The 144,179-nt window shown below is 40.1% G+C and overlaps 6 protein-coding genes and 2 long non-coding RNA genes across 9 annotated transcripts in view; 7 read left to right on the top strand and 1 right to left on the bottom strand.

Moving 5' to 3' along the window:
- Positions 1-494, bottom strand: part of LOC117481835 — a 1,038-nt gene extending 544 nt beyond the window's left edge. Inside the window, exon 1 of the long non-coding RNA XR_004555811.1 lies at positions 252-494. This is a non-coding gene — a long non-coding RNA (uncharacterized LOC117481835). The remainder of the gene's footprint in view (positions 1-251) is intronic.
- An 8,887-nt stretch (positions 495-9,381) lies between these two features.
- Positions 9,382-15,430, top strand: LOC117481833. The gene is made up of 4 exons (XM_034129732.1): positions 9,382-9,470; positions 9,982-10,012; positions 10,511-10,623; positions 14,305-15,430. Exons 2-4 carry the CDS (start codon positions 10,007-10,009, stop codon positions 14,870-14,872), a joined length of 687 nt encoding a protein of 228 aa, XP_033985623.1. The 5' UTR covers positions 9,382-9,470; positions 9,982-10,006; the 3' UTR covers positions 14,873-15,430.
- Positions 15,431-20,360: 4,930 nt separating this feature from the next.
- On the top strand, positions 20,361-21,575 carry LOC117481834. Its single transcript, XR_004555810.1, has 3 exons — positions 20,361-20,444; positions 20,954-20,984; positions 21,469-21,575. It is a non-coding gene; the product is annotated as an uncharacterized LOC117481834 (long non-coding RNA).
- A 24,459-nt stretch (positions 21,576-46,034) lies between these two features.
- Positions 46,035-50,201, top strand: LOC117481832. Of its 2 annotated transcripts, XR_004555809.1 has the most exons (4): positions 46,035-46,176; positions 46,687-46,717; positions 47,202-47,314; positions 48,895-50,201. XR_004555809.1 is itself a non-coding variant. In XM_034129730.1 (2 exons), exons 1-2 carry the CDS (start codon positions 47,190-47,192, stop codon positions 49,490-49,492), a joined length of 723 nt encoding a protein of 240 aa, XP_033985621.1. In that variant the 5' UTR covers positions 47,131-47,189; the 3' UTR covers positions 49,493-50,201. The 2 variants fall into 2 exon arrangements, 1 of the variants encoding a protein (XP_033985621.1); XM_034129730.1 differs by lacking the exons at positions 46,035-46,176; positions 46,687-46,717 and having other exon boundaries at positions 47,131-47,314.
- Positions 50,202-61,845: 11,644 nt separating this feature from the next.
- LOC117481831 (keratin, type II cytoskeletal 2 epidermal-like) lies at positions 61,846-65,238 on the top strand. The gene is made up of 4 exons (XM_034129729.1): positions 61,846-61,920; positions 62,337-62,371; positions 62,588-62,703; positions 62,999-65,238. The coding sequence occupies exons 3-4, from the start codon at positions 62,588-62,590 to the stop codon at positions 64,296-64,298; spliced, it is 1,416 nt and encodes a 471-aa protein (XP_033985620.1). The 5' UTR covers positions 61,846-61,920; positions 62,337-62,371; the 3' UTR covers positions 64,299-65,238.
- A 3,131-nt stretch (positions 65,239-68,369) lies between these two features.
- commd1 (copper metabolism (Murr1) domain containing 1) lies at positions 68,370-79,878 on the top strand. Its single transcript, XM_034129728.1, has 3 exons — positions 68,370-68,565; positions 70,793-71,083; positions 77,899-79,878. Exons 1-3 carry the CDS (start codon positions 68,392-68,394, stop codon positions 78,004-78,006), a joined length of 573 nt encoding a protein of 190 aa, XP_033985619.1. The 5' UTR covers positions 68,370-68,391; the 3' UTR covers positions 78,007-79,878.
- A 905-nt stretch (positions 79,879-80,783) lies between these two features.
- On the top strand, positions 80,784-87,299 carry LOC117481829 (N-acetyllactosaminide beta-1,3-N-acetylglucosaminyltransferase 2-like). Its single transcript, XM_034129726.1, has 3 exons — positions 80,784-81,053; positions 82,073-82,200; positions 83,674-87,299. The coding sequence occupies exon 3, from the start codon at positions 83,692-83,694 to the stop codon at positions 84,886-84,888; it is 1,197 nt and encodes a 398-aa protein (XP_033985617.1). The 5' UTR covers positions 80,784-81,053; positions 82,073-82,200; positions 83,674-83,691; the 3' UTR covers positions 84,889-87,299.
- Positions 87,300-89,105: 1,806 nt separating this feature from the next.
- On the top strand, positions 89,106-100,358 carry zgc:66455 (uncharacterized protein LOC393502 homolog). Its single transcript, XM_034129725.1, has 11 exons — positions 89,106-89,329; positions 89,414-89,462; positions 90,676-91,052; positions 91,548-91,736; positions 91,925-92,444; positions 92,921-92,962; positions 93,078-93,178; positions 96,607-96,668; positions 97,848-98,014; positions 98,661-98,816; positions 99,979-100,358. Exons 1-11 carry the CDS (start codon positions 89,240-89,242, stop codon positions 100,275-100,277), a joined length of 2,052 nt encoding a protein of 683 aa, XP_033985616.1. The 5' UTR covers positions 89,106-89,239; the 3' UTR covers positions 100,278-100,358.
- Positions 100,359-144,179: the final 43,821 nt, after the last annotated feature.

The raw sequence follows: 144,179 nt of genomic DNA, 5'->3' as shown, positions 1-144,179 counted from the left end.
CCCAATCCACTAGGTACTGGTAGCCACGGCCCCGCCTTCGAACTTTCAGCAACCGCCGTACAGTGAAGGCCGGGTGGTTGTCGATGAGCCGGGGGGGTGGAGGGGGTTCGGTCGGAGGGCAAAGAGGACTGCAGGAAACTCTTTTGAGGAGTGACACATGAAAAGTTGGGTGCACCTTCAAGGCAAGAGGCAACTTGAGCCTAACCACACTAGGATTGATGACACGTTCAATCTCATAAGGTCCAATGTACCTGGGAGTGAGTTTCCGAGACTCAGTTTGTAGAGGGAGGTCACGGGAGGAAAGCCAAACCTTCTGGCCCGGTTGGTAATCAGGAGCTGGTCGGCGGTGACGTTCCGCCAGCCTCTGGTTCCGGGCGGAGGTGCGGGTGAGAGCTGCCCGGGCTTCACGCCAGACTCTGCGGGCTCGCCGGAGATGCCCCTGCACCGAGGGAACCGCCACCTCTCTCTCTTGAACCGGAAAAAGGGGGGGTTGGAAGCCGTTGGAAGCCATAAAAGGTGACATACCTGTGGCAGAGCATACCAAGGAGTTGTGGGCGTACTCAACCCATGGTAGATGAAAAGACCATGAGGCCGGGTTTTGAGAGGCAACACAACGAAGAGCCGCTCCCAGGTCCTGATTTGCCCGCTCCGTCTGGCCATTGGTCTGGGGATGGTACCCAGAGGACAAGCTGGCCGACGCCCCCAATGCCTGGCAAAAAGCCCTCCATACTTGGGAGGAAAACTGCGGACCCCTGTCTGATACAATATCCTGAGGGATACCATGCAGCCTAAAATAATGCTGGGTGAGAAGAGTGGCAGTCTCAAGGGCAGAAGGTAGTTTAGGCAGGGGGACAAAGTGCACAGCCTTAGAAAAACGGTCAACGATGGTCAGAATAGTGTCGTTACCGTCTGATGGTGGGAGACCAGTCACAAAATCCACCGCAATGTGGGACCAGGGCCGGTGGGGAATGGGAAGGGGGCGAAGAAGACCAGCGGGGGCCTGATGTGAAGCTTTGCTGCGGGCACAGACGGAACAGGCTGAGACATACTCCTTTGTGTCTGCGGACATAGTGGGCCACCAGAAGCGTTGTTTAAGTAGGGCCAGGGTCCGAAGAAAACCTGGATGGCAGGCTACTTTGGACGCGTGTCCCCACAGGAGCACTGGAGATCTAGCATCGGGGGGAACAAACAGCCGGTCTGGTGGACAATCCTGAGCCGCTGGATGGTCCTCCTGGGCCTCCTGGACCACCCTTTCAATCTCCCATCTAGCAGCTCCCACGACACAGGAAGATGGCAAAATTGTTTCATCTGATGAATCCTCCACTGGGGGGGCGAACTGCCGGGACAAGGCGTCGGCCTTCACATTCCTGGAGCCAGGCCGGTAGGTCAAGGTAAAGTTGAACCGTCCCAGGAAGAGAGCCCACCGAGCCTGGCGCGAGTTGAGCCTGCGTGCAGAGCGAAGGTAAGACAAATTCTTATGGTCAGTCCATACTACAAAAGGATGGGTGGCTCCCTCCAGCCAGTGCCTCCATTCTTGAAGGGCCAGAACCACTGCCAGCAACTCCCGATTACCAACGTCGTAGTTCCTCTCAGCAGGGGTCAGCCGGCGAGAGAAGAACGCACAAGGGTGGAGCTTCTGGTCTGAGGGGGAACGCTGGGATAATACTGCCCCCACTCCAGAATCAGAGGCATCCACCTCCACCACAAACTGGATCCCTGGATCAGAATGAGAGAGAACAGGAGCAGTGGAAAACATACATTTCAGTTTTACAAAAGCTGCCTCAGCTGCAGGAGACCACACAAAAGGCAACTTGACAGAGGTTAGTTTAGTCAGAGGTACTGCTACCCTACTATAGTCCCGAATAAACCTCCTATAAAAGTTGGCAAAGCCCAGAAACCTTTGCAACTGCTTCCTGTTAGAGGGAGTGGGCCACTCGGTCACTGCTTGGACCTTGGCGGGGTCAGTCCTTAATTGTCCTTTGTCGACGATAAAACCCAGGAAACTCACAGAAGAGGCATGAAACTCGCACTTCTCAACCTTAACATACAGTCTGTTCTCAAGAAGTCTCTGTAGTACCAGCCTTACATGCTGGACATGCTCCTGAGGAGTGCGAGAGAAGATCAGGATGTCATCAAGGTACACAAAAACAAACCTGTTTAACATGTCACGCAAGACATCATTAATCATAGCTTGGAAAACACCTGGTGCATTCGTTAACCCAAAAGGCATTACCAAATACTCAAAATGTCCCAGAGGAGTATTGAATGCAGTCTTCCACTCATCCCCCTCCTTTATTCTCACCAAGTGGTATGCATTGCGAAGATCCAACTTAGTGAAGATTGTGGCTTCATGGAGGGGGACAAAAGCAGAGTCAATGAGTGGAAGGGGGTACTTGTTCTTGACTGTGATCCCATTTAGACCTCTGTAGTCTATGCAAGGGCGTAGGGTCTTATCCTTCTTGTCCACAAAAAAGAAACCTGCACCCATAGGAGATGAAGAGGGGCGAATGAGCCCAGCAGCGAGTGAGTCAGAGATGTAACTCTCCATGGCCTCCCTTTCTGGCCTGGAGAGATTGTACAGTTTACTAGATGGAAAGGGGGTGCCAGGGAGCAAATCTATGGCACAGTCGTAGGGCCGGTGAGGTGGCAAGGATAGTGCGTGGTCCTTGCTGAAAACCTCCTTGACGTTGTGATATTCAGGGGGTACAGAGGTGAGATCAATGGGTTTGGGGGAATCTGGTGCCCTAGTAACTGTGGGGGGTACAGCAGAGTGTAAGCAATGTGAGTGACAGAATATACTCCAGTTAACAATAGACGAGTTGGCCCAATCTATATGAGGGTTATGGAGCTTTAACCACGGAAAACCTAAAACGAGTGGCGACATGGGTGAGGGGATAAGGTACAGGGAGATAATCTCGTGATGGTTACCAGAGAGCTTGAGGGAAACTGGAGCAGTACGGTGGGTGACTTGGGCTAGGAGTCTCCCGTCTAAGGCAAACACATCTTTAGGTTCAGGAAGAGGCTCAAAGGGGAGCTTAGACTGCATCACAAAGTCAGAGTCAATGAAATTGTCATCCGCACCAGAATCTATCAAGACCTGAAGCGGAAAAGAGGCCTGAGACCAAGAAATAGTACCTTTGACTGGGATGCGGTTGGAGGAGGCTGAGTTGATAGAGGTATGGCTCATCAGTACTCCCCCTGTTGCTGATGAGCCAGGTCTTTTGGCTGAGTAGGACAACCGGCGCGGAAGTGCCCAGCCTGGCCACAGTAGAAGCAGAGTCTCTGATGAAGACGGCGTTGACGTTCTGATTGGGTAAGCGTCATCCTTCCCAACTGCATGGGCTCCTCCATGCGGAAGGGAGAGGCCTTGGTAGCAGGCGAAGCACTGGAAGGCCAGGAGTCTGGAGGATGAAGAGAAGGTCCAGGGAACGCAGGCTGTCTAGAAAACTTGGACTGAGGGGGAAGGGAGGTGGAGCTATGCTTTCCTGATCTCTCCCTACGCCTCTCGCGGAGGCGGTTATCTAATCGTGTCGCTAAAGAAATCAACTCCTCTAAGGAGGAAGTTTCATCCCTGGCAGCTAGTTCATCCTTTAAATCATCATTTAGCCCCTTACAAAAAATTCCCAGCAAGGCCATGTCATCCCAACCGCTCTCAGCTGCAAGAATGCGGAAATCAATAGCAAAATTAGCAACAGAGCCTGAACCCTGGTGGAGTGAAAGGAGTCTTTTACCAGCCTCCTTCCCCCTCACTGGATGATCAAAAACCTTACGCATCTCTGCAGTAAAAGACGGCAGAGACTGACTGATAGGCGAGTTGCTGTTAGATATGGCAAGGGCCCATGCTGCTGCTTTATCACTCAGTAGGCTCATAATAAAAGCAACCCTAGATCTATCAGTGGAATAAGTGAATGGTTGTTGCTCAAACACAAGACTACATTGGTGCAAGAACTGACTACAAGACCCTAAATCTCCTGAATACCTGACGGGAGTGGGGATAAAGGGCTCACGAGGATTGCAGGGCTGTCGTTCCGGATCAGCTTGAGGTGGAGGAGCAGGATCTGGAGCTTGAGCATTGGCAGTCAGCGGGCGCGTGGAGAGATGTGCTGCGACCTGATCCATACGGCCTCCGAGGTTGGTCACACCGGAGGTTAATTCCTGAATCGCTTCCATTACCTTCTGCAGGGCTCTGTCATGATGCCCTATAATTACACCTTGGGCAGCAAGCGCTTCCCTGAGTCTCTCATTCTCTGCGGGGTCCATTTGGCCAGAGAATTCTGTGACGTATGGATTCTTGGACCCCAAAGCAGAGACAGACACAAGTTAAGCTCAAGGTGTTTAATAAATAATAGGCCAAGGCAGGTACTGAAAACAGGGAGCTGGCTGGCTGCAGAAAGGTCCAAAAACAAAGCAGAGGGAAACATCCCAGGCTATACTCGAAAAGTAGCTCAAAAACTGCAAAGAAACAAAACAAAACTCAAGGCTGCAGAAAGGCACTCTGGATCGTTGAACAGCATTTAATTCTCTGGCAGAGAAGTGAGGTGAGGGCCAGGCTCTTAAAGAGCAGGTGATTATCTGAATGGGAACAGGTGTGCCTCATCTGCAGCCAGGAGAATACCAGCCACGCCCCCTGTCACACACCAGCCCTGCAGAGAAGGAGAGACAGAGTAGTGAGGGGTAAAAGGAGCAAAACAGGAAATCACACAACAAAAACCATGCATAAACATAACAGGCTCAAGCTTGCATTTACATCCTCCTGGATCCTTCATTTTGTTGTATTATAATGCATTTTATTTTATTATATATATGTCCACGTTACAATTGTTGTCATTTGGATTGTCCATGTCTACTTTTATAAATGTCCTGTATGTTTGATGATGTGTACACGCTGTACCCTGAGACAAACGTTTAACTTTTTATTTTGAGATGTATTTGTTCTGATTTGAATGCAGCTGTACATTTGTCACAAAAGGTATCACAAAAATCAATCAAATCTTCAAAATGAACACTGAAATCTGCTTTAATAGTAATTAATAGTTTTGCGGGATACTGAATATAGTTACATGTTTGCTTATTGTTTGTTTATGGATACTTACATTATACTCTGACTAAGGGTAATTCTGTGTGTCTGTTTTCTTTGACAGCTAGCTAATCACAAACAGCAGTTCAGTGTGGCTGTAAACATCCCGGAGGACCAGGAGCAACTGGCTCAGGCTTTTGCTGATATCGATACGGACACAATGAGACAAGTGGTTTCACGTGGTGGTGTGGATGCTAATAATGCTAACGTCAATCGTCAAAGTAAATGTTTTAATGTTAAAAGTCCATGTAGTAGCTGTAAATCAAACTACTACTTAGCTAAAACAGGGCATTGTGTTTATGGGATGGTAGTACTGCCTCACAGTAAGTGAGGGTCGCAGTTTTTATCCCACCATCTGCCACATTCATGCGTGGGGTTTTCTCTGGGTGCTCCAGTTTCTTCCCATTCATTTTTTTATAAAGATATTATCATGATTATTTTCTGTTATGCTTTTCTTATGATTAACTGTCACGAATGCTGCTAGAACATTAGTTTCCTCACACGGCTGTCTTTGTTTCTGCTGGAGATCAGGTGAGGTACCAACATTGAGTTGTAGGTCTTTTATTCAAACATCAATTAGATCATTGTATTGTGTTTGCGAAGGAAGATATTCCCATTAATATAACTTTGCAAATTGTCTCTGCAAACTGTAAAATATTAGAATTGTAAGTTCAAATATGAACTGAACTAACTCTTTTAACTGTTAGAGCTCCACTGCTCTTCTCTTGTTTCACCTCACAGCTCAGGTGTAGAAGAGAGTAGCCTCACATGCACGCACTTCTGTATTTCTGCATCTCCATTCTCAATCTGCAAGTCAGAGTGAACACGTTCATTTGGCTTCTCCATTTCTTCAGACATCTCCATTTCTTCAGAAATCACCCTCCTCAATCTGCAAGTCACAATGAACACTTTGTTTACATAGAAAACAGACAGCTTTTTTTAAGGTTAAGAAAATTGTAAACAAATAAACAAAAATGGCCCACAGAGGGGACATGTACATTCTGCATCTGACCCCTTGAATCGGTTCCCAAGCCAAGTCCCTACGGACTTCGCCACTAACCCCCTGAGAGAATAGATAAGGAAATGTATAGTCTAAGAAAATACTCAAAAGTTACACACTTGTTTAAAAAAAAGACAAATAGGATAAACCGTTCAGAATGCATATGTGCTTTTAATCAAAGTTAATTAACTTTGCCGTTAATAATAATGTTTTTAACTTTTAAAGGTCCCATGTCATGGCCATTTCTACTGATCATAATTCCATTGTTGAGGTCTACTAAAATAGATTTATATTGTGCAATGTTCCAAACTCACATTGGTTTCTCATACAGCATCTCTGTATAGTATGTGTATTCACTCTCTGTCCTAAACGGCTTGTTGGAGCTCCTGCCCCCCCGCCTCTCTGTGAGCCCAGTGGCCGTCTGCGAGACAGCGAGACACAGCGAAACTAGCCCGAACACACACACACACCCGCAGGCTGGCTGGGAGTTTGTGTGTGTGCTCACACACCGACTCACAGCCTCGCCACGTCCCGCCGTCTCAGGGAGGAGAAATCGGCGGAGCTGCAGCTGAGAAAAGATTGAGTGTGTGTGTGTGTGAGGAAGTCTGCGGATTGGCCCATTTGGAACAATCCACGGACTTAACCTAACGGCTCCGCGAACGTAACGTAACGGCTCCACGGATTAGTCCATTTGGACCAATGGGCCCATTTGGGTATGGTCACGTCACTGTACCCAGGAAGAAAAAGAGAAATCTCCAACGAGGCGTTCTGGGGCAGCATAGACAGGTCTTTTCTGTGTTAGAGTTTTACTCGCTACAGGGTGTACTTTGAGGGTTTGTGACTCTGCAGACCGTTTACATGCAGAAAGACCTTCATAACACACAAGGGGACGGGTAATAACTGGAAAAGCATGACATGGGACCTTTAAATGGGTATCACATATAAATATTTTGGGTAATTAATTGATTGCTAATTTCTACAATACACCCATAATCGTCTGTTATTACACCGATATTACACATTAATAAACCGTTATTGCACCCATCTTACACCATTATTACTCCCTAATTAATAATACGGTTGTAATAATGGTTTATCCTGGATGTAATTACGGAGTAATATTGGTGTAAGATGGGTGTTATAACGGTGAAATATGTAACACTGTTATTACACCCATATAACACCAATATGACATCCAGTTGACACATGGAGACACCCTGTCAAATGACTGTGTCCCCCAGGAAACAAACCATTCAAGGGTTAAGAGAATTAATCCTCATGATTTTCATAATCTCTTCTCTAGCATCATCACGGTCCCTACAAATGACATATCAGTGTCTGCTGGAAAAGGGATGGAATACAAGTTGTAAACACATCCATCAGGTGTAGACAACCAGGGGGCAAAGTGCTCTAACACAAAACCAGGGGGAAGGCACACATAGGTGACCAGTTCAGTTTTATAAATTGGGGGCTGAAGGTATAAACACATTCTTGGCACTGCTAGAAGAAACAAGCCACATACATACTCATTATATTACTCATACATTACCAATGTATTATCATGTGGGGTTTGGACACAGGCCAAAATGTAATCAATTCCTTTTGACTGGGACATTGGGATAATCTCTTATCAGATAACTATATTTATTTACATGTCACTTGTTAGAGGCTTTTATCCAAAGCGACTTACATACATTAAGTAGAATAATGTGAGCAATCCCCACAGGAAGAATTTGGGGTGAACGAGTGGGGATTGAACCATGCTCCCCTGAACGAACTGAGCCACAGCCTCCCTTAGATAACACACCTGTCTTATTAAATAATGAATTAATGAATTCATTGAAGTTGTTCTTTAACACTAAACTCAAAACGTTTCTGTTAATGTTTGTTAATATGTGATATGTCATGTGTTTTCACCTTTATTTGTCTTTCTTTAGAAATGTCTGCTGTTACTTGCTGTTTCATTGTTTACAGAGAGAAACTTCTGTAAAATCTTAATCTTTGAAATACAGAAGAACTATGAGGTAAGTCACTTTAAGGTTTACGTTGACGCCATCTCACGCCTCTCTTTAAACATGTTCCTACACCCTGACTCTATTCACTGCAGCAAGTTAGCTACACCATAAATGAACAATTACAAATGTGTTAAATGTATGAAATGTGTTGATTATCAATGTTTTCCTCCAATAGGCTCTGATGAAGCCACTGTGCGCTACCAGCTCAACACCCAACAGCTGATGGACACAGAGAGTAGAGAAGTAACTCCATTTATGATTTATGAATCTTTCACTGAAAGTTGTGATATGGGGTCTGTTGCTACGACGAATAGAGAGAGCAACACAAATATATATTAATAAAGTAATAAGGTAATATCATCATATCATGTTTTTTAATAAAAAAAAGAGAAAGCAATGGCTTTTAGAAAAGTGAACTTACTCTCATCGGAAACACACTGCAAGAGCATAAGAGGAAAGAGAAGAGAAGAATTAAAAAGCTGCAGTTCTGGTAGATGGTACTGATTATAGTAGGGCTGTGCGATTATGGCAAAAATCATAATCACGATTATTTGGGTCAATAATTGATATCACGATTATTAAATACGATTATTCATTGACTTTGAAAACATCCAATACAAAAATAAAATAAATGATACATTTAATAAATAATATCAAAATAATAAATACCAATAAACAAGATCAACAAATATTTTGGAGCGCACTTCCACAAGTTACTAAACATATATAAATATGATAAATACAAATAAATGAGACCAAAATTAATTAGATCAAATATGTTGCACTGTCACAACCAAGCAAAGCAAAATAATTGTTTTTTTCGATTATGTTGTTTTCGTAATTGTGGCAGGCCAAAATCGTAATTGCGATTAAAATACGATTAATTGCACAGCCCTAGATTATATTATTATAAATAAATATGCTTTGCACATTGCAGAGGACATTTAACAGATCAAAAGGGAACTGAGAACTTTTGAATGAGAGCCGCTTGTCTGAGCAACACGTCTGAAAGAGATCTGGTGCTGCTACTGCAGGGTCTCTCTCGCTGTGGTCAGCACGTTGTTGATGATAGTTAGGAACAACGTGATTTTGTGAAGTTAGTGTGAATCGCATCATTTTGTGTGGGATCCTGGTCTTTCACTTGAAGTCTCCCTGAAAGGAACTCACTTTCTCTTGTTCCTACAGTTAAGATCAATTGAACACAAAGAGGTGGAGCTGAAGTTTCAAGGTGTGGCCATGGTCGCCCTCTCCTCCTATAAAGGATGTTAGTTCAGACCGTCTTCCCCACAGCAGCTTACTCCTCACACTCAGAGCCAAGAAGAAGAAGAAGAAGAAGAAGCTTTGGAGCATCCATCAGACATCTCTCTCCGACAGACAGGTAAAAGAAACAAGGGAGAAGCACTAGAAAAACTTGTACTTTACTCGAGTATTCTTAGTCTATGCTACTTTATACTTCTAGTCCACTACATTTTAGAAGCCAATATTGTACTTTTTACTACATTTATTTGACAGCTCTTGTTTTTGGTTACTTACAAACATATGTTTTGAAAGAGAGGACATTGTAGGAAAACAAATTAAATTCAATGTCACATTTATTTATAGAGCTGATGAACAATGTGAGTCAGGCAGCAATATGATGTTCTCTCTAAATTAATGTTATTAAAAACACCATAAATCACAATTTAGGGCGACAGGGTTACATGCCTTGCATGACCCTAAATATCGTCAGATATATTACACAGTGATCGTGCCAATTCAAAATGATTCTGCATGATATTCCTCCTCAGTTAAAAAAAAGTTTAATGTCAATAGGGTTAAAACATAAAAGACTATTATTACTGTAATTTCCACATAAAGCCATTATTCTGTTTTTGTCTTTTCTGTTGCAGGTATTGTTCAGACTGACAGACAAAAATGAAGGTGAGGAATGTGTGGCTCTGATAGTTATTAGTTATTATTGTTTCATCTCTAGATAAATAATGTTTAATGTTGTTAGCTGTTTCTGTGGATTTATGATTGTTAATAATTAAGGTTCAGATAGAAGTGAAGTGCATTGTTACAGCAAGCAGCAGACAGGCTCGGTGTTATCACTAACCCAACTGACTGAGTCCAAGATCTTTATCTGTTGCAGGTAAACAATTACAAAACAAAAAGAGGGCATAATCAATAATTACATTTAGTGAAAGTCCTACTTGCATAAAACCACTGTTTAAAAAGCACTTCAGTTTATTTATCTTAACATCCCCGATCGAAGCATTGTTATTCCATAACAGGAGCTATAGAGTGTCATTTTTATTCAATGGAAGATTTTGTATATTTAAAAAGTATTAAGGATAATAATTAAGAGACAGATGTGTTTCTTTTTCACTTGTCCTCTCTCATGTTTGAAACTCTGTCAATGACTTGATTTGTGTGCAGATGGCTGGCCTGTGTTGGATATCTGTGCTGCTGGCAGTCAGTCTGTCTATTGGAGACTGTGAGCCGTTGGATATCGGTTACGTAAAGAGAATTGCTGAACTCATCCAGAACAAGTGAGTCAATTTGATTCTAATAGTACAATAGTATTGATGTACTTCATTGATGGAGGTATTGGATATAGTTCACAAAAGTCTTTAAAATGAACACTGAACGTTGTTTAAAAATAGCATTACATGTATTAATGGGATATTGAATATCTGGCCATGTTTTTGCTGCACGTTAAAGAAGCAGTAAAAGTATGACCCTGATGTAAGAGTAGTTTCTAAATGTAGATGGAGAAAAGTGTTTCCTCAACAAATAGGATTCAGTCTGATTATATTCACACAGTCACTGCATCCAGAGGAATAATCAAAATCATGATGATTTTGACCTTTAGTCTAGCATCACCTTTATGATGATTTGTGATTTTAGAAGTGAAATGTCTCGACAACTTCCTGTTACACTAAGGACTTTTTCAACAGCCTCAGTTTTAGTTCATGTTAGGTGCTCATTAGTAAATATTATAATGCTATCACCATAAAACATTACCATTAACAGCAATATTAAGCCCATTAATGGTAGCATTTCTCTGAAATGATTGCAGTGTGTAAGAACAATCTCAAAGAGCCCGGAGCATGGCTGTAGACTCTCTGTGTTGTTTTGGTCCTCTGACATTTAAATAAAGTCTCCACTATCTTTAGTTTTACATCTGTTTGGCTGGTTAAGATCTTAAGTGAAAATCACTAAATCAAATGTGCATCAGTAACGTTGTTTGATCTGAAAGTAATGTCACCTGATTCACACCATTACTTATTGATTACCTAAATATCAAATGGACTATCAGGAAGATGTTCTTTTACTAAGGTGTTTTGTGTAAGACAGCAGAACAATGTGACCTTAGGAAAGAAGGAACCAAGATATTAGGGATCAAAAATGTCTCCTCTACTTTTTCATGTCTCTTCTACATCAACATGTGTCCCCTCTTCTTCATGTCTCTTCTACATCAACATGTGTCCTCTCTTCTTCATGTCTCTTCTACATCAACATGTGTCCTCTCTTCTTCATGTCTCTTCTACATCAACATGTGTCCCCTCTTCTTCACGTCTCTTTTACATCAACATGTGTCCCCTCTTCTTCATGTCTCTTCTACATCAACATGTGTCCCCTCTTCTTCATGTCTCTTCTACATCAACATGTGTCCCCTCTTCTTCATGTCTCTTCTACATCAACATGTGTCCCCTCTTCTTCATGTCTCTTCTACATCAACATGTGTCCCCTCTTCTTCATGTCTCTTCTACATCAACATGTGTTCCCTCTTCTTCATGTCTCTTCTACATCAACATGTGTCCCCTCTTCTTCATGTCTCTTCTACATCAACATGTGTCCCCTCTTCTTCATGTCTCTTCTACATCAACATGTGTTCCCTCTTCTTCATGTCTCTTCTACATCAACATGTGTCCCCTCTTCTTCATGTCTCTTCTTCATCAACATGTGTCCCCTCTTCTTCATGTCTCTTCTTCATCAACATGTGTCCCCTCTTCTTCATGTCTCTTCTACATCAACATGTGTCCCCTCTTCTTCATGTCTCTTCTTCATCAACATGTGTCCCCTCTTCTTCATGTCTCTTCTACATCAACATGTGTCCCCTCTTCTTCATGTCTCTTCTACATCAACATGTGTCCCCTCTTCTTCATGTCTCTTCTACATCAACATGTGTCCCCTCTTCTTCATGTCTCTTCTACATCAACATGTGTCCCCTCTTCTTCATGTCTCTTCTACATCAACATGTGTCCCCTCTTCTTCATGTCTCTTCTACATCAACATGTGTCCCCTCTTCTTCATGTCTCTTCTTACATCAACATGTGTCCCCTCTTCATGTCTCTTCTTCATCAACATGTGTCCCCTCTTCTTCATGTCTCTTCTTCATCAACATGTGTCCCCTCTTCTTCATGTCTCTTCTACATCAACATGTGTCCCCTCTTCTTCATGTCTCTTCTTCATCAACATGTGTCCCCTCTTCTTCATGTCTCTTCTACATCAACATGTGTCCCCCTCTTCTTCATGTCTCTTCTACATCAACATGTGTCCCCTCTTCTTCATGTCTCTTCTACATCAACATGTGTCCCCCTCTTCTTTCATGTCTCTTCTACATCAACATGTGTCCCCTCTTCTTCATGTCTCTTCTACATCAACATGTGTCCCCTCTTCTTCATGTCTCTTCTACATCAACATGTGTCCCCTCTTCTTCATGTCATCTTCTACATCAACATGTGTTCCCCTCTTCTTCATGTCTCTTCTACATCAACATGTGTCCCCTCTTCTTCATGTCTCTTCTACATCAACATGTGTCCCCCTCTTCTCATGTCTCTTCTACATCAACATGTGTCCCTCTTCTCCATGTCTCTTCTACATCAACATGTGTCCCCTCTTCTTCATGTCTCTTCTACATTCAACATGTGTCCCCTCTTCTTCATGTCTCTTCTACATCAACATGTGTCCCCTCTTCTTCATGTCTCTTCTACATCAAACATGTGTCCCCTCTTTCTTCATGTCTCTTCTACATCAACATGTGTCCCCTCTTCTTCATGTCTCTTCTACATCAACATGTGTCCCCTTCTTCTTCATGTCTCTTCTACATCAACATGTGTCCCCTCTTCTTCATGTCTCTTCTACTCAACATGTGTCCCTCTTCTTCATGTCTCTTCTTCATCAACATGTGTCCCCCTCTTCTTCATGTCTCTTCTTACATCAACATGTGTCCCCTCTTCTTCATGTCTCTTCTTCATCAACATGTGTCCCCTCTTCTTCATGTCTCTTCTACATCAACATGTGTCCCCTCTTCTTCATGTCTCTTCTACATCAACATGTGTCCCCTCTTCTTCATGTCTCTTCTACATCAACATGTGTCCCCTCTTCTTCATGTCTCTTCTACATCAACATGTGTCCCCTCTTCTTCATGTCTCTTCTACATCAACATGTGTCCCCTCTTCTTTCATGTCTCTTCTACATCAACATGTGTCCCCTCTTCTTCATGTCTCTTCTACATCAACATGTGTCCCCTCTTCTTCATGTCTCTTCTACATCAACATGTGTCCCCGGCTTCTTCATGTCTCTTCTACATCAACATGTGTCCCCTCTTCTTCATGTCTCTTCTACATCAACATGTGTCCCCTCTTCTCCATGTCTCTTCTACATCAACATGTGTCCCCTCTTCTTCATGTCTCTTCTACATCAACATGTGTCCCCTCTTCTTCATGTCTCTTCTACATCAACATGTGTCCCCTCTTCTTCATGTCTCTTCTACATCAACATGTGTCCCCCTCTTCTTCATGTCTCTTCTACATCAACATGTGTCCCCTCTTCTTCATGTCTCTTCTACATCAACATGTGTCCCCTCTTCTTCATGTCTCTTCTACATCAACATGTGTCCCCTCTTCTTCATGTCTCTTCTACATCAACATGTGTCCCCTCTGTGTAAAGAGACTCTGAAAGTTTCAATGATCTGTTTGGTATTTGGAGCCAAACACTTCAGAGACATGTTTTGTGTATATCTGAGACCTGTAATATATTGATGAAAAACAGTATAATATGGGACCTTTAAGCATACAGTATTCAAGCAGTAGCCTATACACCAACAAAGAAACACATGAGCACATACATTTAAAAATGTATGTTGCAGCATGTATACTTACCATTGTGTATGAATACTTGTACTCTGACAAAAGGTAATACTGTGTGTCTGTTTTCTTTGACAGCTTCCTAATCAATGACCGGCATTTCAGTGTGGCTGTAAACATCCCGGAGGACCAGAACCTATTGGCTAAGGCTTTTGATAAGATCAATTTGGACGATGTGAAAAAAGATCTTGATGAAGGCAAGGTGTACATAGGCAGCAATGCTGTTGTGGCAGTTCCTCAGAAGAAAGACACCTACACTGACCATGCAGAGGCACAGGTACTGGACAATTTAGGAAACTTAGCTAACACACATGAGGGTAACATTCTGGTCCTCTACTCCTGGCTTTCTCCATGTGGTGACAAGTGTACAAACATTAACAACAGGAACAATATCTTAAAAAAGATCGAAGAAAAGGTAAAGCCAAAATGGGAAAGCTATGCCTTTGTGTTTCATACAGTATTTGACCTAAAAGGTGAAGTTTCCATAAGCAACATTCAAGGGACCCTTCTTAATCTTAGAGGAGTGATGGTTGACGACAACATTTTCCGTTGTTACAAGCCAAATAATAGAGTATTCCAATGTTTCAAGTGCTTCAAAGATGCTCCACCAGGTGGTGGTCCTGTGGATGAGTGTGTTAGAAATTAGGAATGAATGTGTGTAGGCCAAAAGAAGAGCTGACCTAGGCATTGACACAACTGGATCCTACTAAAATGTTACTTTGAGAAGTTCATTAATGCTCAACAATGCACTTGCTGCTTTAAATGGCTAGATGTTACACCGGCACGCTAAGGACCCAAACACACTCATCTTTGGTCACAAACTAATCAGCAGAGCTTTCATCCATTTCTTGCAACATAACTCTGAGGTTTATTTAATGTTTAGCATAAGATTGACTTATTTTGGTGTTGTTCTATGTTCATGTTGTGATGTATCTTCTGTACTTACTGCAGTTTGACTCAGTGTTGGTTTGAGAGGCATTTTTTGTTCTATCCAAATAACAAAACAAAAAAAGCCAACATGCATGTTGAAAAAGCGTTCAAAAATATATACTACCCAATTTCAAAAAGCCAAAGAAATGTTTTTAAATGATATTGTTTATTGTATATCAACCTCAGTTATAGAAGTGATTGTACTCAATACTTATGTTAAACTTTACCAAATGATTTCTGCTTTTTCTGATTAAAGCTTTGCTAAGCATTCTCACTCTGTGTGTCAATCATCTGGAAACTCATAACAAAAGGATGAGGAACTACTAGCCAATAGATACGTCTTTATGGTTCAAGACAGAAATTAGCAACCAGTGTTTCAACAGCACTTAAATAAATATATTGTCATGTGATTATTTCAAAGCTTACATCCCAGAATTAAACATTTTCATAACATGTGCAAAATTGTAAAGGTTTTTTATAAAATGAAAGGTTGTGTATATATTTCTTTAAAGTGTAAAGAATACAAATTACGAGAAATATATATTAGTTTCTAATTTGAAATAATTTGTTTTGTGTGCAGATGGCTGGCCATTATGGTCAATGTATGTAAATAATATGTAAAAAGAGTACTTTTACTTTTGGTACTTTAAGTATACGTTGATGCCAATAATATTATATTTTTAGTTGAGTAACATTTTGAATACAGGGATTTTAATTGTAACAGAGTATTCCTGAACTGTGGTATTTCTACTTTAACTTAAGTACAAGATCTGAGTGCTTCTTCCAGCTCTGCAGTTCAAGCCTTAAAACTCAATTGTCACGGGAGTAGCGACACTGGGCCAAAGGACCACCAAGCGGAGACTTCATCTCAAAAGGGGGACCACAGAAGTTGTTAAAAACATTTGTTTACATTACTGAGAGTGAAATGTAGTGTAACTCTAAATGAAATGAAACAGAGACTGACTGATGGCCACCAGCTTACAGTATACGTATGCATGTAAAAGTCAGCTGATCTGAGGCCTGTTCAGAGAAGGCTGTCACAGATGTCTCAGATGATTCAGCAGAATGTAAGACTTCATTGTCATGTCAAGTCTGACATTTTTCTTTTTCTTGCAACTTGTTCAAGAGCCTCTAACAAATTTGATCTGGGTTTAACTCTGTATTTAATTTTAGTATTGACTGGTGCCAAAGGAGTGCTTCAGTCTAACTTTATTAAATATGAACTTACTCTAAACACACTGCAAGAGAATACTAAACAAAGCTGTTCTGGTAGTTGGTACTGTATTACATTTTAAACAATACACCCTTTCGTCTCAGTATGCCTATAGCAACTTAAAACCTGCAGAAATATAGCAACTGCTTTCAGTATTTTTTTAGCTCAGTTTTACTCAAACATGTTTAGATGTTGCCAAACTCCGACCAGAATACCCCAAAGACAAAGTTAAGAAATCCATGCATTCATTCATTCATGGATTTGTTTAAGGGTAACAGACAGCACCTGCCCTGACTGATAGCATATTGGAAAACCAAGGTTCTTATCCCCTTTTGCTCTGCAGATCATTACAGCGCTCTTATATATAAACACATACACTGCTATAACTCTCAAAGTGCATTTACATTTAAGTAGTTCTCAATGCTTTCTATTTGAACAATTCAACTTGGATAAAAGACTCAAATTCACTTAAACAGAATGATGCTTTTTACTTTCTTATTACTTAACGCTGAGTTAGAAAAGAACCTTTGCTAGTAGTTGTCTCACTGTATATGTGATTATCTTTAAAATGTGTATATAAATGAGTCTGATGCAGATATTGATGTCCTACCTTTGATTAAATGCAGGGGGGAGGTATGTGATGATTTCTGAAGTGAATGCATTATAAGTACTTCTGAATAACTTCTAAAGCAAATGGATCAGGACTAAAAAGAGTCTTCCTGTTCTCTAACATGAATTGTGTTTTGTGTATTGATTAAGAATGAGGATCCCACCAACCTCCAGGATACATCTTCTCTCTATACTCGACAGGTTTGAATACCCAGTGATACACAGTTATGTATTTCTCTGTGTAAAGGGATCGTTTCCTTTTGTTTCAAGTTCAGTGACTAAAATAAAGAAGTTTGTGCTAAATGAACCTCAAGACACTCGGTCACTCTGGTCCGTCACATAACAACTATCTCCACACAGTTTAGAGCCTGCAGGTCAGACTGTATAATGCATTTAAAAGATAACATTGAGCTTACACTCTTTTTCATTTTTGCATGAATGCATTTGAATGCCTTTTGACTTTGTAGATACAGACATGGTGCCATACTGAAGGTTGGCTTATCTCCCAAAGTCTAACTGCACAGCTTCAGACATATCTTAAGGTACCTCATCTCAACTCTTGGCTCTGCCTCACACATCAGAAACTACTTTGGTTATCACAAAGTGGATATGAGGTTTGTAATGCAGATGCTGCCATTACACAGGAGAAGGTCAGGGTGACAAGGTCAGAGGCATCCTAAACTCTATATCTACATAAACTGCCATGACTATTACATTGAGACCTTTTATCCCAAAATAACACAAGTTACTTTGGATACAAATATTCTTAATTCTTACTTAATTGTTTTATTTTGAACTGCCATACTTTTGATGAAAAACACATTTGTTTCTTATTTACTACTACACAACAATGTGTTAGAGGAAGATGTGTCTAAGGACTAGGGACGGGTACCGAGCTCCGGCATTAAAGGGGCCCCTGAATTATTAAATACAGCGTTTAAGCTCCAACGTTATCTTCTTCTTTTTATCGGTACTGGAGACATTTAAAAAAATGTATGTCATATGTATTATTGCTACATAAAGATTATATTGTAGTTTTAGTGTCGGCAACTCCGTTTGTAAAAAAAAAAGACAAAAAAATGCGTCTCTGATGTATTTTCAATCTTCCCAATCCAGACCAGAGATATCTCCCCCATCTCTCACACACACACACACACACACACACACACACACACACACACACACACACACACACACACACACACACACACACACACACACACACACACACACACACACACACACACACACACACACACACACACACACACACACACACACACACACACACACACACACACACACACACACACACACACACACACGACTGTCTCTCTAGTAGCTCTGTAGCCCCATCCACGTAGTAACGTTTCCACGTCAGGTGTTATGTATGCTAGCAGCAACACACGGAGCTAACTCAATGATACAAACATGGGTTAATGATTAGAGGGAACTGAGTTATTTATTTTGTTAAGGTTTCAGCTATTCTGTTCACAGTTCTGTCATCAGATTATTTAATACGGTTTGTTTAAAACATTGTTGTTTCTTTTGATGTGAAATATTATTTATTATTTAAATAAAAAGCTATGTATATTTTGTTTACATTTTGTTTAGTTAGTTTACCTTTTTTTTTCTTTTTCAGAAGAACCGATAAGAGTATTGTTAAAGCCCCGGATCGATAAGCATATTGATAAAAGTAGAACAGTTCAAACCTTAACGATACCCATCCCTACTAAGGACCTACTTTTTAAAAAGCTTACAGTGTGCCAGTAGATGAGTCAGGGCGGACCTAACAATGTAATCAAGCATACAGTGCTAACTTTCCACACTTTACAGTTTTTGACACGCTCTGATGAACATGTCTATATCTACACATTCAAAAGGCATTCAAATGCATTCATGCAAAAATGAAAAAGAGTGTAAGCTCAATGTTATCTTTTAAATGCATAATACAGTCTGACCTGCAGGCTCTAAACTGTGTGGAGATAGTTGTTATGTGACGGACCAGAGTGACCGAGTGTCTTGAGGTTCATTTAGCACAAACTTCTTTATTTTAGTCACTGAACTTGAAACAAAAGGAAACGATCCCTTTACACAGAGAAATACATACCTGTGTATCACTGGGTATTCAAACCTGTCGAGTATAGAGAGAGGATTTATTTTTGAGTTCGAGAACAAAGATTATTTGTAGTCCTGCTCACTTTGCTTTTGTATTTATTCAGAATTAGTTTATCTACAAAGCATTCACTTCAACTCTCAGGTCGAATCTTTCACGGTGCAACATGTTCCGTTGCACCGTGAAAGATGCAGTTCTGTGCACAAGCTGCTCTGGTGATAATCAAGTCACTCACAACACTCCATGCACTTCATTCAGGCCTTCTCTCAAAGTGGTCAGGGTGATAGAGACTTTAATACAAGTGCAGGGGAATCAACTATTCTAACAAAGTAATTCAGGAATTCAAGGAAACAAGCAGGGGTAAACATGTGCTAGGGAAGAAAGAAGAAAAACACCGCAGACAGACACAATAGAGGAGTGCAGTGATCACGTGTTTTTGTAGCATTCACATAAATCTGGTATTTCCCCATTGGATTTTGGCTATTGCAGAAAATAAGCTTTTTGGCCAAAACACGTTTCAGATACTTAACAAGTTTCGTTCAGCAGGATAATCTCCACATATTTACACCACTGTGTGATTTTTGAAGAGTGAATCCTATTGGCAGAAACAAAAAGCTAACGTTAGGCTATAAACTAATTACATCAGGGCAGCAGCTGCTCATCACCACCGGTAAACTCAAAGGGGGAAGGTACTCTTCTTTAGTCACTTGTTAGCAACCAACGTTTTTATGACAAATTGAAGCTTCAGACATTCACTGGTGGAATATTTAATGCCGTATTTTATGTTGGAAAAAGGTGCAAATCACTTTGGCTCATGTGAACAACAAACCTTATTTCACCACAAACACGTTCAAAAAAACGTTGACTTGGAGACGAAGGAACTGGAAGTGGTGAAATGCTAAGTGTTTCCTGGGTTTTAGGCAATTACACATTGCAGAGGACATTTAACAGATCAAAAGGTAACTTTTGAATGAGAGCAAAACGTCTGAAAGAGATCTGGTGCTGCTACTGCAGGGTCTCGCTCGCTGTGGTCAGCACGTTGTTGATGATAGTTAGGAAAAACGTGACTTTGTGAAGTTAGTGTTAATCGCATCATTTTGTGGGATCCTGGTCTTTTTGAGTCTCCCTGAAAGGTCCTCACTTTCTCTTGTTCCTACAGTTAAGATCATTTGAATACAAAGATAAGGTGGTACTGATGGTTCAAGGTGCATGTGGCCATTGTCGCCCTCTCCTATAAAGGATGTTAGTTCAGACCGTCTTCACTGCAGCAGCTTACTCCTCACACTCAGAGCCAAGAAGAAGAAGAAGAAGCTTTGGAGCATCCATCAGACATCTCTCTCCGACAGACAGGTAAAAGAAACAAGGGAGAAGCACTAGAAAAAGTTCTTATCCTTTAAGCGAGTGCTGGGTTGTTAGTGTGCTTTAGATACTTACAAGCTGATTCTGAAAGAGAGGATATTCTAGGAAACTGATTAACAATGTGAGTCAGGCAGCAATATGATGTTCTCTCTAAAGTAAGTTATTTAACAACACAATAAATCCCATCTTTAAAAGGTACAGGCTTGCAGCATTCAACACTTCACAACACAGTTACAATTCATTACTGCAAAACCAAAAAGGCTTTTTTCAATATAATTATACATCACATTACGGTCAATGTATGCAATTCATTTCATGTTGTGCCTTACCTGACCCTTAATTCTTCCTTTGAGCCATCAGATATATTACACAGTGATCGTGCTAATTCTAAATAATTCTGCTTGATATTTCTCGTCAGTTAAAAAAAAAGTTTTATGTCAATAGTATGAAAGTAATTTCCGAATAAAGCCATTATTCTGTTTTTGTCTTTTCTGTTGCAGGTATTGTTCAGACTGACAGACAAAAAGGAAGGTGAGAAATGTGTGGCTCTGATCATTATAATTCATTATTGATTCATCTCTAAATAAATAATGTTTAATGTTGTTAGCTGTTTCTGTGGATTTATGATTGTTAATAATTAAGGCTCAGATAGAAGTGAAGTGCATTGTTACAGCAAGCAGCAGACAGGCTCGGTGTTATCACTAACCCAACTGACTGAGCCCAAGATCTTTATCTGTTGCAGGTAAACAATTACAAAACAAAAAGAGGGCTGAACAACATTTAAAAGTTAAAGTCCTAGTTGCATAAAACCACTGTTTTAACAACACTTCAGTTTATTTATCTTAACATCCACGACAGAAGCATTGAGCAGGAGCTATAGAGTTAAGTGTGATTTTTATTCAATGTTGTATATATTTTTTAGTATTAAGGATAATAATTAAGAGACAGATGTGTTTCTTTTTCACTTGTCCTCTCTCATGTTTGAAACTCTGTCAATGACTTGATGTGTGTGCAGATGGCTGGCCTGTGTTGGATATCTGTGCTGCTGGCAGTCAGTCTGTCTATTCGAGACTGTGAGCCGTTGGATATCGGTTACGTTACAGATATTGCTGCACGCATCGAGAATAAGTGAGTGAATTTGATTCTAATAGTACATAAAAGTTCAGCGTTCTTTAATCCTTTCAGAGTATTGATGTACTTTATTGATGTAGGTATTGGATATAGTTGATTAGTCTCCAGAAATATCACAAAAGTCTTTAAGATGAACACTGAACGTTGAGAAAAGTGTCTCCACAACAAACAGGATTCAGTCTGATTATATTCACAGTCACTTCATCCAGAGGACTAATCCAAATCATGATGATTTTGACCTTTAGTCTAGACCAGGGGGGTCTGCAACCTTTTTGACCAAAAGAGCCATTTTTCCTCCTTTTCCACCATTTTTTTTTGTTTGGAGCCGCAAAACATTGATAGCTTATGAAGTTGTACATATTGTTACATCATAGACAAAAACTACAGTTTTTTTGTATTTATTATTTATTACATTATAGAAAACTGTTTACCTCTAATAATAAACAAAGAACTCTTATAAGGAGAATACAAAAAAATACTCAGGCCTACTTTAAAATAAATCAACACAGCACTTGGGAGTCCTCTGCACATTTGAAGAAAATGAATATAATTAAAATGGGCCCACTTTGAAATAAATAAAACATATAGCTGCACCCTAAAAAGAGTTAACTGATTGAATTATGACTGAAGGTCGTCAGCTGTCTTCCTCTTCCGTGTTTTTCCTCCAACACGTAAAGGCTGCAGCACCTTTGATAACTTATCTCCACATATCAAACATACCGGTAAGCCAGCATCGTTTGCTGTGAAAGCATATAACTCTAACCACGCTGAATTAAACCGACTGTGTTCCTCCGATACTTTTATTTTCTTTGATGTATCCATAGTTCGCTCATCGAGCCGGGGGTCAGGTTATTCACCTGCAGGAAAAGGCGCTGGTGCGGGACCGTAGCAGGATGTGACGCATATTTTAGTTGACCTAATTAAAACAGTTTTTTTATTGTCACAGTATCACCTCAAAATACAAGATACGAAATATTTTCAACCGTGCAACAAAATATAAATAGTCCTACAAATATTTTTATTTTATTTCCTACTTATTTTTGTCAAAGCTCAAGGGAGCCAGAGCAGAGGGCTTAAAGAGCCGACCTCCTCACCTTTATGATGACATTTGTGATTTTATAAGTGAAATGTCTCGACAACTTCCTGTTACACTAAGGACTTTTTCAACAGCCTCAGTTTTAGTTCATGTTAGGTGCTCATTAGTCAATCTTATAATGCTATCAGTTTGCAGTGTGTAAGAACAATCTCAAAGAGCCGTGAGCATGGCTGTAGACTCTCTGTGTTGTTTTGGTTCTCTGACATTTCAATAAAGTCTCCACTATCTTTAGTTTTACATCTGTTTGGCTGGTTAAGATCTTAAGTGAAAATCACTAAATCAAATGTGCATCAGTAACGTTGTCTGATCTGAAAGTAATGTCACCTGATTCACACCAGTACTTATTGATTACCTAAATATCAAATGGACTATCAGGAAGATGTTCTTTTACTAAGGTGTTTTGTGTAAGACAGCAGAACAATGTGACCTTAGAAAAGAAGGAACCAAGATATTAGGGATCAAAAATGTGTCCTCTACTTTTTCATGTCTCTTCTACATCAACATGTGTCCCCTCTTCTTCATGTCTCTTCTACATCAACATGTGTCCCCTCTTCTTCATGTCTCTTCTACATCAACATGTGTCCCCTCTTCTTCATGTCTCTTCTACATCAACATGTGTCCCCTCTTCTTCATGTCTCTTCTACATCAACATGTGTCCCCTCTTCTTCATGTCTCTTCTACATCAACATGTGTCCCCTCTTCTTCATGTCTCTTCTACATCAACATGTGTCCCCCTCTTCTTCATGTCTTTTCTACATCAACATGTGTCCCCTCTTCTTCATGTCTCTTCTACATCAACATGTGTCCCCTCTTCTTCATGTCTCTTCTACATCAACATGTGTCCCCTCTTCTTCATGTCTTTTCTACATCAACATGTGTCCCCTCTTCTTCATGTCTCTTCTACATCAACATGTGTCCCCTCTTCTTCATGTCTTTTCTACATCAACATGTGTCCCCTCTTCTTCATGTCTCTTCTACATCAACATGTGTCCCCTCTTCTTCATGTCTCTTCTACATCAACATGTGTCCCCTCTTCTTCATGTCTCTTCTACATCACATCAACATGTGTCCCCTCTTCTTCATGTCTCTTCTACATCACCATGTGTCCCCTCTTCTTCATGTCTCTTCTACATCAACATGTGTCCCCTCTTCTTCATGTCTCTTCTACATCAACATGTGTCCCCTCTTCTTCATGTCTCTTCTACATCAACATGTGTCCCCTCTTCTTCATGTCTCTTCTACATCAACATGTGTCCCCTCTTCTTCATGTCTCTTCTACATCAACATGTGTCCCCTCTTCTTCATGTCTCTTCTACATCAACATGTGTCCCCTCTTCTTCATGTCTCTTCTACATCACATGTGTCCCCTCTTCTTCATGTCTCTTCTACATCAACATGTGTCCCCTCTTCTTCATGTCTCTTCTACATCAACATGTGTCCCCTCTTCTTCATGTCTCTTCTACATCAACATGTGTCCCCTCTTCTTCATGTCTCTTCTACATCAACATGTGTCCCCTCTTCTTCATGTCTCTTCTACATCAACATGTGTCCCCTCTTCTTCATGTCTCTTCTACATCACCATGTGTCCCCTCTTCTTCATGTCTCTTCTACATCAACATGTGTCCCCTCTTCTTCATGTCTCTTCTACATCAACATGTGTCCCCTCTTCTTCATGTCTCTTCTACATCAACATGTGTCCCCTCTTCTTCATGTCTCTTCTACATCAACATGTGTCCCCTCTTCTTCATGTCTCTTCTACATCAACATGTGTCCCCTCTGTGGAAAGAGACTCTGAAAGTTTCAATGATCTGTTTGGTATTTGGAGCCAAACACTTCAGAGACATGTTTTGTGTATATCTGAGACCTGTAATATATTGATGAAAAACAGTATAATATGGGACCTTTAAGCATACAGTATTCGAGCAGTAGCCTATACACCAACAAAGAAACTCATGAGCACATACATTTAAAAATGTATGTTGCAGCATGTATACTTACCATTGTGTATGAATACTTGTACTCTGACAAAAGGTAATAATGTGTGTCTGTTTTCTTTGACAGCTACCTAATCAAAGACTGGCAGTTCAGCGTGGCAGTAAACATCCCGGAGGACCCGGACCATTTGGCTAGGGCTTTTTATAATATCAATTTGGACGATGTGAAAAAAACTTGTATTGAAGAACACAAGGTGTACATAGGCAGAAATGCTGTTGTGGCAGTTCCTCAGAATAAGCAATCCAAAAACGGAAAAACCTACACTGACCATGCAGAGGCACAGGTACTGGACAATTTAGGAATCTTAGCTAACACACGTCAGGGTAACATTCTGGTCCTCTACTCCTGGTTTTCTCCATGTGGTGACAAGTGTACAAACAGAAAAAACAGGAACAATATCTTACAAAAGATTGAAGATAAAGTACGCAACAAGTGGACAAGCTATGCCTTTGTGTTTCATACAGTATTTACTGGGCCCCGGGGCGGCAACCAAGCTACTGAAGATGACATTAAATTGACCCTTCGTAATCTTAGAGAAGTAATAAAGGACGACAACATTTTCCGTTGTTACAACCCAAATAATACAGTCCTTTTCCAATGTTTCAAGTGCTTCGTAGATGCTTCACCAGAAGCTGATCCTGTGAATGAGTGTGTTAAAAATTAGGAATAAATGTGTGTAGGCCAAAAGAAGAGCTGACCTAGGCATTGACACAACTGCATCCTACTAAAATGTTACTTTGAGAAGTTCATTAATGCTCAACAATGCACTTGCTGCTTTAAATGGCTAGATGTTACACCGGCACGCTAAAGACCCAAACACACTTATCTTTGGTCACAAACTAACCAGCAGAGCTTTCATCCATTTCTTGCAACATAACTCTGAGGTTTATTTAATGTTTAGCATAAGATTGACTTATTTTGCTGTTGTTCTATGTTCATGTTGTGATTTATCTTCTGTACTTACTGCAGTTTGACTCAGTGTTGGTTTGAGAGGCTTTTGTTGTTCTATCCAAATAACAAAACAAAAAAAAGCCAACATAATTACAGTGCACTGAGATTTAGAGTTTTAACAGACACACAATAAATGAATGACTGTATCAAATGTAAATGTTGTGCTTATGTAGCGGCCTAACAATTTAACAAATGATGGAGGGATGTTTGATATTTGGTGCATGTTGAAAAAGTGTTCAAAACATATTCTACCCTATTTCAAAAAGCCAAAGAAATGTTTTTAAAGTATATTGTTTATTGTATATCAACCTCAGTTATAGGGTTGAAGTGATTGTACTCAATACTTATGTTAAACTTTACCAAATGATTTCTGCTTTTTCTGATTAAAGCTTTGCTAAGCATTCTCACTCTGTGTGTCAATCATCTGGAAACTCATAACAAAAGGATGAGGAACTACTAGCCAATAGATACGTCTTTATGGTTCAAGACAGAAATTAGCAACCAGTGTTTCAACAGCACTTAAATAAATATATTTTCATGTGATTATTTCAAAGCTTACATCCCAGAATTAAACATTTTCATAACATGTGCAAAATTGTAAAGGTTTGTTATAAAATGAAAGGTTGTGCATATATTTCTTTAAAGTGTAAAGAATACAAATTACGAAAAATATATATTCGTTTCTAATTTGAAATAATTTGTTTTGTGTGCAGATGGCTGGCCATTATGGTCAATGTATGTAAATAATATGTAAAGTACTTTTACTTTTGGTACTTTAAGTATACGTTGATGTTAATAATATTATAATTTTAGTTGAGTAACATTTTGAATAGAGGGATTTGAATTGTAACAGAGTATTCCTGAACTGTGGTATTTCTACTTTTACTTAAAGTGGACCTATCATGCTATATTTGAATAATATAGTGTAGGACCATACCTATATAAGGCATATTTATCCTTTTTTCTTTTCAAAATACCAAACAGATCATGCATTTTAGCCATGCCTCATTTTGCTCAATTTGACAATTTCTAGCTCTGTTTTAGCAAGGGCAGATTCAGTGAGAACAGCACCACCTACAGGCCTGGCATATGTACTACAGCGTCTCCAGCGCTTTCGAACGGCAATGGCCGTGGTTGTCTCCTCCTGATTGGTGGAGTTGGCCCAATAGCCGTAGCGCCACCGTCCTGACGTCAGGACAGTGTTCAAATCTGGATCAGTTTTTATCAGATCCGTTGCAGCCCCTTTTTTAGAGATTTGGGTATGGCGGGAAAATAGAGAGGGTTGTGTTTTCGGACACTTGGTGAGTTCCCTGGAACACCGGGGACACATATTCATGTATAAAAGACGTACACAAGTGCATTTTGCATGATAGGTCCCCTTTAAGTACAAGATCTTAGTGCTTCTTCCAGCTCTGCAGTTCAAGCCTTAAAACTCAATTGTCACGGGAGTAGTGACACTGGGCCAAAGGACCACCAAGCGGAGACTTCATCTCAAAAGGGGGACCACAGAAGTTGTTAAAAACATTTGTTTACATTACTGAGAGTGAAATGTAGTGTAACTCTAGATTAAATGAAACAAAATCAAATGGGGTGGAAACCAGGAGACAGAGACTGACTGATGGCCACCAGCTTACAGTATACGTATGTTTGTAAAAGTCAGCTGATCTGAGGCCTGTTCAGAGAAGGCTGTCACAGATGTCTCAGATGATTCAGCAGAATGTAAGACTTCATTGTCATGTCAAGTCTGACATTTTTCTTTTTCTTGCAACTTGTTCAAGAGCCTCTAACATATTTGACCTGGGTTTAACTCTGTATTTAATTTTAGTATTGACTGGTGCCAAAGGAGTGCTTCAGTCTAACTTTATTAAATATTAACTTACTCTAAACACACTGCAAGAGAATACTAAAAGAAGCTGTTCTGGTAGTTGGTACTGTATTACATTTTAAACAATACACCCTTTCGTCTCAGTATGCCTATAGCAACTTAAAACCTGCAGAAATATAGCAACTGCTTTCAGTATTTTTTTAGCTCAGTTTTACTCCAAGAAACGTAGATGTTGCCAAACTCCGACCAGAATACCCCAAAGACAAAGTTAAGAAATCCATGCATTCATTCATTCATGTATTTATTTAAGGGTAACAGAAGTGGAAATGAACTTAAAATACACTTTAGAGCCTTTTGCAGGACAGAGCTTAAGACAGTCTGCATCTCCACAGAGTGACTGGGGCCACCTAGTGGATCATCTAGGTTACTGCTTTAAACATGCATGTATCAAACAGCAGTATATTTTGTGTTGTACTGAAAGATCTATGATACATGATGGGATGTTTTTCCTTTGACAGGTACAGAACCAAGGAAATGTATAGTCTGGCTGTAAGCATCTCATTAGTGGAAATAAACAAGAACAAAAACAATAAAAACTTCCTAAAGCAAGTCATGGAAAAAAGTGATCCTGTTTTGAACGTGAAGAATAAGCTCAACATTGACGAGGTGTACGTCGGCAGGAGGGTGGTTTCAGCCAAAGTCCAACTGCTTAAAGGACCGGTTCAACACGCAGAGTCCCGTGTTGTGGACCAGTTGGACCCCTTTGTCCAAAAACCACAAGAATGATAAAGATATGTTACTTTTCTATGTTTATGCCTCCCCATGTGACCAACATTGTTTACAAACAAAAAGTTCCGGAAAGTTCCTCGAGAGGATCAATAAAATACGTCAATGGCATAGTTACGCTGTTGTGTTTTCTAAAGTATACAAACCAAAGCAAAAAAATAAAGTTACTCAAGAAACTACTTCTGACTATGAAGTATCTCCTAAAACACGGAGAAAGGCCCTTCAGCACCTCGGGGGTAAAATCGGTCTCGACAACGTATTCCGTTGTGACATACCTGATCCTAAAACAAACTATTTGATGAAGTGCAACAGTTGTGAAATTGGTAAAAATGTAGTTGCAGAAAATTGTATTTCAAATGAAGCAGAGCCCCCCAGCCAAAGCCAGCCCCCCCCCTCAAGGCAAACAAGGGGGTTCCTCCTCACAAATGGGAGACAGTGACGGCTGGAAGACCGGCGGAGGAAAGCACGCCAACAAATAAAATGAAGGGCGTTAACCTTGAGTAAAATAGACCCTTTTTGCTTCAACAAGACGAAGGGCTCTTTCCATTTCTCAGTCTTCAAATAGTAGATTCCTTTCTTTGCATTCTCTTGCATTGATGTAGCGCCCACAGGAGATGTGAGTGGAGGAGGCAAGGAAGAGACCTGAGGAGAGAGGAGTGGAGGCAACAGGCAGAAATGAAAGCTTCTTCATCTATGTATTGTTTTGCTATACCGCTGTATTTCTGATCTCTCTAATAAATCATCTTTTCTCTCTTTGAAATGATTGTCTCATGTTCCTTGCTAAAAACAAAGACCAATTCAAACCGAATGTTTGGTTTAGGAACAATTAGGTTCAGCTCAATTCAAACTAATGCAATGTCTCCTTTGGGTCGGCTTATTTGAAGCTTCAGTGCATGCACGTCTCTTGTTATTCTGATTGCTTATCTTCACGGTTTATTGCAAGGTGCTTGGGATAAAAGCGTCAGCTAAGTTAAAGGGGACCTATCATGCAAAATGCACTTTTGTACGTCTTTTCTACATGAATATGTGTCCCCGGTGTTCCAGGGAACTCACCAAGTGTCAGAAAACACAACCCTCTATTTTCCTCCATACCCAAATCTCTAAAAAAGGGGCTGCAACGGATCTGATAAAAACTGATCCAGATTTGAACACTGTCCTGACGTCAGGACGGTGGCGCTACGGCTATTGGGCCAACTCCACCAATCAGGAGGAGACAGCCACGGCCATTGCCGTTCGAAAGCGCTGGAGACGCTGTAGTACATATGCCAGGCCAGTAGATGGTGCTGTTCTCACTGAATCAGCCCTTGCTAAAACAGAGCTAGAAATTGTCAAATTGAGCAAAATGAGGCATGGCTAAAATGCATGATCTGTTTGGTATTTTGAAGGAAAAAAAAGTATAAATATGCCTTATATAGGTATGGTCCTACACTATATTATTATAATATAGCATGATAGGTCCACTTTAAATGTAAAGTACTAAATATCCAGGTGCTAAGAAAGAAGAGAAAAGAGACAATTGTCATGGCCTGGCTCTTGGCCATAACAAAAAGCGTGGGAAGGACAAGAATATATCGGAAAATATATTTATTAACAAAACTCAATGTAGACCAAAAACTAACACAAAGGCAAAAGTATAAACGAAAGTGTCTGCTCTCCCAGAACAGGTCCTCTGCCGAGAGAACGCTCGAGGGACTGACTCAGGCCTTTTAACCCTCTGGTACCGGCAGCCAGGTGTCCTCAATTAATGCTGATAGACAAAAGGGAGAACATTAAAGGGCCACACACACACAACAGGAGATAGCAAGGCAGAGGTCGTCACACCCCCCCCCCCCCCCCCCTTAAAGTCGGTGTCCCCAGGACCACCGGCACACCAACCCCAACCCTGACAAAAACAAAAAACCACCAGTAATGAAAAACAAAAACAAAAGACATGAAGTACCCCATTTTAAAGAAAACCAACAACTGTAACATACAACCCCTATACTGCCAACCGCGCCTCCAACCCCCAGCCACATCTCTAGCAACACAGGTATCTGAGAAGCACACTTTCAAAAAATGGGCAGAGCGAGAAAGATTTACAAAACAGTACAACAGACAATACATTACAGTCACGGCCAAACTTTAACAAAGCCTTATACAAAACACCGCTATCGAACTAAAACATTTGTGACAATCATACAACCAACCATCCATCTGGAAAAGAAAATAAGTCATGCACATTTTCCTTCGGGGCAAACTGTTAACAGGTGGTCCGTCTTTCCTCAGTTGTAGCAGTTAGTCTCACTGGCTTCACTGCAATGCACCGCAACGTGGCCAATGTCGCCACACCTGTAACATTTCACCGTATTACAACGTCTCTGGATGTGACCAAGCCCACCGCAGGAGTAGCACTTCCGGTCGTTGGCATGCCCACAGTCATGAGCCCTTGGTCTCCACACCGATAACAGAACATTTCCTTGCCTCGTCCTCGACCCCTGCTGCCGCTGCCGCCACGACCACCATCAACGCCGCAGCCGCCACGACCACCATCAACGCCGCCACCACCATCAATGCCACCACGACCATCAACGCCACCATGACCATCATCAACGCCACCACTGCTACGACCACCATCAACGCCGCCACCACCATCAACGCCGCCACCACCATCAACGCCGCCACCACCATCAACGCCACCACTGCTACGACCACCATCAACGCCACCACCACCATCAACGCCACCACGACCATCATCAATGCCGCCGCCGCCATGACCACCATCAACGCCGCCGCCACCACCACGACCACCTTGACCAGTGGGGCAATGCTTGGCCTTCTGGTTTCTAAACAACATAGTTTTGGCCATAGCACGCGTGATCACGTAGGAGGACGTGACCTCTCGCACCACTGTAGAGCTCTCCTCAAACCCAGACTCAATCAGACCACCAGTCACAAAACATGCAGGGAGAACATCAGTCCAGACTCTGCTACCTGCCAAACCGTTGCCCAGAATGAAATGTATCCCCTCGATTGGCAAAGCTGGACGTACACCAACAGCTACTTCACCTTTAACAAGGTCACAGTCAATATACATCTTATGAACAGGAATAGGAAGAACTTTTAATCCCATCCCCCAACTCAGAACTGTGTCACCTGTGTCACTTTCAGGAGTCAAAAGCCCCTGTGTCCCGCAAGATTTTGATTGGAACTCTGACATTACTACCTACCAATGACACCAAGCCGTCTCGTATAAATGGAGCATAAGATGCCAAAACCTCAGATCCAACACAATCGGCAACACAGCAGCCTCACAAACGTATTAAGATCCAAAGCTTTAGTGCGTTTTGATTCAATGCTGAGTACAGCCAAACTTGACAGTCTCTTCTCTGTCATTGTAGACCGCAAATACCTAGATCCTTCCGAGTTTTTGATTAGCCAGTACAGTGCGGATATCAGGTCAGATAGGGCATGCGTGTGGTTACACGCATAAGGGCAGAATAAGCAATCATTATAAAACAGAGAATGAACAGGACAGGGATACAATTAGATGGAACCGTTCTGGAGAAGTGCTGATTAATGAATAATGTTCAAACGTGAGCCGAGTGAGTGACTCATTGCTGTGAGAGACATACGCTGCAAGACTACATTGAGCATGAGTTGTTTATATTGCATCCATTCCTTATGCTTGATGGAAAAGTGTGCACTGAGACATTAGCTGAGGTCTGCTATTGAAGTACCAGATAGAGGGGATCGTATGATCATAAAAGCAAGCACGGTTTGCACCACCACCAGTTATATACATGAAAGTATGAAGGAGAACCTGTGCATTCTTTCTTTCTTTTATATTTATTCATTTTTTAAATGTATAATTATTTTATCCGGACTGCCCCAACCCAAGGGGGTGCCGAGATACGAATCTGTTGAGACACGGAGGCGATCATGCCTAAACGTGCTGTGAACACGGATAAACGTCACTTATCTGCTGGTTGAATTTCCTGGGAGGGATTGAATGCGGCGTAGAGGGCCTGCACGCGGTCGGCTTGTGCGTAATGCGACTTCCGTGTTCACGGATCAGCTGATCGAGGGGCCTCGACTCCGTTCTGATGCCGGGTCGGCTTGTTCGCTTATGTCGAGACGGCCGGACGTACCCGTGTTTCTGCCGATGGAGGTCTTCTCCTCTCGCTCTTGCTTGATATCTACTACGAGGATCTGAAACGGGTATGTCGGCAGCATGAACACCTGAAATCACAGCTGACTGCAGGAGAGAGGAGAACCATTTTAACGTTTGGCTGCAGCACGGTGATTGGCTGCTGAGATTGAGGTGAATGTAATACAGTAGGTTAACAGAAAGCCCGTGATGAGCTGATTATAAGCAGCTGCGGAGTGAATGTATACCAGTCTTCCTGAAAGAACTTGCGCTGAGCTTCATTTCAATCAGGCATATTATATGAAGTGTTTGTGTGGCTCGGGGGCCAATAGAAACATACTGTAATGGGGCTGTGCAGGAACTACTAGCCAATAGATACGTCTTTATGGTTTGAGACAGAAATGAGCAACCAGTGTTTCAAAAGCACTTAAATATATTTTCATGTGATTATTTCAAAGCTTACATCCCTGAATTCAATTATTTCATAACATGTGCAAAAAAGAAAAAGTTTTTTTTTTATAAAATTGAAGGTTGTGTATATATTTCTTTAAAGTGTAAAGGATAACAATTACGAGAAATATATATTCGTTTCTAATTTGAAATAATTAGTTTTGTGTGCAGATGGCTGGCCTGTGTTGGATATCTGTGCTGCTGGCAGTCAGTCTATTGGAGACTGTGCGACGATGGATATAAGTTATGTTGAAAACATTTTCAAATCAATCTGGACCAAGTGAGTCAATTTGATTCTAGTAGTACCAAAAGTTCAGCCTTTCTTGATTCCTTGAAACATAATTATTAATGTGTGGATGCTTGTGTTTGGGATGCACACACCCTGTCAAATTAAGAGAAAGCTTAAGACTTTCCCTTTTATTAAAGCTTATATTTAGGGCTGGCTCAAGCTTGCATTTACATCCTCCTGGGTCCTTCATTTTGTTGTATTATAATGCATTTTATTTTATTATATATATGTCCATGTTACAATTGTTGTGATTTGGATTGTCCATGTCTACTTTTATAAATGTCATGTATGTTTGATGATGTGTACACGCTGTACCCTGAGACAAACGTTTAACTTTTTATTTTGAGATGTATTTGTTCTGATTTGAATGCAGCTGTACATTTGTCACAAAAGGTATCACAAAAATCAATCAAATCTTCAAAATGAACACTGAAATCTGCTTTAATAGTAATTAATAGTTTTGCGGGATACTGAATATGGTTACATGTTTGCTTATTGTTTGTTTATGGATACTTACAGTATACTCTGACTAAAGGGTGTGTCTGTTTTCTTTGACAGCTAGCTAATCACAAACAGCAGTTCAACCCTATTGACATATGTAAACATCCCGGAGGACCAGGAGCAACTGGCTCAGGCTTTTGCTGATATCGATACGAACACAATGAGACAAGTGGTTTCACGTGGTGGTGTGGATGCTAATAATGCTAACGTCAATCGTCAAAGTAAATGTTTTAATGTTAAAAGTCCATGTAGTAGCTGTAAATCAAACCAGGGGCGGACTGAGGGGAAAAAGTGGCCCGGGGATTAATTGACAGACGGGCCCACTTAATGCGCGGCATGTATCGGCCGGCCGGCGACGAAAGTATGTTACTTAACAAAAAACCCTATGCATTTTGGACCATTACTCATATAGTAATCACATTACTTGAGCCCTTGAGTTGCCTAGAGCAAAATAGTTACAGCATATATTTAGTGATCTTTAACAGATCATTGATGCAATAACATTTGGACCAATTTGCCTCACGTGACACATGGAATAAAACATGGGCGTAGGAAGCATCCTCAATGTGGGTGAGACAATTTAACAGGGGGTGTGGGCAGGTGGTGGACCTCACCTCCTCTAGGGGGGTCCGGGGGCATGGTCCCCCGGAAAGATTTGTTTTTTAAATGTTGAAGTTAAATGCATCAATCTGGTGCACTTTGAGAGCAACATTAGGGACTAAATCTATGGATACATCTCTCAACACCCATATGAAACAGAACTGTAAACAGATTTACTTTTTCTTTCAACATTTATTTGAACAGCAAGTGGAGGCAAGAGTTACTGCACCCAAAACAATAAACCTGCTAGCTAACTAGCCTAAACTCAGTAACAGAATGTGGGCAACACGTTCTTCTCCACACCTCTGAGTCAGACGTCACTTCCCCCTTTTCTATCCTACGGGTACAGCCACTCCCCTGAACCCCGTTTCCCTGCTATGGAAAACTCCCGGTATTCCCAATGGCCAGTCCGCCCCTGAATCAAACTACTACTTAGCTAAAACAGGGCATTGTGTTTATGGGATGGTAGTACTGCCTCACAGTAAGTGAGGGTCGCAGTTTTTATCCCACCATCTGCCACATTCATGCGTGGGGTTTTCTCTGGGTGCTCCAGTTTCTTCCCATTCATTTTTAAATAAAAATATTATCATGATTATTTTCTGTTATGCTTTTCTTATGATTAACTGTCACGAATGCTGCTAGAACATTAGTTTCCTCACACGGCTGTCTTTCTTTCTGCTGGAGATCAGGTGAGGTACCAACATTGAGTTGTAGGTCTTTTATTCAAACATCAATTAGATCATTGTATTGTGTTTGCAAAGGAAGATATTCCCATTAATATAACTTTGCAAATTGTCTCTGCAAACTGTAAAATATTAGAATTGTAAGTTCAAATATGAACTGAACTAACTCTTTTAACTGTTAGAGCTCCACTGCTCTTCTCTTGTTTCACCTCACAGCTCAGGTGTAGAAGAGAGTAGCCTCACATGCACGCACTTCTGTATTTCTGCATCTCCATTCTCAATCTGCAAGTCAGAGTGAACACGTTCATTTGGCTTCTCCATTTCTTCAGACATCTCCATTTCTTCAGAAATCACCCTCCTCAATCTGCAAGTCACAATGAACACTTTGTTTACATAGAAAACAGACAGCTTTTTTTAAGGTTTAGAACATTTTAAAAAATAAATAAAAATGGCCCACAGAGGGGACATGTACATTCTGCATCTGACCCCTTGAATCGGTTCCCAAGCCAAGTCCCTACGGACTTCGCCACTAACCCCCTGAGAGAAGGGGGTTAGTGGCGAAGTCCTCAAGATAAGGAAATGTATAGTCTAAGAAAATACTCAAAAGTTACACACTTGTTTAAAAAAAAGACAAATAGGATAAACCGTTCAGAATGCATATGTGCTTTTAATCAAAGTTAATTAACTTTGCCGTTAATAATAATGTTTTTAACTTTTAAAGGTCCCATGTCATGGCCATTTCTACTGATCATAATTCCATTGTTGAGGTCTACTAGAATAGATTTATATTGTGCAATTTTCCAAACTCACATTGGTTTCTCATACAGCATCTCTGTATAGTATGTGTATTCACTCTCTGTCCTAAACGCCTTGTTGGAGCTCCTGCCCCCCCCCTCCCTGTGAGCCCAGTGGCCGTCTGCGAGACAGCGAGACACAGCTAAACTAGCCCGAACACACACACACACACACCCGCAGGCTGGCTGGGAGTTTGTGTGTGTGCTCACACACCGACTCACAGCCTCGCCGCGTCCCGCCGTCTCAGGGAGGAGAAATCGGCGGAGCTGCAGCTGAGAAAAGATTGAGTGTGTGTGTGTGTGAGGAAGTCTGCGGATTGGTCCATTTGGAACAATCCACGGACTTAACCTAACGGCTCCGCGAACGTAACGTAACGGCTCCATAGATTAGTCCATTTGGACCAATGGGTCCATTTGGGTATGGGCACGTCACTGTACCCAGGAAGAAAAAGAGAAATCCCCAACGAGGCGTTCTGGGGCAGCATAGACAGGTCTTTTCTGTGTTAGAGTTTTACTCGCTACAGGGTGTACTTTGAGGGTTTGTGACTCTGCAGACCGTTTACATGCAGAAAAAGCTTCATAACACACAAGGGGACGGGTAATAACCGGAAAAGCATGACATGGGACCTTTAAATGGGTATCACATATAAATATTTTGGGTAATTAATTGATTGCTAATTTCTACAATACACCCATAATCGTCTGTTATTACACCGATATTACACATTAATAAACCGTTATTGCACCGGTCTTACACCAATATTACTCCCTAATTAATAATACGGTTGTAATAATGGTTTATCCTGGATGTAATTACGGAGTAATATTGGTGTAAGATGGGTGTTATAACGGTGAAATATGTAACACTGTTATTACACCCATATAACACCAATATTACATCCAGTTGACACATGGAGACACCCTGTCAAATGACTGTGTCCCCCAGGAAACAAACCATTCAAGGGTTAAGAGAATTAATCCTCATGATTTTCATAATCTCTTCTCTAGCATCATCACGGTCCCTACAAATGACATATCAGTGTCTGCTGGAAAAGGGATGGAATACAAGTTGTAAACACATCCATCAGGTGTAGACAACCAGGGGGCAAAGTGCTCTAACACAAAACCAGGGGGAAAGCACACATAGGTGACCAGTTCAGTTTTATAAATTGGGGGCTGAAGGTATAAACACATTCTTGGCACTGCTAGAAGAAACAAGCCACATACATACCCATTATATTACTCATACATTACCTATTTATTATCATGTGGGGTTTGGACACAGGCCAAAATGTAATCAATTCCTTTTGACTGGGACATTGGGATAATCTCTTATCAGATAACTACATTCATTTACATGTCACTTGTTAGAGGCTTTTATCCAAAGCGACTTACATACATTAAGTAGAATAATGTGAGCAATCCCCACAGGAAGAATTTGGGGTGAAGTGTCTTGGGACACAACGACGAGTGGGGATTGAACCATTTCTCCCCTGATCGATCGATCTGAGCCACAGCCTCCCTTAGATAACACATGAAATAATGAATTAATTTAAGTTGTTCTTCAACACTAAACTCAAAACGTTTCTGTTAATGTTTGTTAATATGTGATCACATTATGGAGCCTTCTGAACTTTAAGCTAAATGTTTTTTCATTTTTTTTGTCTTTCTTTAGAAATGTGTGCTGCACTGTCTGCTGTTACTTGCTATCTCATTGTTTACAGAGAGAAACTTCTGTAAAATCTTAATCTTTGAAATACAGAAGAAGAACTATGAGGTAAGTCACCTTGAGGTTCATGTTGATGCCATCTCACGCCTCTCTTTAAACATGTTCCTACACCCTGACTGTATTCACTGCAGCAAGTTAGCTACACCATAAATGAACAATTACAAATGTGTTAAATGTATGAAATGTGTTGATTATCAATGTTTTCCTCCAATAGGCTCTGATGAAGCCACTGTGCGCTACCAGCTCAACACCCAACAGCTGATGGACACAGAGAGTAGAGAAGTAACTCAGATGTAGCAGCTAAAGGCACAGATAACAGAGCTAAAAGAGGGGACAGACAGATAGACAGATTCTCTTGTTCCTAGATTGAATCTCTCAATAAAGTTAAGATAATTTGAATACAAAGAAGAGGTGGAGCTGATGTTTCAAGGTGTGGCCATGGTCGCCCTCTCCTATAAAGGATGTTAGTTCAGACCGTCTTCACACTCAGAGCAAAGAAGAAGAAGAAGAAGAAGAAGAAGAAGAAGCTTTGGAGCATCCATCAGACATCTCTCTCCGACAGACAGGTAAAAGAAACAAGGGAGAAGCACTAGAAAAAGTTCTTATCCTTTAACCGAGTGCTGGGTTGTTAGTCTGCTTTAGATACTTACAAGCTGATTCTGAAAGAGAGGATATTCTAGGAAACTGATTAACAATGTGAGTCAGGCAGCAATATGATGTTCTCTCTAAAGTAAGTTATTTAACAACACAATAAATCCCATCTTTAAAAAGGTACAGGCTTGCAGCATTCAACACTTCACAACACAGTTACAATTCATTACTACAAAACCAAAAAGGCTTTTTTCAATATATTTATACATCACATTACGGTCAATGTATGTAAATAATGAGCACTTTTACTTTTGGTACTTTAAGTATATTTTGATGCCAATAATATTCTATCTTTAGTTGAGTAACATTTTGAATACAGGGATTTGAATTGTAACAGAGTATTCCTGAACTGTGGTATTTCTACTTTTACATAAGTACAGGATCTGAGTGCTTCTTCCAGCTCTGCAGTTCAAGCCTTAAAACTCAATTGTCACGGGAGTAGCGACACTGGGCCAAAGGACCACCAAGCGGAGACTTCATCTCAAAAGGGGGAACACAGAAGTTGTTAAAAACATTTGTTTACATTACTGAGAGTGAAATGTAGTGTAACTCTAGATTAAATGAAACAAAATCAAACGGGGTGGAAACCAGGAGACAGAGACTGACTGATGGCCACCAGCTTACAGTATATGTATGTTTGTAAAAGTCAGCTGATCTGAGGCCTGTTCAGAGAAGGCTGTCACAAATGTCTCAGATGATTCAGCAGAATGTCTCTCTTAAATCTTTGTCAAATAAGGGCATGTGTCACTCAAAGGTTTGGCAATGGTTCCCCGTTTCTCTATAAAAACTAATGTTTCTTCTTACTGTATTCACTGCAGTGGCACCTTCACTCCCAGCAGAGAAGACAACAGAAGAACTAGAGAGAATCTCACACACATCTCATTCTCTAACAAAGAAGGTAAAAGGTTTTCACTTGGCTGTATTTAGCTTTATTCTTTGCATTTAGTGATTTAGTCAGAGACAATGTTTTCACCAAAGTGTCTATACTTTAGTTAATATAAAATGTTGGCTTATGTTTTAAAGTGAAGTTCATTTAGAGACTGAGATTGTCCATGCATTTTAAAAACTATTTTCTGCATATGCTAATTAATGCTAATTGATAAAAACTTGTGCCAATCGTGCACATTTCCCAACATCTGCAAGTTAGCATGCAGCAGTGTTTATGTGCTGGGGATCCGTACTTTTATTTCTGGGTTCACAATAGGAGTCTATGAGCTGGCAAACAGACTATAAATAATGATAGTGTTTGTTAAACACACTAATAGAGCTGATCTGTGTGCAGATGGCTGGCCTGTGCTGGATGGCAGTGATGCTGACCGTCCTCCTGTCTGCTGGAGACAGGGCGGACGCTGTGGACCCGAAAACACTTGCCTCATACGTCTCTCAAATCAAGTCAATGTGAGTCGCTTTCTGAATCTTTCGCTGAAAGTCACTGTTATTACTTCTTCGAGACAAAGCAATGGGCTGTGCTACAGTATGCAGGATGTTGTTACGATGAATAGAAAGCAGTTATAAAGGAAGGCGGTAATATCATCATACTGTATCATGGTTCCCTGACATAAAGAGAGGTGCAAAGAATGTGTCTGGATCTGTAACTTGTAACAGACAATTTCCTTTTATTTATAAAAAAGGTGCCAGGAGTAAGGTACGGCTTTTATCCACGTTAATACGATACGATAAGACTTCATTGTCATGTCAAGTCTGACATTTTTCTTTTTCTTGCAACTTGTTCAAGAGCCTCTAACATATTTGACCTGGATTTAACTCTGTATTTAATTAGTATTGACTGGTGCCAAAGGAGTGCTTCAGTCTAACTTTATTAAATATTAACTTACTCTAAACACACTGCAAGAGAATACTAAACAAAGCTGTTCTGGTAGTTGGTACTGTATTACATTTTAAACAATACACCCTTTCGTCTCAGTATGCCTATAGCAACTTAAAACCTGCAGAAATACAGCAACTGCTTTCAGTATTTCTTTAGCTCAGTTTTACAAAAATAAAAATGTAGATATTGCCAAACTCCGACCAGAATACCCCAAAGACAAAGTTAAGAAATTGGAAATGAACTTAAAATCCACTTAGAGCCTTTTGCAGGACAGAGCTTAAGAAAGTCTGCATCTCCACAGAGTGACTGGGGCCACCTAGTGGATCATCTAGGTTACTGCTTTAAACATGCATGTATCAAACAGCAGTATGTTTTGTGTTGTACTGAAAGATCTATGATACATGATGGGATGTTTTTCCTTTGACAGGTACAAAACAGAAGGCATGACGAGTCTGGCTGTAAGCATCCCAGTAAAGGATATAACATTTAAAAAACCACTAAAGAAATTCTTGCAACAAAGTGATCCTGTTAAGAACGTGAAGAATAAGCTCAACACCGACAACAAGTTGTACGTCGGAACGAGGGTGGTTGCAGCCAAAGTCCTGAGACTTAATGGAGGAGCTGAACACGTAGAGTCCCGTGTTGTGGGCCAGTTGGACGCCTTCTCAAAAAAACAAGACAAGAACGATATGTTGCTTTTCTATGTTGATGCCTCCCCATGTGTTAAATATTGTTTAAATGACAAATATAGAAAAAACATCCTTGAAAGGATCCAAAAAATACGTAAGTGGCATAGTTACGCTTTTGTGTTTTCTGTAATATACCATCAACCGGGTGAAGACAATGCAAACGCTCGGATAGCTGCCCTCAAGCACCTCGGGCAAAAAATCCCTCTAGCCAACGTATTCCGATGTGCTTACAATAAAAACTCAGGAACGACTCAGTGCATCAGTTGTGCCGTTACAAATAGTAGTAATGTTGCAAAAGAGTGTTATAAAGATCAATTTCCCAGCCAAAGCCAGCGCCCCCATCCACAAAGCCAAGGGGGTTCCTCCTCCTCCTCCTCCTCCTCCTCCTCCTCCTCCTCCTCCTCCTCCTCAAAAAAAAAGGTACCCTGGGAGACCGCGTCAAAATATAAAGGGCGTTAACCTTGAGTAAAATAGACCCTTTTTGCTTCAACAAGACGAAGGGCTCTTTCCATTTCTCAGTCTTCAAATAGTAGATTCCTTTCTTTGCATTCTCTTGCATTGATGTAGCGCCCACAGGAGATGTGAGTGGAGGAGGCAAGGAAGAGACCTGAGGAGAGAGGAGTGGAGGCAACAGGCAGAAATGAAAGCTTCTTCATCTATGTATTGTTTTGCTATACCGCTGTATTTCTGATCTCTCTAATAAATCATCTTTTCTCTCTTTGAAATGATTGTCTCATGTTCCTTGCTAAAAACAAAGACCAATTCAAACCGAATGTTTGGTTTAGGAACAATTAGGTTCAGCTCAATTCAAACTAATGCAATGTCTCCTTTGGGTCGGCTTATTGGAAGCTTCAGTGCATGCACGTCTCTTGTTATTCTGATTGCTTATCTTCACAGTTTATTGCAAGGTGCTTGGGATAAAAGCGTCAGCTAAGTTAAATGTAAAGTACTAAATATCCAGGTGCTAAGAAAGAAGAGAAAAGAGACAATGGAGCCAGGATGTAGAGGGGAGGGAGGAGAAATGAAATGAGATATGAAAATGAATCAGCTGCAGAAGAGGAGGAGGAGGTGAGGAGAACAGAGCATGAGCTACAATATAAAACTCTATATCATCATCATCATCATCATCAGCTTTATTTAAAGAGACTCTAGGTCCATTTTTAAAAGACATACAACACTCATATCAATGAAAAAAGGCAGTTATACCAATGTTTCCACAGAGGTGACTGGTATCGTACAGCACTGAGACACGGATTGGAAAGCAGCATAATGACAGAGTTATGAGAAACATTCAATCGACAGATGAATTTGTACATCAGATTTCTCAAGAGAGCATGGAACGTGTTGACTCGTGCTTTACAAAACATTTCACTGGCACTGCACCACCTTGGTTTTCTAAGCAGTATACGCAAACAATCATTACAAGCAACCTGGAGCTCCTGGAGGCTCGCCTTCTTGAGCCACAAGGGGGCAGTATACAGAGGAGTACAATAAGCTCTAAAGAGGTTCACCTTATCTGAACACCAAGAGAATGTTCTAGCCAACATGTTAGCTTGTGTATATAAGACACGCCGCTGTCTATACATGTCATCATCATCAGCCATTTCATCTGTGATGATGTGTCCCAGATACTTAGTGTCACAGCAAACAGACAGCACCTGCCCTGACTGATAGCATATTGGAAAACCAAGGTTCTTATCCCCTTTTGCTCTGCAGATCATTACAGCGCTCTTATATATAAACACATACACTGCTATAACTCTCAAAGTGCATTTACATTTAAGTAGTTCTCAATGCTTTCTATTTGAACAATTCAACTTGGATAAAAGACTCAAATTCACTTAAACAGAATGATGCTTTTTACTTTCTTATTACTTAACGCTGAGTTAGAAAAGAACCTTTGCTAGTAGTTGTCTCACTGTATATGTGATTATCTTTAAAATGTGTATATAAATGAGTCTGATGCAGATATTGATGTCCTACCTTTGATTAAATGCAGGGGGGAGGTATGTGATGATTTCTGAAGTGAATGCATTATAAGTACTTCTGAATAACTTCTAAAGCAAATGGATCAGGACTAAAAAGAGTCTTCCTGTTCTCTAACATGAATTGTGTTTTGTGTATTGATTAAGAATGAGGATCCCACCAACCTCCAAGATACATCTTCTCTCTATACTCGACAGGTTTGAATACCCAGTGATACACAGTTATGTATTTCTCTGTGTAAAGGGATCGTTTCCTTTTGTTTCAAGTTCAGTGACTAAAATAAAGAAGTTTGTGCTAAATGAACCTCAAGACACTCGGTCACTCTGGTCCGTCACATAACAACTATCTCCACACAGTTTAGAGCCTGCAGGTCAGACTGTATTATGCATTTAAAAGATAACATTGAGCTTACACTCTTTTTCATTTTTGCATGAATTCATTTGAATGCCTTTTGACTTTGTAGATACAGACATGGTGCCATACTGAAGGTTGGCTTATCTCCCAAAGTCTAACTGCACAGCTTCAGACATATCTTAAGGTACCTCATCTCAACTCTTGGCTCTGCCTCACACATCAGAAACTACTTTGGTTATCACAAAGTAGATATGAGGTTTGTAATGCAGATGCTGACATTACACAGGAGAAGGTCAGGGTGACAAGGTCAGAGGCATCCTAAACTCTATATCTACATAAACTGCCATGACTATTACATTGAGACCTTTTATCCCAAAATAACACAAGTTACTTTGGATACAAAGATTCTTAATTCTTACTTAATTGTTTTATTTTGAACTGCCATACTTTTGATGAAAAACACATTTGTTTCTTATTTACTACTACACAACAATGTGTGTTAGAGGAAGATGTGTCTAAGGACTAGGGACGGGTACCGAGCCCCGGCATTAAAGGGGCCCCGGGGCTGAATTATTAAATACAGCGTTTAAGCTCCAACGTTATCTTCTTCTTTTTATCGGTACTGGAGACATTTAAAAAAATGTATGTCATATGTATTATTGCTACATAAACATTATATTGTAGTTTTAGTGTCGGCAACTCCGTTTGTAAAAAAAAAAGACAAAAAAAATGCGTCTCTGATGTATTTTCAATCTTCCCAATCCAGACCAGAGATATCTCCCCCATCTCACACACACACACACACACACACACACACACACACACACACACACACACACACACACACACACACACACACACACACACACACACACACACCACACACACACACACACACACACACACACACACACACACACACACACAACACACACACACACACACACACACACACACACCACACACACACACCACACACACACCACACACACACACACACACACACACACACACACACCACACACACACACACACACACACACACACACACACACACACACACACACACACACACACACACACACACACACACACACACACACACACACACCTGTCTCTCTAGTAGCTCTGTAGATCCATCCACGTAGTAACGTTTCCACGTCAGGTGTTATGTATGCTAGCAGCAACACACGGAGCTAACTCAATGATACAAACATGGGTTAATGATTAGAGGTAACTGAGTTATTTATTTTGTTAAGGTTTCAGCTATTCTGTTTACAGTTCTGTCATCAGATTATTTAATACGATTTGTTTAAAACATTGTTGTTTCTTTTGATGTGAAATATTATTTATTATTTAAATAAAAAGCTATGTATATGTATATTTTGTTTACATTTTGTTTAGTTAGTTTACCTTTTTTTTTCTTTTTCAGAAGAACCGATAAGAGTATTGTTAAAGCCCCGGATCGATAAGCGTATTGATAAAAGTAGTAGAACAGTTCAAACCTTAACAATACCCATCCCTGCTAAGGACCTACTTTTTAAAAAGCTTACAGTGTGCCAGTACATGAGTCATGGTGGACCTAACAATGTAATCAAGCAGACAGTGCTAACTTTCCACACTTTACAGTTTTTGACACCCTCTGATGAACATGTCTGTATCTACAAATTCAAAAGGCATTCAAATGAATTCATGCAAAAATGAAAAAGAGTGTAAGCTCAATGTTATTTTTTAAATGCATTATACAGTCTGACCTGCAGGCTCTAAACTGTGTGGAGATAGTTGTTATGTGACGGACCAGAGTGACCGAGTGTCTTGAGGTTCATTTAGCACAAACTTCTTTATTTTAGTCACTGAACTTGAAACAAAAGGAAACGATCCCTTTACACAGAGAAATACATACCTGTGTATCACTGGGTATTCAAACCTGTCGAGTATAGAGAGAGGATTTATTTTTGAGTTCGAGAACAAAGATTATTTGTAGTCCTGCTCACTTTGCTTTTGTATTTATTCAGAATTAGTTTATCTACAAAGCATTCACTTCAACTCTCAGGTCGAATCTTTCACGGTGCAACATGTTCCGTTGCACCGTGAAAGATGCAGTTCTGTGCACAAGCTGCTCTGGTGATAATCAAGTCACTCACAACACTCCATGCACTTCATTCAGGCCTTCTCTCAAAGTGGTCAGGGTGATAGAGACTTTAATACAAGTGCAGGGGAATCAACTATTCTAACAAAGTCATTCAGGAATTCAAGGAAACAAGCAGGGGTAAACATGTGCTAGGGAAGAAAGAAGAAAAACACCGCAGACAGACACAATAGAGGAGTGCAGTGATCACGTGTTTTTGTAGCATTCACATAAATCTGGTATTTCCCCATTGGATTTTGGCTATTGCAGAAAATAAGCTTTTTGGCCAAAACACGTTTCAGATACTTAACAAGTTTCGTTCAGCAGGATAATCTCCACATATTTACACCACTGTGTGATTTTTGAAGAGTGAATCCTATTGGCAGAAACAAAAAGCTAACGTTAGGCTATAATCTAATTACATCAGGGCAGCAGCTGCTCATCACCACCGGTAAACTCAAAGGGGGAAGGTACTCTTCTTTAGTCACTTGTTAGCAACCAACGTTTTTATGACAAATTGAAGCTTCAGACATTCACTGGTGGAATATTTAATGCCGTATTTTATGTTGGAAAAAGGTGCAAATCACTTTGGCTCATGTGAACAACAAACCTTATTTCACCACAAACACGTTCAAAAAAACGTTGACTTGGAGACGAAGGAACTGGAAGTGGTGAAATGCTAAGTGTTTCCTGGGTTTTAGGCAATTACACATTGCAGAGGACATTTAACAGATCAAAAGGTAACTTTTGAATGAGAGCAAAACGTCTGAAAGAGATCTGGTGCTGCTACTGCAGGGTCTCGCTCGCTGTGGTCAGCACGTTGTTGATGATAGTTAGGAAAAACGTGACTTTGTGAAGTTAGTGTTAATCGCATCATTTTGTGGGATCCTGGTCTTTTTGAGTCTCCATGAAAGGAACTCACTTTCTCTTGTTCCCGCAGTTAAGATCATTTGAATACAAAGATAAGGTGGTACTGATGGTTCAAGGTGCATGTGGCCATTGTCGCCCTCTCCTATAAAGGATGTTAGTTCAGACCGTCTTCACTGCAGCAGCTTACTCCTCACACTCAGAGCAAAGAGGAAGAAGAAGAAGCTTTGGAGCATCCATCAGACATCTCTCTCCGACAGACAGGTAAAAGAAACAAGGGAGAAGCACTAGAAAAAGTTCTTATCCTTTAAGCGAGTGCTGGGTTGTTAGTGTGCTTTAGATACTTACAAGCTGATTCTGAAAGAGAGGATATTCTAGGAAACTGATTAACAATGTGAGTCAGGCAGCAATATGATGTTCACTCTAAAGTAAGTTATTTAACAACACAATAAATCCCATCTTTAAAAAGGTACAGGCTTGCAGCATTCAACACTTCACAACACAGTTACAATTCATTATTGCAAAACCAAAAAGGCTTTTTTCAATATAATTATACATCACATTACGGTCAATGTATGTAACTCATTTCATGTTGTGCCTTACCTGACCCTTAATTCTTCCTTTGAGCCATCAGATATATTACACAGTGATCGTGCTAATTCTAAATAATTCTGCTTGATATTTCTCGTCAGTTAAAAAAAAAGTTTTATGTCAATAGTATGAAAGTAATTTCCGAATAAAGCCATTATTCTGTTTTTGTCTTTTCTGTTGCAGGTATTGTTCAGACTGACAGACAAAAAGGAAGGTGAGAAATGTGTGGCTCTGATCATTATAATTCATTATTGATTCATCTCTAAATAAATAATGTTTAATGTTGTTAGCTGTTTCTGTGGATTTATGATTGTTAATAATTAAGGCTCAGATAGAAGTGAAGTGCATTGTTACAGCAAGCAGCAGACAGGCTCGGTGTTATCACTAACCCAACTGACTGAGCCCAAGATCTTTATCTGTTGCAGGTAAACAACGCCAAGACAAAAAGAGGGCTGAACAACATTTAAAAGTTAAAGTCCTAGTTGCATAAAACCACTGTTTTAACAACACTTCAGTTTATTTATCTTAACATCCACGACAGAAGCATTGAGCAGGAGCTATAGAGTTAAGTGTGATTTTTATTCAATGTTGTATATATTTTTTAGTATTAAGGATAATAATTAAGAGACAGATGTGTTTCTTTTTCACTTGTCCTCTCTCATGTTTGAAACTCTGTCAATGACTTGATGTGTGTGCAGATGGCTGGCCTGTGTTGGATATCTGTGCTGCTGGCAGTCAGTCTGTCTATTGGAGACTGTGAGCCGTTGGATATCGGTTACGTAAAGAGAATTGATGCACGCATCCATGAGATGTGAGTCAATTTTATTCTAATAGTACCATAGTATTGATGTACTTCATTGATGGAGGTATTGGATATAGTTCACAAAAGTCTTTCAAATGAACACTGAACATTGTTTAAAAATAGCATTACATGTATTGATGGGATATTGAATATCTGGCCACGTTTTTGCTGCACGTTAAAGAAGCAGTAAAAGAATGACCCTGATCTAAGAGTAGTTTCTAAATGTAGATGGAGAAAAGTGTTTCCTCAACAAACAGGATTCAGTCTGATTATATTCACACAGTCACTGCATCCAGAGGAATAATCAAAATCATTGTTATGATTTTGACCTTTAGTCTAGCATCACCTTTATGATGATTTGTGATTTTATAAGTGAAATGTCTCGACTTCCTGTTACACTAAGGACTTTTTCAACAGCCTCAGTTTTAGTTCATGTTAGTGCTCATTAGTCAATCTTATATTGCTATCACAATAAAACATTACCATTAACAGCAATGTTTAGCTCGAAACAAGGCTGCCAGACTAGCTCTCCACTGTTCGAAGCGCACTCATATTGGAGTTATGCATAGAAATCTATCATGGCTTCCGGTTGAGAAACGTCTGCAATCTCGTGTTATCACTTTTCTCAGAAATGTCCGATTTGGTAAAAAGACACTATTTTTATGATCGAATAGTTTACACAAGAAACGAGCATAAGACTAGACAAGCTACATCAGGCCATCTGCTGGCACCTAACCCCAGGACCAATCTTCTGACATCTTCTGTGACTTACAGAGCTATAATGGAACTCATTGCCAAACTACCTTGCTGACATAGAGAGTCTCTTTCAAGAAGAGATTGAAGAGCCATCTACTAATGAGCATGTACCCCTTGTGAACTGTGAACCCTCATTTCATGCTTTGTACTGGTGGGTGTCTTGTGCACTCATCCTTGGCTGAGTTTGAAAGTGGATGAGATTGTTGATGATGTTGGAGATGGTTGATGATGTCAGGACTTGAATGTTGTTGTGTTGAGTATTGTTGTATTGTTTTAAGTGTCGGACCCCAGGAAGAGTAGCTTTTCTCAAGAGCAAAAGCTAATGGGGATCCTAAATAAACATTAAGCCCATTAATGGTAGCATTTCTCTGAAATGATTGCAGTGTGTAAGAACAATCTCAAAGAGCCGGGAGCATGGCTGTAGACTCTTTGTGTTGTTTTGGTTCTCTGACATTTCAATAAAGTCTCCACTATCTTTAGTTTTACATCTGTTTGGCTGGTTAAGATCTTAAGTGAAAATCACTAAATCAAATGTGCATCAGTAACGTTGTCTGATCTGAAAGTAATGTCACCTGGTTTCACACCAGTACTCATTGATTACCTAAATATCAAATGGACTATCAGGAAGATGTTCTTTTACTAAGGTGTTTTGTGTAAGACAGCAGAACAATGTGACCTTAGAAAAGAAGGAGGGATCAAAAATGTTCGAGAAACACATGAGCACATACATTTAAAAAAACTCATTCAAATGTTGCAGCATGTATACTTACCATTGTGTATGAATACTTGTACTCTGACAAAAGGTAATACTGTGTGTCTGTTTTCTTTGACAGCTACAAATACGGAGGGAAGCAGTATAGTGTGGCAGTAAACATCCCAGAGGACCCACAGACAACTAAGGAGTTGAAAGGGCTTATTTTACCTGTCGATTGGGTCGATGCGAACACATTTCTTGAAGCAGGCCAGGTGTACAAAGGCAACAATGCTGTTGTGGCAATTCCTCAGGGCGAAGAACCCTACACTGAGCATGCAGAGAAACAGGTACTAGACAATTTAGGAGAGTTAGCTAACATACGTGAGGGTTACATTCTGGTCCTCTACTCCTGGCTTTCTCCATGTGGCCAGTGTACAGAGGAAGGAGGTAACTTCAATATCTTAAATAAGATCGAAGAGCTAAAAAACAGAGGGAAAAGCTTTGCCCTTGTGTTTAATACAGTATATGCTTGGAAAGAGGACAACAACGGCAAAAAGAAGGACATTCCTGAAGCTGACATTAAAAATACATTTCATAGTCTTAGACAAGTAATAGTTGACGACAACATTTTCCGTTGTTACAAGCCAAATAATAGAGTATTCCAATGTTTCAAGTGCTTCGTAGATGCTTCACCAGAAGCTGATCCTGTGGATGAGTGTGTTAAAATTCAGGAATAAATGTGTGTAGGCCAAAAGAAGAGCTGACCTAGGCATTGACACAACTGGATCCTACTAACATGTTACTTTGAAAAGTTCATTAATGCTCAACAATGCACTTGCTGCTTTAAATGGCTAGATGTTACACTGGCACGCTAAAGACCCAAACACACTTATCTTTGGTCACAAACTAATCAGCAGAGCTTTCATCCATTTTTTGCAACATAACTCTGAGGTTTATTTAATGTTTAGCATAAGATTGACTTATTTTGGTGTTGTTCTATGTTCATGTTGTGATTTATCTCCTGTGCTTACTGCAGTTTGACTCAGTGTTGGTTTGAGAGGCTTTTTTTGTTCTATCCAAATAACAGAACAAAAAAAAGCCAACATAATTACAGTGCACTGAGATTTAGAGTTTTAACAGACACACAATAAATGAATGGCTGTATCAAATGTAAATGTTGTGCTTATGTAACGGCCTTCATTCTTTAAACATAATTTGTAAACAATTTAACAAATGATGGAGGGACGTTTGATATTTGGTGCATGTTGAAAAAGTGTTCAAAACATATTCTACCCTATTTCAAAAAGCCAAAGAAATGTTTTTAAATGATATTGTTTATTGTATATCAACCTCAGTTATAGGGTTTAAGTGATTGTACTCAATACTCGTGTTAAACTTTACCAAATGATTTCTGCTTTTTCTGATTAAAGCTTTGCTAAGCATTCTCACTCTGTGTGTCAATCATCTGGAAACTCATAACAAAACTGTTATTTGATCAACTGAGCTATGTAAGTTTAACATGAACTAATAATACTACTGTATAGCTTATGCTCACGTCTGATGGGAGGTATGCTATAATACTCACGTCTGATGGGAGGTATGCTATAATACTCACGTCTGATGGGAGGTATGCTATAAGAGCGCTACAAAAGAAGAAATGGATGTAGGGATGAACTCCAAGAGAAGGAGCCTCTCAAGTATTACAGTACCTCCAGCATGTTGCCGTGCCTTCAGCCTCGATGTTCAAAGTGTTTCAGAAACCACATGGCTTGTGCCATAACCCTGTACATACAGTGTTAAGACTGACTGTATACTTTCCTGTTGTCTTGTAATGGTGATCTCAGCACTGACTTTATTTAAGAGAAAAGCTTCTTGAACAGAGAAACAGTAGTTTGAAAAAAAACAGATCTTAACTCAAAAAGATCATGAGATGCAGTTGGGTATAAACAAAATAGTTACAAAAACCCATACCATGTGACGCTTATTGTAAAGTAAGTAACACTAAACACTTTTCTGATATTCACTGGATAAATATATTAATCGATAAAAGCTGTTCTTTAACAATAAAATCAAGAAAGGTTTCTGGTAATGTTGGTTAATATTTATAATGCCATGTTTCTGCTGTCATGTTTTGGAACCTACTGAACTTTGAGCTAAATGTTTTGTCATTTATTTGTCTTTCTTCAGAAGTGTCACATGCACTGTTACTTGGTAGATCACAATAACTGAAAACCACTTCTATTTGTATCTTTCTCATTTGTGAGAAAATGCAGAAGTAGACAAATGAAGCTCAGCGCAAGTTCAACCAGGAAGACCGTCTTTACTCATTCATTCACTATTTCTATGTTACTACTCTCTCTCCTCTCAATACGTGATCGGGGGCGTCATTCCCCAGCTTAACCAATCACTTCGCTCTATTCTCACAAGCCTATCATAGCGCTCCGCTAAACCTTTTAAATCTGCTCTCCCCCCTCTGACAGCTGTCATTTCAGGTGACTCGACGCAACTCTCCTCCACCCCTTTTCACCTCCTGTCCCTCTGAATCCAGGGTCAAGCTAAGCCACTCCCCTTCAGACCGACCCCAACTATCCATTCACCACCACCAGGGTCAAGCTAAGCCACTCCCCTTCAGACCGACCCCAACTATCCATTCACCACCACCAGGGTCAAGCTAAGCCACTCCCCTTCAGACCGACCCCAACTATCCATTCACCACCACCAGGGTCAAGCTAAGCCACTCCCCTTCAGACCGACCCCAACTATCCATTCACCACCACCAGGGTCAAGCTAAGCCACTCCCCTTCAGACCGAACCAACTATCCATTCACGACCACCAGTGTCTAGCCCCCGGGGGGTTTCATCTTATCGGTTCTCCCCTCCCGAATGATACTCCTGCACAACGGGGCCTAATCGCCAAAACTCCATTACATTCATTTGTGTATTCCTGGCAATAAATATGTATTCTTCTTACATCAAAACCGTCTCTCCTGATTGAAATAAGGTTAAGATGCCGCTATGTTGACGGCATCACCCTTCTCTATAGAAATGTTCCTTCCCTCTGACTGTATTCATTGCAGCAACACCCTGTCACCTTGAACAGCAGAAGCTCCATCAAACATTTCTCCAACAAAGGTAAAACATATATGATAAATAAAACATCGAAGTTTGTGTGAAATGGAATTTGTCTACGAGATGTAGTTTGAAATATATTTTTAAATGTGTATATGGTGGCATAAAGAATATTTATTCTTAAATTGTTGAAAATGCTAACTATCTGGTGACATATCTGCATATTATATGAAGTGTGTGTGTGGCTCGGGGGCCAGTAGAAACATACTGTAATGTGGGCTGTGGAGGAACTACTAGCCAATAGATACGTCTTCATGGTTTAAGACAGAAATTAGCAACCAGTGTTTCAACAGCACTTAAATAAATATATTTTCATGTGATTATTTCAAAGCTTACATCCCAGAATTAAACATTTTCATAACATGTGCAAAATTGTAAAGGTTTTTTATAAAATGAAAGGTTGTGTATATATTTTTTTAAAGTGTAAAGAATACAAATTACAGGAAATATATATTTGTTTCTAATTTGTTTTGTGTGCAGATGGCTGGCCATTATGGTCAATGTATGTAAATAATATGTGAAAAGAGTACTTTTGGTACTTTAAGTATATTTTGATGCCAATAATATTCTATCTTTAGTCGAGTAACATTTTGAATACAGGGATTTTAATTGTAACAGAGTATTCCTGAACTGTGGTATTTCTACTTTTACTTAAGTACAAGATCTGAGTGCTTCTTCCAGCTCTGCAGTTCAAGCCTTAAAACTCAATTGTCACGGGAGTAGCGACACTGGGCCAAAGGACCACCAAGCGGAGACTTCATCTCAAAAGGGGGAACACAGAAGTTGTTAAAAACATTTGTTTACATTACTGAGAGTGAAATGTAGTGTAACTCTAGATTAAATGAAACAAAATCAAACGGGGTGGAAACCAGGAGACAGAGACTGACTGATGGCCACCAGCTTACAGTATACTGTACGTATGTATGTAAAGGTCAGCTGATCTGAGGCCTGTTCAGAGAAGGCTGTCACAAATGTCTCAGATGATTCAGCAGAATGTCTCTCTTAAAACGTTGTCAAATAAGAGCATGTGTCACTCAAAGGGTTTGGCAATGGTTCCCCGTTTCTCTATAAAAACTAATGTTACGATGAATAGAAAGCACTTATAAAGGAAGGTGGTAATATCATCATATCATGGCTCCCTGACATAAAGAGAAGTGCAAAGAATATGTCTGGATCTGTTATTTGTGTATAAACACAGAAACTGCAAATGAAAACATGCAGGTACCTCGGCTATGAAAATGGGTTTCTAATTAAAAAAATAAAACATGAAGCCGGAGCGCTGATCCAGATAATTTCCTTTTATTTAGGAGTAAGGTACGGCTTTTATCAACGTTAATACGATACGATAAGACTTCATTGTCATGTCAAGTCTGACATTTTTCTTTTTCTTGCAACTTGTTCAAGAGCCTCTAACATATTTGACCTGGGATTTAACTCAAGGAGTGCTTCAGTCTAACTTTATTAAATATTAACTTACTCTAAACACACTGCAAGAGAATACTAAACAAAGCTGTTCTGGTAGTTGCTACTGTATTACATTTTAAACAATACACCCTTTCGTCTCAGTATGCCTATAGCAAACTTAAAACCTGCAGAAATATAGCAACTGCTTTCAGTATTCGATAAGCAGAGATTCAGCTCAGTTTTACAAAAAAAAATTGAGATATTGCCAAACTCCGACCAGATTACCCCAAAGACAAAGTTAAGAAATCCATGCATTCATTTATTTGTTTGTTTAAGGGTAACATAATTGGAAATGAACTTAAAATACACTTGAGAGCAGGGGTGCCCACACTTTTTCAGCTACTTTTAAAATGACCACGCCCAAATGATCTACCTACAGGACTGCCCCTGCCCAATGTGTGTCGCGAGCGCGCAGGGGGGGGTGGGGTGCTAATGGACTAAACGGCGAATAAACTGTGGCGCGCTTACAATAATTGCGCCGCATAAGCGCATAATAGTGCGCCGCATTTGCGCTTCAGGGGCCTAATTTATAAAGGGATATACACTCAAAAAATGGCGTGCGCCAGTTTCTACGCAATGTTTGCGATTTATAAAATACTAACTTGACGGGAAAATGTGCTGTCCTCCACGCAAACTCTAACCCATGCGTACGCACTAAGCACACACACGGGAGAGACGAGAAACTGCGACACCGTTGGCAGAAGGAAGAATGGAGAGAAATATGTGGAAATAATACCATAAATAAAATGTTACCTCTCATTTATCAAATATGAAGAATTCATTTTCAAACATTGATTAAAGCCAATCTTAAAATGATTAAACAAACGCCTGTTTGAGACTCCTCAGTGCACACAAAAACATAACTTGGAGAAATAAATAAATACAGATATGCTATTTAAAACCACCTCGAATATGTTGTGTTAATGTTATGAAATGTTTTCTCATAAATGATGCGGTAAGCAGGAGGACAGAATTACGTCTAAACTGACGCCGTTTTGCATTTCTATAGGTTGTAGATACGAGCATGGTTTTATATACTATCACGTTTAATCGTGTTTTATGCCGTTTGCCAAGACTTGATAAGTCGCTCGTAAAACACAGGAGGTATGGAAACTAAGAACACCATATGTGGTAAATTGTACAGCTGATATAACACAACACATTAGTTGTATTTCCTTTAACTGGTGGATTATGGATATATAGTTGCTGATCGACAGCTGGAACACAAACCACCAAATACAACAAAATAATTCAGATCCAGTCGTCATGACTCCACTCCGGAGGGATTCCCCGATCATTTCTTACAGTTTCTCATCAAGGGGGTGTCTCCTGTCCCCGGGACAAACACACTGCCTGAGGAAGGTTATGTGTATTTTTTTTGTCATTAACTTTTTTCGGACCACTTATTATTTATTTTGGTGACGATCCGACCTCCATGCTGCTACTCTGGTTCAAACTGCATCCACCAAACAATATGATTTATCTCGACCTCCCCACAATAACCAAAATCTGACACGGTGTGAGATGTCTTTTTTAGCTGTTCTGTCGTAATTTCCTGCGATCTTCTTCATGCAGTCAGTCAAAAATGAATGAATGAATGGACGTTTCTTTGACTATTTATAGGCAAATATGGGCGTTACGTGAAGCCTGCAAAAGCTGCGCCGCATTTCGAGTTGATTGTGATTTATAAAGGGAAACAGGCGTAGGAAGTGCAGTACGCACTTCCCTCGCCGGTACGCAATGTTTTGTGAATCGGAAAATGTCGGAACATTTCTGTACCTATTTTTGTGCTTTGTACTACGTAAGCAACCTTCTCACGTCAATCCTACGCAAGGCGTTATAAATGAGGCCCCAGATGAGGAGGTGAGGCCCCCTCATAACTGCATGAACCCGTATGGTACAATACAACTCAGACTGGCTTACCTGTACGTCAATCAAGTGGCAAATGCCATAGAAAGGATGGATGATAGGCTAACTTTATATAAAAAAAAAAAATTAAAAAAAAATTATTTTTTCTTTTTCAATGCCATGCGATCTACCCACACTACCTTTGCGATCGACGTATTGGGCACCCCTGCTTTAGAACCTTTTGCGGGACAAAGCTTAACCTGTTAAGCCCTGAGCCTGTTTTTCAGGTCTCAGGCTCGAAAATGACATTCCCAGAACAAATGACCATATCTTCCCTTCTAAAAGGGTTAAATTAATAATCGTTTTACTCAAAGTAATGATAAACCTGTGAGTTGGATGTAGAAAAGTCAGAATCAATATAGATGTTTTTTTATTTTAAAGAAAATTCAGATTTTACATAGTAAAAAACTGTAAATTATAGTGTCCGTCCAAAAATTATTTTTTACTTATAGTGAAAACCACCCTTGGGTGATGGGTTAGTAGACTAAAAGCTTTAGGAATCCAAAGTACAACATATAATAAGTACCCTGTATCAAGATTGATGCAAAACAAGTGACATTTGACCTTTTTAGAGAGATTTAGCAAAAAGAAACCACTTCTGGGGTCATTTGGGTGGATTTTCCATATCTCTGGCCCCCCTTGCTCGATTTTGATGGTTGACACCTCTTTCTGACCGTTAGAGCCAATAGAATCGAAGGGGGAGTCCCCCACACACACACACGTTGTGAAGAGAAAAGGTGGGGGCTTCGCGCATGTAATTTTGCATCAGAGTGGACCTATCTCTAGCTTTGACATCTGGAAACGGAAAAGCAGTTTTAATGCTTATGGATTCTCAGAAATCATTTCAAAGGGACACCGACACATTAGATTAACCTATGGATTAACTTCAGCAGCATTTTTATCGTTTTAATGCCATTGAAGACCACTTTGGAGAGACTACAGAGCCAAGGTAAAAATGTTAGCATTTTTAGCTACCTAGCGTCACCTGTTTTGATGTCCGTTTTTGCTTATAACGTCGCACATACGTATAATTCAGTGGTAATGTCGGTGTCAAACGATTCTGTGTCACCTCACGATGTGAAACGATGTGTTGGATGTGGTGAAAAGATAAATAATAAGGTTTTGTGAGTGATTTTCAGTGCAGTAAGGTGTTAGCATTTTTCGCTCGTTTTCGCTTTTTTTGCACTTTAGGTAGCTCTTATCTCCTCCTGCACTTTATATGTCGTAGCTGCTACATTGTACTGCCTTGTGGTAAATGCTTGTATGCTGCTTATGCTCTTTCTGCATATCATGTATTTCTGTTTGCCATGTACATAAATGTTATGTTCATAAATGTTGTATGTGACGGGACTACGGATGGAAACTAGCTCAAAGCTAAAATCCGGCTCATTTACATTTGAAAGCATTATTTTGTTTAAAATGTTCATTAATGTGCACTGTCCCTGTTCAAATAAACGATTAAATGAAATAAATAAAAAGGTAGTTAAAGTCATTATTGGGGTTAAAGTCCCCTCGTAGGTGGTGTAAGTCCCCTACATGTGCAGTTTTGGCCTCAAGACCCTGGTTCACGGAGGATACCAAAAAGGTCCTAGAAAGACAAGGTAAACTTAACTAACGTGCATTTAAAAATAAAAAAGAGGAATAGTTTCGCTGAATACTAAAAGGTACCATGGGGTCAAATTAGAATTTTCTAAAGGGGGGTTCGTTTGAAACACTTGAAATAACTAAAGGACAAGTTAAACAAGAAAGTAGAAAGAAAGGGAGGTGATAGAAAACTATTCCTGCTAAAAGTTAGCAATGATTGAGAGTCAGACCTAAACACTTCAGATATGTGTATCTCACACTACACTGTCACTTTAATTCATGTACCTTTACTTTTAAATGAGTGTTTTTAAATGTCATTTTAATGTCTTTCATTGTTGTAAAGCACTTTGAATTGCCTTGTGTTGAAATGTGCTATATAAATAAACTTGCCTTGCCTTGAAGTGTAATTTACTTTATAATGAAAACACATTTTCATTGCACTAATATTTGAATGTTCTATTTATATGACTGTGTATTTAACCTACAGTATGTTCCTTGTTGTTCTATAAAGGCTTCCTCTTTCACACACGCAGTAAACCTCATCTTCTTCATTTCGTTAGTAATCATTATTCTCAATCTGCAAGTCACCATGAAGCAGCAGACACGGTTAAGCATCACACGTTCTCAGAAGGCCTTTTTTTTAGGGTGAACAAAAAGAAGGAACTATACAGTGTGAGAAAATACTAGAACTAAAACGTACAGAGTATTATTTCAAAGCTCTTAGAATAAATACATGCTTTAAAACAGGTTACATTACATGTTGCCTTGGAAAATAACATTCTGAAGAAAATGAATGCTAAAGAAAACCAATCCCTCCTCGAGCACTATCATGGGCTAAAATCCCTCTATACATACACAAGAAAAGAGAAATGACACTCCGACACATCTCAGGGTGTGCTGCAGGAAAGCAGATCAATGAAAGGCAGTCACACCAAGTTTAACAACCAAGGGGCATAGAGGTGTTGATCCGACTTCCCGTCCATTTACCTTATTCTTTGTCTGATCTAGGGCGATTCCACAATGCTATATTTTCTGTCAGCATTTCCATTTAGAGCGTAAGTGTTAATATTTTAATGAGGGTCGCCAGCTTTATGAACCTTTATTTCCAAAGAAAGTGTTTATAAGTTCTCAAATGAACTGCTATGAAGTGATGTCACTTTCTCAGGAAAGATAGTATCCATTTATTTTACCAATATGTCATTAGTTCACCAAAATAACGCATATTTGGGAATGTACGCCGATGTTTGGAGCTGTGAGGAGCAGCCGGTCGACAAACAAAAAGTTATTGTTTTATAATTACTCTCACTCTTTCTTATTGGATCAAAGAGATTAAAAAATATCTTAGAGAAATCTTGTCTTCTTTTGCTTAAGGGTCTGCTCTGAGATTCTATGCAGTTTGGCAGCCTTCCCTGATATCTGTAAAAGAGAAGAAGCTGCAAACGTAACACCATAATATTTAAACCTTAAGCTTGATTTTTTTTGTGCATTTGTTTTTCTGTAAGTCTGTTATGGTGCATAACAGTTGTTAGGTCATTGGGATTAGATTACATCAAATAATAAGACCTTGATAACAAATATTCTTAGAAGGGACTCTGAGTCAGGCCTGAGACATTTCTTTCTTGGTTTATTTGTTTATTCCACACATGGCAGTTATTTTAAAACAAAACATGTACACTTACAGTATGCTGGTTGATTTTTTTATAGCGCATGGTGGAAAGGAGCATGGAGAAGACAATCTTATTTGACCTGCCCCTTCTGTATGTATCTATATAATATTGATATCCTGATATGGCACAAGTTATTGTTTTATGTTGTGGATATCATAATATGGTAAACGTTGTCTTTTACCGCTTTAGTAATGTACTTTTCTCAACTGAGAACCCTATGGTTAAACCTACAGCACATACCCGTGCCTACCCTTCTGATAGTAAGGGGGTCGAGGGTCTTTCTGCCTGAACAGTACAAGTCTAGAGTGTTCATTACTGAGAATTACACATATGGTGCAACATGATCAGATATGTATTTGTGGACATGAACAGATGGAGAGAGCCACAATAAAAACAGGAAGGGTTTTGGGGTGAATCTACTAGTCACACACCAAGCAGAAGTCTTCTTCTTATTTACATCTCTCAATGACTAAGCCATAAGCAAAACACGCACGATGTCTTTGACATAAAGGCCGATCTGGTCTGAGTGACACTACCAACCTGTTGCAAGTCAAAGAGCAAAGCCTTTTCTCGTATATGATCACCTCTGGACACTAAACTAAAGCCTTAATTGTGTTGTCACAAAAATAAATTGCAATCTTTAATCTTTCTACATCCCCTGCAATCCCCTCAATATATCATATTCCAATCACTTGTATATACTCTTATTTCACTATTTAACCATTTTTCTTTTTGCATTTACTTGCACAATTTTTTCTGTTTATCTGTTTTATTGTGTTGCACTGTTGGAGGAGCCTGTGACCTAAAATTTTCATCGTCATAAGTACACTGTAGCTATGTACGTATGACTAATAAAAGCCTTGAACCTTGAAGTACCCCTAGGGGTCCCCGTACCCCCAGATGGGAACCAGTACCTTCCATGACCCATCTGCATTACTGGATTGTGTTAGGAATATATCTACTTAATAGTGCTGTGAAAACATCCTGCAAACAACTGTTAAAGATAACATTTTAAAAAATCTTGAACCTTCAACCATAATAATGCAGGGTTTCCCACACATAGACTATACTTGGGCGGGCCGCCCAGGTATATTAACAGCCGCCCAAGTATATTTCACAACCCATTTAGTTTTTTTTTTCTTCTTTTTTAAAAATAATTTTTTAGACCACGACGCCATCTTCGGTCGATTAACTTGTGGACAATGATCCCTCGCTCTACGCCTCCTGTACCCAGTCCTGGACTGGCCATCGGGAGGAACGGGGGGTTTCCCGATGGCCTGGCCTGTTAAGTGGCCTGCTGGCCTGAGGATCTTTTGGGTGACTGGCTGTCTACATGATGTGGCCTGCCGACATGGTCACTGTCATACAGATCATAAATCAAAGCCGTTGATTGGTCTCTGTGTGCCATTCAAGCTCGGGATAACCTGAGCTCAGGTGAGGTAAAGGACTCTCTGAGTGTAGATAGTTAACTTATGGCGCATTTCCACTACACGGCCTCGCTCGGTATGGCTAGGCCTCGTTAGGACTGGCTCACTTTATGGCGCATTTCCATTACAGTTTAGGAACTGGGGTAGTATCTATAGTAACGCAGTGTAGGCGGAGCCGTGACGTCATCTTCAATGAGAACCCCAGAAAAACAACACAGCCGTTAGCTGTTAGCACTCAGAGCTCACAGCTCCTCATATATGTTCAGAAACTAGACAAAAGTTAAACAAGTACAAACCACAGACTGCCTGTGTCATGGTGAATACAGTCGCTGCTTTATTTATGTCTGTATAGGCCGTTGTTGTGAGTGTGGACGGTCGGAGCATATACTGCGTTAGCTTAGCCAATCTCCATTTAGAAAACACGCATTTTAAAAGGTTTTTCGCCTGCCGTCTGTCTGCAGACTTGTCAAAGCATTAATTCATGGTTTTTACTAACCGGTATCAGTATGTTGTTACTTCGGCATCATTTTGAAACGTGTATTACAATTAAATCACGGTCAAATATGTCCATCTTGTTGTAGTTGTAGCCCCCTTGCCAGCGATGCTCTCTCTAGTTTAGCATACTCAGCCCGACTCAGCCTCGTTGTCTCTGGCCCTAGACCCACGATTTTATGAGGCCAGAAAAACTGTGAATTAGGACCCGCCGGCCGGTACTAGGCCAAGTGGAAACGCAACCAAAAACGGGCCGCTGACGTCACAGCCCTCTTAAACCGTGCTCCGCGCTGTAGTGGAAACGCGCCATAAGTCTAAGTTCTCAGTGGGTCTCAAACAGTTTGGTCACCATTTATGTAAACACAGATTTCCATTTGAGGGTGTCAGTGTTTTTTAATATTGGAAATGGTATGTTATTGGTTATGGCCATGATTTTATGATTATTGAAATGTATACAGTTCTGTTTCATATAGGTGTTCCCATAGATCTAGTCTCTTTATTTTCCCCTCAAAATGCACCAGATTGATGCATTTAACTCCAAAATGTAAAAAATAATCTTACCGGGGGAGCATGCCCCCGGACCCCCCTAGAGGATTTGAGGTTCCTCAAGTGAGGATGAGGTTCCTAAATACAATTTTTTTTAAATAGTAACCCATGTCCATATGTTTATTTGTAGTTAGTAGATTTAAACTATAGGGCTATCACTATGGGCCCTGCCTGTACCTGTTCGCTCTGCCATCGCATGAAGGGTCTGCTAACAAGCAACCAACAGAAAGGTTAATGTTAATGTTGTTGCACGTCACAAAGGCACGTCACCTATATTGCTGTGAAAATAACCCCATCAAACAACTGTATGTTTTTTCACCAGATGTCCATAACGTCTAACATTTAACCATATTAATTTTTACTTAAAAAAACACAATTGTATACCTCAATGCAACCTCCATAACCTCTAATGAATTGCTCAAATCACGCTGAGATTACACCTTATCCCAGTGTTTCCCCTACCATTGTCTTGGAGGGGCGCTGCGCCCCGCCAACGGAGCCCCACGCCCCCGCTGAAATTCAAGATGTTTAAAAAAAAAACTGTCACTTTTCACATTGAAAATGTGCTCTTTTATTAAATAAACTAAACGCTTTCAATTTAAGTTGTGAGTTTAGTGTTTTTGACCCTATGAAACACTGATGCACTAATCAATAACAATAATCCACAGCTCCTCTCTCTGCTTCCCCCCCCCCCCCTGCTCAGGCAGCACCCCCCCAAAGCAGTAAACCTAGGGGAAACACTGCATCCCTTTTTCTAATCTTCCTCTTCTACATTTTGAAAGATATGTTCAAATAAGGGTATGATGAGGGGTTTGGCCATGTTTTAACCGTCATCTATATAATATGTTCACTCCCTCTGACTGATCACTGCAGAAGCATCCTCCCTTCAAACACTGAGAAGAACACTTCTACAGAGCATCTGTCAAACAACTTTATCCAGCAAAGCAGGTACACCATGAATGATATAATCTCAGGGCACAATGGATGGTAGCTGATGTTTATATTCATCTTGTTTAATTATTAATGATCCAATTAATTTTTTAGGATTAATTATTTGTTCTGTGAAGTCAGAAAAAAGTGGAAAATCTACATTTATCAAAATGTTACTTAAGTACATTTCAAATGTATTTCTACAGCTGAAAAATATGTATAATCTAAGAAAATAATAAGCGTTGTAAATGATGAGTCAGTTGGCCAAATCATTGCTGTCTTTCCTCATCATTTTATCTTTATAACGGAAATGAGTACTTGTGATTTAGTTTTTTGTAATTGCTGTAAAAAAAAAATCGTGTTTTTACTTAAGCAAGGTTTAGAAAAAAGAAATCAGGAAATAGTATTAATGTCTTTTTGTGTCTTTTCTATAGGGGGAGAGAACAGGCCCATCCTGCTGGCAGCAAAGGTAAGTTATGTTCTTAAGTAGGTGTTTAATTCTCCTTTGTAAAGATATTTAACATTGTTTGAAATGTGCTTAAGACTGATCTGCCTGTCCGCCGACTATAAGCTATTTCTGTAGAATCTACATTTTATGTTTCTTGGTTGAGTTCTTTGATATTATCATTGTTTATTATCTGTTTGGTGACAGTGCAGGATGTAATTAGAGCTGAACTGTGTGCAGATGGCTGGCCTGTGCTGGATGGCAGTGGTGCTGACCTTCTTCATGTCTGCTGGAGATACTTTGGCTGATGTGGACGAGAGCTGGCTCACGAGTGTCATAGAAGGCATCAAGAAAGAGTCAGTACACAAAGACTGTTGCTCTTGTCTTTTCTGAAGACTCCACTACTACTACTACTGCTACCAATATTGGTTCTGCTACGAATACTACTACTACTAAATTTGTCATCTAATACTAAATTGTTATACAGAATAATAATATCTATATGTATGGTTTTGTATGTTGTTGACAACTTAATTAAGTCTGATAATTCAGTAGCTTTTGTTTCCTATTTATTTAACTTCATGTCTCAAACTAAGTGTCAACTCTAACGTTCTCTGACCACAATGCTCATGACATGTTCTCCTTTGGCAGGTATCCACTCGGTGACACCTTCAGTGTGGCTGTGAACATCCCTGAGAACCAAGACATAGATACTCTACAGCAAGTCTTTCAGGATGACCCACCAGACAAGGTGAAGCAAACAGTTTCAGGGGGGCAAGTGTACCATGGCACACGGGTGGTGGCGGCAGCACGATCAGAGGCAGTGTCACAAGTTCTAAAAAACATACAACCCTTCATTAAAAGCAGCGAGGGTAATTTCCTTATCATCTACTCTGAAGTATCCCCATGTGGGCCGACTTGTACTACAAATGCAAATCAGGACAGTTCTCGTGATGAGATTAACAACGTCATTAAGAACTGGAGAGGTTATGCGTTTGCGTTTTCTAAACTAGGCGATGTTCCTGCTGGAGACACGCCTCAGATTGCTAAATCCTTCAAAAATCTGGGGATTTCTAAACTTGGGCTTGACAAAATATTCCGTTGTTATAACCCTGGAGATGAAGCGTTTCAGTGCACCAGCTGCTTCTCGGATGGAGATGTTACACCTTCATGTGTTGCAAACAATTCCCCGTCAAATGAAGAAGAGGGCGCAGGCGAGGCAACGGGTACAGACACAGACACAGGTGCAGGTACAGAAATAGCACCAGGTGAAGGAATCGGTGCAGGCATAGGCCCAGCAATAGCAACAGGCATAGGTGGACGAACAGGAGGTGGCAGAAGAAAGGGGGAAAGCGGACGAGTGAGCAGGTGCAAAGGAAAAGGCGGGAATAAAAAAGGGTGCAAGGGTAGAAAAGGCGTCCCGCGTGAAACAAATGGCAAGGGTAGGAGACAATGCAAGCGTAAGGGACCCTGCAAGCCTAAAGGAGTTGACCGACGCAGGAAAGGGAGCAAGGTTAGAAAGGGGCCCATGCAAAAAGGAACAGGCAAAGTTGGAGGAAGGCGTAAGTCCAAAGGAGTGCGCAGAGGCAAAGGAAGAGGAGGGGGCAAGGTTAGAGGACAGAGTAAGACTCGAGGAGGGCGCAGAGGCAAAGGTAGAGGAGGGGGCAAGGTTAGGAGACAGAGTAAGACTCGAGGAGGGCGCAGAGGCAAAGGTAGAGGAGGGGGCAAGGTTAGGAGACAGAGTAAGACTCGAGGAGGGCGCAGAGGCAAAGGTAGAGGAGGGGGCAAGGTTAGGAGACAGAGTAAGACTCGAGGAGGGCGCAGAGGCAAAGGAAGAGGAGGGGGAAAGGTTAGAGGACGCGGCAGCCGTAGAGCAGGTGGTAGAAGAAGCAGCAAGCGTAGAAGCAGCAGCAAGCGTAGAGGCAAGCGTAGGCGGGGACTGCTATGGTAAAAAAATTACTGTTAGCGACAGAGAATGTGGAGTCTATTTTTATATAACATTACAAGACTGATTCTTATTATTACATTATAAGCTTATTGTGCTCATTTTATGTTGCTATGACTTTGGAATAAAGAGGACGGGGGCTCTTTACGGAAATGGTGGTTACAGATTACAGCTTTGCTGCCTGTGATTTCTATGACGTGACGAGTCCTTGGCCAAGTGAATATCTTTTGCTCTCTTGTAATAAATAGTTAAACTTAGAAGTCGTTTGTCTTTCCTGGAATTTTGAACACGACAAGAATCTAAGCAGCAATTTTATAAATCTTATTGACCAGAGCAGTGCCTTATGCATAAAAACATGTGCTTTTTTTTTCTTTACTTACCAACAGATTTAATTAAACCGTTCTCGACTATTTGACGGTTTTAATGCCAGCGTCAATAAAACACCTGAGTTTTGGCACTGATACCGAAAGGATACTTTTTTTGGGCTTTGATTGTTGTTGTGATCACATCCCATAACATTGCAAGTTTATTTCAAATCAAGTTTGTTTTGTCAAGTCCAAATAAAAAATGGCAGAATTTGTTTTTATTTTGCTAGTTCTTAATTCATTTCTGGTGATGACCAAGCATCAAGCACCTCAAAACTAGGAATGGCTTTGGGTTCCACCCCTCCCAAGCAAAAACAATTGCTAAATTGCAAATAAATACTTGTATGTTTGCAAAGGCTACAACAAAGGTAAACAGTGGATTTTTATTTTGTTTCTGTTTTACCGGGGTGTTCTGGACGTACCTTATTAAACTAAGGCACCAAAGAAGGGTTCATGTAAATTATACTTGGTATGTATAGTAGTTTTCTAATTGTTCTCTGTATTTCTGTAAAGCATCACTGTACCAAATCTTCTGATGTTTTTGTTCTTTCTTATTAAAGCTTAGCTAAGCATCAACTCTGGTCTGTCTGTGTGTCAATCATTTGGGAACTCATGCATTCACTAACCCTAAAATATATTTAAGTGAATAGAAACCTTTAGTAAATTGACTGGTAATGTATGTATAATGCAACATGTAACTGACTCCCTCACTTCAAAGTAAAGGATAGTTTTATGATTGTCTATAATTAAGTTTTTGACAACAAGGGATTGTCCTGTAAACAGTGTCAAGCATATGCTTCTTTAGATAAAGTACTGAATGAGAGGGGTATCAGTGTTTTGGACCCACAGTGAATGATAACACAGAGAGAATACAAAAACAGCGAAAACAGTCCATTTAAGTTAAAATGTACTCACAAAGTGGCTCCCCGTTGTGTTGTCAGTCATTGTTTGAAGTGGCCAGGAGATCATTCAGGTGAACCGGATGAGTGACAGTGAACACCAATCCCTCCCATCACAGGCTGAAGACACTGCAAACGGTCCAGTTGAGGATCTTCATCTATACATACAAATAATAATGAGTGAAATGTATCTTGCATATCAAGAAACACAATAGCATTTTTAAAAAGGTTAAATGTGTCACAAAACAAGAAAATAACATTAAAAAACTTTCTTGGGCAGAGTAGTAGTAATCAACAACATAAGACAAATAATTTAAACGGCAGTGAATAACAATAACCAAGAAATTAACTTTAAAATATACTTTCAAACTAAAACAAACAAGTACGTTGCATAACTACAGTAGTACTACTCTACACTATTACAGTAATTTCATTACATCTTTAAAAAAGTTAACTTTCAAAAACAGCCCTGAGGCATACATTTGGAATACTCAAGTACAGGACAATGCAAATGTACTATCGTTGATGTACTCAGATATTGTTCTTGAGTAAAAGTACAGTAGAAGTACCACAGTGTACTGTTACAAGTAAAAGTACTGCAATCAAAATGTTACCCAAGTAAAAGTATAAAAGTATTAGCATCAAAATATAATTAAAGTACAAAAGGTAAACAACCCATTGTGCAGATTGGTCCATTTCAGAATAATATATATGATATGTTTTATAATTATTGATCATTAAAGTGTTCTCAAAGCTGGTAAAGGTGCAGCTAGTAATGACTTTGTATACTGCAGGGTAGCTTGTGAATTTACTCCAGGTGGAACTAAAGTCTGAATTAAGAGCTGATTATATTTGCAAAGTAACTAAAGATATTACATAAATACAGTGGAGTAAAAGTACACTATTTACCTCTGAATTTTAGAGGAGTAGAAGTACAAAGTAACACAAATTGAATTGAAAATCGACTTAGTTACTTTACACAAATGCCGTTTACTAGTAAGTAAAATACACTTATCCCCCTAAATTATAAACGGCCTTGACTCCAACAGGTATTTCTTCTTTATCTAATGTTATCTCGTGTTAATTGCCGTTAGTTTGCCGTTAAAGTGAGATAACTGGTCTAGTTCCAAGCATAGTGAACCCAGAAATGTTGAGCACACCAAAGTGTCATGTTTAGCGGTTGGCACACTATAACGGTTGGCTTAATTTAACGGTTAGGTTCTATTCTACCGGTACTTGAGCAGTGTGAACCCAGAAATGTTGAGTACACCGACGTTTTATGATAGAAATACAGCATCTTTACACATCCCTAAAACCACATTACAGATAATGCCACTTTCTGGTTGAAACTGACATTTTTGATCCTGTAAATATCAGAAATGGATTCAGCCTCCTCAATAACCCCCAAAACAACTCCGAAAATTGTCCAAATCAGCCATGTCATTTTTTGTACTATTGTTTACATACATAGGCTTTAATGCCATCCATCATGCCATCAATTAACGCAACTTAAGCTAATTGTGAAAATTGCCCAACATATGTAAATTAGCGTACTGGGGACCCGTACTATACATTTATATCATAATACGTTGGTTTATACTGCTGGAAAGAAGAGCTAACCGTTAAATTAAGCCAACCGTTAAAGTATGCTAACCGCTAAAGTAAGCTAACCGTTTAATTAAGCCAACCGTTAAAGTATGCTAACCGCTAAAGTAAGATAACCGTTTAAAACTTTTACGACCGTTTTCCTCAAAGATGAACACAAAACTAACAAAACATTGCACGCAGTTTACTCTTACTTACCGATATATAGACACTATTTCCATATTCACACCAAAACTTTCAATAAGCTGGAAAAGATAAAAGGAGGAGTTTCAAACGTCTCTCAATTTGCCTCGTTCCAAACTAAGATGGCAGCCGGAAGTGTACACTTGTCTTATTCTTCTTCCTCGTTGGTTTCTGTGCATGCAAATCCCTTTGAAATATTAATGATTTGGATGAATATTGTTAATATGCAGAGGTGGGAAGTAACCAAGTACATTTACTCAAGTACTGTACTTAAGTACAATTTTGAGGTACTTGTAATTTACTTGAGTATTTCCATGTTATGCAAATTAATACTTCTAATCCACTACATTTGAAAGATAAATAATGTAATTGTACACTACACTACATGTATTTAACAGCTTTAAATATGTTTAACAAAATGCATGTCTAAAAATAAACTAATGAACTAACTTCAAAGGTCACAAAGGTCACAAAAGAGTCAAATTATTTTAATATTTTACAAATAGTCAATCTGAACTTTGTTTGTCTACAACAGTAATGCTTCTTGATGCAACAATATAATCTAGAAATGTCACATATATATAAATATATATATATATATAATCATAAACACATATTTAGGCCATTTGTCACTCAGCACAATGATTACTTTGACTTGTTATACTTAAAGTACATTTTGCTGATAATACTTTTGTACATTTATGTAAGACAATAATGTTTTAGTAAACATAAGTAAAGCATATGAATACGTATTCTGTTCTTCTTAATTAACTAATTTAATTTAGGTGGAAATGTAAAAAGAAAAAAAGCATTTTAAAAGTGTAGCTGGTTGGAATGGCCAATCGAATCTAAAAATGCCTTCACGTGTACTGTTAATATAATATATATACCGTTATCTGAATAAGACCTGAAGCCCTTGTGGAAAAAAAGAAAAAAAAATCAATTAAACGTTTCAAGCACTGTAAAACTACAACTCCCACAATGCCATCTTGTGCCAGACTTCACGTGATTATGACCCACCCGCTTCATGTGACCGCACAAGCAAACATGGCGGATGTAGAGGCATCGAAATCTTTGAGCGGACTGTTGAATGGAATAGCTCAAAAAGTGTATTATAACAACAGCGAAATCACAGAGGAGCTGTTGAAAGATGAGTTATATCCCGAGCTGTCGCAGGAGGAGTTCAAGGCTTTGCATGAAAAGATGAAAGCCCTCATTAAGGTAATGCAGACAAAACTCCATCCTGAATTTAGCCTACTGCAGAAATATCAGCCACAATATAATGTTTTATTTTTCTGTGTGGACATAAATGAGCGTTATTTATATAATAACTACAAATATGTACTTAACAGTTTATACATTTAGTGTAAGCAGTAAGCAGAAAAAGGGGTCATTGGTGGAATGTAAATACATGCATTTAGCCTACTTCAAATTTGAGGTTTATATTTACAACTCATTAGAAAGAATATGTGCAATGTCCGTTTATTACTATGCAAGCTATTGTGCAAAATATACTTAAGGAAGTAGGCTACTGAGAATGAGGGCAGTGCAAGGTAATGTTAATTTGCTAAAGAAAGAACAGAGTATCAGAATAGTTTTAATGTGAAGATGATCTGAAGTAAAGCTGATCCAACAGGTAGATTTTAGATAATAACTAGTGTATTTGAATCCTGATTATAATGTCTTAACTGTAAATGGTGATGGGTAAAACGTATTAAAACGGAGGTGTTTACATGCATTAGTCCTTGTCTGTGTGTCTCACCTGTAGACAGCAGGGGGCAGCACTAACATACATTACATTACAACCACAGAATGAGACAAGGAGAGCCAAGAAAACAACTTTACAATATTTTACAACAATCAATACATAACACAAGTTAAGTGCAAATAAAAAGATACTTTCAAATTCTGTATGACATTTAGGAATAAGACAAATATACAGTATGCAGTTGATATTTTGTCCAACTACCGCTTTATGGATTTAACGTTTTTTCTTGTTTTTTCATTGTCATCGGCTTTTGTTAAATAAAGCTCGCTTTTTGTTACACTTTGTACCCCTTCTCCTCATTCTGCGTCTGGGTCCTGATAACCCCCCACCCTGACACACTGTTTGAACTCCAGCTTTGTAAAGCACCTTCACCTGATCCTCCTCTTCCTCTTCTTTTCATCCATCTCTCAGTCACCCTCACCCACAGTGAGACTATAACACCCCACACACACTCAGACACTCAAATTCAGCACCAGACACTTTTTACGCTGCTGGACAATCTTGCACTAATGTACATTTCTCAAAGATATTGAAGTGACTGTTATTTTGTATATATTGATTGTTGTGCTTTTATTTACGTCTTGATATGTGCATATAAATGTGTCTGTTGATTGTGTATAGATAGATAGATGGATAGATGGATGGATAGATAGATGGATAGATAGATAGATAGATGGATAGATGGATAGATAGATAGATAGATAGATGGATGGATAGATAGATAGATAGATAGATAGATAGATGGATAGATAGATAGATAGATGGATAGATAGATAGATAGATGGATAGATAGATGGATAGATGGATAGATGGATAGATAGATAGATGGATAGATAGATAGATAGATAGATAGATAGATAGATGGATAGATAGATAGATAGATAGATAGATGGATAGATAGATAGATAGATAGATAGATAGGTACTTTATTGACCCCAATTTGGGACATTTTTGCATTGCAGCAGTATAAAAAAGGCAATGTACTTAAAAGAAATTAAGACACAAGAAATAAACAGTCCAAAATATTTCAGAAATAGCATTACAAATTAAAAAAGTTAAAGAATATAAAATAAAAAATATATATACATACATACATATACAAGTGGACAAAAAAACAAATATAATGCAGGATATTATTGTGCAATAAATGATTATTCAAAATAAAATAGAATATGAATGTAAAATGTACAAATATACATATTTTTATACATATTTTTATACATATTTTTATATATATTTGTATTTTTTGTATTCGGGATTGTGGGAAACGGTATTTCGATCTCTGTCTGTACACACAAACTGAAAGATTGACAATAAAGTTGACTTTGACTTTGGTTATGGACAAGGGGGTTTAATGATGGGGATGTTTAGATGATGCCTAAGGGAATTTAAGGGTGGGACCAGTTGGATATTCTCTCTACTCTATAGTGTGACTGTTAGCTGTGTTCTGGGTGCAGAACTTCTCTATCCTCTGAGGATGAAGTTGCTCTGCTCCTGCATTTGAGATTGATTTCACTTGTATATTGACTTTCTTTATTACTTTATTAAATATAACAAAATACAAACTTTGTCCATGAATCGTTTATCAGTTTCTCTTAAGAATGTTCCTCCACCAATTCCAGCTTTGTGAAACACCTTCACCTGATCCTCCTCTTCCTCTTCTTTTCATCCATCTCTCAGTCTATTGCCACAGCAGACATGGACCCCTCCCAGCTGGAGGCCTTCCTCACAGCGCAGACGAAGAGGCAGGGCAGCGGGGGGCTGGGTGCCGAGCAGGCCGCCACCCTCTCTCGCTTCTGGAAGAGCCAGCGGGTCCGTGTGAGGGAGAGTCTGCTGTCTCAGAGCCGCTGGGAGCCCGGTCTCAGGGGCCTCTCCTGGAGGGTGGACCTCCACACTGCAGCCAGCCGGGGGGACGCAGCCCACAGCGGCCCCGTGGCCCTCATGGAGCTGGAGCTGGGCCGAGCCGGACAGGTGAGCCTGAAGAGAAGCCATTCAATGTCTCTTATGCTGTGTCTCAATTTGTCACTTTATAAAGAGAACTGGAAACACTGTAAGAGTTTTTTGTAGGCTGACCCGGAAGTTGCAAGTGCTGCCTCAAAAATAAATGGACTTTTCCATTGGATTTCAGAATATTGCAGACAATAATCTCTGTAGCAAACTTACATTTATGATACTCACACCAGTGGGATAATCTTTACATATTAACAACACTTAATGCAATCTCCAGAGGTAATGTTACAAAGGAAATGCATCATGGTCACTTGATTTCACAACAACACCGCTAAGCTAAAGGTGGCTAATGTTAGGCGTGATGACGTTTACTATTCTCATTTCGACACTTGTATGCAACTGACGTTTGCAGCTTTAGACATTAAACAATGGTGTATTTACTGATGCATTTTAAGTCGTTGAATCACAAACATCTCTTCAGCTTGTGAACCCTACAACACATCAAACAATCTGTTGACTTTGATCCAAGAGACCTGGGAGTGCTAAAGCAGAGAATGTGCTTCAACGCCCCACTGACTCATAATTTATAGTATTTTTGAAGTAACACAGTGAAATGAAGCTGACACATTGGCAAACAAAGTGGAAAAGCTTGCTAGCCACAAACAAGCCCTACCTTTCTGTCCAGTTTGATAATAATGGAAGTGCCTCTTCTGACTTATAGAAACGATTCCAGCAAAGAAATATATTCCTATGACTGAACTGAATTCTTACTTACGCTTCGAGGTAACACCATTCCCCTGTGTAACAGTTGCAGTATCCCAATTGAAAGAAAACAATCCTATAACACAACAAAACTAAACTACATGGTTAGGGTTGGTGAAAAATCATGGTTTGGTTTAAAATAAGTATTTTGTATTCGTATCTAATTACATTGGATTTGATTTAGGCGCCGTTTACACGAGGAGAAAACGGCTTGTATCTGCATAGTTTCGCGTGCGTATAGCCCTATTATTTACACGAGGCCGATAGAAACTGACCCCACAAACGATAACGGGTCCCAAGGTGGATAGATTTGCAAACGAAACGCTCTGGGGGGTCAACCGAGTCCGTGTAATCACCTCTATACGAATATTTCCTGAAAAAATAACGATAGCCCCGCCTCTCCCCGCCTCTCCTGCTCACTGCTGTAGCAACTATCAAAAATAGCTGTGTTAATTAAACGCACAAGGGGTTCTTGAATGAAATAATATTATAAAAGGCAAACCAGAATTGTTAACGCCCAATATACTCCTTAAACAAAATAAACAGAGTCAGATTTCATGCATTGATCCATTATATTGACAAAGGAGGATCTCACCCGGTGTTTGTAGAGAATATCTCTCTCTTTCTGAGCCGTCCTCTCCACGGAGACGTGCTTCTTGGTCGGGATACAATATCCACAGATTCGGTTTCTTTCAGTTTCAGTTTCAGTTTCGGGGCTTAAACAGAAGGGTAGCCATGGCAACATTGCAGCGGGGCTGCTCGGGTTGCTCTTCTTCGCGGCTTTTGGTGTATTTTGGCGGAAGTTACAGCGCCACTTACAGTCCCAGCATATGTACTACAGCGTTTCCAGCGGCCTCGTTTGAACAGACACGTTAAATGAAACAAATGCATGTGAACGGAAGACTTTTTTTGAATACGCATACTGTGCATAAACGCAACGGTCCCGTGTGAGCGGGGCCTTAGCTAGACTAGATTAAATCAACTTTATTCATCCCAAATTGGGATTTTTTTGTTACAGCAGGATGTTAACAGGCATTACACATGTGTTTAGCATATAATACAAATAAAAATGAATATTGAAAACAAACATAAACAGATCATGTCAACAGTTAAATCGTTTTTAAAGTATAACAAAAAATAGACACAAAAATAGACATTGTAAATACAGATGATGCAACAAGAAGTGCTAAAGTGCAATGATAAAAACATAGTTGGAAGACTTCTGGAAAAGCAGCGGTAAAGAGAGGTTTTCAGCCTTGATTTAAAAGAACTCAGGCTTGGAGTAGACGTCAGATGTTCAGAAGGTTTGTTACAGATCTGTGGAGCATGAAAGCTAAAAGCTGCCTCTGCGTATTTGGTGATGACCCTGCGGACGATGAGTAACCCTGTTCTCCATGATCTGAGAGCTCTGGGGAAGATTTTGAGGTGTTTTCTTTCTGTTATTTCAAGCCAGTGCAGAGCGGTGAGAACTGGGGCGATGGGGCGGGTGCTCAGCTCTTTAGTTGTGGTGAGGACAAAGAAGCCGTTGGTGATGAGGGCTGCCGTGTCTTTGGCTCCTCTCCAACTCTGCCTTTTTTTTCCCGTTTCATTTCAGTGTTTGTTTACATTTCGTTGTGTGCTTTTAACTTTGTCCGCAATATCTAATCCAATCACACCCACTCTACTATACAATAGCTTGCACATATCAAAACATTCTCTTGCACTATTTTATTTGTTTTGTCTCCTATAGCCTATATATTCATGTTGCTCTGTTGGAGGAGCCTGTGACCTACGTTTTTTTCATTGCCATATCTACACTGTAGCTAGTATGCACATGACAATAAAAGCCTTGAATTGGCGGAAGCGTTCTGGATGAGTTGCTGATGGATTTCTTACAGAGAAATTCAAAGACACTGTCGCAGTAATAAAGCTAAGAACAAAGACATGGACCAGTTTCTCTAGACCATTTTGAGACATGAGTGTTTTCAGTATAAATAGGTTTTTAGGTGCGGTCAAATGCTGATTTCGTAATTCCTTTGGTTAGGGTTTTAAAAATTAGGTCAGAGTCCATAACGTCACTGAGATTTGTGACATTGTCTGATGTGTTGAACAGCAGGACTAAATTGTAGACGGTTGATTAGACTGATTTATTCGTCTGAAAGAATAAGTGTGTGTGGATGTGTGTGTGTGTGGGTGTGTTGTGTGTGTGTGTGTGTGGTGTGTGTGTGTGTGTGTGTGTGTGTGTGGGTGTGTTTGGTGTGTGTGTGTGGTGTGTGTGTGTGTGTGGTTGTGTGTGTGGTGTGTGTGTGTGTGTGTGTGTGTGGTGGTGTTGTGTGTGTGTGTGTGTGTGGTGTGGTGTGTGTGTGTGGGTGTTGTGTGTGTGTTGTGTGTGTGTGTGTGTGTGTGTGTGTGTGTGTGTGTGTGTGTGTGTGTGTGTACAGCCTAGATATGTAAGCATGCTGACCACCAGCAGACCTCCATCATAGCGCAGATATCGCCATGATGTCGGCACAGTTCATCCTGTTTGTCACTGGGCTTGTTTCTAAATCTTCTACTGTGGGTCTCTGGAACAATGCTTCTACCTGCAGCAATAACCAGACTACCTGCAGTGATGACACATAGCAAAAATAACCATACCTGCTGTGATGACATTTCTACTCTTGGCAGTGACGCTTCTACCCTGTGGGTTGACTTTATTTCTACTATTTTACACACTTTAGGGAAACCATTTTCCTCCAGCGTTCTGTACTCGTCGTATTTTAGTTTTATGGAGAACTGCAGACCTTGAGGGTTTCACTTTTATTAAGTGAGGGCACTTGAGGCAGCTGATGTTGACATATCAATATTGGGATGATGGAAAGTGAAACCTGACCTGCTTTCCCAAATACTAGCATGACTTCCTGTGGCTCCTCACAGTTTCTGCTGCTCTGTATATTTTATTAAGGAGGATTATATTCAGGAAAAGTAAAAACTGTGTGTACGATATGGCCAAAATCCACTATCATGGTATATTGTATTTCTTATCATGGTAACAATCCCAACAAAGTGAAGATTTATTTTATTGTTTTATTTAAAAGTTCCATAAGACCAATAACAACAACCTCACACAAGACAACACTTGAGATAAAAAAAAGAAGTCTATAGGTATACAGCTGTTTCTGACTAAGAATACATATAACAGCTGTAAGGGATCTTTCTATGTAATGTATTTTTGTTTTAAAGTACTGTATCAATAGGAGAATTGATAAATATCATTATCAATACGCAGTACTGGTATTTCTATCGATCAGTTTCTCATCCCTATGGTTATCACAAATGGAAGATTTCATGTAACATAAAACGCGTCAGTAAAAACCTCACTGGTGAATTTTGAAGCTTACAAAACGTCATCGAGTTGAACACTAGCCACCTTTAGCTAAGCGGTCGTGATGTGAAGTCATGACCGTCATGTAGTTTGTTTATTGTCTAACATACATTTTGTAATCCAATGGAAAATTCCCATTGGCTTTTCTTCAACGTAGCCCTACATTTCTTCAATAAAACGCCACTGCACCACATTTTGGGATGGATGAATGTCAGTTTTTATGGTGTTCTTGAATATGGATTGTAATATGTTAGTAGGTAAATCTAGAAAATGGACCAAAACATTTGTCTGGAGCTCAGTTACTTGGGTTTGTTTATTCTGAAAGTGAAGGTAGTTTGTGATGTTGATGACACTTTGTGCTTTAGGAGTCTTGTTCCCATTCTCTTCGACCCAATGTCCAGCTCCCACAGCTCAGAGAAAGCAGGGCAGCAGACTGGAGCTTCACTCTGCTGTATTATACTTTACTACTATTCAATCATGTCTAAATGTAGCCCAGAGAGTCCTGAAGGCTGCAGAAGTAGGTGGAGAGAGTCACATTAAACATCAAGGTGTCCTTAAACTCTTAAATCCCAGTGGAGCCGGAAGAGACGATGCCCTTCATCCGTATGGAGGAAGTTCAGACTTTAGAAACAAGGCCAAAATGTTTCTGTTGAATTATTTATTAGGTTCATTATTTTGTTCCCTAAAAATATTATCTGATGAAACTTTTAGTCGAAAAACTGAAAATTACTAATAAACTATTTTGAATATGATTTTAATAATTTATGCAAAATGTTTTCAGGCAACTATTTTCAAACTCTCTCATTCAAGATTAGTAATTACTGTTTTATTATTATTTTAGACTTACTACACTCTTAGCTACAGTAAATACATGCATGTTTTTAAGACTGTTATGTGAGGATTTATTATTTTTCTGTATTTTATATTTTAAATGGATTCAGCTATAGGGATTTTAGGTTTTAGTTTTTTGCTTTGTCCCCTATTTTCTGTCTGCAAGACTGACTTTTAATTGGTTGACAAAATAATCAAGACACAAGATGAATTGATAAAAGAAACAATCATAAGTCGCTAGTTATTATATTAAAAGTATGAACTATTATTACTTATCTTATACATAACAGTGTTTCCCACAGAATTTTTTTCCCCCCCACCCGGCAAGAAAAGCCAAAGGCCCCTTAACCTATTCGGGTGGCCCACGCATCCACCCCCCCCTCAAATAAGAAAATACATGCGAGTTCATGGCTACTGTAGACAACATTTTTGTTGCTCTGTGTTGCGTTGTTAATGAGTGAGACACCGGAGTTGAGGATCAGAAAATATCACAAAAATATAATTTACAATTTACAATTTAGCCATTTAGCACACGCCTTATTCCAAAGCGACTTACAATGACCAATTACAGGGACATTCTCCCTGGAGTAACTGAGGGCTAAGTGCCTTACTCAAGGGCACACTAGTAGTGGTGTTCCAGGCGGGATTTGAACTCGCAACCTTCCGACCATCAGCCCACCTCACTATCCATTAGACCACTAAAATTAAAAGAAATATATTATTTAAAAAAAAAAAATGTATGAGATCCATATGTGGCGGACGATATTTAATTTATGGCGGCCCGCCAATAAATCAATGTATGGGAAACACTGCATAAAAAAAAACTGCCAGAGCTTCGATTTCTAATTTGCATTTGCAGCATTTAGACACCTTTATTTAATCATGAATACATGCCAACTTGAATCTTAATAGAGTTTGCAAAAACAATTTTACCACCAATGTTCATATATTCGAGTATTGCTTATGTTCGCAGTAATATCTCATGCTCTGTACTTAGAGACACAGACAATAGAAAATAGAAACCAGGAGAGGGATCATCGCGGTGTAACGCCCGTTCCCGAGAACAATAAAGGAAGACAAAGATGGGGCAGGTGGGAGACACTCACATTATAGCTGTAGCGGGCTTCATTCATTTTTCAGTATCATGTGATGAACACAGTGCAGGTCAGTCAGAAGGGGGTCGTGTTACACAGAGAAGATAGTCTGACTCTGTGGGACCCTGCAGACACCAGCACAAAGACTTTGTTTATCCATATGTACACATGTTTTAAATATCTGTGTATTCATGTATAAAGAAATACGTGTAATTAGCACTGTCCAAGACATTTTAGTCTAACATGAAAAAAGTACTGTGTCTTACTTTGATAGTTATTTATTTTTTGTAACTACAGTATCTGGAAAGAAGTACCATTTTTAAAAAAATAAATAAATAAATAAATAAATAAATAAATAATAATAAATATGCCAAGTATTAATAAAGTATGTATTGTTGTATGAACAATATTAGCAGCTCCTATTTGCATTGTAAACACCGATGCAAAGAGAGCTATCCCTGGGTCACTTTGATACTAAAGAACATTTAAAAGTGTGATAATTATCAGGCAAAAAGACAGTTTTAATTGTTTATTTTTTTATAGCCGTACAATATTTTCCCAAAATCAATATATTTTAGATTGAGCTGGTGTGATTAATCCATTCTATTTAAATATATCTTTATCTATGTCATTGGTGCTATTTATATAATGTGGTTTCCCCTATTGTTATGCATACATAAAGCCATGTCTATTCTTTATTGGGGTGGAAAATATTGGGAAGAAGTGCCTAAAATCTGAGTGAAATTCAATGTCTGCACTCTGAGTTTTATAAGGTGTTTTATTGAAATGTCGTCTGCCTCTCTCAGGACTCAGAGTTCGTGTGTCTGGAGTTTGATGAAGCCAAAGTCAACCAGGTGCTGAAGAAGATGTCTGATATCCAGGAGAGCATCGACAGGATCGTTCATCGCACCTGAAACTTTAAGAGAGGTTTTCCTCGGGCAGCAGAGAAATGGGAAGGTGGGATTCTGTCTCAGAGACACTGCACCTCATAGAAAATAACTGTTCTCTCTTTGCTGATATGCCAGGATGGATCCAACATGGCTCTGCCTACAGACTTTTGAAAGACATACCGTATGAGATGCATAATCCTCATTTCAATACAACTTGTCATATTGACTTGTCCTCATATTAAGGGTCTTGTTGATGGACCAAAAAAGTGTTTGTTTTTTCAACCAACAATAACTCAAAGTGCTGAATTGTTTTTTTTTTTTTTATATGAGAGTGATCCTTCTCTATTCCCTTTCTGAAAGTGTGTAGAAAGGGTCCAAATCTTTGCAAATTTAAGTTGGTTAAAACAACATTTTTTTTATAATACAATGTGACAGAAACAACAATTATTAAAGTAAACACTGCAACGTAATCTGAAGAGGATGATACAGCTTTAGATCTAAAGTTCAGACTGATGTTTTTTGACTGAAAATGCATTTAAAGTCAACGCAAAGATGCAAAAGAACTCAAATTGATATTAACAGGCGGCGCACATTTGGTCAACAACTTTGAGTTGAACAATTTTCCACTGATGCTGTTTATGGAGAAGAAACTGTTAAATAAAAAATAAAGTATAATTTGAATTCAATGTTGACGCCTTAGCTACTCAATCTACAGCTTTATGATAAACCTGTGATAAAATGCTAACATTAGCATAAAATGATATTGTGCCAATATTCTGAATATGTTCTTTTAGCATAAATGTAAAAATGCTCACTTGAGCTAATGTTAGCATTTAGCTCGAATCATGATGATTTTTTCCCTCTGTGAATGCTGACTTAGTAGCTAATGTTAACAACATGTAAGCGTTCAAATATTTAATTCAATACAACTTTATTCATCCCTTCAAGTGGCTATTTGATGCATAGAACAACTAAAACCTATTTTATTATGTAGATGTTGGCAAGGTAATATAAGCATTTAGCTGAAAGTACAGCTGACAGTATCAGGTTAGACTGATGAGAGCTCTCTGATGTTACCATGGTGATTGTCATGTACCTGAACAGAGTTTAGAGCGTCCTGCTCCTTTAAGGAAATGGTGTGATCATCCCTTTCTGAGCTACCTGGTGTCAGGTAGACTGCCTGCAGGTGTAGATTACACGTGGCCCATTAATTCTTAAGAGGAACAAAAGCCTGCAGGACCTCAGCAGCACTTGAACAGTTTGATTAAGGACTTGATTCATTAGTTCAGGTTAAGAGTGTTTATATAAATGCAGTTAGTTAAACCTCCAGTCAGATCCAGTGGGATGCAGTGTTTGTCTGTGTCTGTGTTCAGTGCGGAGGTTATATTGCTCCAGAGGTGGATGACACTGACAAGCAATAAAATGCCTGATAAATAAACTCTTAAATCAATAAAGTATAAACCATAAAACCCCTGCTTTTGCTTTCGAGATAGCATTTACAACCCAACACAAGATCATGTTGGAGATTATTGGGATATACTCTAGCCTATACTGTCTTAAATGTGCTTACAATAAGTAAGTTGTAATAATTATTGTGTTTTGATTTAATCATAATGCAAAATCTTTGATTTATTCTTGTTTTGTTTTCAGTTATGGTGCGCAAAATCTGAAACAAAGGTCAGGTTTATTGTTTGACGGCCATAAATACAAAGAGAATTCAATCTAAAGTATAATTTATAATATAAAGAGGATTTGTCAGTGCTTGCAGGGCTCAGAGAAATATATTTGTGCACTTTTGAACTTAATGAATCACTTTTGAAGAACTGCTCAATGTACATATTTCCTTGTAATTGTCATTAATGCTTTGTAATAAACGTCTCAGACATCTGGCTGGAACATCTCATCACTTTTACTTCTAATCATCAGCGTGTCATGTCTCATAAGGTTTATGGGTGGAGACGTGGAGATGGACTCAAACTGCTTTAATAAGACAACTGCTACTTCAAAATAAACAAACATTGTTCGTTTTACTCAGTGAGCTGTAGTTACTTTTTAGAGTTCAGTTTTCCATCTTCTTCCTCTCCAGTGAAAACCATGTATCTCCAGATGTTTGTGATGAACTTAAGTGTTCCCTTTATGTGTTGATAACATTCTCCAACTATTTAAAAACCCTTTTGGATCAGCTGGATAATGCATCTCCACAAAGCTGAAAACAGGGCGGTTTTTCTGATAAATGTTATGAAAAGTGGACTTTTAGAGATATGTGGTTCTCACAGGACAGGAAAGCTGCAGACAGATATTAAAGGAGGCCTATTATACTTCTGGAGTTTTCCCTTTCCTGTAGTGGTTTTTGTATGTAATGGTCTGCAAAAGCTAATATCCCTGTGTTCCCTCAGAGGGAGTTTCTCTCCAACACTACAGCATTATTATAGGTTAAGATTAGTATTTATGCATAAATAAAAAAATATAAAAACACAATTTTTGCATCTACAACATTCAACTAATGACCACAGCAATGATTACAAAATATAAATTGTAAACATATTATTTTGCAGGTTCATTTTGATGCTGATACACTGAACTTTTTTTAGCAGGTATTGAACTTACAACATAATATGTCTACAGTATTGTATTAGTAATACTTCTTTACAAGATTTGGTCTACCACTACACTTCAGCCCAGATTTTAAGATGTTAAATTGAGAGGGGTAAAAAGGGGAGGGTGTGTGTTTTGCACTTGGGAATCCTTGCAACACTTTTGAACTGCAGCCATGCAACCTGAGGGAGGAGTCAGAGCGCAGGGGAGTCTCTCACTTCGGATAAACTTCTCCACCTTTCCCCCCTCAGTGAACAGAGAATGTGACCTGTCTGTTGGATATTTAAAGATTGGAAAGGATTTCGGGTTTCACAGTGTTCGTATTTCAGTGAATGAGGATTAGTGCGCAGTTGATCTCCAAAATACGCGCCGCGTGAAGGAAGGATTGAGGGTGAGTTCAGGTGCACGAGCTGCAGCCTGTTGATCGGCATTTTAATTTGATTTCACAACGAGGACGTGCGGAGGCGGTCTGAGAGGTAAGTTAGTCACAGATATAACTCCCTTTGTGTTGTATTTATTGCGCATATATGCGAAATAACCGTACATTTAACACAGAGTTTGACCGCGAGTAGACCTTAAAGTACAAAAACAAGAGCAGTTTGACTTTGTACTTGTAGATAGTACTGTGTGTCATAACTTGCATGACATGTGTTGAATAAATCAAGTGTTTATTCCTATTGTTTCTGTGTTATAGTGTAGAAAAGGGCTCTAACTTTAGGGAAAACAGAGCAATACAAAGTGTAATTCATTCAGATTTAGTATGAGTCTTATCCATCGCATCTGTCAGTGTAAGCTACGGAAGAGGATTAGGGCCAAATATGAACAGTTTATTTGAGTTCAGTCCACATGTGAATAATGTCAAAAGTAAAATAACTTAAATATAATTCCTGATGTACAATATTAAAATAAACTCTGCTATTAATCTCAAAACTCAGATTTTAAAATCATTACTCAAATATTGTTTGAAGTTATAATGGACGTCAAAAGGGGGGAAAGATTAATGTCCCCTGATTTATAATAAAAACACATGGCAGTAACCTTCATTTGTTATTATATAAAATAATCTTCATACACAGAATGAAAACACTTGCATCTCTTTTATCAAATCAGATTATCTTTCAGTAAAAAACACACTGACTCTTCCTGTTCACACTGCAATTAAAGTTTTACAGCTCTGCAGTTTGATAAATAATTAATATTTTACAGCTTTTATACAAAGCCCTACCACTCTGTAAACATTGCTCAGGCTCTACGACAGGCAGTCAATTAAGATGTGCTCTTAAGTAAACTTTGATTTTCATTTTGACAGTCTGCAAGTGTTGCTTCACTTCTGTGTGATTGGTCTACTCTAAAGGCGTGTAACTGAAGATCATTATAGCAAGCTTACATTACTTTAGTAGCCTCTCCGGACAAACAATCCCAATTTATAACCAAAATTATCCCTGCACTTCGCTGAGTTTCTTCCTGGTTAATGTGTCTTTGTGTTTAACTGCAGATGGATGCAGAAACAACCGTCTGGTTCTTGTTGAAGACGTGGTTCTCCTTCCTGCAGCTCCTCCTCATGAGACCTGGAGAGCGCTGTGTCTCCTCCAGCCCCAACTGACCCCCCTTCTACTGTCTCAGGTGATATATAGCTTTCATGTCATGTGACCTAATGACTCAAACAAAGGCATATGTATTATTATACACGAGACAAGTGGGACACACCTCTTTTTTGTTCCACCTTCTATTTTTTATATTAAAGGTGGGGTAGGTAAGTTTGAGAAACCGGCTCGAGATACACTTTTTGTTATATTCCATGGAATGCTCTTAACATCCTGATAGCAATGAATATCTTAAGTGCTTTGACAAAAAATCCATAAAAAAATGTCATCTGTGGAAGCTGTAGTACTGTAAAAAGCACGATCAATCATTTAAGCCGGCCCGGCTAAAATAACTGGATGGCCTACCTGCCTGTCAGCCTTCCATCTGTGCACAAACTTATCTCGTGCCCTCATTGGTCATGTGTGCGTTCGTGTGTGTTGGAGGAGGGGCTCTGTAAGGAAGTGGCAGATTTTTTCCGGCTGTGTATTTTCAAATTCTAGCGCACTCGAGCTGGTTTCTCCAAAATTACCTACCCCACCTTTAATATTTTGATGCACATTCAGCAGTTTCTCATTACATTTTTCAATACCTTCCATGTCATGTGGCCCATTAACTCCATCCATAACATAAATTATTACTACGCTGGACAAATATGACACGCATATTTTCTTGGACTTTATTCTACCTTCTATTTCATATAAAATTGTGTAGGAAAAATCTGCAGTGTTTTTATTTAATAGCTTCCGTATCATGTGACCCAATCAAGTAGGACACGTGTCGTCTTATTGAATTTTATTCCACTTGCTATTTTATATGAGTATATTCATGTGAAACTGTTTTTTAATTCAAACTGACTTGTAACTATATCTCTACTATTAAAAATAACATTTTTAATTAAAACTTTATGTAGGTAACATGTTGGGACTGCAATGTAAATTAAACATCATCTGTTTTTCAATAAATAAAATCTGCACAAAAAAACAAACTTAGTAGTGACATCTAGTGGTATAACTGTTTAGGGCTTCTGTCCACAGCAAAAAGTTTCTACATGTATTTAAGTGACTGAAAACCGTTGCATTGCTGCATGCTCAGTCTCTCATGAAAGTGCACAGTGCCCATCTGTGTTTGTCAGTCAGTGGACAATAACAAAAACGGCTGTCAGTTAACCAGCGTCATGTGCACGGCTGAATTGGAAACATGTGATTGAGGAGGAGGAGGAGGAGGAGGAGGAGAAAATGCTCATGGGCCCGTTCCTGCAGGATTAGAGATTAAATTGCGGCCTTGTTCGCAGCCGTCTTGAGCTCTGAAACCAAGCAGTGGTGAAATCAAGCTTCCTGTTGAGTGCTTCAGATTCATCTAGTTTTATTTTTGATAAAAGTTTCAGGGTCGTTTTATCTTTCTCCATGTTTCCAAATGTCCCTTTTGGCTTTGTCGTAAGTCCTGATTCTGCAGATTTGTTCCTGCTTTGTGTTGATTTTCATGGATTTCTTAATTTTGCTGTCCTTTCTATAGACGCAGAGGGGAGGCATCATGTCTGCAGGCCGCAGAAAGCTCTGCGTGATCATGATGCTCAACGTCTTCGTCTGCCTCCTGGTTTGCGTCACGTGGAACCTCCGGCGTCACAAAAGTGGCCGCCACAAAGTTCGAATCCCATCCGAGAGGTTCTGGCAAAGGCACGAAGAGAGTAAATCCTTCTGGAACAAGGAGCAGCAGCGCCTGGACTTCCTCTTCAACCCCATTGTGAACTCTTTGCTCTCGAGCGACTCCCTCATCAAGCTGCCTGATTGGCTGAATAACACCGGGCCCCCTGACCTCTGTGAGCCGGATAACAGAGTCCCAATGCAAATTATGGACTACAACTCCCTGCCAACGGGCTTCCAGGATTTTCTTTTGCACATGCGCTGCAGGACATACCCCATGCTGATAAACCAGCCTCATATCTGTAAGGGAAAACCCTTCCTGCTGCTGGCGGTCAAATCCCTGATCCCACACTTTGACCGGCGGCAGGCCATCCGTGAAACATGGGGTCGGGCGGGGGTCATAGCTAATCGCTCAGTGGTGACGGTGTTCCTGCTAGGCAACACCTTGCCCGTGGATCACTTCCCAGACCTGCTGGGGATGCTGGACCACGAGGCGAAGCTCCACAAAGACGTCCTCCAGTGGGACTACCGGGACACCTTCTACAACCTCACCCTGAAGGAGGTCCTGTTCCTGGAGTGGTTCAGCGAACACTGCCCCCATGGCCAGTTCATCCTGAAGGGTGACGACGATGTCTTCGTCAACACCGTACGGATTGTAGACCTCCTGGAGGGCCTGCCGGAGAAAAAAGCCAAGGATCTGTTCATAGGTGATGTTATCAATGACGCTGGGCCTCACAGGAACCGGAGACTCAAGTACTTTGTCCCGGAGAGTGTGTTTGCGGGGATGTACCCGACTTATGCAGGTGGCGGAGGATATCTGTACTCGGGGGAGTTGGCTCTGCGTCTCCACAACGCATCCCGGCAGGTGGTGCTGTATCCCATTGACGATGTCTACACGGGGATGTGTCTGAAGAAGCTGGGCCTGGCTCCTGAGAAGCATGAAGGATTCAGGACGTTTGGCATTGATGCGAAGTACAGGGACAACCCGTGCGTCTACAGGAACTTGATGCTGGTGCACAGCCGCACGCCACAGGAGATGTTGACCATCTGGCCGTGGATCATCCACCCGGAGCTGGACTGCCAGTGAGGGTCAAGTCAGGTTAGTTTATGGATTTATGAAGAGAACTGGATACAGAGTTGGAGGTGGGACCCCGTTTTGTCCAATGAAAGTTGCTCAGTAGTGTATGAAGCCAAAATGGTCTGACTCTCGAGTACAAAAATGTTTTCCTAAATTGTGATTAATAAAGAACATCTTATCATTTTATCTTATCTTAAAAGTACCCGTATCTGGGCCCATAGAGCATGGGCACTTGTGTGTTGCTTAAGCCCCGCCTCCTATCTCCTATTCTTGGCTCAGTCAAATGAATGGAGAGGTAAAATAATCCTGAATTTAGCTTTTAGCCCCTTTTACAACTTTTACTACCTAATGATTTAAATAAGCGCTATAGAGTGTTCGTGATGGGTAGATTTACAGACATGACAACGGGAAAACGTTTTTTCAGCCCAATGAAATCACTGACTGACAGAAGATGTAATACCGCCGTTTGGCCACTGCGAATAGAATTTGCTTCAATATCCGGCACACTTTCTGGGGGCCTGGGTTACTCCATACATTGGGAAAGAGACATCTGTATTCTTTTTTTAAGTTAAGTAAACTACCCAGTACAAACACTTTTAAATACCTCTTCAAAATCTATGTTATCGACCTCTTCAAATCATTAGGGTCTAAAAGTTGTGAAATGTGCTAAAAGCTAAATCCCCTCTCCATTCATTTGACTGAGTCGAGAGCGGGAAATCGGAGTTAGGGCTTAAGGAAAACTCAAGTGTGCTCAATGGGCCCAGATCCAGGAACCTTTTTATCTACTGTCACTCCATTCGTGGACCTGTCTCCAATGCTGTATCCAATTCTCTTTATACATCCATAGGTTACTCCCGTAGGGTCCTTGGGGCACTTTGATGACTCCCTATCTGCCTCCAAATACCCTGATTTTCCGCCGGTCTCATGCACTCCACTGCTGTTTTCCACCTCTTTATGTTAGTCAGCCATTCTCTCCTTGGTATTCATGCACCGCCTTTAAATGTTCCTGCTGCTCCATATCTTATCTAGTTTTACAAACTGACCTCTAGCAATGGCCACTCCTCTCTGTTTTTACAAATCCAAGGTGTTACACATATACCTGAGGCTGCCAGTGAACACCTGCATATGTGTTTGCACTATTGAGATTACACCTTGATGTGTTGAACCCTGTTGCAGCAACCTGAAATCAGTCCTGTCTAGAGAGAGTCAGGCAACAATTGCACAAAACACAATATTTTGTGTAAGATCTGTTAATGGCATGGCCTTGTCCTAGTGAGTACATCATACAGTGAGTTACATACAGACTTTTAAAGGGTATGCATGTTGTAAAACCCCCTCTGTACCATGAACCTGCTTTCAACGAGACGTATACACTGCAGGGAATTTCAAGGATAGTTTATTTCTCCTCCAACAGATCCTTAATTTTTATTGTTATACAACACGCCATCCGATACCTTAAAACATCTGATTCACAAAGATCAAATGCTTTGGGACTTTACAGTATTTATATTACATTACATTTAGCTGACGCTTTTATCCAAAGCGACTTTCAATAAGTGCATTCGACCAGGAAGATACAAACTTGAAGAAAACAGAATCATACAAGTACATCAGGTTTCATAGAGCCAAAACATTTCAAGTGCTACTGAACTGGCTTTAGATAAGCCAGTCCTTTATTAGTATATAAGTGCTTTGTTAGCAATTCTTTGTTATAACCGTTAAACAATTTCTATTTCAATCCTCAAGTCCCAGCAAAACCTGTGAGTTAGTAATATTTTATTTTAGTTATCAACAGTGTTTTTAAGCGGACTCTATACATATAATATTTGTTTTTCAACTATCTGTATAATACTTGAAAGTAAGCATTTGGGAAACTGACCAAACAAAAATGACCCCTTGCTAATGTTAGCCAGATAGTATATGCACACAATAGTTTTTCAAATCAAAATTCATGCATTCATGCCAACTGTGCACAAAGCAGTGTTAGTGGTAAAAGATACGTTTTTGGTACGTAGTGTGTTAAGTCAAGAAAAACGTTGGTAACTGATATTTTCCTACATTTATCACAACGTTTACTACTACTGCTGCTTCTACTAAAAGGAGATGAACTCTGATCCCACACAGACTGTTTTCTGTAAAGCCAAAACAAGACGACAGAGTTTATACATTAAAAATCTACATTTTGTAGTTATTATTAAATGCTCAGTGTTGTTTTTAACATCTCAAATGTGATGTTGCTGCTGTTACTGTGCATTCATTCTCTGTATTTGTATTTTAATAATATATTGTAAGCAATAAATGTGTTTTTCCATCACCTTCATCAACAGATTTGTTTGGGTTCACTCTGGTCCTGTTTTCAATGGTTTGTTTAAATGGTTTTGGTGATACAAATCTGTTCCAATGAGAATAAAAAAATATGTCTTGTGTTTTTGTTATCCTTTTTTTATTATTAAGTTGACAATACACATTTATTTTACATTTCCCAAAAATTATTTCCACATTCACTTATTATTTATTTTAATTAAGTTTGCATTTTATTTTATTAGAATATTTCATTATTATTTTTATATAATGGGCTGACACTTGTCCTCTTCTCTTTTGTTGATTTTGTCATTAAAAATCGGTTCCACTTAGTGAAAATAATAAAATATCTTTTGTGTTTTGCCTTTGGAGTACATTACATTACATTACATGTTACTTGTAAGTCGCTTTTATCCAAAGCGACTTACATACTCAATACTGTGGACAATCCCCACAGGAGCAATTTGGGGTGAAGTGTCTCAGGGACACAACGACATGCTGACTGCAGTGGGGTTTGAACCTGTGCTCCCCTGATCCGAACACCAACGCACAACCCACTGCACCACACGCCTCCCTATGGAGAAATATTAGATTTTGTTCAATATTTGTATTATTTTGTTGACAACAACAATAACCCAAAAGCAATAAGTAAGATTTTTTTTTTTATATAACTTAACGGTGGGGTAGGTAATTTTGGAGAAACCATCTCGAGTGCGCTGGAATTTGAAAATACACAGCCGGAGAAAATCTGCCACTTCCTTACAGAGCCCCTCCAACACACACGAACGCACACATGACCAATGAGGGCACGAGATAAGTTTGTGCACAGATGGAAGGCTGACAGGCAGGTAGGCCATCCAGTTATTTTAGCCGGGCCGGCTCAAATGATTGGTCGTGCTTTTTACAGTACTACGGCTTCCACAGATGACATTTTTTTATGGATTTTTTGTCAAAGCACTTAAGATATTCATTGCTATCGGGATGTTAAGAGCATTCCATGGAATATAACAAGTGATGAGAATATTTGTATTATTATTCTTATCGTTGTAATTATGAAAAAGGTTATTGTTAATATTAATAGAAACATTATCTTGCTAGACAGTGGTGTCGACAGAAGTTTAACATAAAGCCTATTTTATATATATTTTAACAATCTTATTTACACTTTACTGACTACTTTCAAAGTCAACTTTATTGTCAATCTTCCAGTTCGTGTGTACAAAGAGACCGAAATACCGTTTCCCACAATCCCGAATATAAAAACCAATGTATATAAAAATATAAAAACATGTGTGCAAATATGTATGTATATATACACAGTCAAAGACACATTTTTACATGTGCACACATTAAGACCTAAAAAAAACACAACAATGAATATATACAAAATAACAGTCACTTCAATATTTTGAGAATGTGCATTAGTGCACGATTGTCCATAGCACTAATGCACATTCTATGGACAATCTACTTTGCTTATTGTTTACTTATTTATGGTCTTCTATACAATAATTGTGTTCTAATGTTTTGTAAGGACTATAAGGATAGGATATTTACTGATACAAACACAGCTACAACATTTATGTTATTTTAAGTCTTAAAAGTCAGTCTTTTAGTCAGAGCGGAGCACGACTCCTGACTTTTCCCTGTGTTTTTTTTAAAATATCTGTTGTAATTTATTGTCTTTTATTGTGATTATAGAAATGTGTTTTTATGTGATTGTAGTTATTACATGTACAGCACTTTGGCCCGACCAAAAATCGCTTTTAAATGTGCTTTATAAATAAACCTTGATTTGATTTGATTTGATTTGATTTAAAAAAATATGCATTTGTCCCTGCTGGATAAAAGTGTATTGGGAATTTGAACCATTACATGAGGATAGGCTGGAGGATAGAGATGTGAACCCAACAGGGACCTCTGGTGGACGGATCAGCTGTTCACATGCGGGGAAACAATCAGCTTCCTGATGAATTTCAGCTGCTCACACAGGAAGGCAAACAGCAGTTGAACTGAAACTGTGAAGCACTAAGACTAGTTTAACAGACAAAGTAATAAAATGCCTGAAAAGAACAGTATTAGCTTTAAAAGAGTGCTGCTCATATTTCTGCTGATATTTGGGGTGTTTTGGAAGCAGTGTGACTCCCAGGTAGGACTAACATGAGACGTTGTTTTGTGTTCATACTTTAAAATAGTTTAATTCATTGTTTGTTTTGCTTTCTTGTGTTTGCAGGTGATGAGAGAAGAAGCCAACAAGCCTCCAGGTGACACTCGACCAAAAGGTATTTGTCATGTGATTTGAATGGGAATGTGTGGCTTTTTACTTGTCTGTGCATTTGAAAATCAGCAGGTAAACTAATCTGTGAACACAGATCTACACGTTTTTTCCGATTATCTAACGATTATCTAAATTTCGGAATTTCCTTCCATGTTAGCCGTAAATCTTCAAATCAAATCTATATTGACATCTCTTTCTATATTTGTTACTTGATTTAAAATAATCTGAAAACCATGTTGGAAATATAAGAAAATGGCAGCTTTTTAACTAAAATATGGCGTTTTCTTTTTTTATTAATGCATTAAACTAAACAGCATTTTTAAACTACTATTCTGTAGGCAGCCTATCATTTACACATTTTAGATACTTATTTTCTTAGGTCACATTTTTCTGGTGTTTTACATAATACACTTAAGTACAAATCATCCTATGTATATGTATTTACTCGTGTTTATTGGAATTGCACTTGATATTGAGTTAATCGAAAAGTAATGCAAAGTATTCAGGTAACATTACTTGTTTTGTTATACTCTGATTAGATTAAACATTTTTCGGTAACTAGTAATTGTAACTGAATACATTTTTAAAGTTACCCTCCCAACCCTGATTAATAGATAGTAATTAGCTCAACAATGACTTCACTGCACTTTGGGATGACTTTTAGTAACGAAAGGTGCTTTACAAATCAAATGTATTATTATTATTGCTAGTGTTGTGTGAACTGATAATAAGTACTGTCTCAAGAAAAAAAGTGCAGAAGGAAACATCCATTAAACTCAGTGTGCTGCTCTGTGATGCTAGCTCAAGCAGATACTTGGCATCTCATCTTGGGTGCAAGTTCATCAATGTTTGGGGTCAGGCTCTGAGCTGAGGAGACCCTCAGGATGGAGTGAAGGTGTGTGTGCAATATACCGGCGGGCCAGATCGAATAGTAATTAGAAATTATCCTGCGGGCCAAAATTAAATCCACCAAGGGCCTGATTTGGCCCCCGGGCCTTAAGTTTGACACATGTGATCTAAAGTAACAGACAGAGAATCAGCACTTTTGAAACAGGGCTGAAACAGAGGGGATTATGGGATGCTGCAATGATCTGTTTGGTGTTTGGAGCCAATCACTTCAGAGACATGTTCTGTATATATCTGAGACCTATAATATATTGTTTAAAAAGAGTATATTAGGGGACCTTTAAACCCACAGTTGTTCTGTTTCCCCTCAGAAGGTCGTGGAGGAGACGGCGGCGCCTTCTTCGCCCTGCGGAGCTGCCACCAGCTGCTGCAGGGCGACTCCGGGTACTTCTACTCCCCGGACTACATGTGCTCCAACCCCCCCCTGTGGTGCAACTGGACCATCCAGGTGGCCCCTGCCAAGAGGATCGAGCTGCACCTGGAGGACCTGACCCCCGACGACGCCTGCCACCTCAAAGACGACCAGGTGCACGTGGACGAGCCCGCGGGACATTTTGGGGGCACCAACGTCCTGCAGAAGTGCTGGAAAGAGGCCAAATACACGTCCTCCTCCAACACTCTGTACGTGGTGCTGCTGATCGGGGGTTGGCCCAACCCGCCCTACAGGGGCTTCTACGGACGATACCAGGTGTCATGTTTTTTTGTTTGAAGACCAAGAGTTAGTCTAAAGAAGACCAGGAAGCTTCTCGAAAAGTTTAACAGTATTTATTAAGGCAATAGTATAGTAGGTTGACAAGGGAACACAGCTGTGGTTCCTAAATCCAATGCACGGGTCCACAGTCCACTTTAAGCAGTTAGCTGTCTGCAGTTGCAAGAATGAAAGCGAACGTTTCTCTCTATAACGTCGTATTTATATTGTAGTTAGTCTTCTTCCATTGGCTGATGTCGACGGAGGCGGGTCTTCTTCTGTAGTCCTCTGATGACGTAGCATGGCACATCTCTTATGATATTTTATTATACAATTCTTGTGATGTTTGTTGGTCATTAAACACATAGTAATAGTAGTAATGCAGCGTAGATGAGTGAGAGTTGGAGACGGTGCATTTAGTATGTAAAAAGCACTGCTACAGTAAATGATGTCCCTTAAAGTTCCGCCACAATATATTGATTATTCCTCCCACAGGCCTTCGGACCCCCCGTGGTTTACAACCCTCAGGAGGGACTACCAGAAACAAACATGGGGTCACAAACTCTTCCTTCTGAACTCTTGGAGTTAAATGAATTTCTAGATCCAAGTCCTGAACTCATGTATGACTATAACAATCAGCCTTCAGAGATGACGGCCGAGAATGAGGATGGTGCGGACACTGAGGTGGGAATCAAACCTTCAACTGTAATGCCTGGCTCTACCAAATTGGTTATATCCACACTATTAGAGTGGTGCAGGGGTGATGGAATTTGTAATATTGCAGAAAATAGGCTTGGACATGTTAACATTATCTATCTAACCAAATCAACCCACAGATACAAATGATTAACTTAAACCTATCTTTCCTTCAGGTGGCTGAAAATCACCGTCCATCGTTGGAGAGCGACAGCCAAGCCGCTCCCACAGTGGAATCATCCACTCAGGTAACGTCTCGATGGGGCAGAGAAGCCTCTCAAACCCCTTCAGACCCGTCAGATTCATCCGTCCCTCCACAGCAGGAGGGGGAGGGTCAGAACCAGGTGGAGGAGGGTCAGAACCAGGTGGAGGAGGGTCAGAACCAGGTGGAGGAGGGTCAGAACCAGGTGGAGGAGGGTCAGAACCAGGTGGAGGAGGGTCAGAAGCAGGTGGAGGAGGGTCAGAACCAGCAGCTCAAACCCACTGAAGTCATCCCGACAGCTGCTGTGGAGGAAGCTTCGGCACATCCAGAGGAAGCTACTGCTGCAGAGAAGGAGAAGTCTGCAGACAATAAGAGCAGGAAGGAGGTCATCGAGGCCTCGGATCAACTTCCTGTCTCCTCTGAGGAACCAGAACCAGAGGAGACTCATCCTCATCCCAACATGGTGGAGCCGCTGTCAGACCAGAGAGCGCACCGTGAGTCCATCTGTGTTTTCATTCAGAACAACTTACTCTACGCTGAAATGCATTTCATTTGAACCATTATTTTCTCAATGTTTAGATTGATGAACATTTTGGGAGCATTTAGTAGTTAGGGTTGGATTAGATAAATGCTTCTGTATAATGCATCGACTCTTTACAATTCTAGATGTGTTAGTGAGATATATTTTACTTTACTTTTAATACTTTGTTACGTGTCTATAGGCCCTTATTCTCAAGCTTAAGTGTCTGGGGAAAATAATGCAAATGGTAACATTTGAAACTACCTGAACCACCGATGTATTTGATATGCATCACAATGTTATACACATCTAGTTATATAATTTAGACATATGTTTCAAGGCCATTGCCTGAAAAGCACTGTTCTAGACCATATAAACAAAGTGACATGTTTAGCAATGATTTTAAAAAGTCACAGGAGACATAATGCTGTTTGTGTCTCTCTCTTGTAGCCCGCATCAGAAATCACTCTGACATTTCACATCTTCCTGGCGGTGAGTATTGGACACATAATGCACATCTTCAAAATGTGTTTATTTTCTGTTAATATTTCACAGGATACAAACATCACATGCAGGAGGCTGACGCTGTGTTTTGGGGCGTTGACAGATTACCTTTTTGAAGTGGCTGTGGAAGTGAACTTCAGTCCAAATGTGGAGGAGAGCTGGGACAACCTGGCCATGTCCCTGCTGTTCTCTGTGGAGGCTTTGGTGAGTTGGTGACAACAAAGCAACACAATTTAAAGAGGTCATAATATGCTTTTGGGGTTTTCCCTTTCCTGTAGTGTGTTTTAGTGCAACGGCTAAAATCCCTGTGTTCCCATCGTCCCCATTACATCACTCGCGCTTCTGTTGCACTCCAACACATTGTACGTGATAGGCTAAGGGGCGGGACATCTCTAAGCGGTTGACCAATCACAACAGAGCCGGCCAGCTAACCAATCAGAGCAGACTGGGCTCTGGTTTCAGACAGAGGGTGAAAAGAGGTGCTGCAGCACAGGCAGTAAGAGAACAATAAAGAGCTTTTTGAACATTAAAGGAGACATGTCACAGAAGAGACACTACATACTGATATACACCTGAACATCAGCAGGAGAGGACTCTTTAAAGTAGAGGCACTGCATACTGATATACACCTGAACATCAGCAGGAGAGGACTCTTTAAAGTAGAGGCACTGCATACTGATATACACCTGAACATCAGCAGGAGAGGACTCTTTAAAGTAGAGACACTACATACTGATATACACCTGAACATCAGCAGGAGAGGACTCTTTAAAGTAGAGACACTACATACTGATATACACCTGAACATCAGCAGGAGAGGACTCTTTAAAGTAGAGACACTACATACTGATATACACCTGAACATCAGCAGGAGAGGACTCTTTAAAGTAGAGGCACTGCATACTGATATACACCTGAACATCAGCAGGAGAGAACTCTTTAAAGGAGAGACACTACATACTGATATACACCTGAACATCAGCAGGAGAGGACTCTTTAAAGTAGAGACACTACATACTGATATACACCTGAACATCAGCTGGAGAGGACTCTTTAAAGTAGAGACACTACATACTGATATACACCTGAACATCAGCAGGAGAGGACTCTTTAAAGTAGAGACACTACATACTGATATACACCTGAACATCAGCAGGAGAGGACTCTTTAAAGTAGAGACACTACATACTGATATACACCTGAACATCAGCAGGAGAGGACTCTTTAAAGTAGAGACACTACATACTGATATACACCTGAACATCAGCAGGAGAGGACTCTTTAAAGTAGAGACACTACATACTGATATACACCTGAACATCAGCAGGAGAGGACTCTTTAAAGTAGAGACACAACATACTGATATACACCTGAACATCAGCAGGAGAGGACTCTTTAAAGTAGAGACACTAAATACTGATATACACCTGAACATCAGCAGGAGAGGACTCTTTAAAGTAGAGACACTACATACTGATATACACCTGAACATCAGCAGGAGAGGACTCTTTAAAGTAGAGACACTACATACTGATATACACCTGAACATCAGCAGGAGAGGACTCTTTAAAGTAGAGGCACTGCATACTGATATACACCTGAACATCAGCAGGAGAGAACTCTTTAAAGGAGAGACACTACATACTGATATACACCTGAACATCAGCAGGAGAGGACTCTTTAAAGTAGAGACACTACATACTGATATACACCTGAACATCAGCTGGAGAGGACTCTTTAAAGTAGAGACACTACATACTGATATACACCTGAACATCAGCAGGAGAGGACTCTTTAAAGTAGAGACACTACATACTGATATACACCTGAACATCAGCAGGAGAGGACTCTTTAAAGTAGAGACACTACATACTGATATACACCTGAACATCAGCAGGAGAGGACTCTTTAAAGTAGAGACACTACATACTGATATACACCTGAACATCAGCAGGAGAGGACTCTTTAAAGTAGAGACACTACATACTGATATACACCTGAACATCAGCAGGAGAGGGACTCTTTAAAGTAGAGACACAACATACTGATATACACCTGAACATCAGCAGGAGAGGACTCTTTAAAGTAGAGACACTAAATACTGATATACACCTGAACATCAGCAGGAGAGGACTCTTTAAAGTAGAGACACTACATACTGATATACACCTGAACATCAGCAGGAGAGGACTCTTTAAAGTAGAGACACTACATACTGATATACACCTGGGGCCTCATTTATAACGCCTTGCGTAGGATTGACGTAGGAAGGTTGCTTACGTAGTACAAAGCACAAAAATAGGTACATACATTTTCCGCCATTTTCCGATTCACAAAACGTTGCGTACCGGCGAGGGAAGTGCGTACGGCACTTCCTACGCCTGTTTCCCTTGATAAATCACAATCGACTCGTAACGCCCATATTTGCCTATACATAGTCAAAGAAACGCCCATTCATTCATTCATTTTTGACTGACTGCATGAAGAAGATCGCAGGAAATAAGACATCTCACACCGTGTCAGATTTTGGTTATTGTGGGGAGGTCGAGATAAATCATATTGTTTGGTGGATGCAGTTTGAACCAGAGTAGCAGCATGGAGGTCGGATCGTCACCAAAATAAATAATAAGTGGTCCGAAAAAAGTTAATGACAAAAAAAATACACATAACCTTCCTCAGGCAGTGTGTTTGTCCCGGGGACAGGAGACACCCCCTTGATGAGAAACTGTAAGAAATGATCGGGGAATCCCTCCGGAGTGTAGTCATGACGACTGGATCTGAATTATTTTTGTTATATTTGGTGGTTTGTGTTCCAGCTGTCGATCAGCAACTATATATCCATAATCCACCAGTTAAAGGAAATACAACTAATGTGTTGTGTTATATTAGCTGTACAATTTACCACATATGGTGTTCTTAGTTTCCATACCTCCTGTGTTTTACGAGCGACTTATCAAGTCTTGGCAAACGGCATAAAACACGATTAAACGTGATAGTATATAAAACCATGCTCGTATCTACAACCTATAGAAATGGAAAACGGCGTCAGTTTAGACGTAATTCTGTCCTCCTGCTTACCGCATCATTTATGAGAAAACATTTCATAACATTAACACAACATATTCGAGGTGGTTTTAAATAGCATATCCGTATTTATTTATTTCTCCAAGTTATGTTTTTGTGTGCACGGAGGAGTCTCAAACAGGCGTTTGTTTAATCATTTAAAGATTGGCTTTAATCAATGTTTGAAAATGAATTCTTCATATTTGATAAATGAGAGGTAACATTTTATTTATGGTATTATTTCTACATATTTCTCTCCATTCTTCCTTCTGCCAACGGTGTCGCAGTTTCTCGTCTCTCCCGTGTGTGTGCTTAGTGCGTACGCATGGGTTAGAGTTTGCGTGGAGGACCGCACATTTTCCCGTCAAGTTAGTATTTTATAAATCGCAAACATTGCGTAGAAACTGGCGTACGCCATTTTTTGAGTGTATATCCCTTTATAAATGAGGCCCCTGAACAGCAGCAGAATATGGCCCCTTTAAGGTTGCTTCATTTACCATGCATGTAGAGTTTATGTTGTTAAAAAGAAGCAGGTGCATGTGTTACCTGAAGTTGTTGTGTTCCTGTAGATCAGTAAGCAGCTGGAGACTCTGCATACGCCGCTGTCCATGTCGTCTGAAAGACTTAAAAGGTTGGTGAACAAACACTAACGGTACAATCTGCAGGTTTGTGTTTAAAAATACTTAAACCGAGAGGGTACACATGTTTAACCTGTGGAGGCAGACGAAAAAAGCAAATGAAAGTCAGGTGACTTTGCCTCGTTTCGTTTACTTCTCCTTTTACTAAAGACGTCATGAGAGATGCAAGAAAAGAGAAAGCAAGGAAACATGTTTTTGTGAAGCAAGGCTCCCTTTCTGCCTTTTTTTTAAAGCATGAATGTTTTGGTTATTCTATCCAACATGAGCTCAGAAAACCTACCTGTTTTCAGCTTTGAATATTCATTTTTCAGGCTTTTCAAATACCTTGTATTGTTGAAGAAGTAAACAAGCATTTTGCCACCTTGTTACCTTCACTTGCATCTTAGATCCTCTCACTAAAGACATGAAGAGAAGTGCAAAGAGTGATCAATCAAGGAAACGTGATTTTGTGAAATGACTCTTAAAGGTCCCCTATTATACTGTTTTTCATCAATATATTACAGGTCTCAGATATATATATATATACAGAACCTGTCTCTGAAGTGTTTGGCACCAAACAGATCATTGCAGCATCCCATAATCCCCTCTGTTTCAGCCCTGTTTCAAAAGTGCTCATTCTGTTTCAGCCCTGTTTCAAAAGTGCCCCTCCCCACGCCCCTCTGAGAGATATTTGGTTAAAAAGAACACAATGGTGCTCTAGGAGGAGATTCAGGTGATAAGGTGTGTGTGGGGGGGGGGGGTACCTTGGTTGCTGATTGGCTAATGGTTACACAAGCCAAAACATCGTTATGACATCATAAAGTGGCCAAAATCTGATCAGCTTATTTTCAGACAGGTTTTTATAGAAATGGATCAGGACAAAAAGAGAGAGAATCTTTTCTCCTGAAACCTTCAGAGTCTCTTTACACAGAGGGGACACATGGTGATGTAGAAGAGACATGAAGAAGAGGGGACACATGTTGATGTAGAAGAGACATGAAGAAGAGGGGACACATGTTGATGTAGAAGAGACATGAACAAGTGGATTTTGCCTGATAGGTGACCTTTAAGTGGTTGTTATTATTTTACATTACAGCTCAAACAATCTCAACTCTTGGTGCACTCAATAGCTGATGTACCTGTTGACCTGTGAGCTCAGATCTGATCTCAGAGATGCTCCTGGTTGTTTGCAGGCTGAGTGCTGGAGCGCTGTTCATCGTGTGGCTGCAGCTGGATCAGGGTCCTGGAGGTCTGCAGGTCCACAGGACGCTGCACTCCGCCCTGCAGGGACTCATCTCAACACACGTGGGCGTCAGAGGAAACGGCAGGAAGGCTGTCATCCTCTCCGTGTCCACTGCAGGTACAGCTGGGCTTCAGTTTGACACAGAGTGGGAAAGTTACTTTAATTTAAACTGCTGACTTTAATTACATGACATTTCATTTGGCTGATGCTTTTATCCAAAGCATCAAGATTCAAACTGCGTACAAATAAAGGGCAAATATATTCACTTCAAGCAAGACATACTGTTGTAAGTGCTGGTGAATTAGTTTCAAGGCCTAAATAAAATTCTGTTAATTTTTGGGGGTTTATTTTTGTAGAACTTTTTTAAATGTGTTTACATAAGAAATGTAACTGTTGTATGTGTTTTATTTTAATTAATATGAAAGCAGAATTTTATTTTGCTCATTTTGAACTACCATTTTTTTCCTTATAGACTAATCGGCAAATTTTTCTCCATTTAATCTGTCAACTTTTTCGGTTTGTAAACTATAAATAATTGTTTTTTAAATGGGAAAGAAAACATTTATTCGGCTGATAATGTATATGGCGGGTGTCAGATGTGTAATTAAAAAATGATTTGAGTAAATGTATTTGTGGCAGGATCCTAATACCAGCTGTGGAAGGTAACTACAGTAACAGAAGAATGGACGTGCACCACCTTAGGAGGAAGTTACACATCTCAGTAAAGGCTGCTAACATTAATAAATGTGTATGTGTGTTTCAGATGTGGACGAGTGTGTGTCGCAGCTGGTGCGCTGTGACCTTAACGCAGTCTGTGAGAACCGGTTCGGATCGTACTCGTGTCGCTGCAGGTCAGGCTTCCAGGACGAGTCCCGCCTCGGGTCGGCAGGAACTGTGTGTGTGAATCAGAACGCTGCAGGTGAGCTGGACTCTCTCACACACACTGATTTAATTAAGATGAACTCAGTTAAAGAGTCCAGAAGCAGGGAGGGATACTGATCCGACCCACAAGGAAGAGACACCACAAAGAAACATTGAAAGACTACACAGAGATATCAGACAAATAGAGTCAAAATGACTATGAATAAGAGGGAAATAACCACACAGACAAACACAGTATGGGCAAAACAAGCACAGACAAAAAATACCCACCAAACGACCACAAAAACGACGATGGAGAGAAATCGAGACAAACACCCGTTGACTACAATTACTCATGACACCTCTACAAAGATGCACTTAACAACTTCAATGGCACAAAAGAAACACAAAACAACTGCTAAGACATACAAAACGACCAAAACCAGACACAAATTGACCCTAAAGAGACTCACAACGACTACAAAACGACACTAAAGAACGACAAAGTCTTTGTGTGTAGCTCCCATGTGGGACAGTTGGTAGTGGGTCCCTGTGCATGTCTATGTTAGAATAGATAGAATTGGAGGATGAAACCCTCTTTAATTGTCACACATGCATGCACACAGCACACACAGTGAAAGTTGACCTGCTTTTAACCAGCGATGGCAAAAGTACACGCATCCTTTACTCAAGTAGAAGTACAGATACTCGTGTTTAAAAATACTCTGGTAGAAGTACTGACTAAACTTTTTACTCAAGTAAAAGTATGGGCTTCAAAAAGTACCCCTAACTTTGTGTCCTTGGGCGAGACACTTCACCCTAATTTGCTGTATTCACTGTTGCATGTCTTATGTGTAATATGTGATGTGAAGTGCTTTGAGCATTCGGAAAAGTGCTCTAATAAATGTAAGGAAACGCAGATTAAGACTAAAGTAACAAGCCTGTTTTGAAAATGTAGAAAGTACAGGTATTTGTGTTAATGTAAAAGTAAAGAAAATGTCCGGTGCCTTGCTCAAGGGCACCACGGCAGGGCCCTGGAGGTGAACTGGGACCTCTCCAAGTAGCAGTCCACAGTCCATATTTAGGTCTGTTCGGGGACTTGAACCGGCGACCCTACGGCTCACAGTCCCTACTGACTGAGCCTCTGCATGTCTATGTTCAGAGCCCTCTGTCTTCTTGTCCAGATGTGATGGTCCCCTGACTTCCTGTTGTCTCTTCAGGCTGCAGCTCGTCCTCAGAGTCTCGAGGCGTCTACGTTCTCTTCTTCCTGCTGAGCTCGGTGCTGCTGCTGCTGCTGGGGGCCGGCGGGCTGCTGTACCTCCGCCACCACAGGGGGGCCTTCCTGCTGCGGGGCCACGCCGACCACAACAACAACAACAACACCAACAACACCACCACCCACTACTATCATGCTGACTCTGAGCTGCCCCCCCCACCCCCTCCTGCCCGGGGCTTCAGGGACGTCCCGCTGCAGCGCTTCAGCTCCCTGCTGCCGGGGGGGCAGGGAGGGAAGATGTGAGCAACAGAGTATCTTTAAAAACATTTAGTTTATTTTGTTTGATTTCAGTTTCATCTGATGCTGTTCACTGTCTGAATTAAAGCACGACAAAACAGCTTGTGTTTTCTGTCTCTGCTTTTACGCACGTTTTATTTTACTTTTTTAAATGGGCCGCCAAAAAACATTCATGGCAAGGCTTACATAACGGCACCTGTTGTACACTGACTTTTGATACTAACGTGTACAAATGTGCATTTATCCTTCAAGGATGTAAGGAAATATAAGCTGTAAACTCTTTGGATCGTTACAAAATAATCTTTATTTATGTAGGACTTTCTTATACAAGGAATGCAGCACTATAAAGGAAAGAGTAACATAGAATATAAACAAAAACAGGCATAACTATATGTAAAATACGATTAAAATGTAAACGACTAGATAATAGAAAAAATGTATCCTATACTGAATAGAATACATGGATGCATAACATAAGATGGAAAAATTAAACTCATATTTGCAGCATGCACATAGAATAAACCTTGCAGCAGCATCAAAAAGTCTACTCTCATATCTTTATTTTACGTCAATGGTGGACATGTAAGACTTAAACTCAGTTTTATAAACTCAGTGCACTCTTTAGCTGAGTTTCAGCCGGCTCCTGCAGCACTGTGAGCATCCTGCAGGGACTGAGTGAGTCCAGAGCGCTTTAATAGGTTTACAGCAGCTAATCCAGGGCGGTGGGCCGTCACATGGGGAGTCTGCTGACCTCAGCCTGCTTTATTACAGGGTGACTGTTCCTTCAGCCCACAACAAGGCTTCTCTTCAGCGGATGTGCTATACACAGAATTTCAATAAATGTAATCCGAGTTGGGAAGTAGTGGAGTACAAATACTTTGTTACTGTACTTAAGTAAATGTTTCTGGTATCAGTACTTTACTCCATTACTTATTTTTCTGACTACTTTTTAATTTACCTTATTACATTTTGAACACAAATACCTGAACTTTCTACTTCTGACATGTTGAACACAAATACCTGAACTTTCTACTTCTTACATTTCGAACACAAATACCTGTACTTTCTACTTCTTACATGTTGAACACAAATACCTGTACTTTCTACTTCTTACATTTTGAACACAAATACCTGTACTTTCTACTTCTTACATTTTGAACCCAAATACCTGTACTTTCTACTTCTTACATTTTGAACACAAATACCTGTACTTTCTACTTCTTACATTTTGAACACAAATACCTGTACTTTCTACTTCTTACATTTTGAACACAAATACCTGTACTTTCTACTTACATTTTGAACACAAATACCTGTACTTTCTACTTCTTACATTTTGAACTCAAATACCTGTACTTTCTACTTCTTACATTTTGAACACAAATACCTGTACTTTCTACTTCTTACATGTTGAACACAAATACCTGTACTTTCTACTTCTTACATTTTGAACACAAATACCTGTACTTTCTACTTCTACATTTTGAACACAAATACCTGTACTTTCTACTTCTTACATGTTGAACACAAATACCTGTACTTTCTACTTCTTACATGTTGAACACAAATACCTGTACTTTCTACTTCTTACATGTTGAACACAAATACCTGTACTTTCTACTTCTTACATTTTGAACACAAATACCTGTACTTTCTACTTCTACATTTTGAACACAAATACCTGTACTTTCTACTTCTTACATGTTGAACACAAATACCTGTACTTTCTACTTCTACATTTTGAACACAAATACCTGTACTTTCTACTTCTTACATGTTGAACACAAATACCTGTACTTTCTACTTCTTACATGTTGAACACAAATACCTGTACTTTCTACTTCTCACATTTTCCAAACAGGCTGGTTCCTTTAGTTTGAATGTGTGTCTGGTGGCGTGATCATTATTATTTAGAGTCATTGCGTGCCTATTGATTTGAACACGATCCGTGTATCCATCATTTCCTGGTCTTCTCTAAAGAAGAGGGACCAATGAAAACGTTGTCATGTTGCCGTTGTTCAGCATGGAAACATTCATTAGCTAACAATGACATTATTGTTCTATTAATATAAAGGGAGGTCAGGTACTCTTTAAAACAGCTGCTAGTTATGGGTACTTTTTACTGAAGTACATTTCAAAGGCTCTTTACTTTTACTTGAGTAAAGAAGTTTAGTGAGTACTTCTACTTTCACCAGAGTATTTTTAAACATGAGTATCTGTACTTCTACTTGAGTAAAGGATGTGTGTACTTTTGCCATATCTGAATGTAAAACAAAAGCTCGGGGGGCAAGTATGAACCATCTGAAGTGTCATAACGAATTGTCAAATTGTGATGCTAAATTAAAAAGGGATAGAGTGATGCAGGGATGACATTTTTCTGAAGGCCAACCAGGAAGTTAGCATCACAAGGGCGCCCTCAACAAAAAGCCATAAGGGTTCTTCCATTAGACTTTGGATTATTGAAGAATATCAAGGTAGCCGACGGGTGCAAACACGCTACAACGACCCAAAACACATCCAGAGGAATCGGTTTCAAAACAGTGTAAATATAAAAACACAAATGTGCAACAACACATGCAAACGAAGAAACATCTTCACCAACTTGACTAAACATACTAAAAGCACTGCATTAACAAAATGCTGCAAGAACAAAACGCTGCATGAAGCTCAGAACACAACGGAAACCAGGGGACCAGGTTCAAGGTTAGTTTATTTGTGTAGCACATTTTAAGACCAAGGCAACTTCAAAGTGCTTCACATAGGCATTTAACCAATAATGATTAGCACACAGCTGGGACCGCAGCACTTGATGATGTTGGGGGGGTTCTTCATTTGCACGTGTTTTGGCACATTTGTGTTTTTAACTTTTTATATTTGCATCATTTTTTAAGCTGCAGCACATTTTTCCTGATGGAAGAGTTTTGGGCCGTTGTACCACGTTTGCACCTGTAGTCGTCTCATTTAGATACCCACTGACACATAGAAGCTTAGACATTTATCAGTGGGGTAATTACATATTTTATGCCGAAGAACAAAACGGTTTACATGTGTCAAACTTTATAACTCCTATACATTTACACAGATTCACTTCAGGTTCATGTTATGAATAGTTTCACTTTTTAGCCTCTTTAAGCTCAATCAATCAATGTTTATTTATATAGCCCAATATCACAAATGTAACATTTGTCTCAGTGGACATCACAGTTTGTACAGAATATCAGTATGCCTCTGTCCTTAGACCCTCACATCGTACAAGGAAACACTTCTAGAGAAAAACCCACAGTTTAAAGGGGAACATGGGAGAAACCTCAGGGAGAGCAACAGAGGAGGGATCCCTCTCCCAGGACGGACAGACGTGCAATAGATGCCGTGTGTAAATTGAAAAGAGAATAAATTTACAACATAGGTAGTCCAAATGTTTGGAAATGCATGTGTCTATAATAAGAAGATGAATCCAAGAGGATGTCAACAATCCTGTGGGAGCCATCAGGGAAGTAGTATGATGAGTCAGGCAGGACCGCAGAGACAGGTTCAGCCACGACTCGAAATCCAGGACACAGGATCCAGGACTCAGGATCCAGGACCACAGCAACAGGCACAGCCACGATCCAGGGCTCAGGATGCAGGATCCAGGACTCAGGATGCAGGACTCAGGATCCAGGACTCAGGATCCAGGACCACAGCAACAGGAACAGCCACGACTCAGGATCCAGGGCTCGTGATCCAGGACTCAGGACCACAGCAACAGGATCAGCCACGACTCAGGATCCCGGCGTAGATAGACACCAAAAAGAGATTTGGGGAAGCTGGGTTATTAGGAACATGAGAGTACACAGGTACAGACAGAGAGAAGGAAGAAGTAAGGTGTCCCCCGACAGTCTAAGCCTATAGCAGCAAAACTAGGGGCTGAATCTAATCAGCCCTAACTATAAGCTTTATCAAAAAGGAAGGTCTTAAGCGCACTCTCAAAAACGGATAGGCTGTCTGCCGCCCGAACACAAACTGGAAGCTGATTCCAAAAAGTGGTGCTTGATAAGAAAAGGCTCTGGCTCCCATTGTACTTTTAGAGACTCGAGGAACAACCAACAACCCTGCGTTCTTGGAACGCAATGCCCTAGTAGGACAGTAGGTATAATGAGTTATTTAATTATTTGCCCATTAAGGGCTTTGTAGGCCAGAAGAAGACTTTTAAATTCTATCCTGTGTTCTATAGGGAGCCAGTGTAAGGCAGCCAGAACAGGAGTAATGTGGTCCCTTTTACGAACTGGTTAGTACACGTGCTGCAGCATTTTTGAATCAGCTGAAGCGACTTAGCTGACTTTTTGGTACACCCTGATAATAAAGAGTTACAATAATCCAGCCTTGAAGTAACAAATGCATAGATTCGTTTTGAGGCAAGATATGCCTGATTTTTGCAATGTTACGTAGATGAAAGAAGGCGGTCCTAGAGATTGATTTTATGTGGGCGTTAAAGGATAAATCCTGATCAAATATAACACCAAGATTCCTTACAGTCTCACTGGAGGCCAAATGAATGCCATCCATAGTTAGTATATCTTTAGATAATTTGTTTCGTAGATTCTTTGGAGAACTTCAGTTTTGGCCGTGTTTAACATCCAAAAAAGTAAGGTCGTCCACGTTTTTAAGTCCTTGAGGCAGTCTTGAATTTTATTTAGATAATTGGTTTCATCAGGCTTGATTGATAAATATAGTTGAGTATCATCCGCATAACAATGAAAATGTACAGAATGATTCCTTATAATATTGCCTAACGGAAGCATATATAATGTGAACAAAATAGGTCCAAGTACTGAGCCCTGTGGCACTCCATGGCTCACTTTGGTTTGCATGGAAGATTCATCGTTGACACACACAAACTGAAACCGTTCAGATAGATAGGACCTAAACCAGCCTAAAGCAGTTCCCTTTATGCCAACTAAGTGCTCTAGTCTTTTCAAGAGGATATCATGGTCGATAGTATCAAATGCAGCACTGATATCGGGCAAGACAAGAATAGAGACGAGTCCTTTGTCTGAGGCTATTAGAAGGTCATTTGTGACTTTAACAAGAGCTGTCTCTGTGCTATGATGTGTTCTAAAGCCAGACTGAAAATCTTCAAATAAATCATTGTCTTTTAAGTAATCACACAACTGTTTTGCGACTGCTTTCTCAAGAATTCTTGAGAGGAACGGAAGATTAGAAATAGGTCTATAGTTGGCTAAAACCTCTGGATCGAGGTTGTGCTTTTTAAGAAGAGGTTTTATCACTGCCCCTTTAATGATTGTGGAACATAGCCTGATAATAAGGACATATTCATAATATTTAATAAAGAAGTGTTAATTAATGGAAAACGTCCTTTAACAGCTTAGTTGGAATCGGGTCTAAGATACACGTTGATGGTTTAGAAGAGAGAATCATTGAATTTAATTGTTCAAGGTTTATGGTTGAAAAGCATTCTAATTTACTCTCTTGTGTAATATTAGAACTTACGTTTCCGGGAGCTGTTGATAACACTATACTGGTCAAAGGCAAGAGGTCATTAATTTGGTTTCTAAGAGTAACAATTTTATCATTAAAAAAGCACATCAAATCATTACTACTGAGTGCTATGGGAATAGAAGGCTGAATAGAGCTGTGGCTCTCTGTCAGCCTGGCTACAGTGCTGAAAATAAATCTTGCATTATTCTTATTCTCATCTATTAATGAAGAGTAGTAAGCTGCTCTCGCTTTACGCAGTGCTTTCTTATATTCATTGAGAGTAATATGCCAAGTTAAATGAGATTCTTCAAGTTTAGTGGAACGCCATATCCTTTCAAGTTGTCTCGACTTTTGCTTTATTTTGTGGGTTTCGGCATTATGCCATAGAGCTAGTCTATGTTGTTTTATTTTCTTCTTTTTCAAAGGAGAAACAGAGTCTAATTTTATTCCCAGCGCATCTGTAGCACTATCAACAACAAGATCAATTTGGGGTGGTGTACATTTTGTATAAGTTTCCTCCCTTACATATAGACATGCTATCGAGTTAAGTATTGATGGAATCTCTTCCTTACATTTGGCTATAGCACTAACAGATAGATTTCTGCTGCAGGAGCTTTTGACTAATGGTTTGTAGTCTAGTAACAGTACTTCAAAAGTTACTAAGAAATGGTCGGATAAAGCAGGATTATGCGGTTCGACTAATAGTTGCTCAATTTCAATACCATAAGTCAGAACAAGGTCGAGAGTGTGATTATAACAGTGGGTTGGTTTATTTACACTTTGACAGAAACCAATAGAATCTAATATATAGTTAAATGCAACAGTAAGGCAATTTTTATCGTCGTCAACATGAATATTAAAGTCACCTACGATAATTACTTTATCTGTTTTAAGGACCAAAGTTGATAAAAACTCAGAGAATTCTGATAAGAATTCTGAATAAGGACCTGGTGCACGGTACACTGTAACAAATAAGATTGGCTGCAAAGTTTTCCAGGTCGGATGCGTAAGACTAAAAACAAGGGTATAATTAAATGTTAAGCTCCTAGTTTTGGTTACGCTGCACATTTTCTGTATAAACTATAAACACACATTGTCTTTTATATGCAGGCTTGTGTATGTGCTGTACTGAATGAGTGTAACTGCAGAAGACAACGACATTCAGCTAGTTTGAAAAGCTGCAGGTGTGGCCATCTTCTGTTATAGCACCAATACAAATCCCCACATTTATGAGAAAAAAAAAACCCTGAATGTTTTTGTTTTGATCCTACTTTGTATTTTAGCACCAGGTATTATAACAGAATCAGGGAATGTATCTTAAAATGCTTAAATTGTAAGCCAAAAAAATGATGAGTTGACATTTTCCTGCTGGTTCTCCTCAGCTTCATATCTTCAGTGAATCAGCAGCGAGAGTCTCTGACGCTCCTCTTATCGGGTCCAGCAGCTCCTCCACCAACCTGTGGGCCAATCACACTTCACACAGCTCCGCTAATAGAAAAATAAATTGCCGGGGAGCCAATTCCAACACGGTGTGCCACCAGAAGAAAACCAGAGCCTGATTCCTCTGATATAATGAACCCGTAACACTCGGATCAAGTTATTAAACACTGATGGGATTACTGACCAGATGCAAGGTCAGTGTTCCTCTGCTGTATGTCAGCACAGGCCAAATATAACACACACACACACACACACACGCACACGCACACGCACACGCACACGCACACGCACACGCACGCACGCACGCACGCACGCACGCACACACACACACACACACACACACACACACACACACACATACCGCTCAGTTTACTGTGAAATAAAAAAAGTGATCGGCACAGCATAATTACAGAACATTTCTCTTAAAAGCAACAACTTTGATGTTGTGCAATTATCATTTATCCAACTTATCAATTTAATAAAAACCGCTAGGTTGAATCCTGTCTTGAAGGGCCTCTATTCTAATCACTTTCAGGTTCATATTTGTATTTAATGTCTCTACTGGGACATGTCTCCATGCTTTAATGTTCAAAAAGCTCTTTCTCATACTGCCTGTGCTGCAGCACCTCTTTACACCCTCTGTCTGAAACCAGAGCACAGTCTGCTCTGATTGGTTAGCTGGTCGGCTCTGTTGTGATTGGTCAACCGCTTAGAGATGTCCCGCCCCTTAGCCTATCACGTACAATGTGTTGGAGCGCTAGCCAATAGAAACACAAGTGTTACATAATGATGTAGTGATATAGAAGTAAACAAAGGAGTCCAATGGAGGCATTTCAGGCAGGGAACACAGGGATTTTAGCCTTTGCAGACCATTTACATGCACAAAAACCTATATAACACACTACAGGGAAGGGAGAACCCCAAAAATCATAATAGGATATGGATATTTATAGGGCCTTCAATATCTGAGGTCTCTTATAGTCAGTGGATAGATATATGTGGCCACCCGCTGTGCCTGTGATGTTGGATTATAGTTCATTTGAAAATATATGTGGCTGTTTGGTGGATATGTGTAAACCTGAGGCCACCCACCCTGCTGCGGCTCAGAGGATCATTAGGCTCTGAGGACCACCGCTCGTCCTCTCTGAGAGTTCATGTGGCTCTGGTTTTCTGTCACTGTGGTCCACACACACTGCCTGGTGGCCTCAGACTGCACAGAGAGCAACGCTCAGCTGATGGAAACACAAAGGGATCTGAAGGACTTCAAACCCGAGGTGGGACCAAGTCATTAATGTGAAAGTTAGTCTTTGCACTCAAGTACCAAGTCTGGACGAGACCATTTTGTTTCAGCCCAGCTCAAAGGCTGCAGACGAGTATACAAGTATTAAGAGGAATGTATATTTACTGCATAACTCGAAGCACAACAGGATGCTGTTGGATGATTTTCAGGTTCATATTTGTATCTCGTGCCTCTACTGGGACATAGTATGGGCATTTTGGTATAGTGTAGGTCCTCAAACATGTGATTAATTTCAGAAAATAATAATTATACCTTAAAGAATTAATACAATTCCAGATGGGATATTTTGACGATGACGTTGTTCGGACCCAAATAACATATTCAACCATATTCTGCTTAGCTTGTTCTTATTGTATTTTCTTTGGTATTCAGTGTTTTCATCTATTTAAATGTATGGTGAATTATGTTGTTTTAAAATACATAAATAACCTTGAATTGCCTGCAGAAACATGGTGTTAAAATACCTATTGTAAAATATCTCCTTTTAGAGACAACTGGAACATGTTTCAGTAACATAAAGCCACAATAGCTTTCGCTCAAACCTCAGCACGATGCAGGGAACATAAAGCCCATTTTGCACAGTAGTGTTTCTACTCTTCACCACATAAAGCATGTCACCCGGAGCAACATAAGACTCAAAGATGTTGCCAAAAGTATTTCAGGCAGAGCTGCTGTGAGCAGGATCCTCCAACAGGGGGCAGTGTGCAGCCTCTGCTCCCTCCTCAGGATTTAATCATTCGTCAGGCATTATAAGAGAAGCATTTATAGTCATATCCCTGTAATAAAGGAGGTGTCTCTTTTGTCCTTTTTCATTCAACACATTGTCACAACCCACAGCCTTAATCCTGCAAACTGACGGGCAGTTGCATCCTGGGAAAAGAGCCGCATGCCATTGTTTGAGTGAGTCAAATCTGTTAAGCCCTAATTCTTTTGTGGGCATTTGCATACTCGGAAGTATTCTTTTACTGAAGGGCCAAATCCTCCTTGTGTGTGATGCGAGGCATTTTAGTATCATTTGTGAAGTATCTACATGCACTATTAGCGCCGCATAATACCCACATATAATACCGAGGCATAATCTGGAAGATAAGGAGGGTTTTTCTAAAGTGTAGCATTACGTCGAGATGAAGCACCGCAATTTCAAGCAGATTCAAACGGGCTCAAATGTCATCAGAAATGTCAAGTGGCTCTGCAGTGGCAGGATACCGAGATGCCTTTTTCCTTTCTTATCGTTTCCATCACCCGCCTGATTCCTCATATGTACGTCCCAGTTGAAAGGCCCGACTCGGCTCAGCCCGCTGCGGTGTAATGGGTCTGGTTCTGTAATAAAGACAGGAACCTCGGGCCTCTGTTTCCTCTTTCTTCCTGCTTCTTTTCGTCCACCTCTTTCCATTTCTTACCACACTCTCCTCTGATTATAGCAGGATGGCTTTCCCACTTCCAACAGAGTTTCTCTGGATCGCTGATAAACTGTTTGTTATCTGTCTCAGAGCTTGGTCACTGCCTCTGCAGGCCTTTTCTCCGCCGCTCTCTGGAGTCCCTTCTGCACAAGCTCTGATAAGATTGTTGGGTTGAGATGGCAAATGGAGAATCGAGGGGTGAAGCAAAAACTGTGACAAACCTTTAGCTCTCCAAAATGTACCAAACACATCTTATTACATTGAGTTTTATTATCCGATGTTGAACAATAAGTGAAGAAATCTACATCACAGTTTAAGTCTAACAATCAGAAATGATTACAAACCACTGTGACATTTTCTACGACAAACTTACAGTAGGTAAAAGACTGTCATCACCAGGAAAATGACATCTTTGGTTGCTTGCTTAAAAGCTAAATACCCTTAATTCCTGTCATGGTCTGGCTCTTGGCCATGACAAAAGAATGGAAAAGGACACGAGGTACGGGTGAAGTAAGTGTTTTTATTCAAACTAAATACTGTAAACCAAACCAAAGGAAAGCTACCCATATGAAGTGTGTATGTCAGTAGTGTCAGTAGTGTAGGTGTGGATGATTGAGCATAATGTTGTGTGTCAAAACCAAAGACAATGCCAAACAAATGACACAAACAGGTAGCTGCTCTCAGGAAGGAGGTCTGCCAGCAAAGAGAGGAGCGTGACCAGGGGTGTTTCTCAATGTCGAGGACGCTTGCTTGGTAGCACATGTCCCTCCGAGTCACTTGCTTCAGAAGCGAGGCAAGAATCCTTCCTAGCGTCGGAAAAAGAAGAATTGTGGAACAGGCTAACAGGTGTGCATCATATGAGAGGCCCCGCCTTAAATGGAGCGTGATTTCCGCCAAAGATTTGGAAATTGGTCCGTGCGCAAAGCATTGTGGGGATTTTAAGACCGCGGTTATGTTTTGTTTTTTCTAACCTTGTGATTGTGCAATGTTGTAACACTGATGAAAGAAATGGTTGCAGAGAAGGTCAAGGTGCACAAATGGACGTCTGACTTTAACATAAGAGACCTTAGAAGACGTCTTGTTAACTATGAGGGTCTTTACTACAACATATATGCTGAGGCTATTCACGGTCTCCACAGGATGAACCATAACATTATCATAATTATTCTTAGATTTTTAAAGCTTCATGGCACAAAAACGATGTTGGATCATCTAACAGTGCCAAAACAACCAAGTCTCAGGGCACTTTTTTGTTGTTATAGTCACAAAATGTAATCTTTTGATTTGTTTACACCAGGGGTGTCAAACTCAATTTCATCGCGGGCCACATCAGCATTATGGTTGCACTCAAAGGGCCGGTTGTAACTTTAAGACTATATAAACATACATATATAAATATTTAATATATCTAAAATAATGTATTATATTACTTTATTGCCTCTGCATTGGATTATTATCGGATAGGATAAAAACTTCATAAATAACTACGTCTGAAAGAAGACGTCAAGGGCAAATGAGTGCAAGTCTCTTCAGTGAGAATGTCACAAAATTATTTAAAAAAGCCAAATTATGAAAAAAAAGTCAAAATCAAAACAAAAAAGTAACAATTTAAAAGAAATTCTGAGAAAAAGGCATATTTTGAAGAAAAAAAGTCAAATTCTGAGAAAAAGTCAAATTTAAGATGCATTGTGGGACATGTAGTTTATGGACATTGTGCTTCTGTAAATCAGCATGTAACCGTATAATAAACATATTACATTCTTTCAGAGCTCTTGCGGGCCACATGAAATGAAGTCGCGGGCTGGAATTGGCCCCCGGGCCTTGAGTTTGAGACCCCTGGTTTACACCAACACCACGATTTCCCCCCTTTTTGACCCACCTTTTTCTTGTAACTGTCCAAAACCAAAATCCAACAACATAGTGATTGATGGATACCAGAGTTCAATATGGGGAGGAGCTTGTAATCAACTAGAAATGTTAGTTTGAGAACATTATGAGGAGTCATTTTTGGTGCCACTGTTCTCCTTTTTTTTCATGTCAACCTAGTTAGTTTGAAGCACACTGTAGCCATTACTTACAATTAATATAAAAAACGTAGTACTGAACAAGTTGAAAAGTAAAGACAAACGAGCAGACGATAAGACACGTTGTGAACAAACCCCCAAGTTAGCCACAACTTATTCGTAAGACAAAGCAGTGAAATGATCCCCCAAACTGTCTGTTGTGAGATTCGCTAACGCTACACAATATGAGCTAAGCTGTAATAAACTGGAATTATCCTGCAGGATTTAAAGGCAGCCTTTATCTGTCTTTCATGTAGAGCTCATGTACAGTTTTTATGCAGCTCGGATCTCCATTCAGAGTCTTTGTAGTGAAGGATGTTTCTCCATGTTGCACCATCACTTTCCTCTCCCCCAATGTCACACAGTTAGCGAGAGATATTTGCAGCCGCTCTGCATCTGTTCTCCGGCTGCTGTTTGTCTGTTTGTTTTGTTCTTCCCTCCTGTGTGTTTAAGCGTCAATTTCTGCCGGCGAGGGACACATGAAAAGAGCCATGGCACGAACAGAAAACAAGCCCTCAGAGACAAGGAGGAGGAGGAGGATGAAATGACAACACGAGGAAGGAAACAAGGCACGGGAATAAGCTGCGATTAAACCGAAAAACAATCAAACTGTAGAGATGAGAAGAAGAAGAGAGGGGAAAAAACAGACACACACAACAATGAAGGCAAATAAAACAGACAAACAGGGGATGCAGTGTGTGTGAGAAGACCCTGGTGAGGGCAAATTACTCCGAGTGCCAGTTCTGGATGCCTGGCATCAAAAGGGAAGCAGAAGAGTTTAGCTGGAACCGTTTTTCTGTCTAAATGACACCGTTGGATGTCACTGTATGAGGCAGAAACTGGGAGCAGAGTTGTTAAACACGATATCCAACAACACATATTGTATTTTCACATTAGGGGTGAGAATGGATGAATGTGAAAAACAGTATGCATACGTCAAAAGTTTTCACATTTTTCGTGCTTTAACTTGAGACAGATGTAATTTCAAGATGTAGCCTATGTACATGAACCCACAAAAACCACACTGTGTCTCAACTGTCATACTTCCCTGTGTGCATTTGGACCGTGTATTGTTGTCTCAAACTGCAAAAGGCTGCAGTGACCTCACAGGAAGTGACGATTGCTTACGTTAGCTCGTTAGCTAGATAGCTTCTTTGTTATCAGTCGCGGTAGTACATCTTTACAGACTGCTCAATTAACCAAATTATATCAACAGTGACTTCTTTTGACAACAGTTTAGTGGTACTTTAATGAAATAGTGAAAAAAACACACACAGTTATTACTTTTGTTTGTATATTAGTGCTATGTATCACGATCGCGGCTACCGCTACGTAGCCAAGATGGCGATCAAAGGGTCTCCTCAGTGTGAATGCACTTATGCACTAAAAGTAGCAAGTATAACTACTGAAGTACAACAATTGAGACACATACTGTCAGTGGTGTTTGATTGTTTCACTGCAACAAAAAAAACTATTTAAGAGCAGAAGAACATTCTATATAACCTATATAACATACTACATGAGAGGGAAAACCCCAAAAAGCAGAAAAGGGCCTCGTTAATGGTTAGGAATGAAATCCTCATTCAAGAAGACAAGAGGAGAACAACAGGAGACTTTGAAAGATATCCACTGAAAAGGGATCTCCTCTTGGCTAGCTAAAGTTAATTTAATAAGGAAAGGTGAATGACTTGGTCACCTCTCTAGCGACTGGGCACTAAAAAAGCTTCCCCTTTTTACCTCTTATGGGCGGCCCCTTGAATCATGAACATTATGTGCAATAAAAATAACTTTAAAAGGTTTTTTTTAAGGGTACGGTTTTCTTTTGGCAGCGAAAACTAGTCTAATGTAATATTCTACTTTGTATTTGTATGTTAATGAAGAGGGAACAACCTGTGGGCTTGAATAACACTGAGGAAATGTAAAGTAGAAAACTGAAGTTTTAATGAGCAGTAGTTTTTCTTTGGAAAGTGGAACATTGGTTACATTTCTACAACTTTTTTAGGTTCAGCACTGGAGTATTTTTGTTAATTTGAAGAAAGTTACCTAATTAGCTCTCTACATTAGCTTAAAGTGAGCTAATATGAATAAAGGCCATGCTCTGAAAAGGCCATGATTTATCTAAATGTGTAGCTTATGAATAAATTTGGCAGCAGTGTGTCTCCTGTCTGGTTTTTGTGTAGTTCCAGTTCAGCGGCTCTCTGACGTCCCGACACCGAGGCTTTTATGACAGATGAACACTTTCTCGTGGCCTCTGTGTGGAGGCAGTGGACTGGCTCCTCTTAATTAGCACTTTGTCTCTGCTCAGAAGTGACCTTTTCTCTTTTGCACTTGGGTTAGATTGACTTCTCTCGCTGTGTGTTTCCTGCGTCTTACATGGCTGCTGGTGCGTGCCTCCCTCTGTTCTACAGGACTTCATAAAGTAAGAGTTCAGCTGATTTAACAAGCTGATGGTAGGATCTAATTTATTTTTATTTGAGGTTAAATGATGAGCAAGAGGTGTCAACTTCAAACCGCCATGTTACCTTTCTTACAGACGTTTTGAAGAGACCCTATTAGCACAATAGGGTCTCTTCAAAACGTCTTTGGGGGATTTTCCTTTCCTGTAGTGTGTTACTGTATATAGGTTTTTATAGGAAAAAACACTTTTTTGTTTGTTTGAAAGTTACATCAGACCCATGTGGAGCTACGATACTCTTTTAATCTGCAGAAATGTTTTGTTTCCAAGTCTCTTTAGATTGCATTTTTATAATACATAATGATTTCACATCAGCCATTAAAACTTTTTTGCGGTGTTTACTGTAACTATTTTTCCGAATTAATTGAATGCACTGATCCAGAAGCAGCCACTTCAAAAAACCTGAAGACTTTAAGTCACATACCTCATGTGTGATCCTTTGTTTCATATCTCTTTTTCCATTGCACTTTGCTTTTACGATACATCACGTTAGCCTATTGTTAAATCTCTTCTTAGGATATTTCACACATTTTCGAATTCTTTTATACACCAATGAGACATCAGAAAAAAGTATATCATGATCAGCTTCCCCAACTTTACCAGCACACACACGCACGCACGCACGCACGCACGCACGCACGCACGCACGCACGCACGCACGCACGCACGCACGCACGCACGCACGCACGCACGCACGCACGCACGCACGCACGCACGCACACACACACACACACACACACACACACACACACACACACACACACACACACACACACACACACACACACACACACACACACACACACACACACACACAAACACAGTGGACAATCATTCTACTATGACCAAGTGTGGACTTCTATTTCTGGTCATTTCAGAAAAAGAAATCTCCAAATGTAGTTAAGAAATTGACATTTTTGAGGAAACACACTGACGTCAGCCACTATCCAGGCAGACACACACAGGCACACAACCTGGGAATCAGATTGTGTTTTCCAGGTTTCTACATGGCTCGAAGACCCTCCACTCCTCCATTTCCAGAATCAGAGATGACCTTTGCATGAATAAAGTCAAAGAGGATTAAGGCAGCAGAGACCTTCGCAATGTCGGCCGAGGGGAGAGCGGAGCATCCTCCTTTGAACGTGGACGGCGTGTCGATGTCTCCACCTGCATGAAGGCCACGCTGTGTGTGTGTGTGTGTGTGTGTGTGTGTGTGTGTGTGTGTGTGTGTGTGTGTATGTGTGTGTGTGTGTGTGTGTATGTGTGTGTGTGTGTGTGTGTGTGTATGTGTGTGTGTGTGTGTGTGTGTGTGTGTGTGTGTGTGTGTGTGTGTGTGTGTGTGTGTGTGTGTGTCCATGTGTGGCGTTTGCATGCAGAAAAACTAAAGAAAACACCTTTAGAGATTCAGAGGAAACGTGCCATGAGGAATGTTTCTAAACACATTCTGATGTCAAAGTCTTTCATCCGTTTCCCTGGGGGTGATAATATCTGCGGTTCATAATCTTATCTGATTTAAACTGAGCCTAATCCATATGAGACAAGATGTAGAAACATAGATTTTCTATTTGCTTAAGTGTCCATCATACCACCAGGATTACTACGATTTAGATCAGCTGCCTTTCTCTCCAGCATCAGGATTAAAGAAATCCCATTTTGTCATTATCACTTTTATAATACCTGTCAGAATCATCAGGTGAGCTGAGAAATATACACCTTTTGTAAGAAGTCACTAAAACTGAGTCTGTGGAAATGTTCGTCAAATGTTCACTTTCTCGCTACTCGCTAGAGCTGTGGCTTTACGTTATTATTTTAGTAGGATATCGATGGAAACAATGGAAACATGCTTATGTTTTTCAGAAAGTCAGATGAAAGAGAAGCATGTTTACGTTACAAAAACAGTGGAACAGCAGCAGGAAAATAGGACATCAGGGCCTTTTATCAAAAATAAAGAAAGTCAGATTTTCAATTTTTCTGTAGAAATTTCAAATAAAAAAAGCCAAAAATCTTTTGAATGATGAGTTCATTTGACAACTGAATGAATAAAGTTTTCCTTTTATTGATTTTTTAAACAGAAAATAAACTACACAATTACACTGCACGGACACCCTCTACATGTTTGTGTTCAGATAAAACTACTTGAATGATAATAAAAAAGTTGCATCCTCTAAATTCAGCCAAGATGTAGCCACTAGGTGTTATTGTTATTTAGAGGAGCCTTTGCATTGTTGTCGGATTATTTCCTTACCTACAAGATATCTGAGAACTACGGTGGCCGACAGCTGCAAACACGCTAAAACATGACCAGGGACGCGGGAAGTCAGCTACACTGTAGGTGCACCGCGTTTGCGCTTCAGAGGAGGCTCCCTCCGCAAAATGAGGCCCCATCCTCGAGGGGTCTGCGTGATCTGCGTGTAGGGAGGGGCGACCCTGTATAATAACGTCATATTAAATACAGTCATTTGGTCTTTAGCAACAGCTTGTGAGAGCAGTGCATGACGGCCTGTGTGTTGATGGGACTTCTCATGCTCCCTAAATGTTCCCCCTGCCTTTCGCCAGTTGTTAAACCCTGCTTTCACAAAACTCCCATCCCTGATCTTGTCTGCACTGACGAGCTTCTTTTCTATAGCAGAGCAACAGAAGAAGCACACCGCATTATCACTTTCTCTTATATAGTGAAGCTTTTTATTGACTGCTTACTGTACACTAAAATGCTAACTCAAAAATAGTAACTCAAAATAAAACGTTTGTATTGATTTGTTTAGTGAACTTTTTGGCGTTGCAGTTACAACTCTCAGCCCCCTCAGCACCCCCCCTTCCCGCGTCCCTGAACATGACCAAACATATATAAGAGCGGTAGATAAAAAAACGATGCTACTGTAAAAACACTATTTGGACAAAACAAAATGAAGAAACATCTTCACCAGCATTTACTAAAAATCCCCGTTTCCGTGTTTTGAGCTTCTTCTTTTTTATTTGCACGTGTAGTTTTTGAAGTGCTTTTAGTAAACACTGCACATGTGTCAATCTGGTGAAGATGTTTCTTCATTTGCATGTGTTTTGGCACATTTGTGTTTTATACTTGCACCATTTCTTAAACTGTTTCTCCTAATGGAAATGTTCTGGGCCGTTGTAGCGCGTTTGCACTCGCCTGCCACCGACAACACATTTGAATAAAGCGTGTTGTAATGTCTTTGCAACTAATTTTGATGGACTTTATTGAAACCCTCTCAGAATCAGAATCAGTTTTATTACCAAGTAGGTTCACACATACGAGGGATTTGCTTCGGTATATGTGGTGCACACAAAGGCACAGAAAGAAGAATACATAGCAAAACAAAATAAAGTAAAAAATAGGACTGTTATGACAGCTATTTTAAATAGGTCGGCTACCGTAAGTATTTGAATAAAGTGTGTTGTAATGGCTCGTAAAAGTCACAGTCACATTTTGATGGACTTTATTGAAACCTGCTGGTCTGCACCTCAGTGTGTGTGCACATTTTCAAAATAAAACACTGCTGCAAATCACGACAAACATGCTCACTGTCATGTCTCCTTTCTGTCTTTCTAACCCACTAGTGCTGCCCGAGGAGGAACAACACGACCCACAAATTAGTATAAAACACACAGTTGTCTTCGGGCCCCGCTCCTCTGTCTGCACACTGGGGGCCATCGCTGAAACATTTTCCAAGATCACTTACCAGAAAAACAAAAGGGCGAAAAGAGAGCTGTAGGGGATTATTCTCCTTACGTTACATGGATTAGCAGCAGCCCAACCTTTGACTCCTGTTAGGGACGACTTGATTTATGGCTCTGTTCGGAGGGGAAGGAGGCTCATTATTATGGTATGCTCACAGGACGCTCTCAGGGCAGCGGGATAAACTGTAGCTGACCCTGTTGAGACTGTAAAGAAGAGACGACATATTGGAAGATACATGAGTAAAAATGGTTTATATTAATACAATGTGTCGCTGGCCTGTGAAAGCCTCCTTGATTTGTGTTTTTCTAAAATGTTGTGATTAAGAATAGCATAAATCTGTTCTTAATAGCATCTTTGTTTGTTTGGGTGTTGAGTTGTACCTCTTGTTGGTACCTTTTGGGTGGTACTTTATGGAAAGCACTTTGTAAAAACAAGTGCTTTACAGAAAAAGGTTATTATTAGGCTGAGGATATAATTATTTGTATTATTAATTCTACTTTATATTGATAATAATTCTAATCTATTTTTATTGTTATTATTATTAAAATGATAATACTAATTATGATATATAAACTGCATTTTAATATTTACATACTTTAACTTATTATATGTATATTTATTACTCATCATTATGCATTTACAGCTACATCTGTACATTTACTACATCCCTGTTTACAATACTGTACACCTATATATCACACATACATATCACTTTATTTTACATTTTAAATATGTTATACATTACTGTAGAAATCTCTGGTTTAATGACTTTAATTTCCAACGATTGCTGCTCAGTAATTGTTGGAAAAATATGAATAAAAGTCATTTAAATGCTGAATCTAGACATGTAAATAAATGTCACGTTTCAACCAAATGTAGTTTTTACCTGGAATTTCTGCCTAAACATAAATGAATGCATACTGGATCCTCTCAACACATTTCTGATGTCTCCTTGTTCGGATGCAGAGAGGCAGCAAACATCACTCATCACACACACACATGTTTTTAAATCTTTGGATCCACTCCTTGACTTCAGTTTCTTTTAAGCTAAACCCCTTCATGTTCTCAGTCAACACAAGTGGAGTAAGAATAGCACACAGAAATGATGCTCAACCCGTGTGTGTGTGTGTGTGTGTTCAGTTCTTGTGTTAAGTCCCTACAGATCTCCCAAATACCCATGCACATGTGTATAGAAACAATTTACAAAGCCCTGTGTAATCTTCCTTTTTACTGCGCTCTTAGTTTCATCTGCAGGGGATTACTGTACCACTTTTTTTGTGTGGAATCTGCAAAAGGAGGAGGGACATACAAAATGGCGGAAAAAGGAAAACAAATTGTAGCGTAATCTCCGCAGAGAAAGGACGGCTGAGCGAGGGAGTCCCCCAGACCCTCCATCTTTTTTCGGGCCCGAAAATCCCATAATCCTCCATGTTTGATGTCTCAAAGCTAATGGCGTTTATTAGGACAGCCCAAAAGGCGCTTTGTCCACAGCGCGGTTGCCGTTGAGGTTTTGAATGACATTGCAGGCAGAGAGCTGGTAACTTTAGCTTAATCTGGGCTTATCCGGCCCCGATGCATCACAGGTGTGTGGCCCTTAAGCCCAGAGGAGGCCGGGCTCTCCTGTTTGAGCCAAAGATCAATCCTGCTCCTGGGCGAGGACGTCCAGAGGAACACACACGGCACCTTTAACCCACCGGGCTTTAGCCTCCTCATGCACCGAACAGCCTATTATCACATTTTAATTAAACGACTGCTCAATAAGATATGGAACGACCTTTTCTTCCTGCTGATCAGTTTACATTTCATGAAGCGAGTCATGCAGGTTGAGTTGCATATATTCATCTGGAGGATTTGAGTTTCGGGCCCTGTGTTTCACCCTGAAGCCTCCTTCCTGCTTTGTGCCGCGGCTCGACATCCTGTCAGTTCATGTGTATCTGCTGCCATTTTGTTATTTGTTTTATTCTGGGTTTCTGTTCGTCTGTCAACAGGATTGCAGAAAAACTACTGGTCTTTTCTTCATGATACTTGGAGGAAAGGTTAAGCGTGAGCCTAGGAAGAACCTAGGAGTAGATTTAACTAACATGGCGGATTTTGTGCCGCATACATATATTGTTGGAAAGAAATGAAAAACGAGTTCCCAACTGGGTAAACTCACGTGAATGTCCGTTCAAATTGATACACAATTCGGAAATAGATATGTTGTTTAAACGTTTCAACCAAAAAATAAAACACATGTTTTGTAGCGTCCTATTTTTTCCACATTATGACGTAAAGTTCGAGTGCAGAAACGAAGTTAGAAACATCGTCGTCCCAACGTGCTAAATTGGACCATCCGAGGAGCATGTCAACGAACCATTGGCCTTGGTGGAGGTTTGTGCTTTCCGAATGCGATTGTAGGTTATTTATGTTCTCCTGCAATGTTCAGCTGCTATGGAAAGTATGAATTAGTTTACCTTAATACTGCATTCTTAGAATTGTTGTTAACACTAAAACAAAAAGCTCCCATACATGTCCTTACAAAGCTAAAGGTTAACATACCAAGAAGATACAAGATCATCACATACAGATATGTCTGTGTCCACATTAGTCCAATATTATCTCTCTTTTAGCTCCACTTTTGGTCTCCACCAACTAAATCGTGTAATATCTTGCGCTAAAGCTACTGAAAAGAGTGTTGCAGGAATCTTTAAAATGGTATGTTCTGGAAAGCAGTGAGCAATGTGAAAATGTCTCCCAACAAGGACTCAAACCCTGGTTTCTGGACCCTTGAACCACTTGTAAGTATTTCTGGATAGTCTCTACTAATGGCGCGTTTCCACTACAGCCCGGTTTAAGAGGGCTGTGACGTCAGCGGCCCGTCTTTGGTTGCGTTTCCACTTGGCCTAGTACCGGCCGGCGGGTCCTAATTCACAGTTTTTCTGGCCTCATAAAATCGTGGGTCCAGGGGCAGAGACAACGAGGCTGAGTCGGGCTGAGTATGCTAAACTAGAGAGAGCGTCGCTGGCAAGGGGGCTACAACTACAACAAGATGGACATATTTGACCGTGATTTAATTGTAATACACGTTTCAAAGTGATGCCGAAGTAACAACATACTGATACCGGTTAGTAAAAACCATGAATTAATGCTTTGTCAAGTCTGCAGACAGACGGCAGGGGAAAAACCTTTTAAAATGCTTGTTTTCTAAATGGAGATTGGCTAAGCTAACGCAGTATATGCTCCAACCGTCCACACTCACAACAACGGCCTATACAGACATAAATAAAGCAGCGACTGTATTCACCATGACACAGGCAGTCTGTGGTTTGTACTTGTTTAACTTTTGTCTAGTTTCTGAACATATATGAGGAGCTGTGAGCTCTGAGTGCTAACAGCTAACGGCTGTGTTGTTTTTCTGGGGTCCTCTGAAGATCACGTCACGGCTCCGCCTACACTGCGTTACTATAGATACTGCCCCAGTTCCTAAACTGTAATGGAAATGCGCCATAAAGTGAGCCAGTCCTAACGAGGCCCAGCCATACCGAGCGGGGCCGAGCGAGGCCGTGTAGTGGAAACGCGACATTAGTTACATCCACACTGAATTATGAAGTGCTCTATACATGTTTTCCCAAATTAGTTAAAAGTATTTGTGGTTTGCATGCTTTCTTTTAAAGTAAGTTTACTTCTCAGTACGGGACACATAGGGGTCTTTATACTTTTTACTATTTCAATAGGTAGTTTTATACTTCAATGTGAACGCCATTCTTACGAGATAATGTGAGACTATAGTTAAAGGTGGGGTATGTAATTCACTTCAGAAACACTTTTTGTTATATTCCATGGAATGCTCTTAACATCCCGATAGCAATGAATATATTAAATGCTTTGACAATAAATACATAAAAAAATGTCATCTGTGGAAGCCGTAGTACTGTAAAAAGCACGACCAATCATCTGAGCTGGCCCGGCTAAAATAACTGGATGGCCTACCTGTCTGTCAGCCTTCCATCTGTGCACAAACTTATCTCGTGCCCTCATTGGTCATGTGAGCGTTCGTGTGTGTTGGAGGAGGGGCTCTGTAAGGAAGTCTGAAGGAAGGGGCAGATTTTTTCCGGTTGTGTATTTTCAAATTCTAGCGCACTCCAGCTGGTTTCTCCAAAATTACATACCCCACCTTTAAGAGTGATGGTAGAAGAAATGTTACGTAAATAAAACTAATAATTTCTAAAATTAAATGAAAGAAAGGCAGAAATAAAAAGCCAAACACTTATAAAGGACATTTATAGTTAGGTGTAAAGGAAGTCTAATTTAAAAGGACAATGCAATAGTGAGGAAAATGTATTAACAAAGAAAGGCAATTGTCCGTAAATGTTAGTACCCTTTGATACACTTTTAACGGTAAGTAGAGTTTAGTTGAAATACTCTGTAAAATCTAAGCTTTTCTTAAATCTCACTTCATGTTTCTCCAGATACAGTAGATGTATCGCTCCGCTGGAAACCCAGAGAAAAATACTTTGTGACGAATCTGTTTCTAATCTCTGATCTTTAAACCTTCTGGGGGATTTTTTTGTTGAATTTTACAAACAAAACCCACCTCCTTTTCACCTCCTCCATGTTTTCCTGCCCAACATACATATATGAGGAAGATGACATTGCTGCTGCTGCTGCTGCTTCTGAACGCTGAAGCTTCCTGACCAAGGACTGCTGACTGTCTTATTGGATTTGGAGGCCACTCCTTCAATAAAAAGAATGAATTTCCCATAATTCAATAACAGAAATCAAGGCCAGCGGCCCACTGATCCATAAACACTACGATGATGAGGTCACCCCCCGTACACCAGCACATGATGCACATTAAGAACAAGAAGATAAAAACACAGTAATAATAATAATACTACATTTGATTTGTAAAGCACCTTTCTTTACTAAAAGCAATCCCAAAGTGCTTCAAGGGGCATACAGTGTTTGATATTCAGATTTAGATAAAGTATGCTTTGGACACCAGTTTTATTATTTATTTTATATCTCTGTTTAGTCCAAGGCCACAGAGATGTTTTCCCACCTTTGGACGTCGCTGGTCTTTTCCCCCAGAACCCCTCTTGATGTGTCCAAACCCCTACATTTCTTCAATTGCTACCATCATCCTCCAAATAACATGCTTCATGGTTTTATCTTCCTGCCGGGGGGGATTGCAGCCCCTCGGCCCCGCGGGTCACGCTCCCCGTGGATTCACACAACCCTCACTTGTCTTTTTCTTTTTCCCACAGAAGGAGCTGTTTGCATGGACTGAAACGCATCACTTCCTGTCAGGTAGAGGAGTGTATCAGCATCATAAATGTTTCACTGTTTGTGTTTAAAACTGTCTCACCTCTCACCTCTCACCTCTTAAACATCAGGGTCTGTGATTCATGACTCAAAGCTTCTTTGCACCTTTTTTGGGCAAAGAGGGGTGATTTCACATCCCATCATCACAGTTAGAAAAGCATGACGACGACCAACAGGGGGCGTCAGCCGGCAGCTTTAAATATTTCTGCAAAAAGGAGCTGCTGCTTTGACCCTTATTTTACTCAGGAAGCCTAAACAGGGCTGATCCACAGTCTCTTAAAGGTTAGGGTTAGGGATTTGAACTGAAACTGTCAGAGGCTCATGATCTTCTGGGACATTTTGCAAGTTCAAACCACTACTTTAGATCAAAACTTAATTGAAAATGTTCCATAAGTTTAAACATCTTCATCAGGAAAAGGTACCTAAAGTGTTAAAAGTAATACATGTCCTTAATGCCCACTTTTACATGTTTTAAATGTATAAATTATCTTTCCAATGCAGTGTTGTTTAAACGTGATATATACTATAAATAAACCTCTCTTGTGACTATATAATGTATAACATATTATTAAGCTATATCAATTATACCATTACATTATCATTAGTCATTACCCAGAGCCCAAAGTGACACTTTCACAAGTTTAATTTACATTACATTTAGTTAAGTTGAGACCATATTTGTGAAGCTATTATATTATATATCATGGGATCATATCGTGGAAGTGTCACTGATATTGCAGCTGTTAAAGTACAATTAAAGGACAACTTTGAGGTAGCTAAATCCATAATAACATTATAATTTAACAGTTTGTTTAGGTTCTGCTTTAATAATCTCAAGATGTTGGCAGAGAAAATGTAATGAAGCAAAAAAGTTCAGTATTTTCCTCAGAGATGTAGAAGTATACAGATGCGGAAATTGAAAATACTTAAGTAAAGTCCACTTCAGTCCATGCACTTGGTTACTTTCTGCCACTGACCCTAAACAAAATCAATTGTATCCATATGTTATCAGCCATGACTGTAAAATGTGGTGTGTAGTCCTGCACAGATGTTGTAGAAGCGCTGATATTGGACATAATCAAAGGTTTTCTGTGGTTTTTGCAGAATCATTTAAAGGTGGGGTAGGTAATTCACTTCAGAAACACTTGTTGTTATATTCCATGGAATGCTCTTAACATCCCGATAGCAATGAATAAATTAAATGCTTTGACAATAAATACATAAAAAAATGTCATCTGTGGAAGCCGTGACGCTGTAAAAAGCACGACCAATCATCTGAGCCGGCCCGGCTAAAATAACTGGATGGCCTACCTGCCTGTCAGCCTTCCATCTGTGCACAAACTTATCTCGTGCCCTCATTGGTCATGTGCGCGTTCGTGTGTGTTGGAGGAGGGGCTCTGTAAGGAAGTCTGAAGGAAGGGGCAGATTTTTTCCGGTTGTGTATTTTCAAATTCTAGCGCACTCGAGCTGGTTTCTCCAAAATTACCTACCCCACCTTTAATAGCCATTCACTATCTTGTCAAGCTGAGGGTTTTTATAGGTTCATTATGTTGAAATATATGCAAAACAAATTCTTAAAAACTTGATAGAAAATGCCTCAGAAAACAAGATAAAGCATGTCTATCCAATCAAATCCAAATTGATTTATTAAGTTAAAAAAAAACTGCCATTGATCAAAGTCATGTACAAATGGAATATAGTGAAAACCATTACAACAACACAGTATAAACAAGATGGACTTGTATGTTGTTTAAAACACAAAAAAACATAATGTAGAAAGACCTTTTGCATTGTAAGTTAAAAGTTCAAATGTGTGTGTGTGTGTGTGTGTGTGTGTGTGTGTGTGTGTGTCTTCCTTTGAGGGTGAGCATCATAGGCATTTGTCATTCCTGAATCTTGACATCCTCAGACTAGCTGATAGATTCTCTAATCCTGCCCCTCGATAAGGCTTCAAAGAGACACGCTATTAAGGATGTCTTTAGCATTAGCGACGAGCAAATGACCGTTTATTATGAGAGTCATTATTCAACATTTTGCTCTTTAGACTAAGTATGCCTGCAGGGCTGTACTGTTTCAATAAAGGCGACACAAGATGTGTTCCCACTTCTTCCTCCATGAGCGTTGAATCTGGCGTAACAGAGCAGTGATGTTGGTGTTGACAGAGGGTTTGTTTCTGCTGATTATGGTACAGAGTGGTTGTTGTTATCTCAATGTACTGTAGGCTATGTGTATTATAGCTTTTAGACAGAGCCGGGGTCTTCTAGCGCAAAGAGATAATCATTTAAAGGGCCATATAGGCTACTGTACGTTTGCAAGTTTCAGCCCCTTGTATTTACAGTATCAGAGCCATTAGCAGTAATGAAATGTACAATAACAATTAACAAGAGAACAGTTTGGAGACTTATCATTTTATGCTTCTTTAAATGTCAAATTGAAACTCTAATCATCATCTCATAATCTTACATTTAAGGTTACGGTGGGCCACTAGCAGAGATGAGAGATAACAAAAATGTATTGGCTAGCCTCAGGTTTCCGGGTATCATGAAACGGCATGATGTAAGCCTGTCCTGCTCTTTTGTGTCGCAATAACTATATTTCTCTCCAGATATTAGATTTCATTTCATATAAAATACTTAATTTATGTTTACAATGATGTGGCCTGTGATTAATAACTCATTGGAAATGGAAGAGTTTAGGCAAAATGAGTAGAATTTGGTGTTGGTTTTGTTCGTTGATGATTGTAAACAACATTCAAAGTTGGTCCTGGCTCTACAGCTCGATAAAGGATTAGCTTCTTGGCAGCTGGTGAAATCAGACCCCAGATTCACTCTCCTTTTTAAGCTTAACGTGTTGTATCGCCATATGTTAATTTGTTCTGCTCTGTGTCTGCATTTTTGTAGCTTCCTTTTGAATCTGTGATCTTGACCTAGCTCCAGACAATACTTTTATATTGGTCAACACGCAGAAACGTTGCTAAACTTGCTAGCTTACGTTAGCAACAGAAAAGTTAGCTTCTTAGCCTCCAAGCTAAATATACATTTCCCAGATGATTGCTTGAGTTATTTAAATGTTTGCAGATCTCCCTCTCTCCTCTTAACCTGTTGATTTACTTGATTGAAGTTAACAATATTCAGCTGAAAAGCCTGGTTAGCACAAAGGCTACTAGCAAACTTAACTGTAGCTAATGTTAGCATGCAAGTAGCTACGTTTCAGACACCGGTAGCTAGCTAGCTATAGCATTTAGCATACTGACTGGGGCTGCAGCAATTTGTGTCCACTGTTTTCACTTATTCACATCAAAGAAGTGCTCCTAATTACTCCACAATTCTACCCATTTCTGCTTTTCCATTACAAGAAAACACAGACTTGTCCGATACACTTCGTTTTTTTGTCTTTGGTACATTTTCCAGCAGGGGCAGAATAGGAAATATTCCCAAGAGCATCTAGTTGTAGTCTTGTTAATAGTGATCCTGCAAGATAACCAGGCTTTGCACCATCATAAAACTCTGTAACTTATGACACATTGTATGGTAGCAACCCAGTCTCACGGCATTTCGTGTTATAGTCACAAAATACATTTAATCTATTGATTCGTGTTCACCAACACGATTTTCCCATTTTTTTCGTGTCACAGAACGATTTTAAAAGCAATGTATTTCTATTGGTAGTAGCCTATGTTTCGTGCCTGCACCACGTCTTTTTGTCCGGTCGGGTCTTGGAAGACCAGAAGCTGTGTGGTTCATAAAAAAATGTCTTACTCAATATCAAGCCACGATTATTGTTTCTATTTTAAATTGTATAATGTCGGACTCTTTTTGCCGTCCGCGAGGAAAAGAAATGGGGCTCAGAGCCTCAGAATACTGAAATCTGCATTTTTAAAATCTTTTTTTCCTTCTAATTTGTTATTATTTGGTGCAGGCACGAAACATACCAATAGAAATACATTGCTTCTAAAATCGTTCTGTGTCAGAATACTGAAATCTGTATTTTTTTTAAATATTTTTTTCCTTCTAATTTATTATTATTTACATTGCTTTTAAAATCGTTCTGTGTGACAAAAAAAAAATGGTGAAATCGTGTTGGTGAACACGAATCAATAGATTAATTTCCCGACTATAACACGAAATGCCGTGCGACTGGGTTGACGGTAGGCATAAGTTCAACTCACTTTCTGATGCATTCCCCATTTGATGACAGATGTTTTAGTAAATAAAGGGTCCCTGTGTGGAGCATCAGGTAGACTTTGTGTCCCAAACAGGCGCAGTGAGGGAGTCGCCCGCCATGTGCTCCTAACGTGCCGTGCTAATTGCAGCCTTTTGTACTAAATCAGACTCCTGCTCCGCTGCTTTTTGATGTGACTACACTCATTTCTCTCTCTGGCGAACACTCGCTCCAGCCATGCGTGGCTCACTGTTTTCTCTGCGAGCCTTTGATAGCGACGCAGTAGCGTTAATTGTTTTGTACTGTTTGGCGGCCACTCCCCTAGGTGGGCTCCATAATCTATACCGACTCCAGAGATAGACTCCTGTGTGATGTCAAGGCCCCCCGCTCTCAGAAAATTGGTAATTAGGGGACTGACATTTGGAGCAAAAGATGACTCTGATTTGATCTGTTTGAAGGAATGAAGGAGCTTCAGATATATTCAATTCATCATCAACTGATTCCTGTCTCTGATTTCCTGTCAAAGCTGTGCTCATTGTTTCGTTGATATTCAAAATGAAGAAGGTAAAGTTATTTTAAAGTTATTTAACCTTTATTTTATCTTCTTCTTTTGTTTCGTCGTGATGTATTTCAAGTTTCCCTTTATTACCGATCATGCACTTACACAATAGCACAAAAATAACTGACTAATAACCAACTTTTACAAACTTTATATCCTTAACTCAACATAATGTCTAGATTTGACTCACTATTAAGAGTCGCGTGGTTTAATGGTCTGTGGCACGCAAAACCGGAATTTGGATATTTTCAAGTCAGTGTACGTCATGCTTGTTCAGCCACAAAGCCAAGATCTCCCCAAAACAATTGTTTTGCAATGGCTAGGATCTACTTCTAATACAATAAAGCAAAAATAAATGTAGCCTATGGAGGCAGAGAGAGAGAAACAGTGGGAAAAAACATCGTCACAGCTAATCAAGACAATATTGGTTAATTTATCTAGTTCCTATGGCGTTTAAAAGAAGTTGCGATGTTATAACGATAGTTGCCTTAACGATTCTGTTTTTAAAGTAACCGGAAGAGTTTAAAACCACTAGTAGTGCTTTAAAGTAGTTTAATAGGTAAAGCTCTACTATGTTCTTTGAGTGGATCCTCAATATGTTTTAGATCTTGTCCCTTAGCCGGACATTTCTGACGATAGCTCCCAATTATCACACCAGTCGACATGTCTAAAAATAAGCAGGTTTTCACATATTCCAAATGTTTGCAGATGTTTTATGAGGAGGTAAATGTATTAGACACAATGAATGTAAACGCAACACCATGATTCTACAAGAAACCTCCACATTGTAGCTAGCTCTGGATAAACTTGTCCGTAATATTAACAAAGTGTCATGCTTTGCCAGAGTTCCTCAAGAATGTGTAAATACTTTTGAATTGTTTTGTGAGCTGTCACTGAAATGAGAGTTTGTCGTCAACAGGCCGTTAGCACATCGGAGCGGCAGATTCCCAGGGGTCTCTGGTCGCGGTAATTAGCGTCCCAGGAGTCACGGAGGCAGAGGCATGTCCTCGAACAGAGAGAGTGCAGGTGAGCCTCCTCCTCGTGATCACTGGCATGTTAGAATCAGTTTAATTGGGCTCTGTTTGATTTTCCCCGACGACAGCCACAGCGCCCCCTCCACCGCCTCCCAACACTCCCAACACTCCCACACACCAGCAGACAGAGGACCCTCTCCTCCCCCTCCTCCGGACCTAATGGCAGAGCGGTGACTCCTCAGAGTTGACAGTGACCTCGCTGTCGGAGGGAGGCGAGCGGATCAGAAACTCCTTTGAAGTGTCAGCAGCTCCCCTTCGCTCTGCTCCTTTAAAGAGCCACATTTTTGTCTTTCTGGACGAGCAGCTTCAAAACAGATAGACACCTGCAGGCCTCGCTCTCCGCTTTAAACACCGCAAGGTGCTTTTCTGCTGCCTTCAGTGGGATTATTGCTCTCGAGAACAGGAACAATTTCATTCTCTGATTGCCTGTTTGCTGCTTTCTTAAAGACATGCAAAACGTCCTGGAGTTTAGTTTGTAGTTTCTCAAGGATTAAAGCTGAGATCACAACAGGATTTGTGTTTGTGTGATGCTAAATATAGCAAAACAAAGTTGCACCAAGCTAATATTGTTAGCATAATGCACAAATACCTTTTAAACTTAGCAGAATATAACTTTGTTACTCTTTGGATGTTAGCATCGATAGTATTTTAACTATACCAGTGGTTTCCAAAGTGTGAGACTGTAGTTTCCCGTCGGACAAATTTGGAAAAAGGCGCCCTCACAGCCACTTAATTTATTTGCCTAGTTTCACTCAAGTCTAACCTTAAGTTAAACCTTACAATTTAAAACACTTCTGCACAAATAGTCTCACTATAGAGGCAAACTTCTCGTCCTTGCAAGTACTAAAACAGACATTTAAATATAGTTTCGCGTATTGATCAACATGGAGCACATTTAGTTCAATTCATCCAGACTTTCCGCCATTATGTGAGTCTTTGTTCACTGTGGATGTATGATGAGGGGTATTACTTGTTTTAACCTGTTAAGCCCTGAGCCTGTTTTCCAGGTCTCAGGCTCGAAAATGACATTCCCAGAACAAATGACTATAACTTCACTTATAAAAGAGGTAAATTAATCATCTTTTTTCTCAAAGCAATGATAAACCTATGAGTTGGATGTAGAAAAGTCAGAATCAATATAGACTTTTTTTATTTTAAAGTAAATTCAGATTGAACATAGTAAAAAAATGTAAATGATAGTGTCCGTCCAAAAGAAACCATTACTTATAGTGAAAACCAGCCTTGAATGATGGGATAGTAGACTCAAAGCTTTAGGAATCCAAACTATAACATATAATAAGTACCCTGTATCAAGATTGATGCAAAACAACAATATCTTGTATGTGCAGTTACGATAAGTAATAAGGGTATCTTTACCTTGAGTTCTGTGCTAAGTGCGTGAGCATTTTTTCGCCCAGGGCTCATTTAGACGCTTCTTGTGAGACTTGTGCTTTGTTTCAGTAAAAATGGTTCATATCTTCAGTTAGCTGAGTTTCTAACCGTTAAGTGAGTATGACACGTTTTTAAATATTAAGAAGCCCTGAGACACAGTTTCGTGAAAAAACTACCCGCCGGACCCGGATTAGGGTCCTCTCGGGTTTAACAGGTTAATGCACAATTTGATTCTTTCTCATTTCCTTTAAAGATGCCTCAGCTAAAATGTCTCCACATTTAAAGATGGACTTTATGGGATCATATGTCTTTACAAAGTCTTAAAAATATTGTTTGTAAGGTTTCAAATGACTGATTATCTTTATATTCATGTTGTACCTGACTTGGTAAGATGTCCATTATGTTATTAGAACCAACAAAGCAAGACATTTCACACCTCGAGAGATGTAAATTACTTTTTAAAGTCCATCCCATACTTTGACTTGAACTTTTTAAATCCATCCAATGACCATCCAATTTATGGTCATTATTATTTCCATGGCTGCCCTGCCGCTAATTGGAGTGGTTTGTTTCCATAAAGTGATGATAAAAAAGGGCTAGAGGGCGGCGGGCTTCTCGCAGCTCATCGACGCGTCATGCTCGCTGGACATTTTTCCATTTAAAGAGGCCAATTAGGCCTGCAGACCTCCCCGCTCATCACATGCCGATCGGGTCGAGGGCACAAACAAACACACGCAGGACCCTATTATCCTGCTGCACTCTCTAAAGGCAGTCAAGCAATCTCCTTTCTTAAAGTGATACTCCACCAAGAAACTATCAAACACTTGAAAGGTGGCTATAAAAGGCATGACGTTTGCTCCTTGACAGGTTGGAGTTTTTTTACTCTGGAATAGTACAAAGATGACAATTTAACGGCTTCAAGTTTTCTCTTCTCTCATCATCTATAACTCAACTCAACGAGAAAACTGTGATCCCTGCTTAAGTAGTTCATAAGGAGGCACTCTTGAAATACGTTTTATGTAATATGGTTTGTGGGTTTTATGATATATACTTTTATTGTGCCCTATATTTCACTCTTCTGCAATCTCCTTTTCAAAACATTATGGCAGAATCCAATTCTAACTTCCGACAAACAAACTTCTTTGGTCTGTAATTCTAGATGCATTTTCCGTAATGCCTCTGCGACTTTACTGCAGACTCATATTTCAATACTTTGTGCCGCTGCGATCACCAAGATTACATAAACTTAGTGAATTCTACTTTCAATTTGGCCTTGAGTGAAACAAAGTCTAAATTCAAAAGTATCATTATGTCAATATGAAAAAAGTGGTTCTTCTTTCCATTTTCAGGTTTTTTAGAAAAACTGGTGTCGCGCCTTCAGAAAGTTACAATGCCAGCTGTTTAATGTTGGTTCTGTTCGGAAACTAAACTGTGAGAGATAAAGATCATGGTTTGGTTTTAAAAAACGTCATGTGACTTAGTCGTATGACAATCCTGGTTGTCTTGGCTGGTGTAACACACCGTAACAACCTTTGATAACAAAAGTTGCTGCCGCACATTGATGAATTTGTAAATACAGAGAAAAGTTAGTGAGAAAAAAGGACAGCATTGAGATAAAAAACTAAAACAATAATAGTGCAATTATTTGCAGCGAACCTTGATTTAGTTGCACCGCTTCGCAGCACTTTTATCACGGATACCATAAAAGTGGTTTGATGCTTTCATCAGACATATACATTCAAGGTTCAAGGTTCAAGGTTCTTTATTGTCAAACTGACATAGCTACAGAGTAATTATGTTGTTGAAAATCTTATGTCACAGGCTTCTCCAACAATATTACTTTACTTGTTCTTTTGACTCATGTCCCTTGTCCTCTTGTATGTTGTGTCCCCTTCTGTAACCATATCGCCCCTTTAAAGACAATAAAGATGAAGTGAAGTGAAGTAACTCAACAGTGGACAGAACACCAATGCAGGAAACCAGAGAGAAGAAGTCATTGACGTCAAAGGAATTTCAGTTTTTACCCCCCTTCCCTCTCCCTACGTTGTGGAATCTGCCCTAAATGAAAGCACATAGTTTACCCGGGGACCTGGGGGCTGGCTGGGCGTCGGGTGTGTTTCGTGCCGCCCCATCAGTCGGTGTTGGTGAATCAGTTTGAAGGCAGATCAAAGCGGTTTCTCTCCCGGAGCTGGAGCTCGGTCCGACTGGCGATCGAAGGCCAGGCGGAGCCGAGCGTCCGACTGTCCGCTGCACCGCGGGGGAAACTGCTGGACGAGGACATGGGAATAATTTCTCACTTTGACCTTTTCCTCATGGTGTGTGATGGCTGCCTAGCTGGACACAACATGTTGGGACAAATTATATTGTTTGCAGCAGAAACCCCTTGATGCATCAACGGGGTTTCTGACAAGAATGTGTATCTCCAGATTGATCTGTGGACACGATATGGAGGAAAACATAGGAACAAGTTGAGAATAAAAAGGGTAAAAAGCAGATTTCGAAACATAGGAACAAGTTGACAACAAAAAGAGGAAAAAGATGATTTTATTTTTAGATAAATGATTATAGGAATACAACTTGAGAAGCTAGATAAACTGGATTTTATCAAGAAATACAAATCTTTCAACTCCTCAAATGTTATTTCCATGTTTTGGAGTTTATGTGTGATGGTTAGTTATTGTTTTTAACCCTAACCCTGCGACCAGTAGCTCTATAGTTCGCTCTGTCCGTCCAAAAGAAATTCCCCAAACTTTGGCGACCATAGTTTCCACCCATGGAGGCTGAAATGTCTGCATGTGGGTCGATTGTTTGTAAGTTTGTGTAAATGCATAAACCAAAGAGACATTGAATGAGTTGCGATTTAGTTGTTCTTTTTCTTGAAAGTGTTTTTTAAGTGATTTGGGACTTGACTTGGACTCGTTTCACGTGACTTGACTCTTTGACTTTTCTAGAAATGATTTAACGATTGAACTTGAACATACTGGAGACATGACTTGGACTAGTTTCAGGAGAGACTTGAGACTTCAAATGGACTGATACTTGTTTTGAATGTCTTTAAACTGTGACTTATTTTAAATGAAGTTGACTTCCAGTTTAACATTTTAGAATTAAACTTATTTTAAAAGATTGCATTATTTGGGATTTGACTTAAACTTGCCTTTAACTGTATGACTCGGTTCTTGGTATTTTAATTTACTCTTACTTTAGACTAGATTAATGACTTGAGTAACTTGATTAATTGTTTTACTTGACTGTTGGACTTGGTTCAAAAGACTTGTAGCAGCCCCAAATTAAAACCCCAAAACAAATCTACCTTCATTTGAAGAAAATAACACTTAAAACACCTCAAACAATCCAGTTCTCTTTGTTCTCATGCCTGTTTTCCTTCGTTATAAAACATCACATCATCAGCCAAACATGAACACACTGTGGGCAGTTTCCTGATGTCACCATTCAGGAAATGTGGGTAATGTAGTTCACATTGTTGCTCCCTCTTGCTGCCATTTGGGGGCAACCAGTCCCTGCTCAGCTTTAACACAAACGCCCCCCTTTCCTGCAGCCTCGCACCACTCCAGTCCCGCCGTATCATCCTCTCACACACACGCCGCATCATAATTAGGCCATGTACCGAGTTCCCCGATAACGCGTACAGTTTATTTTCTGTCTTAATTCCTTATCAGATGCATCGATCGCGCAGTGCGTTGACTGATCTGGGGCGGCTGTCTGGAGAGCAGCGATAAGCCACGCTATGTGTGTTCAGCCTCTGTAGGGGGAGGGTGTGTGTGTAGTGTGTGTGTGTGTGTGTGTGTGTGTGTGTGTGTGTGTGTGTGTGTGTGTGTGTGTGTGTGTGTGTGTGTGTGTGTGTGTGTGTGTGTGTGTGTTTGAGGGGGGGGTGTGGGTGTGTGTGTGCAGCAGTTTGGGATTAGCACCTTATTAGCTCCGCAGCCGCTGCCTTTTTTAACAAGGCTCACACCTCGATGCCGGCTAAAAATGAACAAATACTCCAAAAGAGCTGAAGAGGTGAAATGCTACCTTCTGACATGTTGGACGAAATGGACAGTTTCTTCATAGAGCTAGGATTAAAAATGTAATATAGTACCGATACAATGGTAGAGAAATTATGCTTAAGAGAAATACTTAAAGGTAGGTTAGGTAAATTTGAGAAACCGGCTCGAGATACACTTTTTGTTATATTCCATGGAATGCTCTTAACATCCCGATAGCAATGAATATCTTAAGTGCTTTGACAAAAAATCCATAAAAAAATGTAATCTGTGGAAGCCGTGGTACTGTAAAAAGCACGACCAATCATCTGAGCCGGCCCGGCTAAAATAACTGGATGGCCTACCTGCCTGTCAGCCTTCCATCTGTGCACAAACTTATCTCGTGCCCTCATTGGTCATGTGCGCGTTCGTGTGTGTTGGAGGAGGGGCTCTATAAGGAAGTGGCAGATTTTCTCCGGTTGTGTATTTTCAAATTCTAGCGATCTCGAGCCGGTTTCTCAAACTTACCTACCCCACCTTTAAGAGAAATCGAAACACATCTTTCTACAAACCCTTATTTAATTTGACAAAAGGTCAATGACAAACAGCTAAACGTCAAGTATAGTCTAGTATTTCGAGATGTAGGTTTTGACGATATCACCTGTTCTTCATCCTTCCTTATTTTGTCATATTACACGTTTGAATTCCCAACTTTTGTCCGAGCACTTTGACGGTTTCGTGTCCATGTTGGCTTGAAAGTTGATTTGCGTTGTTTACATTGCAAGCTGCCATTGACAAACAATACAACTTAGGCTGCCTTTACACGGGAACGTTTGCGTTTACGCACCGTATGCGTTTTCAAAAAAGTCTTCCGTTCACACGCATTCGATTCATTTAACGTGTCTGTTCACACGAGACCGCTCGACCCGCTGGAAACGCTGTAGTACATATGCCAGGCCTGTAAGTGGCGCTGCTGCCGCCACAAAATACACCAAAAGCAGCGAAGAAGACCCCGGAGCATGGTTGCCATGGTTGCCCTTCTGTTTATGCCCCGCGGTGGATTTAGCAACATGTAGTTCATGTAATTCTCCATGTCCACTTGTTGCTGATGGTTGTGGTAGAGGAGCTGTAGATTTTGCACTAACATCTGTAGCATGGTCAGTAGCAGTAGCACTGACAGTAGCTACTGACCATGCTACAGCAGTGAGCAGCAGAGGTGGGGATAGGCGGGGCTATGGCTTCATCTATCGGGAAATGATCGTATAGAGGCGATTACACGGAGCCGTTTGACCCCCCAGAGCGTTTCGTTTGCAGATCTATCCGCCTTGGGACCCGTTATCGTTTGCGGGGTCCGTTTCTATCGTTTTGTTACGGCCTCGTGTAAATGAAAGGGCTATACGCAAGAGAAACTATGCGGATACAACCCGTTTCGTTCCAGTGTAAATGGGGTCTTAATGTGAGTGTACTGTGACTGAAAGCTACAAAAAGAGCCTCAAATGAGTTACCAGCCCGATGAGCAGTGTTGTTGCCACAATTAAAACGCCTTTCACAGATGTACTGCAACCCAGAAAATAAAATTGCCAGAAAAGTGGAAGGAACGTCAAGAGACTTAGTTGTTAATGACCAAATTACGACCTGGCTTCATGACCGCAATGTAATCCATGCTTTGTTGCGATTAATGGTTTAGGGTTAGGGTTAGGGTTAGGGTTAGGGTTAGGGTTAGGGTTCCTACCAAAGCGCCAACTCAAACCAAACCAAATGCAGTATTTCCTTAAATGAGAACTCTTCTGACACGGACAATCTCTTGTCGTGTGCTGCATGTGTAAAAGGGAAATTCTGACATTTCATAAGATAGTTCATATGAGAAAAGAGGTCATGTTTCTCCACAGTATACAGTTAAACTATTATACCAGAACATCTCTACTTCCAACACACGTATAGCCTTCATGAAGCTGAAAGGGCTCCACAATACATTTAAGATTTCTTGTCTGTGTCAACATGAAGGCGACTTTTGAGCAAACAGTAACTAAGACAATCAAGGAGCCTCGAGTTGGGATTGTTTAGTCAAATGTTGTATTTTCACCCTTTGTCAACGGACCCATATCCTCCTGTGTTTACAGTCGATCCCCTCTGTGTTGAATGGATGATGATGGTGAACTTAAGTGAAAACGTGTTAAAGAAGTTTGAAGTTACATATCAAGTTTGACGTCTTTTCCCATGAGAACTTGCAGCGTTACCTTTTCCTTTTCCTCTAATGACAAACGCAAACAACATTCGTCAATACAAACCTAGACTCGTTGGCGGCCTGTTATTTGTTTACAGTATGTATGTATGGTAATGTTTACTTTTAAATAACAAGGCAATGACTGATGGTTGTGGTAGAGGAGCTGTAGATTTTGTACTAATGGCGCGTTTCCACTACAGCGCGGAGCACGGTTTAAGAGGGCTGTGACGTCAGCGGCCCGTCTTTGGTTGCGTTTCCACTTGGCCTAGTACCGGCCGGCGGGTCCTAATTCACAGTTTTTCTGGCCTCATAAAATCGCGGGTCTAGGGCCAGAGACAACGAGGCTGAGTCGGGCTGAGTATGCTAAACTAGAGAGAGCATCGCTGGCAAGGGGGGCTACAACTACAACAAGATGGACATATTTGACCGTGATTTAATTGTAATACACGTTTCAAAATGATGCCGAAGTAACAACATACTGATACCGGTTAGTAAAAACCATGAATTAATGCTTTGTCAAGTCTGCAGACAGACGGCAGGCGAAAAACCTTTTAAAATGCTTGTTTTCTAAATGGAGATTGGCTAAGCTAACGCAGTATATGCTCCGACCGTCCACACTCACAACAACGGCCTATACAGACATAAATAAAGCAGCGACTGTATTCGCCATGACACAGGCAGTCTGTGGTTTGTACTTGTTTAACTTTTGTCTAGTTTCTGAACATATATGAGGAGCTGTGAGCTCTGAGTGCTAACAGCTAACGGCTGTGTTGTTTTTCTGGGGTCCTCTGAAGATCACGTCACGGCTCCGCCTACACTGCGTTACTATAGATACTACCCCAGTTCCTAAACTGTAATGGAAATGCGCCATAAAGTGAGCCAGTCCTAACGAGGCCCAGCCATACCGAGCGGGGCCGAGCGAGGCCGTGTAGTGGAAACGCGCCATAACATCCGTAGCATGGTCAGTAGCAGTAGCACTAGCAGTAGCTACTGACAGTAGCTACTGGCCATGCTACAGCAGTGAGCAGCAGAGGTGGGGAGAGGCGAGGCTATGGCTTCATCGTTATCAGGAAATGATCGTATAGAGGCGATTACACGGAGCCGTTTGACCCCCCAGAGCGTTTCGTTTGCAGATCTATCCGCCTTGGGACCCATTATCCTTTGCGGGGTCCTTTTCTATCGTTTTGTTACGGCCTCGTGTAAATGAAAGGGCTATACGCAAGAGAAACTATGCGGATACAACCCGTTTCGTTCCCGTGTAAATGGGGTCTTAATGTGAGTATACTGTGACTGAAAGCTACAAAAAGAGCCTCAAATGAGATTGTCAACTTCTTAATTAAAACAAACAACAGAGTCGTTACCAGCCCGATGAGCAGTGTTGTTGCCACAATTAAAACGCCTTTCACAGATGTACTGCAACCCAGAAAATAAAATTGCCAGAAAAGTGGAAGGAACGTCAAGAGACTTAGTTGTTAATGACCAAATTATGACCTGGCTTCATGACCGCAATGCTTTGTTGCGATTAATGGTTTAGGGTTAGGGTTAGGGTTAGGGTTAGGGTTCCTACCAAAGCGCCAACTCAAACCAAACCAAATGCAGTATTTCCTTAAATGAGAACTCTTCTGACACGGACAATCTCTTGTCGTGTGCTGCATGTGTAAAAGGGAAATTCTGACATTTCATAAGATAGTTCATATGAGAAAAGAGGTCATGTTTCTCCACAGTATACAGTTAAACTATTATACCAGAACATCTCTACTTCCAACACACGTATAGCCTTCATGAAGCTGAAAGGGCTCCACAATACATTTAGGATTTCTTGTCTGTGTCAACATGAAGGCGACTTTTGAGCAAACAGTAACTAAGACAATCAAGGAGCCTCGAGTTGGGATTGTTTAGTCAAATGTTGTATTTTCACACTTTGTCAACGGACCCATATCCTCCTGTGTTTACAGTCGATCCCCTCTGTGTTGAATGGATGATGATGGTGAACTTAAGTGAAAACGTGTTAAAGAAGTTTGAAGTTACATATCAAGTTTGACGTCTTTTCCCATGAGAACTTGCAGCGTTAACTTTTCCTTTTCCTCTAATGACAAACGCAAACAGCATTCGTCGTATGGTAATGTTTACTTTTAAATAACAAGGCAATGACTGAGATGTTCAAGTGGATGTATAACCGGACATAAGTTCCTTTCTTTATGTTTTGTTTGAAGGCATTAGTGTTACTGACTTTGATAACAGTTTACTTACACTATCCAGGGTTATACCGATATTTGAAGAGGAAACTAACAATTCATTAAATATAACACTTTAGGTTGTTTCCTACCTCTGATATGATCCACATACAAGTGTCTCTGCTTTTATTTTGAATGTCGTTGAAAGCATATTACCACTTAAATAAGTTTGTTTACGATAATAACCGCTTGATCAAGGTTATGGTATGATCGTAGTTAAAATAAACCAATGTTGACTTTGGTTTCAAAACTGTTGGCGAACATCAGTCCATCCATCATGGCATTAACTCTCTGTGTGCAGAGGGAAGTACTTTTTTGGGCTGTTGTTGGAAGAAGTTTTAAGTTCTTTAGTAAAAGTACTTATGCCACACTGTACTCCACTACGAGTAAAAGCCCTGCAAGTCCTTGGCGTAATATGCCATTTCTGCCATTAGGTAAATGGACTGCACTTATATAGCGCTTTATCAGATCTTTTCGACCCCTCAACGCGCTTTACATACTACGAGTCATTCACCAATACACACCTCATTCATACAGAGCAGTACCACTTGCTCTAGGGAAGCTAACACACACTCACACACACTGACACACCGTTGGCCATCGGGAGCAACTCAGGGTTGATGTAGCCAAAGATGGGAGTTTGTTATTGCAGAGTCTCTTTTTCCCCAAACACATGGACACAGTTATTATAATTAGTAAACACTCAATAAGGAAATCAAGAGTTTTCCCAGTACAAGACGGAAACAGCAGGGCCGTCCCTGGCCAACATGAGGCCCCACGCAAAGTTATATGATGAGGCCCTCTGTTTCGCGAGCATCGACAGACGGATGGACGGCCAGGGGGTGTTAGTGGAGCCTCGAAGCGGCGAAACCGTGCCGCACCACACTAATTGCGCCGCATTTCCGGTTCAGTTGAGGCCCCCTCCGCAAGGTGAGGCCCCACGCAGTCTGCATGATCGGCCTGTAGGGAGGGACGGCCCTGGGAAACGGTTAGCTAAAGGGTTCAATTTGTTAGCTCGTTTCTCTGGTAAATAAAGATCCAGAAGTCCAGCGACTAACATCTGTCATCTGGTTGAAATCTGTACTCGACCATGATGTAGAAAGTGTATCGTTTGGCTCATGGATAGATATGATTAGTCGCCATCGAAGTCAAACTAATGAAATGTACCGTTAACAGCAGATCCCTGTAGCTTTATATTTGTTGAAACAAGATGCGGCTCATGCAGGCACTGAACATACATTAGATGTCACATATCAAACCCTTATGTAAAAGTATTATATATTTGTTGTGCAGTGAATTGTTCCCTGTCAGTGTTTTATTTGACGTTTTTAGATTGACATTAGTGCTGCATTAATGTGTGTGTTGCATTTTACTGCTGAGGATGTTTGAGGTTTAGTTTAACTCGTTGATCTCCTGTTGGGTAGTTTAATCTAAAGCAATGCATCATATTCTATTAACTTATTATAAGGCTTTGACACATGTTGTTTTTTGAACATTACGGAGCTGAAGAAGGGCAATCTGAACTATAAATCAAAACCGTAACTAAACATGAGAAATCCTTTTTTCGTCTAACCGTGGAGAAGGTTGCAATTAAGACAGTGCAGACAAAAAAGGCAAATACAATAATGTACTGTCTCAAATCTGAAGTGTGAAACTCAAATGCATACAAAGAAACAGAAATGCACAGTCAGTCCTTTCTGATCTCAGGAGATAAATCCTCTGTCAATCAGCCGTGAGACTTAAGCATTATTTACTCCGAGCTTTCTCTCTCCAGCTCTCCATGTGTTGTAACCTGCCTGAGAATACCTCCATCCCTCAGGGTGTGTGTGTGTGTGTGTGTGTGTGTGTGTGTGTGTGTGTGTGTGTGTGTGTGTGTGTGTGTGTGTGTGTGTGTGTGTGTGTGTGTGTGTGTGTGTGTGTGTGTGTGTGTGTGTGTGTGTGTGTGTGGTGGGGGTGTAGCTGAATCATGGCGGCCTGTGGGCTAACGGCGGTGAATGGACTCCCATTAGGACACTGTTATTGGGACTCCTTCATTAGCATCTCTGCCCATTGTCTCCTCGAACAATGGCCACAAACAAAACATTAACATGGAAATGGGTGAAATGTACCTAATTAGTTTTCTCTGCTGGTATTGTTACGCAGAATAAAGATGGGGTTAAATTGCTTTCTGCCTGAGCTCTGGAGCCCCACAGCAGTAGCAGTGGATTCTGGGAATTCAACAGGAATAAAAGCATATTTTTTGTTGTATTGACATCTCAATGGAGGAATCAACAACAAGAGCCCTCCGGATATATGGTGTCTCAGGAACCTTAACCTCATATTCATATTCTGTATATACTGCAAATCCCCCTGAGACAAATGTATATGTGTGATATTGGGCTGTATAAATACACTTTAATTGATTGATTGATTAATTGTAGGGTTAGTAGGTTTAAGATCAGAGCAACAGCATCTTAAACATATTTTAAAAATGATTTATGTAAGAAAGAATATCCTAGGTGAGGCCGAGTCGGTCAGGGTTTTTCTTTTTATTACGGAAATATCGCATTTCTACTGGCTAGCGCTCCAACACATTGTACGTGATAGGTTAAGGGGCGGGACATCTCTAAGCGGTTGACCAATCGCAACAGAGCCGGCCCGCTAACCAATCAGAGCAGACTGGGCTCTGGTTTCAGACAGAGGGTGAAAGAGGTGCTGCAGCACAGGCAGTATGATAAAGAGCTTTTTGAACATTAAAGCATGGAGACATGTCACAAAATACTAATATGAACCTGAAAATGAGCAGAATAGGGCCCCTTTAATGTATGTGTCAGCTCTCTGTGCTCACGCTGATTTAATCAAAGCTTCTGAGCCTCTGTTTGTATCACTCATGTTCATATTTAAGACGTCTGATCTCTGCGGGCGTCATATCTGTGTGGTCACTTCACACTAAAGCACCGCCGGGCTCTGGGGACTTAAAACAAACAGCTTTTGTTTGAGTAGCCTCTGACACTGAAGTGTTTGTGATGGTTTTATCTTATGTAGCAATGAGCGACAGCCACTGAAGGTGCGGTCTATATTATGGTTTTGGATTAAAGATTAAAGCCCAGTAAAGCCCGTGAGCAGGCCTAATCCTGCTCTTCAGTGCCGCTCAGCACCCGGAGGCGATGATCCACCATCAGCTTTACTTCCTTCATCACCAGCAGGGAGAAAACAAACTGTTGCTGAGCAGAAACATTCACCTGAGACTCCAGGAAAACATACAAATACAGGAAATGTGATATTAATAGAAAAAACACACTTGGACCAAAAACTGTGATTCAGGAACTCATTGCTTCCTATTCAAAAAGGGTTACCAAGCAGCTGGTTTCATCTTTGTGATCCAATGGATGTCCACTACCTTTACAGTGTTGATAAATGTTTGGCAAGTGCAAAATCTGCATTAAAGTGGACCTATCATGCTATATTTGAATAATATAGTGTAGGGCCATACCTATATAAGGCATATTTATACTTTTTTTTTTTCAAAATACCAAACAGATCATGCATTTTAGCCATGCCTCATTTTGCTCAATTTGACATTTTTTAGCTCTGTTTTTGCAAGGGCTGATTCTGTGAGAACAGCACCACCTACAGGCCTGGCATATGTACTACAGCGTCTCCAGCGCTATCGAACGGCAATGGCCGTGGCTGTCTCCTCCTGATTGGTGGAGTTGGCCCAATAGCCGTAGTGCCACTGTCCTGACGTCAGGACAGTGTTCAAATCTGGATCAGTTTTTATCAGATCCGTTGCAGCCCCTTTTTTAGAGATTTGGGTATGGAGGAAAATAGAGAGGGTTGTGTTTTCTGACACTTGGTGAGTTCCCTGGAACACCGGGGACACATATTCATGTATAAAAGACGTACAAAAGTGCATTTTGCATGATAGGTCCCCTTTAACTCTCACTACTTTGCTGCTGCAGGACACACTGTGATTAGCAATGCTGGCGTCCGAAGTAAGGCTACATCTCCGTTAAAACCACTGACAACTTTAAAGTAACAAGGCGCGTTGTCTGTATTTGTGAATTACATTTTGTACGTCACAAAATAAAAACATGGTTTCATTATTTCATTCAGTTCCTTTTTTTACTTTTACTACATCAAATTTGACTTTGGACACCATAACGTAAAGCTACCTGCAGAGTTCTTTCAAAAAATGAACTTACAATAAGTGCTATTAACCCTGAGGATAATAATTCAGGACATCAACAATCCTGCAATGACATCAGCTTCAAACGAGCCGTGGCAATTTGCCTCTTAAAATATAGTTAGTGTACTCAAGTGTTATCCTTTTTTCTCCACTCTCTTGTTTTTCTGACTTTCACAACGTTAACAATGACAGAGTGAAAGGAGCCGTGGAGAGGCAGCTTGAAGACACAAAGACAGAGAGAATGGAGATTGATGGGAAGTTAACGATGAGCGTCCGCCACGTTAAAGTCACTGTTTCACAAAGGAGGAGGTGACGGAGGTGACAGGCCACTGTTTCCCTGTCACCGTTTATTGTGAGGAGACAACTCACTGCCTCGCTGCTAATGAGCCTGATTGTATCAGCAAATAAACTGAAGGCTGCTGGTGTCAGAGCAGCAAGGGAACAAGGGAACAGTGAGGGTGGACAAAGTCATTCATCACGGTTTCAAAAATACAACTAGCTTGGCAAATAAAGTCTTTGTTTATGTTGCAGTGGTGGAAGAAGTTCTCATATCCTTTACTTCAGTAGAAATACAAATAGCAAAACTCTGCTACAAGTAAAAGTCCTTCATTAAAAATCTTACTTAAGTAGAAGTATGTATCAGCAAAATGTACTTAAATATGAAATGTGAAAGTACTCAATGTGCAGTAATGTTTTGGGCATAATATCCCTGCTGCATTATTGTGTGTGTTGCATTTTACTGCTGTAAGGTTGTGCTCCTTAATAAACAGTTTGGCAGTTCAATCTGCAGCATCATAATGCATTATGGGAAAGAAAATGTGATTTGCAGAAAACCTCGATCAGTGCCGCTGAAATGTTATGTTACGTTGATGTAGTTACAGCTGTTGGTACACAGAAGAAGGGACAATTTTTTTTCTTAGCGGAAGCAATACCATGAGTAAGAATAGCTGAAAAATAGGACACAAGAAGATGAGGTGATTGAAAGAGCAACAGACGAAACTCAGAGGGTGAAAAAC

This window comes from Trematomus bernacchii, unplaced genomic scaffold (genome assembly GCF_902827165.1).
Source record: "Trematomus bernacchii unplaced genomic scaffold, fTreBer1.1, whole genome shotgun sequence".
NCBI lineage: Eukaryota > Metazoa > Chordata > Actinopteri > Perciformes > Nototheniidae > Trematomus > Trematomus bernacchii.
This window is presented reverse-complemented; position numbering and strand designations above follow the sequence as displayed.

What these genes read in the sequence shown, in the direction of transcription:
- LOC117481829 (XM_034129726.1), top strand. Translation starts at nt 83,692, where the DNA reads ATGTCTGCAGGCCGCAGAAAGCTCTGCGTGATCATGATGCTCAACGTC.
- LOC117481832 (XM_034129730.1), top strand. Translation starts at nt 47,190, where the DNA reads ATGTGTGTGCAGATGGCTGGCCTGTGTTGGATATCTGTGCTGCTGGCA. An exon ending in GATGCACGCATCCATGAGAT is followed by an intron (nt 47,315 to 48,894) that starts GTGAGTCAATTT and finishes TTTCTTTGACAG; the next exon opens with CTACAAATACGGAGGGAAGC.
- commd1 (XM_034129728.1), top strand. Translation starts at nt 68,392, where the DNA reads ATGGCGGATGTAGAGGCATCGAAATCTTTGAGCGGACTGTTGAATGGA. An exon ending in AGATGAAAGCCCTCATTAAG is followed by an intron (nt 68,566 to 70,792) that starts GTAATGCAGACA and finishes TCCATCTCTCAG; the next exon opens with TCTATTGCCACAGCAGACAT. An exon ending in AGCTGGGCCGAGCCGGACAG is followed by an intron (nt 71,084 to 77,898) that starts GTGAGCCTGAAG and finishes TGCCTCTCTCAG; the next exon opens with GACTCAGAGTTCGTGTGTCT.
- LOC117481833 (XM_034129732.1), top strand. An exon ending in GCTGAACTCATCCAGAACAA is followed by an intron (nt 10,624 to 14,304) that starts GTGAGTCAATTT and finishes TTTCTTTGACAG; the next exon opens with CTTCCTAATCAATGACCGGC.
- zgc:66455 (XM_034129725.1), top strand. Translation starts at nt 89,240, where the DNA reads ATGCCTGAAAAGAACAGTATTAGCTTTAAAAGAGTGCTGCTCATATTT. An exon ending in TGTTCTCTGTGGAGGCTTTG is followed by an intron (nt 93,179 to 96,606) that starts GTGAGTTGGTGA and finishes GTGTTCCTGTAG; the next exon opens with ATCAGTAAGCAGCTGGAGAC. An exon ending in CCTCTCCGTGTCCACTGCAG is followed by an intron (nt 98,015 to 98,660) that starts GTACAGCTGGGC and finishes TGTGTGTTTCAG; the next exon opens with ATGTGGACGAGTGTGTGTCG.
- LOC117481831 (XM_034129729.1), top strand. Translation starts at nt 62,588, where the DNA reads ATGGCTGGCCTGTGCTGGATGGCAGTGGTGCTGACCTTCTTCATGTCT. An exon ending in ATAGAAGGCATCAAGAAAGA is followed by an intron (nt 62,704 to 62,998) that starts GTCAGTACACAA and finishes CTCCTTTGGCAG; the next exon opens with GTATCCACTCGGTGACACCT.